The 134139-nt window shown below is 42.2% G+C and overlaps 5 protein-coding genes across 7 annotated transcripts; 2 read left to right on the top strand and 3 right to left on the bottom strand.

The window, feature by feature from the left end:
• Positions 1–52543: 52543 nt before the first annotated feature.
• Positions 52544–60615, bottom strand: tbx18 (T-box transcription factor 18). The gene is made up of 8 exons (XM_070926029.1): positions 60381–60615; positions 58757–58919; positions 58253–58354; positions 56954–57125; positions 56276–56443; positions 55013–55077; positions 53564–53658; positions 52544–53085 (listed from the first exon to the last, which is right to left on the bottom strand). Exons 1-8 carry the CDS (start codon positions 60613–60615, stop codon positions 52544–52546), a joined length of 1542 nt encoding a protein of 513 aa, XP_070782130.1.
• Positions 60616–91460: 30845 nt separating this feature from the next.
• On the top strand, positions 91461–100918 carry LOC139302740 (hormonally up-regulated neu tumor-associated kinase homolog). Its single transcript, XM_070926460.1, has 10 exons — positions 91461–91721; positions 93184–93306; positions 93506–93675; positions 95775–95830; positions 95967–96105; positions 96309–96436; positions 98037–98172; positions 98869–99139; positions 99731–100034; positions 100131–100918. Exons 1-10 carry the CDS (start codon positions 91461–91463, stop codon positions 100916–100918), a joined length of 2376 nt encoding a protein of 791 aa, XP_070782561.1.
• Positions 100919–112433: 11515 nt separating this feature from the next.
• selenoi (selenoprotein I) lies at positions 112434–120385 on the bottom strand. Of its 2 annotated transcripts, none has more exons than XM_070925872.1 (10): positions 120329–120385; positions 117317–117385; positions 116631–116739; positions 116019–116093; positions 114346–114608; positions 113375–113483; positions 113246–113294; positions 112975–113155; positions 112682–112861; positions 112434–112565 (listed from the first exon to the last, which is right to left on the bottom strand). In XM_070925872.1, the coding sequence occupies exons 1-10, from the start codon at positions 120383–120385 to the stop codon at positions 112458–112460; spliced, it is 1200 nt and encodes a 399-aa protein (XP_070781973.1). In that variant the 3' UTR covers positions 112434–112457. The 2 variants fall into 2 exon arrangements, with proteins under 2 accessions (XP_070781973.1, XP_070781975.1); XM_070925874.1 differs by having other exon boundaries at positions 112500–112565.
• A 517-nt stretch (positions 120386–120902) lies between these two features.
• ost4 (oligosaccharyltransferase complex subunit 4 (non-catalytic)) lies at positions 120903–122208 on the top strand. The gene is made up of 3 exons (XM_070926257.1): positions 120903–120906; positions 121667–121804; positions 122084–122208. The coding sequence occupies exon 2, from the start codon at positions 121668–121670 to the stop codon at positions 121779–121781; it is 114 nt and encodes a 37-aa protein (XP_070782358.1). The 5' UTR covers positions 120903–120906; position 121667; the 3' UTR covers positions 121782–121804; positions 122084–122208.
• A 1203-nt stretch (positions 122209–123411) lies between these two features.
• agbl5 (AGBL carboxypeptidase 5) lies at positions 123412–133641 on the bottom strand. 2 transcript variants are annotated; one of them, XM_070925848.1, is made up of 16 exons: positions 133427–133641; positions 133132–133303; positions 132833–132999; positions 132495–132672; positions 132162–132340; positions 130821–131352; positions 130410–130579; positions 129936–130071; positions 129558–129775; positions 129241–129443; positions 128439–128618; positions 125085–125227; positions 124913–124965; positions 124483–124676; positions 123909–124042; positions 123412–123785 (listed from the first exon to the last, which is right to left on the bottom strand). In XM_070925848.1, the coding sequence occupies exons 1-16, from the start codon at positions 133639–133641 to the stop codon at positions 123708–123710; spliced, it is 2952 nt and encodes a 983-aa protein (XP_070781949.1). In that variant the 3' UTR covers positions 123412–123707. The 2 variants fall into 2 exon arrangements, with proteins under 2 accessions (XP_070781949.1, XP_070781950.1); XM_070925849.1 differs by having other exon boundaries at positions 125097–125227.
• Positions 133642–134139: the final 498 nt, after the last annotated feature.

The following is a 134139-nucleotide window of genomic DNA, read 5'->3' as shown; positions in this document are numbered from 1 at the left end:
TTGCGATAATAAAGAAAATGCGTAAATAAATATGAAGAAGCTGTAAGGCGGTCGAGAGCTTCTACAAAGAACATCAAACTAAGTGGCTCGAGTTAGCTTGCTTTTCTAACTTGACATAGTCCCGCTATCGCTGAAACATCTCCTCTCTCCGACCCGTAACTTTATACGAAATTGTTTATTGACTTAATTGGTTCATTTGAGGGTCCCCAACTTTAGTTTGAACCTGCTTTCGCAGCTGCTGGCTGAAAGAAGTGGTCGATGACTTGGGAGAAAAGACTGTCAAGCACGCGCAGCAAGTAGGTAGCGATACCTGGTCTGAACACAAACTAATAACGCCAGAAAAAGTAGTTTCTTTAGGCCCTTTTCACGGCAGACATTTTGAAATGTACTAGCAGCCAAACCACAGATGTAACTATTAAATACCAGCTGCATTACCACTTCTAGGGTCAGGTTTATGGCTTTAATTACACCTGTTGAGAAAAAGGTCTGTACCTGTCCATATGGTTTGTACAGCTGTGAGTTAGAAAGTTTATATGTTGCCATATCAGGCAAGGCTCATGTCAAATCTGAGCTGTCCTACTAAGATGAAAGTCATACTTTGTACTGTATGTTTGGTTATAAACTGAGTGTATCGTTTGTGGCCTTCAGGGTGACTAGATGGTACAGTCACACTACACTCTCTGTTATAATCTCTCATACAATTAAAATGAATGAATGTGTTTTGGGTCCCTGAAACAATCCTGGGAGATATTGAACATTTAAAATTCCTCAATAAAATATTGACCAAGGTTCATAAAGGTCAATATTTGCCATTGATGTGTGACAAATTGAATAAAAGCGCTATGTAAATGCAACCATTTTGATTTTATATCAAGATCTCGGTGTATTATCAGCTAACATAGCAGTGTTTCTTATATAGCAGCACTTGTTACAAACATCTTTGTGCCATTTCCACAGACTTCTGTTACTCTTACCAGTCAAACTGGAGGGAAAAACAGTACATAATGTGTGTCCCTAAGTGTCACTTGGGTTAGTCAGTATCTCTATTTGGTCAGCAGATGGCAACAAAGTATAACATAATAAAGTAAAAATATGGCAGCAAATATGAAGTGTCAGGCCTTTACACGCAGTAAAGAGAGATACTTTCGAAGTTTTTAGTATTTAAGATTTAAGGTTTCTACCATTTTTGGGAATAATTCTAACTATCAAATATTTTAAGTACTTCTGGTAGTTGGAAGAGGAGGCTAACAATGATAATAATAATTGTATTTGGCTTACTATGTGTCATTGTGAGTATCAATTACTCACAAATGCATAAAAGTCATATAATTGCCTCACATTAGATAAAATGTTTTAAAGCAGCGTTTAGTGATTTGTGGCCAGACTTTTTAAGGGCGTAAGCAATGTGGTAATATTAAGGACCATAGAATATAGTAATAATCATAATACAAAAGAAACTTACTGTATCAAAAATAATTTCAGTGTATCTTAAATTAGTGAAGTAAATATTACTTTGCATAAAGAGAGGGCAGTGTGCCTAGTCATTAATCTGTCACTGCAGTCTCTCCGTGTGCTTCAGACCTATTATGCGCCCTCTTCTTTCATTTCTCAAGGACATTTGGGAGCAGCAGCGATTTGATCCAATTCTGGACGCCGGTTTCTTTAAACAACAAAGTTTGTTTGGTTTCCCTGGAGTATTAAACTGTGAAACGGCCTTTATAATCACAACCTAAAAATACAAGGCCATATTTGTTGTTATTGTCTCCGGTTTCGCCGGTCCCCCGGTATGCTCTGTGAAACCCTAGATCTGATGCACAGCTCCAGCCAAGAAAGATGCAGCACCCTACAATAGGCGATTTTCATGAGACCCTTTTACTATTAAACCCAAGTCCAGAGCATTCTCCGTTGAGTGGCCTGCAGACTGTTTTCACCCCTCTCCCAGCAATCTGTTGCTCTAATCACTTCAAAAATGTATCTCTCGTCACTCTGCTGTCTCCCTTTCTCCCTCTCTCTTCCGACCAGAAACATGGCTCTCTCGCAATGATTTTAAATGCTTCGAGCAACATAGTTGGGTGCTGTGATGTTGTGGTAAATGAAACTGGCGGTAAATTATTTGTTCAGTTGGCGATCATCATAAGGTTACCAACCGCTTACATAAACAAGAATCCATTTTACTCTTAAAAGCATTAATTCTTCTTTCCCCCAAATGTTTACACAACTACCATCACTTTAATAGTGCTTACTGTGATGCCTGCCATGAAATTATGTTGTAAAGATTTATGTAAACCAAAAAAAGGCTGGTTGCGTAAATAAAAAGGCGGGTAAACTGAATCGAGGAGGTTTTGCCCCTCCACTGTGTCCCTGGATGTTGGGTGAAAAGGGTCTGGGGGTGCTTAGATGGAGACTGTGGCCACTTAGGGGAAAAAGATTTGACTGTAATGGTCTCTGAATCTGTTGATGTCTCTCTCGCTCTCTCTTGCTCTCTCAGATGAAGTAATAAAGTTAGCTGTGTTGGAGGCCCTCCATGTCTCTCCATAGACCACAATCAAGGCCCGTGCAGTTTTATTGCAGTTTTATTTTCATATTGTCCAAGAAATCTCCAGACTCCCTCCTGTGCCCGTTGCCATAAATCGTATATTTTGACTGTATTTCTTCCACTCTGCGTTTTTTATTTATGGGTGAAGGCGATAAAACATGCAGCGTGCACTCTGTGTGTCCACAGCTGTCATCTGTCTAGGACTTTATTGTGAAAGGGGAAAAAAAGTCAAATTTCATTTTTTATTTCCCTGCACAAATCTCCCTCCCTGTTAAAAACAGATGTTGATAGAATGAGAAAACACAATAAATGGAGATTTTCATTGTTTACGTCTCCAGACTCTTCCGATGAACAGTTTTATTGCTTATAAAGCCATCAGTGTTCAGCCCTGTTTAACAATAGGTTCAGATGGTGATCATCATGTTCCATCAGCAGGAGGTGCTCTGAACTCGTGGGCTAATATTCAACTCACAATTGGAGCTGCAAATTCTTGGTTCTTAGTTAGATGAATAAGATGAACAATCTCTCTGTTTCACTCTGCTATGTTGATGTTTTGCTAATTTGGCTTGCATCGTTTTAAGAAAAGTCGAAAGTTTTAACAACTGTGTAATTATAGCACGAGTGTAAACAGAGTCACAACATTTCTACACTGACCTGCACCGACATGGGGGGAAAAAAGGACATGTTGTACCAAAGGCGATGATGCCTTTGCTGTTTTTGTTTGTCTTCGTACATGCAGGAGTGAATTTGTGTGAATGAGATAACCTGTCAACGTGCTGTGGAGCATGGTTCTGCATTCTCGTCTCGGCTGTATTTCACGACGGTCTAAATGGTGCTTCGTTGCTTTTTATTATTTAGTTGCCTTAAAAGTAGTCACATTTAAACATACTCAGCCTAACAATATTGGAATCATCTTATAAAATATAAACGCTATCCATGTCTTAAATTGTAGAATGGTAACCAGTCTGGTCACGACCCTCGTATTGTGGAGCCACTCAGAGGACGCTAGTTGAAGACAGCAGTTGTACTTGACTGTTTGTTAATCAAGTTGCTGGAAAAATGCCAGCATGCTTACTGCTCAGTCAACCCTGTAAGTACAGTGTTATTTAGCGTTCTCTAAAATTCTTGTGTCAATTCTTGTGTCAGGCCGATCATAGTGAGAGGGTGTCATTTTTAAGCAATCACTACAATTTTGTAATTGTAAGTGATTTTATAATTGTCTAAACTCAGATGGCATGTCTCCCTCACATCCTTACATGGTGACACCCAGGGCCAGAGGAGCAAAGATTAAATATTGTTGGATAGGATATAAAATAGTTCATACAATTCTGCAAGAGGAGTTAGAGGAATTGGAAACATAATGGAGTGATGTGAATAGGTCCTGAGACGAGCGAGGAGGCGAGTTCACTGTTGAGTTCTCTGCATGTCCGTATATTATCAGAGGTATTTTCTCATGCTGTCGTTCAGCTCCACAGCGTCCATCTCTGTAAACAGCTCGTAGTCAAATAAACAGTCCTGTCCACAGCTCGTCTCCATTCCCATCTCTGAGCAGACCTTTGTATCAGCAGATATTTTGACACGTCACAGCAAGGAAAGCACAGGTGTAATTAATTAATGACATTAATGATGATCATGCATTCTGTTTATGGGTGCTATGGTTGTGGTATTGTGCAAGCTGGCTCTCTGGCATGACTCACTTGGACAGTGAAATGAAACAGAGCCGTCATTAATGTTATTAGTGATACTTGTGCTTTTCCTGGTATGACAAGTCAACATGTTTGCTGTGGAAAAAAAGATGTGCTTTGGTGAATGGTACTGTAGATGTGACATCTAACATGGCTGCCAGATCATTTCCCACGATTGTTTTTTTACATTGTTCCTGTGTATGTAGATTAGAATAGCTTGTTTTGTAACTATGGCAACTTGCAACATCATGACAGCATTATCAAAATAATTAAAAATCTCTCAGCATTTAGGAAGAATGCCGCACCTTTCCTGTTCGTTTCCATTTGTGGTCTCTTTTATGGTTCACTGATGAGAGGTTTCCATGTTAGGCCTATGTATGCTTAGACATATACACACACACATGGCGCATAGAAACACTTGGGGCACCGCTGAACCTGTTGTAAAGACCTCATAAAGATTCAACATCTGTTTATTGCAATGCATGCCAGAAGATTCTGCAACACAGACACCCACCCAGATAAATACCCACCCACTTAAACACACACACACACTCAGAAAGGGCTGCATGTTTTAATTACTGTGTGCCGGCATACACACAGGTGCCTGGGCTCAGCGGCGTCCCTAATGATGATAATTATGTGTGTATGTGCGCTACAGAAAGAGAGCGTTTTCAGATACTTGATATGGCAATAATGCTTTGGCTTGTTTCTGCCCACTTCAGAGAGTCTGTCAGCCCGGTCGACAGGTGTGTGTTTATACATGTTGTGCTTCATTAGTATTAATGACCTCTTTGTTGACACGGATCAATCTACGCGTTTTGTGACTGCAGAGTATTAGAGTAGCAGTGTTGTGGCTCATGATTAAATGACCTAAATGATCTCCTCATCTCACCTTTCCTGTTGCATTTACATACATTTTGTGCGGTTTTACTTTTGACCATTTCCACCTCTGTCTCTCCATTTTTTTTCTTTTCCTGCAGATCTGTGTTTTTTAAGGCCTGGTTGGGTTTCAGGGCTCTATTAAAAGTTCAAAGGCAGCGTTTACTACTGTAACTGGAGCTAGTCTGCACTGAGGCTTTTCACTAATGAGTGCACAGCCTGCACACTCACACGCACACACTCACAGAAAAAACACATATACACACACCCATAAGTCACACAAATGCACACACTGCAACACATGTTCCCCTCATGGAGGCCGCAGCGATATTCCCCACAAAGTTCATTGTTACTACAGGAATCGTGTCTTTTTGAGAGCCAAAGATCTATCACAGACTTAACAACCCTTTCAGCACCCTGTCCCTGTTTGTTCCCTCTTTTCTTCTCTCCTTCGCTTCCTCTCATCTCTTCCAAACAATAGATCAGGCTGCTTTTTAGACTGATGAACTGGAAATTGTGATTTTTATTTTTGAAGATCTCTCTATACATAAAGAGTCTAAAATGTCTTGAGAGCTTGTTTTCATGATCTTGTTTTTGTTTGTAGAGATTACTTAGCATGTAGTGAATTCATAAAGAAAATACTCAATACGTTTTTATTGAAAATGAAAATTATTAACAGATAAGCTACAATTCATCTCCATAAAGTCATCCTCTGTTGTTTTAAGGGTTCAGATTCAGTCATTAAATGTGTTCATAAGAAAATGTTGTTTTTCTTTTAGAGGGTCCAGTCACACGTTGTCACCCTATCGCTGTCTTACTAAAACTCCTAAGCCCTCACTTCCTCACTCACTTCTTAGTCTCATGTTCAGCTTTATATGGCACTGTATCACTTCCTGTAATCAAAGTTTCTTGCAAGATATACTGTACGCTTGAGAGCCAACATGATATGCAGACCTTGTGTTTTTGTGTGCATGCTGAAGCTGTCAAGTGTATGTGTACTTTATATTTAAAGTGCATAAAGACCTTTAAGGACACGAAAATAACCAGAGGAATCGTTAATAGGTTTCACTCCACTACTTTCCACAAACCTTTTATAACAAATTAGAATTTAATAATGTTTGTTGAGTCTTTGGGGCTCTGCGGTTTTGACCTTCCTCTCCGCTGCGTCCTCGGATGTCTGACATTCCAGAGTAAACACAAAAACAAACAACCCAGACTGCGAGGCCGGGGATTAGACGGGTGGTATAGACATATTTCCACTATGCCAAACCGTGTGTGTGTGTGTGTGTGTGTGTGTGTGTGTGTGTGTGTGTGTGTGTGTGTGTGTGTGTGTGTGTGTGTGTGTGTGTGTGTGTGTGTGTTTGATTTCCTCGGTCAGAAATGTTAGGGTGTTTTAAAATTTTTTTTATTTTATACATTTGATTGACGCTTAATTTAATTTCCGATTGTATTGGGTATATGTGATGTTTTTTTTGAAAGTATGACATTCAAAAAACAGATGTTGGACATTGCTAATCAAATTATTTATAAAATGTATGGACATCAGTTTCATTTGCAGTATATCCTTAGTTTATTTAAAGTTGTGCTTGTTTGGTTTAAAGCTGCTCAAATCAAGTGGACTACATTCCACAGAATTTAGCCGTTCAGCTTTAAATGATCCCAAATAAGACATTTTCTCAGAAGTGTATCACTGTGAGCTTTGCACACAGTGATGGCAATAACAATGCTGGCTCTCCCTACGAGCGCTAAGTCATCCATGTAGTGTCCCAGTCAGTTAACCCAAAAAATCTGCCAATTGTTAATTCTTAGTTTGTACCGCACTGCTAAACAGAAAGATAAATGCCATAAAAACCATTCATGAATATTTGTATTGGCTTAATTTTAAATTAATTTAAATTTAGTTAAGCGTTTCACATTCTTTGCAAATGAGTCCACAGAAATGTTAAGTATTTGATCCTTACATTGATGTGTTTGGTACAGGAGCTGTAGCCGGTGGACTCAGGACAGAGGTGGGGGGGGTGTTTTTTTTTTCCAGAAACTCAAAACGTCAAACGTTTATTATTACCCCGTTTGCAGCGGACTTGCCTTCAGGGGAGAATCTCCAGCAGTGACCCTTGGCCCCACCGCTCAACTCCCTCCATGCTGCACCCCCTTTTTTCCTCCTCCCGCCTCACATTTGCGGTCCGAAATGTTGAAAGGAGAATAAAAGAATACAACGGAACAATATCTGAGGTCATCTGAGCTGAGGCTGCCATTCCGGGAACAGCGGAGGTTTCTGAGGCAATATTCTTTTATTCTCTTATTATGGCAGAGAATGAGAGACGAGTGAAAAACATACTTCACAGCTTTTTTCATCCAAGAACAGATCCACGGTGATAAAAGTGGACGCTCCTCCAAAGTTTTACCACTCTCTCTCTCCTTCCCTTTCTCCATTCATCCCACCTTCCCTCACTCTCCCCCTCTTATCCTTCCTCTCCGTCATTCCTCTTACCTCTTGGGAGTGATGGTGCTCTGCTGCCCGTTGGCGCTGTGGATAATAAACACCCCCACCCCACCATCCTTTTGCACCTTAGGGCAGGAAACCCCACACATACGCACCTGCACGGGCTGCCATGACAACGAGGACCATCTGTCCATCAAACCAGCGTCTGAAAGAACCTGTTCTAAGGCAAGAGGATAAAGCCACATACACACTCACAGCCGCATAGTGGACCGGGGTCAAGGGTTAAAGAACCCCATTTCCTGTCCAGACAGACGAGGGCTAAACACCCCTCCTCTCACTTCCACTCAATTTCTTTCTTCCTCGTTTTCTCTGTCTCCCCCTTTCTCTCTCTATCTGAGGTTGATATTCATCGGACAAAAATGTTTTTGTGTGTGTTTTGAATGTGATTGATGCTGTGTTTGTGATGGCAGCCTCGGCTTAGTTGCCTTAGCTCATCTTAGTGATTATTAACCGTGCAGCCTTTTTCTCACAGGAGCTCTTAAGTGCAGACCAAAGGCTGATTTCATAATAAGTGATGGAGTAAGCTAATCTCCTTTTTTCAGACTACTCTCAAGAGCTTCATTAAAAGGGCATGATCTTATGTTACACAGATTTGAAAAGGTTTTGGCGAAAGATTCTCGTTAGTCACTATTGAAACCAGCTCCTCAAAAATAATTTTGGGCTCTGTATTAAATCAGCAGTCTACGTAGAAAAAAAAAAAAGTGCTTTTCAGAGCACATGTGGCCAAATATATCTAGATATGGTTTCATGCATTTGAACTACTTGAGGCATACGTAATTTATCCTCCGCCGTTTAACCAGCCTCAATACTGGACACATCCCTCGCAAAACGAGACAAACCGAGCACGCCTTGTGTGTTTATCAAGTACCCAGAATATATTTGACTACTATTTTGCCCATGTCTGCTTCTGAGTGAGCCTCTGTGGTGCAGGGCTGGTCTGGTAATAGTCTGGGTGCTCTGCTGTGCTGAGATTAATGTGAAGACTTATTGATGTAATGATGGAGCCATGAAAGAGCACTCTGGGCCGTGGTTTGGGCCCAACACATGAGCCTAATGGACTCTGTGTGTATGTTTGTGTGCATGCGTTACGTGTGTGTGTGTGTGTGTGTGTGTGTGTGTGTGTGTGGTGTGTGTGTGTGTGTGTGTGTGTGTGTGTGTGTGTGTGTGTGTGTGTGTGTGGGGGGGGGGGGGGGGGGGGTTTTGGACAGAAACAGATGAAATTAATTGAGAGGTTCTGCGTTCATAAGAAGGGACCTCGAGAATTGAGTCTGTATATTTGTGTAAGATTCCCTTGCTCATAGAAAATACCTGACATTAGGTGTGTGTTGATATGTTAGTGTGTCTGTACATGTGTGTATGACAAACTGTATGACCTCAGACTTCCCTTGACTTGTCGTACATGCATGTTCCTGTGTGTCTCTTTGTAATTTCTATCCATGTGTGTTTTGCATCGTGGTTCTCAGCTGCCCAGTGCTTTCCTCGGTTAAAGGGCAGAGTGGCTCATACTGACTCGGTGGGACACCATGGTTGGAGGCAACTTGGGGGGAGGCTGTGTAAATACGACCAAAATTAAAGTGGTACCTTTTACAACTAGTGCCCTGCGGTGTGTATGTGCATGTGTGAATGTATCTGTGTCTCCGCAGATTCTCCAGTGAAGCCCAGCAGGTGCTGACAGGACCCCCTTCATCTCTGCACTCCCCCTACAAACCCTGTTTTTTTTTTTGTCTGTATGTTGGGGAGTGTGTGTGTGCGTGCATATATACCAGCAGGCTTGATCTGCTCTGTGTGGGTCTGATGTTTAAGTGATTGACAGCCGAGCAGTCACAAGGGCGATTGAGAGCAGTTGTGGGAAGAAAGGGACCTTACAGCCTCACAGCTTTCAGCCCTGAGGGGGAGAGAGAGAGACAAATACAGAGAGAGAGACAGAAGAGAGACTCTAAACAGATTAATAGGACACACAGAGATGAGGTTTGAATGAATACATGTTTCAAAATGAATGAATGTGTGGCTCTCACAGGGACCTGTTGGTATGTTAAACAAAATGGACAAGATAAAATTTTACTTACTCCTGATAAAAGCGGTCTTGCATCTTCGTAATCACCCTGCTTATTCCCTGATCTCATGGGTTGGAAACCCTGGGGACCATGTAGGTTTATGGGAAATGGCTCATACTCTGCGAGTGATGTCATACAGAGGAGACAGACCAAGCTCTCCCTGGCTGATACGGCGAAGGGAGGGCAAATACGAGTTGCAGGATCTGAAACACCAAAGACTCCTCAATTAAGCTGTGACGTTTTTTCAGGCCGTTTGTATTTCCCTGAGTTTGTCTGTTCATGCTCAAAGAGCTCAGAGAAGGCACTGCCGTCTTTCAAAAATATGTCATAGAAGAATAAAATCCTTCGCCTTTCGTCTCGTGGTCCAGTGAGCTAGGTTGCAAGTAATTAATTTTGTGTTTATGGGCTAAAATGTGGCCTGGGGAGTTTATCAATGCTCCCCGTCTTCCATCCACCCTGGACTCGCCCTCAAATAATCATTTAAAAATTGAATCATTCATTTATTTGAATTTGTTCTGTATGACTGCCATTCAACCTCTTTATGTGCTACAGACAGCCAGAGTTGAAGCCCCAAGGAGGCTGAAGTAAACCAGGCATGAACTAACAGGCTGTTACGCATCACTACAGTCCTTGGAGGAGAGAGGTGTATTCATGCAGGTAAGTGAATAAAATATCCTTTTTCGAGGCCTTTTTGCTGCGTTTATATGAGTTTGTGTGCAGGAGAGACGACCACACTGTCTCTGCCAGGACAGCACAGGAGAGAGCGGGCCGGTGGCCATCTGGGTTTAGAGGTGTCTTTAAATGGCGGAGGTGTAAATCTACTGCCCATGTGCCGGAGGGGACGTCAGTTTCTCTCACAGATCAATAAAGTTAACTCAAAACATTCACACTCTGCCATCTGAAATCAACCATTTAATGAGTTGCTGTTCCTGTAAAAGTGGAAAAGGCCCCTTCAGATTTATTAGAATATAGAGAGAGTAGAATTCCAGAGAGGAGGAGGAGGAGGAAGAAGAAGAAAGGGAGGAGGCAAAACTATAGATTTGCTGTTTGGATTCTTTTCAGGGCAATTTAAGAGCCACAGACTACCTCTCTACGGAGCACACAAATAAACAATGAAAATAGCTTCTTGATCCACTTTTTATGAGGGAGCATTCTTAAATAGAGGTGATTGGATGCTTTTTTACAGTGGTGAGCATGGAAAGTCATGGAAAGAAGCAATGTTAAGTAATGAATACTTAGAATACTGAATTTAATCCAGAAGCGGGTCTGCTTTCAGAAATCATTCCGCCAGCAACAAAATGGCTCTTCAGCATGTTTCACCAAACGACTATAAACTTTTTACAAACCAGACCAAATGCTGAGTAAAAGAGCGAGGCCATTGCACGAGTTATGTCTATTTCTACAGGCCTCCAAAGTAACGCATCATGATGTGTCAGAAGAAGTTATGCCAAATTGTTAATACATTTACAAAGACTTTGAGACGTGGCCCTACTTGCTTGTGTCATCTTAAAAAGAGGGAAGTGTGAGAAACGGATGTTCCTGATGTGCTTTCTATTACGTTTGATTGAGTGAATCATTTCATGCCAGTGCAATTGAGCTAAACTGTATGGCTGAGAGAAATGTGTTGAGGAAGCATCAGCTGCATTGTTTAATGATGCATAGACTGTCTTTACTGGAACCGACGCAGGATTGTTTTTGCCCCTTTCTCTTTTACGTCCCTGAGTTTGGGTCTTGGACGTCTCTGCTCACCCCTGGGTTTCCCCTCAACTCCTATCCGTTCCTAGGATACGGCCCATAAACGTACCTACACCGCTGTCTACCTGAAAATCATCTGACGATTGGTTTATGTTGATGGAGTGCACATTAAGTGTTCCATTTACTCTCTGCTTCCCCCAATCTCTCACCCTCAACAACTAGCCATGTGTCCCCTGGGGGCCACACAGGAAGAGGAAGGAAGACAGATGAAATTGTCCTTTTTACGGCAATGTCTTACTTTTGGGGTTTACGTTACTGCATTATGAAGTAAATCCCTCTAGCAGCTGCGAGACAGAGCGAAGTTTCATGAGATTGTGTTACCTGTGCACTCTGCTTTATGGTGGCTGCAAAGAAAATCCTACATGTTAACAAGCGCGCATGGAAAGAATTAGACTGTGGACTCCATGCAGGGTGCCGTGTCTCATCAGGTGTGACGTTGTGAGGCTCAATCTGCGCGTGCTTCCGCACACGCAGTGTGACAGGCGCTGACAGTTGACGGCACAGGTCACGAGCACACACTGTATGGGGCAGTTTGTGACATACAGACCAGTTTGCTGGGGTCTGAGTCACGTCTAGTTCAGTGTGCAGGATTATTAGTAGAGCCTGTAACACACTCTGAGCAGGCAAGGTGGCTACATGTGGGAGGCGCTAGCATGTTTGTGCTGTTAATGGGTTGTTTGTACGAGTGTGTGAGCCTGTATGTTTATGGTGCTAACGGGGGTTTAATTTGATAAGCGGTCGGCGGATTTGTCAGCGCTCTGCTGGGATGGAGGGAATTGGGCTCTGTATATTTTGGGTAAACATGAAGAAATTCACTCCAGGTTTCCTCTCTTTCTCTTACTGCCTGTATGTATATCCTATTAGTTTGACATGATCATGTAAGACAAAGATATTATTGTGCATTTAAAAAGACATTTTTTTTCTTTAAGAAAACATTCCAACATATTTTGGAAATAACCTTATTCACTTTGTAAGTGTTAAATGAGAAGATCAATACCACTCATGTCTGTGCATAGAGGACGCCGCTAGAGCTGCTTAGCCAGCACTTCTAAATCTTACTAATTAACATTTTGTATTGTTTTCTACTCCGCACACACACAAAATGTAAAATCGACTCGAATCGAATCGTTTCACGCTGTTACTGTTTCTTGAGAACAACAATTTATCCGCCTAGTACCTCTGTGCAGAGAGTCTCCAGCTACAGCACAGGTTGCCTGGCAATTTCACTGTGATGACGAGACCAAACACTACAGTGTACATTTGCATAGTCACCTATCCAACTGATAAAATGATAGCAACAAGACAAGATATTTGTCATGTGTTGTCTAAAACCTTAAATAGTTTAATTAAAAGAGAGAGGCGACTGTTGAAAGCCGAGGGTTTGAACCCTGTTCATATGGACTCTGGTGGAGAGGGTTGACTATGAGAGACATATGGAGTTGGGGGTGGTGATGGAGGGGCTGTAATGTAGTCACAACAGAGGGTTCAGAGCCAAAGGAAACAGGGGTCTCTCTCTCCTTCCTAAACAGGATGAGAGGACGAGACCACACGCATGGCACACTGTATACTGTATTTGTGTCTACATATAGATCAAACAGGCTTTCATTTTTCTTTAAATATATTTAATCATTTTACCTATTCAATGAGTTCCTTTTGCTCAAACACACACTGTTCCTCTTTACATAAAGCACCACATTCCCTACGGACCATGCTCTATGAATGGCTCTACTGTTTTTTCTCTTATCTTTTTATTCCTCCAGCTCCTCTTCCTCCTCCTCCTCCTGACCAGGAAGTGAACAGAGATACAGTGAGACTGTATTATTTCTCTATCTCTCGCCTTGTCTCTCTTTTGCTGTCTTGGTTCAGGCCATTTGTTCCACTGTGTCCTCCAGCTCAGTCTTGCCCTCTGAAGCCTTGTGTCTGCCATTTGGCAGAGAGAGCAGTCATATTAAGGAAGAAGTGAAAATGAGGTCAAATGAATAATGTACGCGCGTAAAAACAATTGATATAATTTTCTGTGACAGTAATGTTGCTGACGTGGCATGTTGTCCAAAAATCTACAAACCCACAGCTATGGTATGATGGGAGTTTATTTGGTGATAGCCTGATGAGAAGTACCTTGGTTGAAATTTCATGAAAAGAGACAAAGACGTAACATACACATCGGAGTGCAGGTATCTTTTTCGTTTATTAGCATAATGATACCACAGTCACGTCTAACACAACAGTTCAGTTGTGTGAGTTTTGCTTTTTGGTTATCTTGGCCCAGCAGCATTGCAGGGACTCTGGCCACTGTGTGTGTGTGTGTGTGTGTGGTGTTATTCCAGGTGTTTTGTCAGGAATGGTGTGTGTACATCAGCTGGAGACCGGAGAGAGGAGAGGTACCATCCTTCATCACCATGCATTGTGTGTGTGTGTGTGTGTGTGTGTGTGTGTGTGTGTGTGTGTGTGTGTGTGTGTGTGTGTGTGTGTGTGTGTGTGTGTGTGTGTGTGTGTGTGTGTGTGTGTGTGTGTGTGTGTGCGTGAGAGAGAGAGAGAGAGCATGAGAGAGCATGAGAGAGAGATGAAGAGAGTATGTTGGCTGAGGAAGTGAGGGCGGATTTTCTGAGATCCATAGACACCCAGAGATGCTTTGATATATTATATGGAGAAGCAGAGGGGGACAGGAGCCAGACCTTGCTCTCTCTCTCTCTGTGTGTGTGTGTGTGTGTGGTGGTGCAAGTGTGTAAACACTCTCCTCTTCCCCACCGTGCTGTCCAGCTAAGGCTCTGTGCCAGGAGGTGCCCTCCCGCCGCCATGACCACACTTGGCAGCAGGAAATCCTCTGATCTTGGCGTGTGTGTGTGTGTGTGTGTGTGTGTGTGTGTGTGTGCACGCGCCTGTCAGCATCGCATGTGGCTATAGTGTGCACCACTCCAGGAGTTGGTGGCATCAGTACAAAGATAATCAGGATGGAGCGCTGAAGTGAAACCAAAACTGACAATACCTGTTCAAAATCCCATTGAGATTTGTAATTACACAAATTACCAAAATTCAAGCACTGGAATATACATTAACCTACTTTAACGCGACAGTGTTTCCAGTAGTTCAATCCATCAGTCATTTTAAACGAGAGACCATCTTGTTATGGGACCACACCAGCCGCGACACACCCATCAATATGTTGATGTTCCGACCCATGAGTACTCAGTAGTCATTATTACATTATTACATGAGTACTCAGGAGGGCCAATGCCCCCTTCCTTACTTCCTACCCCCTACTTCCGACGCCGTTTCTCGGACCACATCTATCTTCTAACTCGGCCTTCATTTTGAATCGACTACACACCTGCTAAAGTTTCGTGACTGCATCTTACACGATTGTGACGCTATTGCGTTGACAAAATCTGTCCACAGACAGACAGACAGACGTATAAACACCACACACGGACTCACAAGGTGAAAACAATACCAGCCACATGCTGTTGCAGCTGGTAAAGATGATGTAATATTGCTTATTTAAATTAAGGTTGGTCGAGTGGTGACCTGTGACAACAGACAGGGAGGCCTAAAAAAACTTAGGTGTTATTATGATTAAGGGAGAAACCAGCAGTTACAAAGTTATGTGCCCTGATGTCTTTGAAAAAAGAAGTGGATTTTTTTAACACTAATTATTTATTGTTAAAATCACAAAGGGTTCAACTTCTAATAGCAAGTGCTGTAGTGCCATAGATACTAATTTGTCTTTGAATATAGAAGGTAAAAAAACATGTTCCACTTTTTCAGGAGAGGTGAATAAAACCTTCATTGAGTAATTGCATTGAATTACAGAAGCTAGTGGACTGGCGTCTAGACAGGAAGTGATTTCAGGACCGTGACTCTCAAAGAGCCGGTGTGTCACATCGTAACAATTAATTCATTTGTAGCATCTCTTTCAGTTTTTTTTTAATAGCATCAGAACTAATCTTACAAACTAAAACGAAATATATAGCCACATTTTTAAGCTGTATGCATTGAGAATACAAAAAAAAACCCTGTAACACATCAGCAGCAGCATGGAGAACAAATACTGAAATACACTGACAGGGTGACCATGGCTGAATGTTGAAGCCAATGTAAAAGTGCTGTAAAGCAACCCAGTGTAGACTTGAAAGGTGGCTTTAAAAAGTTTATAGCTTGCTCCTTTGCAGAGTACATTGACCATATTTGGCAAGAGTTGTTTTGTAGCCACATCATAGTGCCCTAATCAAACTTGAATCAAATCAGGAGTTATTATGAGTATTACTGAAACATTCCCAGCCCTTGTTGCTCCACGCCTGCATCTGCACCTCCAAATTCAGTGTGTAGCACCGTAAGATTTGTTTTTGTTCACACTCATGCTTCGTAGAGCACAGTTAGGTGAAAAACACAAAAGAAAGATTTGTGCCACATCATAAGTGACTAATCTCCAGTAAACAACAGTAATAGATGTTGTTTAAATTCCACGAGTCAGGCGATCAGTCGTGTAGCGCTTTAGAGGCACACCCATATGTTAAGTGTATATAGTATATGCGGCTATGGGTGTGTCATGGTCCGCTGCACACACAAAATCACCACAGTCAGCAAGTCTGCCTGTCAAACTTAAGAGACGGGGTGGGTTTAAGGGATGAAAGAAAGCCTTTGCTAAGATGGAGACAAAGAAAGTGGTTTGTCACAAGCGTTCTTTTTAAATGTTTTTGCTCATTCATTTCGTTAACTGGCCTAGAGAGGGACAAATTAGGTTGAGGGAGGAATTTGAACCATAAGATGAAGGCAGATGATCTCTGAGGCTTTGAGGAGCTGCTGTGGTAACTGAGATCAGTTACTCATCTGACTTGACTGAGCACCAATTGAAATTAATTGAACTCGACTGAAGCTCAGGAGAACTACCTTGACAATTCATCATATGTGTTATATAAGTTCATCAACCTTATGTGATTATAGTCTAAGAAAGCATGTTAGTCTCTTTAGTTAACTTGACTGCAACTATATAGCTTTTACTTGTTCTGATCACCTGTTTTACATCAAATTATTAAATAATAATTAGATACATATGTTTTACAATCAATAAATGTGGTATAGTTTATAAAATGACTAAAGGATTTGTGAAAAGGAATCCAAAAATGCCAGAAAAAATAGTAAGCACTAAATGAGTATAAACGAAAATGAGTGTGACAAACTACCATGGCTTTAATGTGCCAGTGCAGTGTGCTGTAGGTATGTCGTCTTTGTCCAGTCCAACAGTCCAATGTGGCTCACCTTTGACCTCTAACCTGGCGTTAAGGGAAGTGACACCATTTGCTGCTCCTTCTTTAGCTTCTGGTGACCTTCTAGGACCTCAGCCACACATGGAGGCTCAACGATGTGATCTTAAAAGGCCCTGCAGTTGTAGTCGTGTACTTCAGAGGAACAGAACTGTCCAGAATAAGTAAAACCCTTGCCTCTGCAGAGCCACCTTAATAAAGGTGCTATATGGGCTAATGCAATAATTCAAACTGTGATATGTTATACATATAGCCTCAGAGATCGCACACTGATAGCTCACCTCAACATTGTGCACTCTGAGCCTTTGAACCACGTGAAGACACACACATACACACACACACATGCTGTCAGCAGGCAGCAGTTTTGTAGAGGATATAGAGAGTGCTGAATCTCGCTGTGACTCCAGGAAACCCTGCACTGACTTCCACCTTCAGTAGGATGAAAGGAGTTCAGAGAGCTATAGAGTTCCACTCCCTACAGTGTGTGAGAGTGTGTGTGTGTTTGAGTGAGTGTGTGGGAGTATAACACAGCTTTGGTGCCCCTATCTCCTGTCTTTGCGGTCCCAGCATAAGCACATTACAAATTCACACATCCCCTTACCAACACCCCCATACTCCTAACCTCTATCGCTCCACATCTGATACAATCACAACATGGCTACAAAGGGGCTGCCAGGCAGGGGGTACCGGTGTCTCTGTGTGTGTGTCTGTATTCATGGGGCAGGATGCGGGTTTTTGGCGCTTGCAGTAAAATGGTGAGAAATTCCCTCAACCTCAAAGACTCTTCAGCACAAGACACATCAGCAGCTCCCGCTCTCTTTCACCTCTCTATTTAAGGCTATTTTTAAACACCGAAACCCTAAACCGTCAAACAGGGTAAAGGGGCATTTGATTGTTTGAAATTTTCTCTTTTCCTTCTCCTCCACTTCTGCTCCAATCAAAAGAGTGTCACAGGGAATCTAGCCAGAGAAGAATTTCTCTGTCCAGTATCATTAGGCTAAACCAGTGGAACTGAGACCGTGAAATATTGGTATGTGACACAGTGTCACTGCCAATTCACAGTTATTAATTTAAAAGTGAAAACTCACCTATTGCCAATAGTCTTTACTCTACAAGGACAATGATGATACTATTTAAGTGAAAAAACAACATGGGAGCAATTAATTGTAATTGATGACATTTCTAGGAGCTGATGAAGGCAAATACAACTACAGTTATCGCCTGTTCAGTTACAAAGTCATGATTTTGACTTTCTTATGAAGTCAAGTAAATAACCTGTAGCTTTGATTGCCAGCCATACTGTTGCACATAAAATGCTCACATGCCCACAGAGGCCTGATTGACACGCAGTTCACATATTAACACAGGAACAGACGGGTTTGTTACACACCCACCAGTTCACACCTGCCCACCGACCCACATGTCCACAAACCCACCCACACACACACACACACACACACACACACACACACCTATATGCAGTGTCTGCGATTGTGTGAGATTGACACACAGTTAAGTTTTACAGGTGCGCTGAAGCGGATAATTAGCCTGTTAGCTGTGACTAATGAAATCTCCACTGCTGTGCCCTCAACTGCTGCTGGGGCAGAGGCCACTTTCCTGTTTGGATAGGCAATGCTTTAAAGCAGAGTGGAGGGGAGCCGGCTATATGTGGGCGTGTCCTGTGTGTGTGTGTGTATTCAGACAAATACATTATGAAAGGAGGAAAAGTGAGCAAAAGTCAGTTGAATAAATGAGTAGAGAGAGTGAAAAACCCACAGGTGGACATTTCACTTCACGGCTTCTATATGGAAATGCTGTTTTTACTGAAAACACATACTGACAGTCAAACACATGAGAGACAAGTTAAAGTGGGGAGTGGGAGGCAAGTTAACTTGCAACTTTGTAGACTATGCTTTGTGGTCAACAAGTGTGTGTGTTTGTGTGTCTGTGAGACCAGCCCCCCCAGGAGAGCTGATGAGGAGCTGCATACGACTCACCTCTGACCCTCAAGCCACTTCAGGACTTGGAATGTGCGCACACACACACACACACACACACACACACACACACACACACACACACACACACACACACACACAGTATAATGTGCTTTTTGTTGCACGTCTGAAAGAACACAAAGCTGCAATTAGCTTTTCTCTTTTTCTCACTTCTTTCTTACTTTTGATTTGTTGGATTTGGAGATTTACACGAGGCCATTCCGCTGGCTGTCTGCTCTCTGTGAGATGATTGTTGCAGTGTGGGGGGGCTGTGCTGCTCTCTAGGTGGTACTGTGTGTTAAAGGCCGCTGTCCAAGTGAATGTAATGAGCTGGCAAGATGTTGCCTCTGAGGTGGCTTATTTCATGCCTCGTGTCACCAACTGATGTGACTTCTGCTTTAGTCATCACTGCTGTCACCTCTGTGACACCCTGAACAACCATGTGCAACACTTCTACAGAGGCTTTGACACTCTGTCAAGATTGTGTGCGTCGTAAAGTGTAGATATCCATAACATACACTCACACACGCTTAGAATGCTGCATAGATTATAGTCTTTTCATTGAGCTTTGTGTGTTGAAGAATTAAACTTTTACCATCTTTGTTCTTGGATGGAGCCCTGAGGGGACAAACTTCAAACTAGCTGATGGTTTCACTGCTGAGGCCCGCTGACACACACACACACACACACACACACACACACACACACACACACTTACAAATTAAAGTAAACACACTTCTATTCAGTTTTATAAATATTGTAAGAGAATAGTGTGTGACCTATGGATGAAAGAATGGAGAGCAAGATGGAAGTACAAAGGAGAAAACCAAAGAGAGGCAGCGATGATGATGATGGGGCTTTACGATGTAAAGTTCTGATGGGAATTTCAGCTGCTGGACTAAAGGAACAAAGCAGATGTATGTGTGTGCGTGTGTGTACGAGAGAGAGCGAGCGAGCCTTCAGTTCCCTCTCTGCTGTTCTCCCTCTGAGGAACAGTAATTGTGATCCATGCTCTGTTAAAATCTACAGCCCACTGGGACCAGCATGAAGACATCACACACATGTACAAGTGCTGTCACTTTACCTGCCCTTACACCCCTTCCTTTCTGAGGCACCCAGCTCTTCCACATCTGGACCACTCCTCACTTCCTTTCTTCCATACTTCCTTCCTTTATAGCAGAGGTTTCATCCCAGCTCTGCAGTACTGAGACTGGCCTCGGGGGTGGGCTCTTTGTCATGTTGAGCCGAGGGGATGTGGATCAGATGCACAAAGCCTGGCCTTACTTTTGTATAGCATATGGACTATTATAACGGGTCAAAAAATAATTATGGAAAGATTTGTAAACAGTCTCTTTCATGTGCATGCCATCCCTGTCCAGTGAAAACCATGTGTCTCCGAATTTAGGGAATTAGAATTTTTGAAATAGGATTCAGTGTTCCCACTTCTAAAGCTTTAAAACCCCCATTGAATTATCTGAAAAATGCATCGTCACAAAGCTGAAAATTGGGCTGCTTTTTCAGCTCATAAAAGTTGATGTTCTGGAGATGCAAGGTTTTCACAGGACAATGATGACATGCACATCAAAGGCTTTCTTTTTTTTTTACAAATCTCTCCATGAATAATGTAGTAGTTTAATTAAACTTATTCTGATAAAGAAAATGTTTGTTTTTACATCAACTGTCCTTTTAGTTTGCCTGTCTGTCATTAAAAGTTGTTTATATGGGGAGTCCTGGTCAACTATGATGCAGACCATATCCTGAAGGAGAGCCTTTGTCATTTCTGGACTGTCTGCCACCTGAAAAAAGGCACAAATAACCAAAAATACTTTTAGGAGTTGCTAATATTGTGTAAAACATTACATTAGAGCCAGGGTATATGTAATTGTCTAATTTCCATATTTATCTTGTAATATAAGCTGTTATCAACTACAGACAGCATCTTGGGTGTGAATGCCTGCACTCAAGTCAAGCTTGTCCCAGAAATGTACCACTATGTTCATAAAGATTTCTCCCATTTTAGCCTAATTTTGTGCTTAAATAAACCGGGGTGGTGATTCGTAGACTTGATGACTGCTAAATGTGGTTTATGTTTTAGTTCTGAAAAGCACAATAAAAAGCCAAGCTATTTAAGGCCAATCTCAATTCTGTCTGTTAATTAAATTCAAACAGAGAGTCGACTTCCTTTGAAGAAAGGCCGTTAAAATGTTTGGGATATTTCCTCCGCATTTGCTTTCAAAAATAACCAAACCCCGAGACCACATTCGACATAAAGTTTCACCCTCGAGAAACATGAAAACTTTTTGAAGAGAAGACGTGGAAGGAAACAATCAAGATAACCAACAGGGTAAAAAGGCGCACACACACACACAAACACACACAGTCATTGCTTGGCAGGGTACTGAGGCTAGTGCCATGAGTTGCATTTCGTGTTTTATGTTCATGTATACAGGGTAACCATGAGGAGAGAAAATAAACCAAATGCTATTTTGATTGTCAGCACATTTCAGCATGTCCCTACCCAGCGAGGAAACGATTAACAGACTCAACATATTACGGATTTTAAGAGGGCAGGAGAATGACTTAATAGTTATTGTTTCATGTGGCTCGGCCAATGTGATGATTTCCACTTTGTAGTTGTGTCGACTTCAAATCTGTTTATTTTGTGGACCCAAAATTAAACAAAATCTCTGTGTGCATTCCTCTGCATGCATCACCACCTTGAACGCAGACAGACATATTATTCTGTCACTCGCTGAAGTTAAGGGAATAGTAAAAAGGAAGAAATGGGCGTATTGCTTTAGATGAAAAGATTGATACCACATCAACCAACCACCACTCCGTACTGCATTTTGCATATGATAGCTTTACCTACACACGCAGTGAACCTGGGTTTTCTTTCTTTGCCTCCTTATCTGTATTTCAAAATAATGTTACAACTGTTGTTGACATTTGAATGCTGTTTAAAAAAGACATTTAACAGGAGCTAGAAAAAAAACCTTACCACCAATACCCTACTTTCTGCTTTTGAATGTGCTGTATTCCCTGTGAAACCTGAGAAATCTTTTCAGATATCTGTTACTCTATCAAAGAGTAAGTGATGAATGCTGCGAGAAGGCCGCTGGGAGGCAGAGGCTGCAGGATGTCATGTTAGTGGTGGTTATTATGCTCGAGATGACAGCAATAATGTATGTTTAGAGGAAAATGCTAATAAGTAGTCTTAAAATTGTTTCCGCCTTATGTCCACCCTTGTGTCGTCTTTTGGATCTGAGCTGACCGATGTTCCGGTTTCTCCCTCTGCCCATCCCGGGGCCTCTGTATGTTTTAATGCTTAAGGACAGGCACTTATAGGTCTGTGAGGGCTTGTGGTTTGTGTGTGTGTGTGTGTGTGTGTGTGTGTGTGTGTGTGTGTGTGTGTGTGTGTGTGAGAAAGAGGGAACGAGAGAAAGTGTGTGTGAGATATTTGCGTGTGCCACTTCTGATCAGCTTCATAATGGAAAAACCAGGACAAACTCACCAAGTCAGAAAAAAAAAAAACGAGTATTCACCTTCAGTTTTATATGCATTCACTGTGCCATGATTCTGGTAAAAGTACTAGTAAGATACCTGTACGTTTTACTTGGACACAGTCACACACACACACACACACACACACACACACACACACACACACACACACACACACACACTTGGCAGATGTACTTGTTACCATTTAATAGCCATGCAAGAGCACTTAACCCTTCCCTAGTTTAAAGGTTCATGACATACCTTAATAGTCTCTAATGGAAAGAATGTAAAATACTTCTCCATATATATTATAACAGTGAACAGCACGTCTGAAGATTCCTGTTCTTCGTTCTTTCTTTTCTTACATAATTCTGAAATGTTATGCTGTACTCACCATTCATTTTTAATTACTAATGATTGGAATAATCTGTCAAATTACAGTTTAAGCATTTAGTACCAGATTTCATCAACAGTGATTTACAGGGAGTTTGTTTTTAATGTGATGGTTGAGGACCCTTGAAGGATGCAGTCTGCCTGCTATGGTGTTGCCCATCAGTTTGATAGCTGTACACTACCCAAGTCGTGACGTGACTTTGGAAAGTATTTAATGATAGTGCTCAGTTATCTAGCTACTAAACAGCCCTGCTTCTTGAAAATAAGCCTCTGCTGTGTTTCAACTTAAAAACACTTACACTCGCATAGGTGTAGTTGATCATATTTCAGCACCAGAGGCAGCTGTTTGCTCCGTTTATTACCTTTTCCACGTCTGTACATCTAAAGCAGTAGGAGTCTTCTGTAATTCATGCTTTCCCCTGTAACCTCAAACCTGGTTTCAGCATCGCTGCAGTGCCTCGGTTATTGTGGTGTCCAAGACGATACCGATCACATGAAATGATGAGGATTATGATGGTGATGGCTAGTGGCGAGTTGTGATTGGCTGGATGCAGATGGGTCGGTGAAGGTTAGGCGATGACATCATCATATTCAGAAGTGAGCATTATAAGAAATCTGATGATAAAACCAGTCATACATTCACCCACACACATTTGCAGACCAATACGCTCTTTCTTGCACACACAGACAAATGGAGGGAGAGCAAAAACCCCACATACCTCCCACAGTCTCGAAGGGTCCTGGTCTTTTGGAGCTAATCTGATTGGGTCCCAGAAGAAAGTAGCAAAAATCTCTTTTTTTTTTACATTTATCTCTATGTCACCCATACAGTATTTTCCTTTTTCCTGTGTTTTGCATTTTCTCTGCATCGGCTTATCTTTCATTGAGGGTTACATGAGTATATTTTCAGTAACAGTTGCGATGGCATCTTGTACTGTACTGTAATACTAGGAAAAGTCCCATCAGTGCTGGTGTTTGTGTCCACGTTTGACTGAACTGACGTGTCAGATAAAAGATAGACAAAGATAAGTAGCATGTACAATAGTATAGAACAGTTTATAATGATTCACAACACTCGGTTTTTTTTCTCTTTCGTGGTGAAGCCACTTTTTACTAAAACAGTAACAGAACCCTATGAATTTATAATTTATGTCAACAGAAGTTGGATATTAAAGAGTTTGACCCTCTTCATCAAAAGTTCTGCTCTCTAAAACAGTTGGATGCAACTTCAACCTATGACTATTTTCCTGGCCTTAACCCCACAATCTGTTTGCAATGGGGCAGTGAAAATTGAGCCACTAAAACAGTTGGAAATAGACCTATTGAATGCTGTCAATGACAGTGGTTACTTAAGCTATGGCTCAGCACCCAAAATAGGTCACAGGCCCCTTTTTTTTCGCTGGTCTCCACGCAGTGATCGCAGCCAAGGTCTCATTTGGGTCCTGAGCAGAGAGAAACCTTGAAATGCAGTCTTTATATCATCTGAATGTCATTAAATACAGTCGGTATGTCCTGAAATTGTGTGAGTGGTAGGATATTTGAGCAGAAGTGAAAGGAATGTCACATCATGAGTGTCGTGGAGGCCAGATGAACACCATGCTTTCACTGTTGGGAAAAGTATCAGCCAGCGGTGAGACACCACAGGTCCTCTCTGTGCTTGTGTGTTTGAGATGGTAAGAATTGACAGTACAGTATTATCTAGGCTATTATTGGATAGTCTTTTCATCATTATGACCATGATAACCCCTGACATTTTTAAAGAATAAAGAGCAAGCTTAATTTACCGTAGGTCTTTAATGACACAGCTTAGTAACAGCTTAATTCTAGCCTTTAAAGAGGCAGTAAGGACGATTTGTAATACTCCTAAACACCAAATAGCCCTTTATATACATCACAAAGTCAAAGATGTAGTCTGACTCACCGGATGTAGGCTGCTGGGATAAGTCTCCTGCCCTTCCCCTATCTGTGTGCTACCCTTTTCATTGTCCCTGTCGCTATGTGAAACAACATCAACAACCTCCGAGCTAGCAGCCAACACACTGAAACTGGTACAGTTTTGACAAAGATCTGGATCGTCTGTGGTTGAACGGGTCCAGTGAGCTCCTCCAGAGCTGAAGTATAGGTAGGCTTCACCTCTAGGACACCGATGATCAAGTTATGTTTGTCTTTTTTAACAGTGGAAGTTGTATCACAGTCTCCATATGTCGTTCGCTATTTTTTGTGGCGTTTTCTTAAGCAGGGATTTAACCATTTTAATGCCAGGGCTCACCTCCAAATGTAAAATGTGCAAATGTTCCACCAAAACAAGTTCCCCCCAGACACTATTTTGGAAGGGCACCGTCGCTGCATCCTTAGCGCCGCCCAAAACGATTGTGATTGGTTTAAAGAAAAACAAAGTGTTTTTTTCCCTCAAGACTACTAAAGTTGTGACATACCGTGTCAGTTAGAATATTATGTTGCAGAGCATAAATGGCAGTATAAAACAATTAAACACAGACAGTGAAGTAGTCCGATTTCAGATATTTTTGTGAAATAAACACAAACAGCTTTGCGTTACACCCCAAGTGTGTTAGCGCCTGCATCAATAGAGCTGATGGTCATACTACTGAGGGCAGTAGAAAAAAGCCAAAATCCAAATGATACTGTGCAAAACTTGGGTCAGAGAACACTTTTCATAACCCCTTTTAAAAATTCTGCAAATACAGGACTATACTTTATTAATATATTTTCTCAATATTTTCTAGTGAGTCCCGTTTTTCTTTTTTCTGTAACATTTGAGTTACAGTGATTGTTGCCCAGGCCCACGGAAAGTTAACCAGCTTTGGGCCACGATACAAAAAGAGTATGAACCGGAGAGGTTTTTGTCTCAGAGGAAATTAGAAGGCATCAAGCATATTATATTTGATAACATCATAAATCATGTGGTGCTTTTACCCAAAACCCCTTCTGATGGGTTTAAACCAACAATCCAAGAAAGTGCAAGTGTTAGCTCACCACATGATACTGTTCCTGTACACAGTCAGAAATAAAGACTGCAGACAAGCAAGATTAGCCACATAATTCAAACCTACAGTGCATGACAACATCCATAAGTTTGTGTTGATGGCTGCATGTATGCGAGTTGTGTACATGTCCACGTCCAGGGTGCACATGAGGCCGCAGACACTTTATAGCAGCACGTCTCTTTAGTTAATCACGTACTTGGGCTCAATCTCGTTTTCTTCCATCCAGCTTTCCAATAAGAGCAGCCATGTTAATGTGTCTTAATGCACTGTATCTATTCCCTGTGGATGTAATTAACACACACACACACGCAGTAGCACACTCACAGGGCCACGGCATGTAAAAGGCATGTCTCCTCCCGGTGTTGCTGAGAATAACCAGATTATTTTATCTGGAGATACCAGCTCCTTTAGACATGGTGGCGATGGAGCGAGCTCCCCACTTCTCTGTCTCCATCTGTCCATCTCCCTCTGACTCTATCTCACCCTCTCTCTCTCTCGCTCCCTCCCCCCCGCTCTCACTTTCAATAAAAATCATTACGAGACATCTTAAAGTCAGTAAAACCTGTGTGCACACATTGTGTGTAGTCGTATAGGAGTGTGTCTTTGTGTGTATTAACGGACAAAAGTAAGAGAATGTGATCTTATGGTATCATCATCTGAGGGCTCACATGCTGCCTGTCAAAGTTTTTATGGACAATCTTTCTGGATGACGTGGGGGTCATGGGTTGAAGGGTTATGGGTGTGACAGACAGTTGACTGTTTGGTGAAAAGACAGACTGCAACAAGAATCTGCATTTTAAGACTACAGTGCAGAAGAGATATTAAACTGACTGAATAACTGTTGTAGGACTCACAATGAAAAGAAATGGCCTATAAAGCTCTCACAAACCAAAGCTGGGTAAATCTCTGCTTACAAGACGGTTGATAGTCTGGTAGCTTCATCACTTGTTTAACTAAAGATCAAAAGATAAAATACAGTGCTCCCTTATTCCAGACAAAAGATTTTTTTATTCCAAACGAGCAATAAATATAGAAATAATGATAGTAAGTGATCAATGCTAGTTCCCAATTTTTTCTTCTCATTTGTTTGGTTTAGTGATTAAGATAAATGCTAACATCGGCATGCTAACATGCTCCCAATGCTGACATGCTGCTGTTTTGCAGGTCTAATGTTCACATTTTGGTCTAATGATGTCACTAGAAAAAAGTTAAGGGATCACCAAAGTTATTACAATTCATCCTTTGGGAACCATGAGTGTCCGTAAAGAATTTAATGGAAATCATCTAATAGCTGTTGAGATATTTCAGTCTGGAGCAAAGTGGTGGACCGACTGACTGACTGGCCAACAGCCATGGATCCACTGGAATGGCTAAAACAACATCTACCTATCTAATGCTTTGATGTCACTGGCTAATATGAAGACATAATTATTTCTGTCTCTGAATACAACTTCATAGCTGTATTATTAATTTAATTGGCAGGGCGACGCTTGACTTTAATATGTGAAGCTCTGATCTGTCTGGCACTTGTAACAGAAAATTCAACATCCCTAACTCCTGCCCAGGAGTAATAACATGCTGTCCCTGATGTCCTCTAATGTGGAGACTTCCCTTTCTTGATCCAGCTATCATCTACTTGTGTTATATCATTTTCTCATTTATCTTCTGACCCCCCCCCCCCCCAACTGTTTTCTGTATATGTAATCTTTTCCCTTTCTGAGGAGACTTGCCCTTTTTGTCTCTGTAGGAGATAAGGGTGAGGAGAGGACATGGGAAACACACACACACACACATGCACACGCAGAAGGAGATGGGAGGAGTTAGTATCACATTAATGAAGAGACTCATTATCAAATTTATGAGGGCTGGAGTCACTAAGTCCCATCACTCTGCTGCTATGAGACAAGTAGTGAAAGAAAGCTTGAGATTGAGAGGGGCGGAAGAAAGATGAAGGGAGGACGAGAAGGAGATGAGGGACTCTGTGATAAAGACGTTATTAATGGTTTCATCTCTTTCTCTCTGTTTCTCTCTCTCTCTCTCTCTCTCTCACACACACACACACACACACACACACACACACACACACACACACACACACACACACAATCAACTGCCCTTTCCTCAGTGTGTTTTCTTAAGACACTGATACCCCCCACTTCAAAGAGCAGAAATGAACTTTTGCCATGTAAATACAGGCCGCTTGTATTCACACACACAAACACACACACTCTTCCTCTGCGGTTTTCTCTCTGTGGTCTTTCATCCTGCCTCCCTGTCTCTTTGACAGCCTCAGAGGAGCAGAGGAACTGAATCTAAAATAACCATCCTCCATAGTTATCGTATTCACACGCACACACAAACACACCCACACACAAATGCAAATACAAAGACACATAAGCACCCACTGACTCGCATAAAAACGCTTTTGTTGTACCCCGTAGCAGAGGCCAAGAAAACAAGTTAAGAAATCGCTCCAATCTCTTTGGCTTCTGAGGAAGGGCGCTCGACGTCGACAGCGTCCAGCCCAAAACCGCCAGCTGCCCCGGGAGGAAGGAAGAAGCTTCTGCATATGGATGATAGTGAAAGTGCTCCGCAAGATCTGTTTAGTGGGCTCATACATATAACATCACAGCTAAAGGCTTGAATGAATGTCAAAACTTGAGGTCCTGGAAGGGCTTTGAGCCGGGTTGGTCTGTCGGCCTGATGCCAGTGAAACCACAACGGCTGCTGCAGAGCTTTTCAGTATTTCAATAAACTCATTTTGCCAAGCAAATACATGTTGCCAATGAGATCGCAAGACATCGGGTAACATTATAAGGCAATCAAAATCATGAAGCTTTGCTTCTTTAGCCTTGAAGCCTATTATCTGTTTACAGTTTTGGCAGAATGGCACAGGTTTGGGTCATTTCTGTATTGTAGTAATCATAACCAGAAGACTCTGAATGCCTGTGAGATCTTAGATCTTAGATATGTAAAAAAATATGATTTACTATACTTCCTGCGCTGTTGGAGACTATGGGAGTGGCTGTGACATTTCATGCGTGTAATGTTGACTGTATCTGTGTGTCAAACAACACTTACGCATGCAGTAAGTGACAAATGATGCTGTTGGCTGCTATCAGACCAGATCCTGAACCCAGAGGCTGTGACAGAGACACATGACAGAGACCCACTTCGTCTTTTCTCACCCTCTCCAGCACTTAGAGCCCAGATAAGAGCATGCAGGCCTACCGCTTAGTGACATGAGATATGACAAGCACACATTTAACTTTAGCACTCGCATTGTCTAGGGTTGGTTTGAGGGGCTTCACCAGGTGTGACGGTGGCAAACACCAGCACATTAGCGTGGGAGTGTAAAGGCTATTTGTGTGTCTGGAGGTGAGGTTGGATGCACTGTGAGAAACACTGTGAAGGACAAGAAATGTCCAAAGTAGGAATAAAACAAGGAAACTTTCACTTCAGGCAATGCTGAGTGCTTTTTTTTTTTATATTGTTCTCTGTTTTTCTCAGTTTGTAATGTTGTGGCAGTACTTCAATACAAGAATTCAAAACAAGGTAGCTCATTTGTTCAAGTGAAAACTGCTCACCCAGCGCAAATGCCTGGTATCACTTATGCCAACATAAGTCTGTTGTGGATGGTTTTCCTTTCTCCAGACCATATAAGGGCCTCAATCAGTGTTCCACCTTCTACAGTGTTCTACTGACTTGATTTAAGTGGGGAAGCAACCAAAATTAAAATGCAATCAAATGTTAAAAATTGGCTAGTATTGTAAAACACTGACACAGGAAATGTGATATATTCAAACTTTTTTAGGTCAGGGTTTTCAGCTGATACACCATTAATAATCTTTTAGTCCACATCAACAAAAAGTTAAAATACAAAAAGATAATACAACATTTTCTTACAATGATATTATAACACCTCCTCAGCTAAGCTTTGATTATTATTTCAGTAAAATTGGCATCCATGGCAGTGTTATGGGAGGAAAAGGCAGGAATATTAAAGTTGCACTCTCAAATAGCACTACAGACAGTGCAAGGTCACTCCGGTCCATGTTTCAAACCCAATGGGAAATTGGCATATTTCCGCTCTACCTTTTTGTGTGTGTGTGTGTGTTTGAGTTCTCATGCATGGACCATGTACTGGTCCAGTCATGTGGGTGTTATCTGATGAACAGCTGATGGTGCTTATAGGAGAGTTTCCCCCCTTAAGAGCCTTTCCTGCACACTGTAAATCTCACTAATAAGGCCCGAGCGCCCGGCAAACCCCCTCCATTTTACTGTCGGGTGATAAATAACCGCGGCCTCACCGACCGGACAGCGACCGGACAGAGCCAACCGACTACAAAGAGAGAGAGCAATCCCAGAAGTTAGGGGTAATAACTGTGGATAGCAAGGACTCAGGATACACTTTGTGATATCAGACAGAGGAAGAAGATAAATGTGTGTATTTGTCTCTGTAATTGTGTGTAATTAAAAGGTCAGAGATAGCATAATCGTTGGAATAACGAGGGTGGCAGCTTGTCCAACTCTGTCCAAGTTTGTGTGTGTGTTTTAATGAAAATCTGGTTATTTTCTGCGTGTTTCTAAGGTAACGACTGATTGTGCATGGAGACAGCCGTCTGATGGAATGTCCTCACCCCCGCAAGCTCATTAATTACACCCACAAACACACACACACACACAAGTGCACACTTATCACTTATCTTCCCTGCGTATGAAGGTTGAAGTGATACACACAACTCTTGTAGGATGGGGAGGAGCACAGAGGGGTGATAGGAAGGTGGAGGGGGAGAGATAGATAGAAGGAGGGAGGGAGGGAATGGGGGAGTCTCGGAGAGGAGTTGGAGTGAGGGAACTGTTGAGTTGCTGTTATGGATGACTTTTAGGGTGAGAGGAAGTGGCAGGAGGTCGGTGTCATAACCTATCATCCCAACTTTCTAGACTGTTCTTAGACTCCATTGAGTGTGATGATTAATGAAAAGATCCGTCCAGTTCGTTACCTGTCCAGCAAATGTTTACCAGCCAAACTCTCCTGTTGTGTCTGTTAGCCAGCTAACACCGCACAGAAAAATGTGTGTGCATGTGTCTGTGGTGGGTTGACGATGTAAATAAGAGCCGGGTGACGACGAGGTCGACTCGGAGAGGAAGCTTTTTGGGGTGGGGAGGCTGAGCCCACACGGTCCATCTCCAGTTTCCTGGTCTGGTCAGTAACCATGCAGAGCCGCTGTGCCCCATAAAGAATGCATTAGTTCTTCTCATGCCATGAAGGAAAGGCTTTTATTCAATTATGTATGAATCCTGTGTTTTTGTTATCATGCATCATAAAGCTGACTGTAAATGGTGAAACACCATGTGGAATGTTATGCATGTTCGAGATGGATGATATGAAGCAAACAAAGCATACGGAAAACTAAAACATGTTGAAATACTAAGACCATACCTTTTTTTCTTAAAGTTTGGTACTCAACAGCCATCCATCATGAGATATTTATTATTAACCTTAATACATGTTTACAGCTTATGTCAGTATTCTAAGATGCTTCATTCATACAGCCCCTTATTGGAAAAAACAGATTTTCATAACAGCATCAGGAATTACAGTGTCGATTGGTTCGTGGCCGTAACACAGATAAATCTGTTGGCCTTTCTTGCTTTAATCATTTGTATAAAGTGATACTTTTTCATATTCAGATTAGATATATGTTAGAAAATGTGACGCATGAAAAGAATGTTCTCAAATCTTTTTTAAAAGCATATTGGCCCATGTTTTACCCACCCTGCCTCACATACATCCACACTTCCTCCTCTGTCTGTCTCATAATCCTGCCCCTAAAGCAGACACAGGCCTATGCACAAGCGCACACACACACACACACACACACACACACACACACACACACACACACACACACACACACACACACACACACACACACACACACACACACACACACACACAATGATGTATGTGTGAATAATAAGGTGTTAATTCTGGAGGTGTTGCCAACATGCCCCTCCAACACACTCACGGGCTGACACACAGCTCTTGTTAGACTCTTCCACTCATTTCCTCTTTTCCTTTTCTTTCCCTCGCTGTCTTTACAATATGTGAGTGATTCGGCCTTTCCTGCCTCGACCTCTGATGGCTTTATACAAGACAGTTGCAGCCTGGTCTGACTCATGCGCACACACATGCTCACTCACATTCCCTAATAACGAGCCTCAGTGATATCTGAATGTCTTGAGAGTGCGGGACAGTGTGTGTGTGTGTGTGCGTGTGATCAGTGATCCAGATTGTGCAGCGTCACCTCCATGCCTCGCTGACTGCTGCTGCAACACACACACACACACCACATCTGCCCCGACTTGTATTACCTTGGGAGTTTTTTGGAGCCCTAATGTGCCCGATGGTGGCGTGTTGGTTACGGGGTGTTGGTTTTCACTTGTGTCAATGTGCGTTTCCTGCTCTTTTAGATACAGATGTTGAGGATTTGGGGCTTTCTCCTTTCAACACCTTCTCTCTCTGGCTGATGACCACAGATAACACCTCCCTCCGTCTCAGTCCGTCCTCCTCACTCTCTGTCTTTGCGATAAAGCTATGTGGATGTTTACCTCGAGATAACTTTATTTTGACTGCTTGTGTGCCCCTGTGCCAGTGTGTGTGTGTGTAGGGGAGGCTGCTGACAGACATGGACAACAGGGCAACAAGAGCACAAAGAGGGCTGACCCAGGGGTAAGAGGGGACGTGTGTGTGCGTGCGTGTCTCTATAGTTGTTTATGGCGGTAATGGGCTGCTCGGACTAGACCTCTTTTGATCCCTCCACGCCACCTCAGTTAGCACCTCTGTATGCGAGGAAGTGTTGTGCACAAAGACATCTGCTCTCTGAACTTGATAATGAGACACCTTAGACCTTTGGTCCGAATGGATTTTCGGCCTGCGCCGTTGCACAGACACAAATAGAAATGTTTTCCACACATGCTTGCATTTCGGCTCGTTTGTGTTGATGATGTTGATCTTCTTAGAACTTTCTTTTCGAGGAAAAGTTTACAGGCAACACATATAGCACAGCTATGTTGCCCACACAGCATCTGCACGCGTTTTGGTGGATATGTATGTGCTCCGCAGCAATGCACATTTATGTGCTAACTTGGCAAAGAAGCCTTTGCATTTTATTAGTTTCTGTCTTTGCATCTGTCGGATGTTTGCTATATTATATTTAGCATTTACATCCCTGCGTCTGAAATTAGTCTTGCCACGCAGGACTAATTCAGGGAAATATATACTAAAATAAGGTCCACATAAAACACATTCTCTGGTTTCCGCTCGCCTGGCTCTCTCTGATCACTCTGCTGTAACCTGCTAATCACAAGCAGCATGGCAGCACGCTGGTCGCGGCTCACTATGTTTAGTGTTTACAAGGCTTAAACACGGCCCCATTTAGATATGCTCTGCTCATATAGGCAGAGAGACAACAGATGCAAACACACACACAGACATACACACTTTTTGTAGTGTATGTATCCATCCATGCAGCCCACTTGCACGCAACACACACTAACCGCTTGTCCCTGCTGTTGTAATTGGATTTGAGGTAAGACAGTGCGTGTCCTCAGACTGCTGCATGAAGTTAACGCAGACATCTGTGGCTGGCCGCTTACTGTTTGGAATAAATTGGAGCGTAATTTTAGATTTCTGACCATGTAACTTAAAGACCGTCCATTCTCCACAAGCTTGGATAATGTGTTTTACAAAGAGCATAATTGGATCTTGACAAGTTGCTGTATCATCAGTTTGAAAAGACGTTTGTGCTGTTTGTTCCCTCTCTTCCTCAGTTCAAGTAAGAAGATGACAAATGAGATTAAAGGTTGGAACACGTGGAGGAAGAGTTTCACAGCATTTCATTGAATCAGAATCCACTATTGAATTCACTTATCAAATCTGAATCCTTTGAAATCCCTTATTGACTCCACCTAGGTTGGATTCAACATTTGTAAGTAACTAATATCATTAATAACTTAATCAAAATCATCTGAAATCTGCAATCTCTTAATTATCCTACTACTGACCATACATGGTCAGCAGATTGTTTCACAATAGACTCACCACTCTGTTGGTCTTTCTGAACTGCAAAAACCCAGTCGACAGTCAACGGCTTGCAGCCGGCACATTAACCAGACGAGAGTTTCATTTTGGCCTTTGGTCATGTTACTTTAGGAATTCATGTGAATTAGCTACACCTGATATTCTATTTGTTCTATTCTATTCTCATTGTAACCGTCTACGAATGAGATCCTGCTACCTTCTACATTTCTCTCCCAGGTTGGTATTTTGTCAACCTGGAATGGGAACCCAACCTTAAGGAAGAGTGGGTCCTGGAGATTTCTGGAGATTTGCACTTCTTCATTACATGTGCCTGTTGCAACACCAGCTTCTCCTCACTCTCCTCTCCTCTGGCCACTCTTGGGCCCCTGCGGTGTTGCAGAGCGTGACGCCTACAGCAGTAAAGGGAGTTGTAGCCCTGCTCCTAGATTAAATACAACTCTCAAAGGGGAAAGCGCTCATGGCCACACACACACACACACACTGACAGCATGCTAACATCACTTCTATCATCATCACACAAATGCGTAAATTGTACATGTCGGACATACAGTAGACAAACACACAGATAGGGATGTTTAGTCAAGCAGACACACTCACATGCACATGAAGACAGTTTGCATATGTGTATGTGGGTGCCTCTCCTGTTTGTGTTGGTGAAAGTCCACTGGATTTATCTGTTGGCGCTTAGAGGCCAGTGTGTGTGTGATCCAAACACATTGGAATTATGGGAGATGAGGTCAAAGGTCAAGGCCAGAAACACGCTACAGTGTGTGTGAGTACCTGTGTGTATTGGAGGACTGATGAAAGTGTCTGGTCAAGGAGGGCGCTGTGCACGGACCATCAGGCGTGTGATGGAACGTTTTCACGAGGAATTTAGATTTACACTGAGAGAAAACAAATCAGAGGAGAGAAAGTGTGTGGGGGGGGGGGGGGGGGGGGGTAAGGTGACCTGGGAACATCAGCAGAAACTACCGTCTAGGAGCCTGCCAACGCGGCGCTTCACACTCAGTTTCTTGACCTGAGCAGTGGATGGGTTTTGTTTGTTGATGTCATATTATCTCTGGTTATGAGAGGCCAAGCCAAGAGCCTGAGCAGTGTGCAGGTTCTGCTTTGTTCAGCCTGTTCAGCCAGGAAGCTAATGTTAGCTAGCCTTTCACTTCACTGTGACCTGACTGTGCTGAAACTGATGTGCACGTCCTAAAACTGGTGCAGTTTTTTTTGTCATTCTTGCTGTGTGTGTTGTAATTATTGTTTACATTTTTATTCAGTCAAATTGCTTGAAATCTTGAATCGTGCCCATTGAAATTTGGCCGCATAGCTCTATTGAAATATAGCCTTTCTTGGTGGATATTGAGTTATGAAAGGACTAGTGTTCAAGTGTTCATATTGCACAGTTGTCAGCTAAAATCATAACAGTAGTGTCTGCACAGCAGCCAGAGAAATGAAAGCCTTCCTCTTAGTGTTTCTATTATTTTGAACCCTACACGCTGTTATCAGGCCGCACAACCCCGCAGTTAAACACACAAATGCTGCAAGTGAAAAAGGGTGAATTTTAGGGTTCATAAGAAATCCAGCAACGATCCACAGACATAATAACAGACATATTTTCATTAGATGCTAAATATACATTGACGACAGGTCAGAGATGTGAAATCACGTGAAAAGATGTATGCAAGATGGTGGGAACGTGAGAGAGAAAGTGAGAGTGAGAGAGACTGTAACTCTTTTGCCTGAGAAGGGTTAATAGCGCATTGCCAGAACCACCAGGTCATAACCTCTGCTCACACTCCGTTTTATTTCAATTACAGACACAAGGCTTTGTATCTCTATGTATGTGTGTGCGTGGACTGAGATGGAGTGTGAATGGTGTTTATTTGGTCATGGGTCTAAACCGGATGGAAAGGTGTGGGTAATAGCAGCACTGGAAGATGATATCATGAACATACACACACACATATGCATGTGTGACCATCAGTCGGATGGTCTTACTGGGATAGGAGCTCATGCTACATTGGGGTCCAAATGCCGCGTCCTTCCCTGCAGCGTCTCCTGCAGCGGGTTGGTCGTGGGAACGGAGCGCGCTCACATGAGGCTGCATGAGGCTCACATGTGTCTGAAACAGGGTGATAGGACACTTAACACAGAGTTAATTCAGTCCTCTCTCATATTGTCCTCTTCTCTACCAACTGAAAGAGGAAATCTATCAGATGTTTTTTGTCACCAATTAATTAAAATCAAGATGGGTACTATTTGACTCATCAATAAGTCTGAGTCACTGGTTTGATTCTGATGATGGCATTTGTGGAGATGATGCGTACATTTTGAATAAGGATCTGTTATATCTATATCAACCCTATCACCAGACAAGACCGATATTGGAGGATTCTGCAAAAACCTTGATTCCTATGACATGGTAACTATATACTACATATGTTTAAGGTCAGGGAAAGTTTGTGGTAATGGCTGAGGTATGTTCAAGGTTAACGTTAGGGCAACTGAAACACTGTGGTTACGGTTTAACTCTAAAGCATACAGTGAGGGAGGGAAATAATAATAAAGTCATACAGTGAATACTAGAATGATATGTTAATTATTGTCCAACTTCAGTCTTGTTTCTTATTGCCATTTGGCATTATTTGCCACTTTCATTACACCCATACATTATATTCTGAAAATCTACATACATTCTTTTGCATATTAAGTTTAGATGTAAAACAGAAAAGAGGAGACATTGTTTCCATGTTAATCCATTTTTATGATGACATTTATCAATTTTGGAATACACAATCATTATTAAAAGCCACTACATGAAGGATTTAGTCTATAAATGTGTTACTGTTTTGTTGACCAAAAGTAGGATGCAAGTTGCCTGTAAATTCCTCAACTTTCACTCTAATCCCAGCTTTCCTCATTATTTCAACTTCTATTTGAGCACAATAAGGTTTCACGTAGTATAACTGATCAAAGCTATTATCCCGACCTAAGAGTAACCTCTGCTGCTCAGATTATAGATACAACCCGTATAATATCAGAGAGGTAAGTTGTTGTGCAGTTTAGTGTTATGCCCCGATGCTAACACGACTAGCATCACACAGACAACCGCAGCTGTACATAAACACACACACAAACACAGGTCGCATACGTGTCTTAACAGAGCAGAGCCAGAAACCAACAGTGACCATCACGCAGCAACACGGTCACAGATGAAACAGATGAAGCGTCTTCTCCCGGGCCGGTCTCATCTATCGTCTAGCCTCTGAAAAGATCCCAACTCAGATAGTCACGCCTCGCTGCAGGTGTGAGTATAAGCTTGGGTGTGAGTGGAGATCCAGAGAGAGAGGCAAAGAGAGAGACACAGGGGGTGGAGAAACAGAGAGAGAGAGAGAGAGATGTGTGAGCAGATTAGGCTCGTCCTTGGCGCCTGTCTGTGGTTCCAGTGAACTGATGTGTCACCCGGATCCTGAGGGTGCTGACAGCAGAGCAGGGGAAAAGAGGTTGTTGATGCTACTTGGAGTTATTTTATTTTTTTTTGTTTCTTATGATCTGAGAAGCTTTGTGTTTTGTCCGTACACGAATAGATAGAGGAAGAAGAAAAAACTGAGCCATAGTCTTCACGTCTTTAATTAGTTAGCTTTTAGTTTGGAACTTGGTTTTAAACATGGACACATTATATCACCTGTCTGCTGTTTGTTCTGCTGAAGACTTAGAAAGGGGTTTAGCCATTCGACTCCATGCAGCCTTTGGTACTAGCATCATTACAAACATGTTGTTTCGACAAGCATCATGCAGTCTACAGAGCTGTAATTCTTTTGCAAAATGCCATGACTTCCAAAGAGACCAAATATAGATATCATGCTGAATTACAGAAAAAAAGTGAATGAAATGGTGAATGGTGGAGTAACAACACGAGTGCTCAGATGATCATACACGTTGTAAATATGAAGACATTTTTGCTACCACTTTATTTGGAGGTAAAAATGAAAGTGGGCGTTTTTGTAATGTCACTAATCATATTGCAAGTACGGTATTGCCAAACTTGAACCAGGATCAATTTCAACAATTTGGGTTATAGTTTTACTGTTCGGCTTTGTTTTCTCCTCCTAAATAGTTAGACTAACCTGGTGGATTTGTTTACAGCAAGTCTGATTGTCTGACCACTCGTGCTTTTTGCCCCATTGGATCTATTTTTATCAATGTGGTTGAGGTCAGAGATCTCAGCAATTAACTTTTTATCTTTTTTACCATAAACGAATGAAGTGATAAAAATAAAATCTAAACATATAAACATAATAAACTCCTTCCAGAGACATTTGGGTTTTGAATGAGTTACTGATTTCCCCAGGGATGCTAGTGTGTAGCACACTGGAATTAGTTTAATTAAAATAGTTGGTAAAGAAAACTGACTGAAACGTAATATGTCTGTTGTGGAATAAGGTGCTATGCAAGCAGGCCTATGTGAACAATCCCACAGTTTTTTTTTACCGAATGTCTGTTTCTCCTTTTGCTTCAAACCCTTTCCTCTCATCACCCATGGCAAATGTGCACATGATTGCTCAAGCGTAAGGATGTACATATGTGTGCATCTGTGTGAGAGTGTGTGTGCGCGTTCCTGGGTGACACACACATGGTTTTCCCATAGCTCTTTTTATGGCCTTTTGCTGTGTAACTCTGACCAGTGTCTAACCATCTGTCCCGCTCTCTGGATGCCTGTAACAACCAGTTACCCCCCTCTGTCCCCTCTGCCCTCCTTCACCTCAGACTCTCGCCCCTGTCTTCACATGAGTGACTGCCCCCCCAGCCCCCCCCCCCCCCAAAAAAAAGATGTTCTCAAACTGAAAGTTAATCATGATTTTTGTGATGTTTTTGTGATTTTTTTGTGATGTTTTCAAAGTGTGAAACACTGCAGCGATGAGACATTCACACACAAACAATAGAACTGTGCGACTAAAATCATAAAATCATATGTAATGTGATAGTGTGAGATGTTCAATATCAGACTGTGTGTGCATGTGTGTACACAGCTTCTCACACCCACTTTCACAGGGACACAAGGTCACACACACGCTTAAGCGTTTGGAGGCGGTTTATTTCATTTCCTTCACACCTTCACACCTGCGTAGCAGACACTGGCCTTGGTAGATGGTTTACACCAAACACACACACATACATATGTTTTCTATACAGCAATGGATACAAAGACGTGCATTCACAACCACTGAGTTATCAAAATGACTCAGCCGGGAAAAGTTGCAGCTGTAGGGAGGTACCCGTAAGTCTCTGTGAAGAGATAAAGAACATACACACACACACACACACACACACACACACACACACACACACACACACACACACACACCCTGATATTCGAGGGACATGGTGTGTTTCCTGTGTGTTGCTATGGAGGCCTACTCCCTGTGAAAGGAGAGTGTGTGTGCCTTTGTTGATGGTAAACTGGCGTCTTTAGGCTGCATTATATTTGACAGTATACCCAATTCAGCCTCTCTGCACCTAAAAACTTTCCGACACAGATAAAAAATACAAATGTGCTTGTGCAAACACCAACTCCAAAACACACACACACACACACACACACACACACACACACACACACACATGCAGGAGCAGAGGAGGTGTGAACAGGATGGGAGTTAGCATATGTCACGTAAATCTATAGATAAACGTAGTAACTTAAGCCAACTAAATAAAAAGTCAAAGTATTGGTGCTATTTACTACAGCCTATTAAAAATCAAAGCTTGGAGAGGTGTCGCTTGGTAACCTTCTAAATAGAGTGTCCAGTTCTGTGCAACTGTTTTGTAGTCAGGTGTCGAGTTGCGTCGTCTTAACCCAACCCAGGATACTTTACATACTGTACTGTCTCTGTGTGTGTGCGACCGTGATTATGAGCACAGCTGTGTGTATCTTTGCTTGTGTGTGTGTGTGTTTGTCTGAAGTGAAGCATCATCAAGCAACAAGAACAATTTCAAATGTGGACGTGTTGGTGGATCTTTCTGAACCACATGCGATGACGAAACTGACGGCGTTTCAACAACATGTCACAATTGTGCCCCAACTTCATTTACTTGGATGCTATGAACTGTTTTTGGGTTTAATTTGAAGGTATACCAAGACACCCTGTAATTTATGTTGTAAAGTATAACTTATGGTAAGTTGGGAAGTTATAGAATTATTATATTATAGAACCAGTGTTTGGGCAGCTCAAGTATATTATAATTGATCAGTATCAGCTATATAAAGCCTGATCAATAGCTAATTTATTCTATATTGTATAAACCATCATCCTCATTACGTCACCATCCCCATTGTGCTTGGTTAAAACACTGGAACCTATTCTGAAGGGCTGGGGTTTCAAAAGGAACTAGTGTGTGTGACATGTCGTCTGACCTTGTCTTAAGGTGTTTACAGCTCTTCTGAGCGGCCGTCCTTGAGAGGGCTGAGACATGATGTTGCTGTTTAATTCTCTGAAGAATGAAAAAAGAAAGCTTCAGTAAAGTAAGTAAATTATTGGATATTTTTCTGACCATGGGTATACAGGTGAAGCTGATTGGTCACCTCTATTTTGAACCTCAATGCGAGTCTGTGCATCATGTTAACAGCCTTATTTCCAAAGGTCTTAATGTGGATGTTTTTGTCGGTTTTAAACTCCTGTGGAGATCCAATCTGCTTCCTTTCTGCACACCCCACAGTCAAAATACACTTGTTTAGGCTTCCTAGGGATTACAAAGGGGTTAGCTAGGGCCAGAGCCAGTCAAGGTGGATGGGGTGTCTGCGAAACCTTTGGGAAAGGGGGTTAAGAAGCAGATCCTAGGTAGATTTTAAAGTGAGGTGGTTTTGGACATGAAGATGGATTTTGCAAAATGTGTTCTCCTTCGAGGGCATTTTATTTTTGAGACGACTAATGAAAACTGCGGGAGGCTTCCACTGAACCCCAACCACACGAAAGAAAGAGGGAAAGAAAGTATAAATATAGCAAGGGGCAGGGTGTTGTAGTGTGGGTGAGTGGCTGCTGTTCCAGCCCGAGCAGTGTGCTGTGGGGTTAATTAGGCGTATCAGAGACTAATCCCTCTCCAGGGTCATCTGCTGGGGTCAGGCCTAAAAAGAGAAAGGTCACAGCAACATCCGGCTCAACGCATTAATGATGGATTCATACTGTAGACCTGCATGTGTGTGCGGGCTGGAGGAAGGGGATTGTGCCTGTTATGTGTTAGTATATGTGTGTGTGTGTTTTGATCACTTTCATTCATGTTTTGAATAATTCTCCTTTATATTTTGAAAATTGTCATTTAATCCACCGTAGCAGCTTTGAGTGTCTGCTGTCAGGCCTTTCTAGAGGCTATCCAGTCGTGTGTGTTTATTTGCTCAGACCAAGTGGTAGCAGATGGACCAGTATTGATGATTGGCCTCTGATCACTATTATTGATCAGTGATTACAGTGAAAAGGCTTTACTGTATGCAGCTGAGCAGAGGCGCAAAGCTACTGTAGCCCACAGGGGACACACTGCTCTGTGTGTGTACAGCAGTGTGTGTGACTGCTGAGCAAGGACAGGGATTAACACAAAACACACAAGCAAACTCAAATTGTAATGAATTGGGCTTTGGATAGAAACTCTATATAAACACAGTCCTTTTAAAAAGACATTGTTAAAAAACACACAGTCACCTGTACATTTATCAGTAATTCAAAAACATATACAAATGCCACTCTTGAGACCTGGAAAGGATTTTGTAATCTGCCTTTCTTATTTGAACGTCTTGTGTATGTTTGCCTATTTTTGTGAAAATATGACGGTCCTGGTTCTGTGTCACTGCTCTGCAAGACCCTGACTCCTATATTGTGTTACATCTGCTTTTCATCGACCTTCAGATACGCCTCAACTCCAAAATAGAAAAGCTCTATTTTTAGTTTTTATGACTCTTATGACTCATTATTTGTGTCAGCAGCAGGACGGCCTTTGTCAAAAAGCTGTCCTGTGTCAAGGGGACTGACTTCAAAAGATAAAGGCTGAATCAATGTAGCAAGTGAACAGAAAAATGTGCTCTTAAACTGTAACTTGTTTGCATAAAAAAAAACATGATTTGATGAAGTCAGTTCCTCATAAAAACAGGATTAATGTGAAAAATCTCATTCATTACCCGACACAGTGGCACACATTGTAGTTTTCTAGCTCATTTAAACATGCAGTATCTGTGGTGCTAAACTGGCTCATAGACCTTTGTCACTGTGGTAAATGTGACTAGTAGAAACAGCACAGTTACAATTAACAACATTAAAAATGGCTCCCGTGCCTTATACTATACTTTCATAATGTTATTTCAGATCCAGCCTTGACACATCAACTGACTGTTGTTTGGTTTGAGGAGAGGTAGTGAAGTCAGCTTTTGAAGATGGATTATGCTTGTTTGTGTAATAAATAAAAAGGGCAATAAGGAGCGGATGACGCAGAAGGAACAGCACCAAGTGGAAGGTTGTGATTAGAGACCTGAATATGGCCAATTTTCTTTAGGCAAAGGCCAAGTTGTGATTAAACAATGTCTGTTTTGAATTTTAGTGCTGAAATATTTCATCTTTTAAAATGAACCTTTATGATTGTCTCAAAATCCAATTAGAAACCAGTGCTGTTTCCAACATAAAGCAGAAGCTGTATAAACGCTAACTAGCTAACTTTGTTTTGAAAAGTCATTTATAATTTCTTACTATCATGATTGCTCTTGTCAGACGATTGGTAATTTGCTAGAAACGACATCGGTGTGATCGGTTGCAGCGAGGCCTGCGTGTGGTTGGCCGGGAGCCAGTGTGATTGACAGCTCTACCTGGGTGGTAGGAGGCAGTGACAGCTCTGTCGCTGTGGAAACAAACACAGCAGGCTGGCCAGCCAATCAGAGTTGAGAGAGAGCCCCGGGGATTCATCTAACACATGCTGAAGATTTCCTCAAGACCAAAACACACATAAACACACACACACACACATATATATATTCTTCTATGTGCTATACTTTTATGTTGGTTAAATGGGTGTGTATGTGTTAAAGTTTATTTGTGTGCGTGTGCATGTGTGTGTTAATGTGTGTGTTCTCCCCGTGTGGTGTGGTCTTCTGTCGACACTGTCTCTGGGTCGTTGACGTAGTTGTCATGGGAGAGTGCTCTCTGGATCTGTGCGCACACACACACACTCAGATACCAGGGGACAGGGGTCAGCTTGTATTAAAAGACCAAATAAACGAAGCTTTCCACACCACCAACCCACCGCAGACAAGACAAGCAGACAGAAATCGAGAACGCGACAGGAGGAAATGTGTGTGTGTGTGTGTGTGTGTATGTGTGTGGGAGCTGTAGAAGGAAATATGTTTAATTTCTTGGATCAGCAGGTTGGATCAGTGTGTGTGGAGAATGTTCCTTCAGCAAATATCAGCCACACCTGCGCAGGTGAAGGGCCCCTTGGAGCATCATTCTGTAGTTTACCTGACCTCTGACCTTGCTACAGGGACAGTAGTTTACCACAATGATGTCTAGTCAAAGCATACAGAAAGATGAATTCCATTACATCCGAGTGTCATTAGGCCGCCTGCCAGGCCTTTTGGTCTCTTGTCTGATCACTCGCTGTAAAAGGCCTGACCTTGGAGCTTGTGTGTGTGTGTGTGTGTGTGTGTGTGTGTGTGTGTGTGTGTGTGTGTGTGTGTGTGTGTGTGTGTGTGTGTGTGTGTGTGACGGTGCTGATTGAGCGGTCCATCCCTCTGTGTTTTGTGAACACGGGAGAATCAGAAAACAGGATCATACATGTGTATTACACATTGTACAGTATGTACATGTGTTATTCTCACTCTGTTCTTCACACTACCACCTCTGTCCTTTCCTCTATCCCAGTCGGCCATCTTGTTCTCTCCCTGTCTCTTTGTCTGTCACTCCCTGTCTCCTTTTTCTCTGTCTATTTATCTTTCTTTCCTCTTTCACTCTGCTTGCTTTATCACATCTCCTCTCAGGTCCTCTGTCTTTATTCATTCCTCTGTTTATTTCATTCTTTCTCCCTCTTTCTCTCTGTTTATGTCTCCTTCTCCCCTGTCCGTCCTTTTTTCTCTGTCCTCCTTTCTCTCCGTCTCTTTCGCTCCCTCTCTGGCCGTCATAAATTGCACTCTTGTTGGCTGTTGAAGTGTGAGGAATGGCAGATCTGATGGTTTCTCACAGCTGTTGCTGGCTTTCCCAGGTTCACCTCACCGCACTGCCCTCTGTGGTCCTGGCTTTCAGACCTGCAGGCAAAATATACAAAACATGAATAAGGTTTTAAATATTTGAACTGCTTTGATGTTTGCTTGATTTATCTTGTTGAAAAGACCAACAAGTGAACACATCGCATGCAATAATAAGATAAATCAGGTCTTTTCAAATCAGCTTTTTTAGGCAATCAGAACAGTGTTGCTTGATCTGGGTTTGCTGGGTTTATAAAACTTTTGTAATTCTAAATTAAAGGTGTAATGACATCCTTCTTGATTAGTGTTGCAAGCAAGATTTGTATAGTGTATGAATATATTATTAGCTATTTATTTGAACGCATGAATAAAAAAACATTCCTCACATGCCCAAATGTACATTTAAACAGTTTTTGTTTGCTGTAGTTGCTCCTCCTCTCGATACCGACAGTGAAGACACCCGTTCCTAAAGTGATTCCAATGTAAGAGATCGGGAACTAAATCCGTAAACGACACTGTCCTTGTTCTGTTCCTTCACTGCAGCTCAGCAAGGAAACTCTCTTTGTGGAAACTCAGAGGGAAATTTGTACAGAAAAAACTGTAACTTTGGAAGAGTCGAACTGCTGTACCCTCATGTTAGCTTTGGCTAAAGTTTAGGACACATTATTCCATAAAACGAGGACTGTGAACTTTGTCCTCCATCTCTTACATTGGGATTATAATAGAATGGGATCTTTTCACAGCCAGTATGAACAGGAGGAATGATTATAGCGACTAATAACTGTTTCAATGTATGTATGGGCATGTGTGTGTACTGTTTTAAGACAGACTTGGAAAATGTGAACCAGGTCATTTCTATAATTGCATGTAACAAATAATATGTGAAAAAGGCTGCAGGTGTGTGGAGTCTATAAATGGAAATAGTATTTATACCCACATATACGTACTGTAGCTGTATTTATCCTGACTTTGACTCTGCTATTTTATTCATGAGCTCTGCTTTACTCACATTATTTCCCTAATGGTATTATGATGTTAGCAGGTAAACATGGCCGGTGTCAATCTGTAAATATTGACTCACTGAATCCCTCTAGCACCTCGTGCCCGGGAGAGTGACAGCTCTGTTGTTGGACGAAGACGCAGTGTCCTGTGTCAGCACAGTCTCGCAGCACATTGCCAAATATCCTCAAGCCATTCCCCAGCTCTCAGCAGACGTCCTACCCCCACTGACACACACACACACACACACACACGCGCACACACACACACACACACTCGCACACACACACACACACACACTCGCACACAGCAGTCCATTCCAGGTCAGGTCTCAGTATGGCCCCACCACGTACACAGAGCACAGTGTGATCTAACGGCCGGCATGTGACCCAATCAGCACTGCCGGTGATACAGTATGTGCCAGTCAAACCACCACCAACCTTTCTGCTAAATTGTTTCAAACTTTTAGGACCTTGATTATAAGAAAAGAATCACTTAAACCAAAGATTAGAGTGTGTATGAAAGTGTGTGTGTGTGTGTGAGAGAGAGAGAGAGAGAGACAAATAGATGGCATGTTCTTATGTGGCTCTCACCTTGGCGTGTTCAGCGGTTTTTACGTGGCCGTCGCTCAAACAGCGAGACGCCGACAGAAGAGAGAGAGAGAGGATCAGATCATTTTTATCACCTACAGGGATAAACAACTCGCGACCTCTCTCTTTCTCACCCCATCCTTCTTCCCCACTCCCTCCCTCCTCACTTTCACTCCCTCTGTGCTCCCTCACCCTGCCTTCTCCGTCTCCCCTCCTCTCATCTTTCCCTGCGACTCCCTCCTCTTGCTCCTCTCTGTCTCTGTCTCCTCGCCCCCATTGAGTGAATAGTGATCATGTCTGGCATTTCATCGGCTCTTTGCACTTCTCTCCTCTATTAAGATTGATGGGCTGCTTGGCTATAAATGAGCATGCTAAGACTTGGACAGGGCCACGGTCAGGCAGGGGCTACATCCACACACATATACATATGGACGCTCATACGCACCTTCCCTATTAGTAGCAGCGTGTCAGAGCTGGGGCCCAGGAAGGGACACTATTTTTGTTACATGGAAGCAAACACACACAGAAGATATACACATACAAACACACCCACGCACATGCAGGCATGACCCTGTCAGTCACCTCCAGCAGCGTCTGCTATGGATCAGTAACCGGCACACTGCTGACCAGTAGTTCGAATGTCTTATATCTTGTACTCAAATCAAAGTGCACGTGGAAGTGTGTGGTTTGCAATGGGCTTTAAAGGGAAAATCCAAAGAAAACAAGACTTGAATTGATGACCAACATGTGACACTTCTGCACACATGCAGACGGTCCATTTAATTAGTGACTGGCTCTGTGGGCACATACATAAATTGTTTGTTTAAAAATATGCACTCAAATGAAATGTATTTGAATGAAAGCCTTCTGAAAAAAACAGTCTAGCCTGTCTAAAGTGAAACATTTTCCTTGAACCCTCCATGATTTTAACAAAGTTAAACAACGATTGATTTTGGTTAGCATTCAAACAACCACTGCTCGCATGAAGTTCAATTCATTGTAACGGCTGGTTTCTTACTTATCCCTGAAATATCATCTTTCTAACTTTTTAGCTATAATCTCTATTATCCTGCTATTGTTACAGCCATGTCTGGACAAGCTGTGACCCCTGGACTCGCCTCATTCTGTCAAGCTGGTGATGTTTATACTGCAAAGATCTAGGAACAACCCTATTCAGGGTCTATTTAGCAGCTCTGGGATTTGTCTTTTAATGACATAATCATTCAGTTTAATGTCACATTGGCTCAGTTTTACACTTCTAAGCCTTATAGAACACTTCAGTGTTAACACACTATTTGTGCATTCTAGTTTGGGCGTTTTCCCTCTTTTCTTTGGTGCCACTGTTTAGCAGGTGCATAGGTCAAGTGTTAATTTAAGATCCCAAAAAGTCCTCAGCCCTTCAAACTGTCCCCCTAAGGCAGCTGTGAGTAACTGTCCTGCGTTTGGTTATGTGTCGGCCAGAGGGTTAATAAGGGACATAGCCACAGATCACATGTTTAAGGAACTGATAGACATTTACAAGACATCGCAGAGCCTGTCCTTTCGTTTTGGCTCGACACTCAGTCTATCGGACCTTCATCTCAGTGTCTCACAGAAGCATGCAGTGCTATATACTAACTGTGAAATGTACCTGTGTATTCACGTGTGTGTGTGTGTGTGTGTGTGTGTGTGTCTCTGCATATCACTGCAGAACTGGAGAGAGAGTCGTCCGAGGTGCTCATGTCCTTTTTGTCGACATGGAAAGATTACAGGAAAATATTGTGTCATAATTATTTCTCAACACCCCCCTCATAGATCAGAGTTCATGGGATGTCTAATAGGGGGGCACTGGGAAACATGCCCTGCGGAGCTGACCATAAATCAACTTAGCCGGGGGGTGGGGGGGGGGGGGGGGGTTTGATGACAAAGATTTACCGGCTGTAAAAGACACCCTGAGCCTCGGATTCTTGCAACTGTCATCAAATACCCACTGGGCCATTAACAGGTCACGCAGGCCTAGCTGAGCTGAGCCTGCAACATCATCAGCACAGCCACCCTCCTCTTGTCACCAGCTGAAGCCCCCCCACAGCACAGGTGCCCTTCCTGGAAAAGCAGCAGGGGCATAAGAGTCTCTTTGCTCCAATATTCCATCCTGTCCTCTCCCCTCCATAAATCTTTGGCTCCTTAAATTGAGAAACACTGCAATGAGCAAGCTTGATATCACCCCTGAATTTAATCCTGAATTGTCATTGGACATTGTTCAGTGAAATCCAACTGACTCAAGTGACACTTATTTTAGGATAATTTAAAAATTCCAGTTGGAAACCATTGAGAGTCCTTGAGGCTTTTATTTTATTTCAAGATAAGTTTGTCTAAACCGCCATTTGTAATTCTAATATGCTGCTCATCAGATACAAACAGACCTCTTTTTTTTTGGCCTCTGACAGTGGAGAGTTTCTGTGCCAAACCTTATTCTGTGCTCCAGGGAACTTTCCTGTCCCTGCCCAAAATGACCTCACCTGTGGACTCCCCAGTTCATATGCTTGGTCACGTACAGCAGGCCGCAACTCCCCTCTGAGCACACTCAACCACGTGGTCACATCGTCGGCGCGTATGGTAATGCGCACTTCAATCACACAGGACGCTAAAACCACATAACTGGCCTCTATGCAAATGCTAACTTCTGCGTTGAGTGCTCAGGGTAGCCAGCTCCCTGAGGGAAGAAAGGCAGCGGGTGCGGAGGAAAGATATGGTAAATAGGTTTATTCCACTTTCGCCAAGACTCACTGTTTGAGGATGCCAGAGACCATCATACTGCTCATGGGAAACATTTCAAGGCAATGTCAGTGAAAAGCTTTCCCAACTTACCATTCTTTCTTATGCTTTCATTGGTTATTGCTCATGTGTAATGTAATCCACACTAATTTAATCCAATTTGTTAAAAGATGTCTCCGGTGAAAACACTATTTTCAATCCTTATTGACTCAAAAAGTCTCCCATGATTTTAAAGTGGGCTGCACTTTGTTGTTGTTGAGTTGGTGTTGGTTAGTTGAGCTCATGTGCCAAACTAACTGTTAAGTGTGTAAACACTGTGACTGGAAAGGTCACAACTGCTTGTAGTTCCTTGTAGCATTCAGCAGTAAGCCACTAGTGGAAAATGGAAGACTTCATATTTTAGCAATGCAAGCAGGCAAAGTGTGTGTGTGTGTGTGTGTGTGTGTGTGTGTGTAGGCACAGATAGCAGATTGCAGTCCTAGCTCATCGAATGCTAATGGCTGGCTGACCACCATCATGTTTAGCGTTGTTATGACAATGCACAGTTCTATAAGCCTAAAGAACCAGCAGATCCAGAATATTCTTTTCTGTTCGTTCTCTCTCATTCACGCTTCACTTTTGTATGTCTATATTAGTATGTCTGAGCTGGCATTAATACATACCCACACATGCAAACACACTCTGAAGTCAAGACTGATGTCTCTCAGCTTTGATTTGATGCCTCAGAGCTTTGGGGATATTCAGTGTCACGATGAGATGCTTTGGCAGCGCGGCAAAGTGTATATTTATGTGTGGCTAATGTTAACAGTAAATCAAAGTAGTCTACTTTAGGTAATAATAGATATTACAAGTACATATGATATAGTAAACATAGTGATTTGTATTACTGTGAAATTTGTTGTGATGACACATTAAAATACCAGATGCAAAAAAGCTTTTGTGGTTACAAACTAAATCCATCATCAATATTGTGTCTTTTATTTGTTATATCTACTATATATTATCTATATTATTTTTATATTGTGAATGGAAACACAAAATGCAGATCAATCAATGCAAATCATTTTCAACCTTGACGAGGCTTTGCTGATTTGCTTTCGTAATTTACATCTACTGGGAACATTTAGTTCTAATGTAAGAAGACGTTTGATGTTCATTAGACTTCAACATTGGAGGCCCACTCAGTGCTGACTGAAACAAAAAGTAGTGCTCCTGCTCTCTGGCTCCTCATCCCTCCTTCCTCTTCTGTCCTCCCCTCCTGTCCTCCTCCTCCAGGCGGATAGCGTGACAGATCTGTCACGTCGGCACCTGGTCGTACACAAGTGTTAATGTCTCCACCTCTGCCGAGAATCACTAGACCACTGACACCATGCAAAAGTGTGTCTGTGTGAATATATGAGTGTGTGTAACTTAATTTGATCTATCCTCCGAAAATCAGAACTCCTGGAAAGGTTTGAACAGTAATTAACAGGGTGAAGGAGATGTAGCTAGCATTGTGTATAAATGTGCATATTTCCGTGTGCGCTTCAGTGTGTGTGGTACGGATGCACCAGGCAGGGGTCCTGTCCCCTGTCACTCAGAAACAACAAGCCAATCATTCCTGGGTTCTAAAATAAGCTCCCCCCCCCCCCCCCCCCCCCTTCTGTCCTCTCTCCCCTCTCACATGTGCTCCTCTCGTCAGCACCTCTCACCTTCAGAGTGACAGGAGACAACTGAGGGTGGGGGGGTGCAGGGGAGCTGAGCTGAGGAGGACATGGGTGACAGCAGCAGAGAGTCAGCAACTTTTGGGATGAATAGTTGGAAAAGGTGAAAAATCATTTAAGAATCGTACAACTAAATCAACAGATTGACTTTCCACAAAATGTTGCATGCTGTACAGTTGTGGCCTATCAGTTGATTTTAATTTGAGATTCCCCACTTTGCATCTCAAAAACCCAAAGTGGATGTGGTCACACTGAGAGACTGAGGGCGAGCTACAGCGTCAGAATGTAGTCCACTGTAACCAGTTGTTGGCTCCAAGATTGTTTATCTTATTTGATGGTTTTGAGCTCATTTGTGTTGAGATAATGGGATTTGTAGAGTTCCAAGTGCAGTGAAGTTCAAAATGGCCACCTTGAGAGTTCATTCTGCGCAGACAAGGAGAGTGTTTTCAGGAGTTCATTCTCAGGCCTATCTGCCATTCCAGTTGTAGTTTTTAATAGTCTTTTTATTGCACAGTCATGATATAAAGATAAAATAGGGTATAGTTTTGGGTAACTGCGAAAGTTAATGTTGTCTTCTGTTTGAAGTTATTCTTTTCATATCCTTACTAACAAAGGCTCTTTAGTACTAGCTATTACAAGAGATGTAGCTATTAAAAATCATCTTATTTTCTTTTCAAAATTTGTTTTGGATACGAGGTACAGAAGAAATATGTCTGTGTTTTGTCTCTTTAGTTGGTGTGCTTGTTCAGGTGTTAAAATGGGTTAAAATTACAAAGCTGCAGTGACAGCAAACAGCTTTCTGAAAAATCTTGGCTCATGCTTTCAGCAGAGTAGTATGACTTTGGAGTGGGGGTGGGGGGGGCCAATTCTCAGGGATCTACATGAACTTTGAGACTGTGAGGTCACACACTCGCTGACAACTCAGCCACCTGTTGCCACACACACATACACACAAATGTGCACACACATATCTGCACCCTCACACCAACATCCACATCCACTGCACACCCTGCCTCGTGTGACTTGTCAATTCTGCAGAGTTGTAGGTATTTAGCATGGCCATTTCACAATAAAGGCGATGTGGTTTGTGCTTGTGTGTGTGTGTGTGTGTGTGTGTGTGTGTGTGTGTGTGTGTGTGTGTGTGCGCCTGAGAGTTGTTCTTTCTCCCTGTGGTATTTTTCATTTCTCTGGCATCCAAAGCCTGTGGAACAGCCCGTCTTTGACTGCTTTATCACACACAGACACACACACTTACACAATACCACTAGCATACACACGAGTGAGAATACACAAGCATTCAGTCCTTCATTCTTTGTTTTCACAAGGAAATATATTTTAAGCATTGTAATTGCTTTAGTTTAAAAAGAAATGTGGAAAGAAAACGCTCACACACACGGACGTTCACAATTGCCTTAATAAACAATACAAAATTAGTTAAATTAGTAAGATATTGATTACATATTAACATTGTGACATGAATAGATATATTTTATTTGGCTCAAAAAGGTCACAGAACATGTTAATGTCCTCGGCCAAAGGGCGTGCTGATATAGCGCGTGTTTGCAAAGAAAAGCTTTTCGGTCAAGTTCAGGGTTGGCTGTTGCGTTCCTGACCCAGTCTAAAGAGCAGAAGCAGGTGCATTGGGGTTTTTAAGTGCGAAGGGTCACACAGCCCTTTATATACACATCTCTCCTCCTGCCCGCCTCCCCCCGCTATATACAGAGTCGTCATGTGCAGTTACGTCTGTGTCACACAAGGAAAGATGTACTTCAGCCTGACACCCAAACTGCTGCATCAAGTAAACGTCTGTCAAACCAGACGTAGAATATGTAGATCAGTCTGTCATCCATCATTCCCCCGCTTTAACTTCATCAGTCCATAACTGTCACTGGGATATCTCCCATGGCTCCCATCATGGCCATGATGTCATCATGTGAATATGTGACAGGCTCCTGGTGTGTAAAAGTTTTTTAAAAAGTCTGAGTGGTGAAAAGGCCCTGCCTGTAGTGCATATTACTACATGGACTTGAGCTACATGTTTGTTATTCCAAAGACTTGATCGGGAACACTGCCAGGCATGATATGACAAAGGATTCAATTGACAAAAGGAACTTAGTCAATAGATCCCATAAAAACAAGTTCAAAAGTAGTGTTCAGTAACTCCATCCATAGAAGGCAGGATCAAGGAGGCAATGTAGAATGCTGTGTGAGTATAATAGTTACTGCTTCGGGCCTCCTGCCAGGGGTTGAAGTGCTCGCTTTGAGGGCCTGGGCCAGCCCAGTTTCTGCCCAATCCATATTCAGTTCCAGCTCAGTCACTGGGTTTCATCGTTTGGACTCTTTATCCAAAGCCGCAGGAAGTTTCTCCCTTTAGTGACCAGTGCAGCTGCACATGCATGTCCTAGAGAACATACTTGAAAGATAAGAACTTGGTAAAAATATTTCCTTCAGTTGACAAGCTCTGTCATTTCTCTCTGTTTGTCCACAATTCAGCACGATGCTTGTTCAGCACATGGATGATTAATCTGTAGAACTTTCTGAACCAAAAGCAACTTACACCCATTCCAGGGTGGTGTCATTTTGTTTTCATGACAACCCTAGATGTCTGGAGTCAAATTCAGCCCATGTGGGCAGTGACTTGCGAGGCCCCACCTCCCGGCTGGCTACCTGCCAGTCCTAAAGTCCGAGAGTCAAACAAGAAGCCCTGCTGTCCTCCACTGAGCACACCCAGACTGTCCGTTAGGGTCCCACTGGGAGACGAGCCAAGGAAGGGACTCTGATGATTGGCAGTGACAGCGGCGGCCATTTTATCAGGACTGGCAGCGAGGCGTGGTGAGGGAGGGAATGTGTAACCGTACAGGCTGTAGGGTGGTGTGTGGAGGCGAAGCCCAGCGTAGCCCTGAGGGGTGGGGTTAGATAGATAGCCAAGTTGAGAAGCAGGGAGAGGCAGGGAACAGAATCCTTCGCTTTCATACGCCGATGGACCTCTGGGAGGGGGGAACGGCTCCGGGGGGTTGCTATAACGATGGAGAGGGTGTGTGGCTCGGCTGCAGGTGTAGTCAGGCGGGCTGAGAGGGCAAACCTGGAAAGGGGAGGAGCATGGGGACGTGGAGAGCAGGTGAGGTGATGCTCCGACCCCTCCATGAGCTCCTGGGATACGTACAGAAACAGAGCGAGAAAAACAGAAAAGTGAAACATAAATCTACGTAAATGATAGCGTTGGTTGTTGTGCTCAAATGCCTAAAACAACTAGGGATCCAATAAACTGGATCAGTATTAACTTTATTAGGCGAATCGTGTATTGGCCCTGACGTGACTGATCCACATTAAATACTGTCTCTTTGTCAATGCCATGATAAAATTCAACGTTGCCGCTATCAGTTACATTCATAAAAGACTTTGACAGGGAGACCAACTTTTGCATAACTTCCTACCAACAGTCATCTTTGGTTTTTTGTAACCATGATCAGAATCTTTTCCTAACATCTACCAAGTACTTATTGTGCTTAAACCTAACCATACTTTAACCATAGTGGTGGCAGATCAGAAAACAGTAATATAGATCATTGTTGTAATGGTCATAAACGTTTTTGAAGGCACTGACAAACACTGTCATCCTGTAAATAGGGGCGCCTACCTTGCTTGGCCATGCCAGGGATGTCCTCAAATGTGAGTGTTCGCAGAGATGGACGCCAGAATGCATAAGACTCAACCAAAGCCTCCAGACCCATCCTGTGGAACACATAAATGAACATTAACACACATACATCAGCATCACTGATGAATCCTCACAAAATCACTCAGAGCAGAACTTCCTTGTCTTGCACTTCTTCAGTCATTGATGCAGCTGCAGCTGCTCTCTCCCAGCATGCCTCACTGGGTTGCACATTACACCAACCACCTGGCGGCCATCTTAGTCGCTCGTGGGGCCTCTCTTGCCGTCTCCATGGAGACCGCAGGTAATGAGGGGCATAAACGCCACGTTGCGATTGGCTGCTGCCAGCCGGGTGCTCAGAGGTAATTGCTTTCACACGGCTTTTACGGGCGAATCAGGACGCAGGAGCAGGAAGCCGCAGCAAGGATTTATGAGGTGGGACTCCCCTTCCCCCAATCTGCGCCTCCCTCCTCCTCTAGGTGGGGCAGAGGGTTGCTGTGGCGGGGTAATGCGAGTGCTCTGTTACCCCTCGTTAGCGTGAGGATAAAAGTCCTCCCCCCCGCGGGGTTGTAGCCACGGTGATAATTTAGACAAGCTGCCCGGAGCGGTTCTGTGTGCTCCAAAGCAGCCTATCAGAGCAGAAGTTTATTTAGCAAACTGCTTAACTCTTCCTGTAATATTTAAGGGGAGGTTTTTTTTGGCCTTCCTGAGTTTAACTTTTATAGGGTCAGCTGTCAGGGTTATCCAGTTTGCCGTTCTCTACCTTCCTCCCTCTCAAATTTTCTGTCTCACGCGTTCCTTCACCTCCTCTTTCTCCTGCCCCCCCCCCCCCCGTCCCCCCGTCCCTCCCCTCCTGTCTAATGATTTCGGTGAGGCCTCAGGGGAGTGGCTGTTTGGAGACTGTTGGAGTTTTACTGCTGTGTTGTTTTAATGCTGTGTTTATATATGTTTAGAAATGTGTTTATACAGATTTTCTTCAGGACTTTTATTATTTTGCTGTTGATGTTTATGTTCCCGAGGCCGGCTGGAATCTGACGCTCCATTTAGGTTTGCAGCCGAGGTTAGATTTTTCCCTCTCAAAGCATGTGCCTGTAACTATGCAATTGCGGGAATTAATGTACCTTTAAAGTTAGCACATTTAAATGAAAATGCATCACTGATTAATATGGTGAAATCATAATAATATGTGCCACGTTTGTTCAGTTTAGTCAATTTCTTTTCTGCCATTTAGGACAGATTTAATGAGAGGCCATTGCACATTTTCCATTAGAAAAAAATAAATAAATACATAGCTTTGCTCCCCATAAAAATCGGACTGAAATAGCCGTGATAAAAACCACAACCAAGCCAGAATATAATGCAGTCATGCATCCCACATTACCCCTAATGCACTAGATAATGTGAAAATCTCTGTGGTTGAAATGAACTCACCGGTTTCTGCCAGAGTCTCTGAAGCCTTTGGCAAATGGGTTTCTGTCAATTTTCAGCCTTGTAATCTGAAAAGTAAAATAAGACTCTAATTATTTCCAAAAATTTAGTTATTACAAAGTCCATGATAACATATACTGTATAACGGAAGATTCTTTCCAGCCAAAATAATTTTCTTTCTCTGTAATCTTTCAGTCAGATCTATAAATAAATATGTTCTTGTGCATAGTTAGCCGCCAATTTAGCTGCTTGTATGCATTGAATATATATGGAAATTCAAGCATGTACTTGTGTGTCTCCTTGCACATATATGGGAATATTTGTGTGTGTGTGTGTGTGTGTGTGTGTGTGTGTGCGTGCGTGTGCGCGCATGTTCGTTAGCGTCTGTGGGGCTGCCCAGGCAGTGGGTGGTGTTTAAGGCCCAGCTCTGTGACCCACATCCAAAGGGACTTTTATAGGCATCGCCAACATGTTCTAACTTCAGCCATCGTGTGCTGTGGGCCAGCCAACCCCAGCTAACATCGTACTTCAAAGCTCACATTGACTGGTCCAGTGCAAAAATCCAGAAAAACCAGTAGCTTTCCTTCACTGAAGACACTGACTTCAAAATTTGGTGAACAAAATCCAGAAAATGTGAGTCGCTCGAGCAATGTAGAAATGTGCAAGTGCTTTAAAAAATCAACTTAAGGGAGTAGCACCGTCCTTTCTTAACAATCAGTCCAATGAGCGTTTCCTTGGAAGAACTGGTGAAACACTGCAGGAACGTTCTCTCTCACTCTCTCTCTCTCTTTTGAAAAACACACACACACACACACACACACACACACACACACACACACACACACACAGACATACACATGCACTCACACTCAAAAAGGAATCTACCTTTAAAATGCAGACCAGACCAAGGTGCAAAACATGAAATTCTTATTATAGAGAAATTAAAATAGTTTCTTATTTCTTATTTTACTTATATATAAAATTGTCCTGCTCTGTCTGAAACTCGTAGCTGAACATATACTCCGGTGTGACCTGCAGAAATTTGTTTTAAACCTTATCAGTCATCGCTAGCTAGTAACTACAAACAGTACAAAACTACAAAACAAACAATAATAGGCTATCTGTTGGCAGCAGGGCAGTCAGTGTAGCACTTGCATGCTGGAAACATGTGTTTCTTGGCCATGTTGGCGCTTTCAGAGTGTTTGGTTCATCCAGTGGTGTTAGTTTTAAGAGGAAATGTGGTTGTGTGGAGGTCAGCTGCGCTACCTGTTGATTCTGATATGCTGTCACGGTGGTGAACACAGTCTCGGGGAAGGAGAAGGTGCGGGTGCCTTCCCCAGCAGGGATGGCTTTCACTGGGGATAACTCCTCTCCACACTCCTTACGGATTACATGGACCCGCGGCTGGTACTTGTGCATGGAGTGCAGAATGATCTGAACAGGGAGGGAACAATTATTCACAGCTATAAAACATGACTGTTGGATAACGAACATGCACACATGTAAACACAGAGATACATGCACCTGCACACACAAAGAAACACATACAAACATCTACAAAATGTCATATCAGAGACCTCCAACTAACAGACCTACAGGGAATTACAGAGCTAGTAATGATGTCAGAATGGTGATTTTTCTATATATATTGTAGTTGTAGGCTAATTCTTGTAATTATTACAAAATGTAGCAGAACAACTCAGTTGCAGACTTTTATTGTCTTGTAAAATTTGACTTTTTAATAACGTTCACAACTATGTTAAAGGATGCTGTAGAATTATCAGGAAAACAATCCAAAATCAAAATATTGAATTATATAGTCAGATTATAACAAGATAAAATACCATTAAAGAAGGCCACAATGAGGTGGATACACCCATAAATATCACAGTCATAATATAGTATAAAATAAATATTTTTACAGACGGTCTTTGTGGCACTTACATGTCCCTGGTCGTCCAGTTCGTTGTTGGTCAGTTTAAGTTTGTCGAAGCTGACCACCTGACGCATCCACGTCTCTCCTGAGGCCGGGGAGTCCGGGTGGATGTACACTCTGGGAGGCACAGGGGAGTCCGCATTCCCCGCTACCATCCACTTGGAGCTGTGGTACACGTACCTTCATAATTCACACACACAACGTAGTAAATGAACACAATGTCCCGAGGTAGGATTTCGTCCTGCTATGCACCTCATTTCCTATGCAGAACAGTTTGTCACCAACGAGCAGGAATAATAACAGGTAAGTGATACGAAGAGCTTTTTACATTTTTCTTTTAGAAAGGATCTAGAATTGTAATCTGATCTGCCTACTTATATGCTGAAGGCAAACATATATTAAAAATGTTAAACAAATACAGCGGATCAAACACATTTTTCTTGTGTGGTTTTTATATGACGTTTTGATTTTCAAGCTGTTTTTCTTTTACTATTTTAGTTATGCAGTTAAATGTGTCCTCTGTAGCTGAAAACGAAGGCTATAGGTGTCCTGGCCTTCAGCTAGAAACAACTACTAATTAGTTCCTCATCTGGTTGAAGGTGTGTTCGTCACCTGCTGTTCAGCGTTTGGTTAAAACCCTGCAGACTCTCCTTCCTCCTCCTGAACGTTTCTCTGTATTCTGCTGTATTGGATCTAATGACTGACTGTCCTCCAGGATGTCACTCATCACTCCGCCACGCCGCTAAAAATGTGTTCACATATAAACGGGTCCTGAAAGCCTGAAATGATAGACCTGCCGTGTATAGCGTGCAATGACTTGGCTGCAGTGACGACGTTGCAATAACACGCTGTTGTCTTCTGCATTATAACGACATTTGTTGGTTTGACCTTCCAGGGTGGAGAGGTTAGGCGTCCAAAAGGCCTTTTCCAAAAGGGACGGCAAAACCGCCGTGACAAAACACCGGTGCCAAGCGCCATTTGTGGAGACAGGACTGGGGTTGCACAATTGAAGGATTTTGTGTTGTCCCAGGAAAAGTGTGCATGGAGTCTAAATTAAGACTACATGCTAACGAAAATGACTGTAATATTCCCGTTTCTATAAGACATGCGCGTGAGGTCACAGGCCACTGATACAATCCTTACAGCTTCGGTGTCGCTTTGAAATTCATATCACGAATTTCAGTTTATTTTCTTTTGACGTTTATGAAATGTAATTTTAAAATCCATAAAAGTATCACAAGGTTTCATGGCCGCGTTTGTCCTTGGCATTGCGCAGTGTGAGCGTGCGCGTGCTTCGTGCGTCTTACCTGTATCGTTTGTTGTCCACCGGGATTATATCCATGGCAATGTAATACTGCTGATGCGGGTCCAAGCCCGTAATCTTGACACGCATAGCGGGGAACATCCGCCTGACAGGAAAACCAAATAAATCATGTGCAATGGAGATTTCAGCTCAGCTACAGGGCTGCATGGATTTACAGCACACGGGCATTACTACTTGATGATAATAATAATAATAATAATAATAATAATATTAATAATATCTTAAAACAAATAATAATACAACAGAGAGGCTGTGCAGGCTTAGTTAGGGGTTACTGTATTATCAATTCTGCTTTCTATAATTATCTGGTTCAAATGCTTGTTTTTATAGCTGATTTGCTGTTTTTATCTCATCATTTAATCTTTTTTATTTAATATTTTATGCATGTTTATACAAGACACCCTTTTCCGATATTGTATGAAGTATAATTCTTTCTTCTTTTTTTCCTCTCCCGAAACATTTCATTTTCATATGAACTCTGTCTTACCGTCCGGCCTTGGTAATGATCATTTCCGTGCCAATCTCGTGGAACCGTTTCCACAGGTCTGATCCCTGCAGGTCCACGCGGGTCTCCTCTCCGGTGCCGGTTACCGGCGCCGTGCACAGAGCTGCAGGCTGCGGGCTCTCCAGCAGCACGTCCTCGCTCTCCGCTGCACCGGAAAGAGGCGAGATTAATAACACGCTTTAATAGCAACAACACACCCATCCAAGCCAAGAATTATACACTTACAAGATGTTACTGCAGACATTTTGTCCTGTGACTCGTAGAAGAGACTAAAATCTGAATACAAGACATTTTAAAAGCACACAAACATTACAGCAGGACGAACTCCCTGTTACATGACTAGATATAATCACCCAGTATGATATATACTGTGACTGTATGAAACACGTTTTGCATTTTACATACAGCCTATATGAATATGACCTATTCACTGAATCTTGCAATTATGAAAAAAAACCTTCCGCACTGCGCGTTATTTTTTCATTTCAAGGAGATAAAATACTTTTAAGTAGCCTTATGATTACATTCACTAACGTCACTCTTGAATACTGGTGCACTGAAAGCTCAGAATTTGTATGAATATTATGGTTATATATGTCTCTTTAAACTCGCGTCACTCTACACTTATTACTGAATATATACACCACAGTATATTATGATACAGTAGAAAATGGCAAGTTTACTATACACTCATTACTGAACTCCAAGTCCCAAAAGGAACTGTATAATGCTTTTCATTATGGGGTACTTGAGTTTAAATCTGCGTTTTAATATTGAGGATATGTTTAGAGGACACCCTAATAGTAGTGTTTATGTGTCTCACCGCTGTTGTTATTTTTGCTATTCAACACAGGCCTCGCCAGGTGGTGGAAATTTATGGACATTAGACATGGGCCTAACAAGCCAAACTAACACAAAGACAAATCCTCAGCCAAGTGCATTTTAAACTTGCAGCAGATTTAAATTGTAATTTGTCAGGGCCAGTCGGTTTCTGCTTTCTGCAGACCTCTTAGCATCCTTTCCGTGGCAGTTTCCCTGCCTTTATACGCTGCTAATTGGCGTGTTTATGATTGCAACACAACTCATAAAGCGTCTCCCATTAGCCACACTCACACCGCTCATATTTACAAGACCAGTGCCATGATATGATATCACATTTCCACCGTGTGGCTTTGACCAAAGCCTACCATTATTTTGCATTATAATCAGCACCTTTTGCGTCTTGTTGCTGAATTTTCCTCGGCAATAAACGGAAGAGAGCATGCATAATCCTAATGAAAAGAACCGTGCTGCTTCTTATTGAAAAATAAATGTCAGCTAAGAGCAAGTTTCAATTTTTTCCTTTAAAAAAAAGTAACAGGGTGTTAAATGCGCACGGCCTGTGATTGATGTTTAAATAATTTGCTGGAGGCTATACCAGTAAGAAATCTCTGAAAACAATTACAGTCTACATAGAGAAAGTACCTGGTTTAATGCGACATGTTCACCTTTATTCAAGTCTATTATCATACTTTTAAAATGCCAATGTTGCCATTTCAAGAGGCTATTTTATGCAGTCATTGTTATTATTTTTGTATTAGTGTTGTATTTACTACTATTTACTTACGGGATCCGTCACTTGCACATTCTGCCTCGCTGCCCCGGTCACTGGTGCACGCTCTGTCGGCCCGCGGCCCCGGGCTCCCGGTTAGATCAGAGGCATCAGTTCCGTCCTCGTAGGCGGGGGACATAGCATCCTCTCCGGCCGTCCTGCGTCTCTTTTCGGCTCCGATCAGCGCCTCTACCGAGAATGCATGCGCCTTGACACTCAGCGCGCACGGGGACCGCCGCTTCTCTGCCATTTCTCTCGGTCTCGGGACAGAGGAAGGAGAGGAAGGAGACGGCGTCACGAGCTTGCAGGGAGCAAGAAAAGTTCAAAACACAGAGAGTCGCAAAAAAGGGAATCCACGATGACAGTCCAGGGCTTTCGGAGCGGCTCGGTCCGTCCTCGAGGCGGACAGCAGAGGGGACAGAGGGAGCCGGGACGAGCTGTGATAATGTCTCCGTTATCCGTGAGAGCCGTGCGGACTTTTGGAGAGTGTCAACAACCGGAGCTTAGAGGAGAGCCGGAGAAGGGGACCTGTCAATCACAACCCAGAGCAACCAATCACAAGTAATCACAGCCCCCCGGAACTTTTCCCTGGTCCCGCCCGCTGTGGAGGCCGCTCGTGCCGCCTTATGTGGTAAAAGTAAAGCTGGTGATTGAATCATGTCTTCAGGCGAAGGAGCGCGAGGAGCGTCTCTCTGGGGCATTGCGCGCATTTTCACACACCGGCCCGACATGCTTTGCATATCTGGCCATTAGTAGGCTACCTCCTGCACGGTGGCCACTTGTGGAAATAAGCATTTCTTACAGCATGTAAGAAAGGTCTCAATGTATCTGTGCATGTGATAATCATTACAACTATGAGCGGCCAAAATATATATTTGGTTAGGCTGCATATGTATGTATGTATGTATGTATATATATATATATATATGTATATATATATATATATATATGGTCACTGGCACATATAGAAAGAAAATATATACTCAAAATGTGTTTATTTTTTCTTTTTGTGCAAGACATCTTTAAATAATCTGAATTCAGAGCTGGGTCTATGAAATATGTGCGTGAGTCTTATCAGTTCTGCATGTCATTGAGCAACAATCCCACACAACAAAAGCTCCGCTTCATGACATCATAACAAGCTGTATTTAATACAAAACAACTATGCAGCTTGACTTAAGTGTAGTGAAATATTGGTAACATTGTCATTGACTTCAATGGGAAAACAAATGTCCAGTGCACGTTTCATTGCAACAGCACAAATGTTCTCGACTGAGAAGCTGTAAATGCACTAAAATAAAACTGTAGTCACAGCATATAGAACCAAGATCTGTTGATCACAACCACTGATAGGCTAATGTAGTGTTTAAAATATACATCTTTAATGTATTTACACTTATTACACAGATTTATTTAATTCAAATTAATTATCATTATAGGCCTGCAGTGCTTGTTGTTTGTTATTTTGGTTTAAAAATGTAAGTAATAAAATGTGCCAACGTCTACTTGAGTCAATAAATAAAGTAAATGGACTTTCGGCCACAGTCATGGTTCAGATATGATGCAGGATGTTACAGGATCAGAGAAGTGATTTATACAAGCAGCTGAAGTGAGTTGAGAGATGAGTTGGATTCTCCCTCCGCGTTTGGAAATGAGCTTCCACACTTTCAAGGCTGCGTCAATGAGCGTGTGGTCACGCGGGGAATGCGTGTCGGTGTGTGTGCGTGTGGGGGCTATGACATATGGAGGGGCAGAACCTGGCTATAAATAAACAAGGCAGTGAAGCCGTGCGTGTGTGTGCGCGCGCGTGCGGGTTTCTCAAACTGACAGTTGATTTCTTGATATCCCTGTAATGAACCGGTGTACAGATTCCAATGAGCACACAACTGACCCCAAAACAGTGTAAATGCAACATTTCGCACATTAATGGACCAACCGATGCCTTAATTAACCTGCTAATTTGTTACTTAGCAACCCCTTTTTACTTACTTATCAAGGTCTTGACGGAATAATTGCATTTGATTGTGAGATGCCATTAGTGACATCAGGATTGAATTATTTTTCTTAAAGTTTCCTATTTGCTTCAGTGATGTTTCCTCCGCTAAAGGTTCGAGGCCTCTCGTGGCTTGTTGGGTAAATAAACAACACGTCGTCATCGTTTATTGGCACAAATGCAGTGTAAATGATTGGACGTCAAGGCGAAGGTCTGTGCCCATATCCGTGTGGGTTATCAGATCAAAAGCCTCGCGTTGCACTTCCCGTGAGCGTTGAAACATGTCATAAGCTATTTCATAATAACTCCGTGAGAATCACATGGGGTTACGCTCTGTTTGAAATGGACTTCAGTTTCAACTCAACATACAGGCATGTGTTATATTGGGATTGAAATAATTTGCTCTCACACGTGTATAACCTGTGTAGACAATCAAAAGCATAGATAATCAAAAGACAGATTTAGTAATAGCGCGACGTTATTGATTCATGTTCAATTCTATTTTACGATCCCTTGTTTTACATAAACCAAAAACGTAACATACTTGTATGATAATATTTTGGCTAGTTGGCTATTTTGTATTTCTTTTTATAATAGAAGATGACAAAAGTTGAGGTTTAAGCAGAATTTATAAAAACCTAGAGTTTCAAAACAGGCAGCTAACGTATTGACCATCGTTAGATGAAATTAAAAACATTCTTTATGTTCACAACTTTATCCTGGGAAAATAATGAAAACTTGGTGGAACTTTTAAAAGGGAAAAAAAAGAAACAAAAAAGTAGACAAAAGCCCACAAAGAGTCTTATATTTCCATGTTGGGAATAATAATAATAATAATAATAATAATAATAATAATAATAATAATCATATTAACAATAATAATAACAATAATCATAATTAGTTATATTGCTATTTTATAAGATACAATAATTATATAATATTTAATAAACATGAGGCAGTTTGGGTAAATGGTTCGTTCACCAGCATCCCCAGGACTCTGGGTCTAATTAGGCCCTCCACTTCAATGGCACAACTGTTAATTGGCGCAGTTTCATTATAATAATATGGAATATTTTCGTTGCAACGATGTCTAGTAGACACACGCGTTTCTATAATAAAATCACATTGTTTTTGTAAATAATTATTTTCGTTTTTAATTCTTTATTCATTTCGTTAGCAGGTGCACTGGTCCTTGTATTTTATAGATCACTATGCCATCTGTCGTCGGTGTACGATTCTTTAATGCTTTATAATATTTAGATTATATATAATTTCATAGATTGATTTTTAGAAGGATTATAAAGTAACACAGCACAACCGTCCAGGAACATAGCTGCAGAATATAGCGAGAAAAAAAAATACCGTTGACTCTCTAAAATGTGTATTTTTCACCAGAGGTAAGACTGCACATAAAGGACATCCTATCGGTGGTCTAACATCTAGAAACTAAGTTACTTCTGGAGGCCTGCGGACAAGACCCCAACGCGTTTTGAGGTAATGGGGTTGTGGAATAAGTTTATCTGGGCCTCTAAAAATATCTGGGCTAATTGTATTTCTTTGTGGCCAGGCGACGGTTCGCGGTCTTCCACTGTAGATGCGTTGGCTCTAAAAATAGTGGGAAGCCCTCTGTCGCCGAGCCTTTCTCTTCTGTCCTGTATGGGCTTAACAGTCTGCAGCTCTATACATCCTTTGTAATGAACGTAGCTGCGTTTTGCACACCAGTAACTGGAAAATTCTTGGGCCTTGAATGCGTTTTATTTCTTTAATTACCATGCGTATTTCTTCCTTTCAGTCCGTGTGAAAAAGACCCTGTTACACATAGTTATATAGTTCTGCTGTGTCAGCTCTGGTCAGTGTCTCAATTTGTCAGCACCTGAACTTGATTGGATAAACTATTTGAAAAACGTTGAACGCGGGATGTAAGCTAAGCACGATCCTGCTGTCTTTATTCCGTGCATGGGAAATTTAAGGAAGGCTGTTTTTGTTAAACAAGTGTAAATCACAGGTTGCCCACGGCAGGCTTCCCCTCCATTCATGAAAATGACCGCGTGCTGCACTATAATTGGCTCGGGCTGTTGCTTTGATATATTACGACGTAGTCTTCAACCAACCACCACTTTAAAAAAAAAAAAAAAAAAAAAATGATTAAAAACGAAGCTACTTTTAACAGATAGAAGTTGAATAATAGGCGAAATAACTTTTAGTTCAATAATAATACACTACATTTGTGTCATTTTGTCAAGCAGTTCTCGCGACACACTCTTGAACAGTGACTAGCACAGTTGTTAGCGAATCAGCCTAAATTATACATTCACGTGCAGGTGAGCGTTTACCCAGTGGCTTTGGGCGTAATTCAGCCAATCAGAGCCCGGCCCATGGATTCACGTGTCGTTTTAAAAACACATTTTGTCACTCTGAAGGCGTAACCCACTGCGCACTGAATAGGCTGTTTATTAAAAACCTTTGACATAATTACCTGTGAGCTTTGAAGGGACGCGGGGCAGGCTAGAAGTGCCGGAGCAGGGGAGTCTGGGTAATACATTGTTAACAGTTATTAAGCGCGTGCTAATGGGCACGTGGATCACTGCCAGGGCTTTTATGGCGGAAGTGGCATGAGCGGTGAGGAAGAAAATGGTGTGTGTGTGTGTGTGTGTGTGTGTGTGTGTGTGTGTGTGTGTTAGAGAGAGGGCGAGAGAGACACCTATGTACAGTACAGCAGTAATATTGTGTTTTTTTAAAGATTTCAGGAGTGATGTCTTTTCACAGTTTGTAATGTGTCATTTTGATCTTTCCTGAGGACAGGGTGGTTTAGTGCTGCAACTAACATGGGGAGAGAGAAAAGTCAGATAGTGATATACGCAGAGAGAAATGCAGCTTCCAGCTTCAGCCATCTGCCTCCCTCCAGATTCAGGGGTCCTCCACCACCCTTGCTGCCCGTTCTGGGGGGCCGAATCCCAGACAAGAACTGCCGGATCCCCTGTATGGCTCCACTGGGAAAGTCATAACTTGAACTCCACGGTATCTGCAGTTGTGCCAACACTGCAAAGCAAACGGCCAGGGCCCCTGCGAGCATATCCTGCTTATGCTGGCCCAGAGTCACTCGTCATCCAAGTGAAGTGACCCCTGCTCTCTTTCATAAAGTTAACCTTCCATTGAAAACGTGGTATTTACTGACGCGCTTGATAGAAATTGATGGATGTATGACATTTATTGAATTTTTTTACGAGCCGGTTCTGGTCGTGACGCCGTTTATTCAGGCCTCTGTGCGCCTCGGATGTTATTCAAGTTGAACTCCTGCTCTGGCTGCAAGAACTTGTCTCATACACACAAGCGCACACACACATACACACAGAGACAGACAGACAGACAGACAGACAGACAGAAAGAGAGAGACACAGATGACTCAAGCTCTGTGCAACTCTGAGTTACAGCCTGAAACTGCTGGACTGGCATTGGATTCATCCTCTTATTCACAGATCAAAAATTCTTTGCTGAGCTAAGCCAGGTCTGTCACTACACAGCCTATCACATCGTTATTTTGATGAGATCAAACAATACATTTAGGACGGTTCTTTCACTGACCATAAGTAAGTTTTATCAATGCCAAAAGTATGGGCTTAACAAAACATCCTATAAGTCAAAACTGGAACAAGGGTGAAGAGAAGAGGAAAGGAGAAATTGTGACAAAAAGTGTAATTAGTGTGTATACAGTACATATGTAATGCTTTTTAATCCATCAGATTTGAAGTCATTTGCACCTAATTTTGCTGGACATTAACCTTTAAAAATCAGACACTCGTGTGCTAATGTGATCTCAGCCACAGCAAAGCTACAGTGACTCATTTTCAGAGATGCAAACTGACAGTTTGAGAGCATCTCAGTTAGTAAACAGACGCGAACAGTTCATCCCACATTAAGTTTTGTTTTGTCATTTTGGGAAAAACATTAAATGTTTAAAGAGAATGAAACATTATTGTTCCTCTCACCAATTTAGAAATGTAATGATTCTGGTATTTATTGTCCTTTTTAACTGTTGTGAATACTGTTTTTCATTTGGAGGAGCCGAGTTATGGGTTGAGAAGGGCGCACTGGGGTTCTTCAACTTCACAGGCAGTGAAAAGGCCTTAAAACTCCACTGTAGGTTATGGTGTTGGCTAGTGATGCAGTATGTTTGATGGGTTTTCTGAATGGCATAAAGTATGTGGAGACAAAGTCTGTGTACATTTGAGAGAGAGGTGCAGAGAAGGCAGGAGACATAAGTGATAATCATAAAGTCTCAACCTTCACAGGTCAAGTGTTTGTATTCAAGCTAACTGTTAAGAAGCAGTGATTGCATTGCACAATGACTGGAACAGTGTTTAATGTCTGGCGTATTGAACATCCTCTGAAGCATTGCGCTTAGACTTCAACTGGATCATTTTGTCCTTTATAGAAACCATCTGCCTCCACAGTTGAAATGAAATGATCACTGTAGTGTAGTCTGGGGTCACTGGGCAAGGCTTGTCATGACATCCAGCTGACAAGCTTATTTGTTGGCTCATCGTCCATGCAGTTTTGTGCTTGTGTAAAGGTCGTATTGTGGCTGTAAAGTTATTTAGACAAGTGAGAAACTAGACTTGCTTTCTGGTTTAAAAGATGGCTACAAAAACACAAACAGGATTCACCATCTCTAAAAAGATAAAAGTGCTTCCGTAGGTGATTTGCCCAAGTTAAGCACATTTTTATGGATTTCAGGCAACTGATGAAAGTAGCATTTGCTGCTAAAGTGGGGCGGTACCCCTGTTGTATAGTTAAAAGAGGGAGGTTAATGATGCAAGGAGTCCTTTGTGATGATCAGTAGAATGGTTATGTAGCCATGCTGTATGTAATTGACTTTGAACTGAAATCAGGTCAACAGAGGTCAACAACTCCGCAGGACTGGCTCCAGTCATATTTACCCAAGTCAGCAGGAGACTTCTCTGGCTGATCTGAGGTCTATTAATTATAAAGCTGAGTCATAATTTGCGGAAGTAAACTATTCATTTGCTGGCATTGAACACGCTGTAAAACAGGTCCATTGTGTCGGCCTGGTCCAAAATACTTGCTGCCAAGGTAACCTGCTTATTTCATCAGCTCATAGCCTTCACCTGAGTGATTTATACGTGCGGGGTTACTGGTGGCCGGGTGGCCTACTGGTGGAAGCCGCAGCAGGTTTGACCCCGGCCCGTACCCTTGAGCAAGGTGCCAAACCCTTACCTGCCCAATCATTTTAAGATGCTTTGGACGAGAGCCGGATGAGATGCAAATGTTATGTGTTTTATGCTGTTACACAGCAACAAAACATCTCATCTCATTACCTCACTGCCTCTTTTTTTTTTTTCCTCCCTTCAAAGACAGACAGGGAGGAGGGGCAGTCAGGATGGGGAGAGAACAAGCGAGCAGGTGCTGTTTTTATGGCTTTCTCCATCTAGCGAAGAAGAGGTGAAAACATTTTCTCCTCTCATAACCAGTGAAACCACATGATGATTTGATCTGAACGGTGTGTGTGTGTGTGTGTGTGTGTGTGTGTGTGTGTGTGTGTGTGTGTGTGTGTGTGTGTGTGTGTGTGTGTGTGTGTGTGCGTGCGTGTGCATGAGGTCATTAGAAGGAAGGATTGTGTATGCAGAGGTTTTGATTACCCCCTATTGTTCGCTGCCAGGGAATTCTTGAATTCATAGGTACGTGTATGCGTGTGTGTGTGTGTGCATATATGAGTAGTTCTGTGTGTGTAATCACCTCTATAGTTTCCTGTGATTAGGCTGCATAATGAGCTGTTAAAAAGCACACAGATTAGAACTATGGTTAATTAAGCTCAAAGTACTCCAGACTTTTTTTTCTTTGGATGTTCCTCTCTCAGTCGCCCACGCAAACACACACACGCAAACACGCAAACACACACACACACACTAACGAGTGCAAAGCTCATCACGGAAACGCCACAATTTGAAAATAACAACAATCATAAAAAACCATACAAACATCTGCAGCTCGTAACTGACGTCTCAGGCCAACCCTAGCACACGTGCCTCTTAAAACTGGAGAACAACGGTTATTTTCATCTCTTAGAAGTTGGAGTTTTATTTCTTTTCTCTTTCTCTGGCTCAACTGGAACCGTTTAGGCGTTTTTTAATCAAAGAACGAAGTCGTTAAAATTGAGAATTGGCGGTGAAGGCGTCCGGTAAGCCTGCCTCTCCTCCCTGCCTGCATTCAAGGTCCAGCCCAACGCTAACTAGCATTTAGCGCAGATTTAAGGAATGCTTTTTTTTTTTTATTACTGTATTTAAGAAATGTCTGCGTTAAAGCATGCACAAGACATGCATATGTATATACGAAATTTTATTACCTTGTTACAAAAAAAGCGTTTCGGTGTTTTCTGTGTTTTCTCTCCAGCGCCATTTACTATTTCTAAGGCTTTCAGAGGATCTAATTGGTCATAATGACAGTTTTAATTGTGGGGAGAAAGAACAAACTGAATGAGACCTAAGACATCAAAGCTTTTAGGAAGCATCATGCACACTGATTCACAATGACACATGCAGGCAGAAAATGAAACACCACAGGCCATTTGTCAGTTGTCAGTTGGAAATTAGTAACTGTTGATTATTTTCACGAGTTATCTGTGTTTCTGTCAGGCACACTTAGCACTGTTATATACATTGTGTGCACATGCAAAGACACCCTAACATGATTGTAGTTAATGTAGTTGTCACTGAGTTGTCCGGGCGACTGTGAAGGTTTGACCAGGGCATATATTTATCAAACAATTAAAAATGCATTAAAAATACTTGAGCGGTGAGTGCAGCTCATTCCTACTTACTGTGAAGTGTAGAGTAACCTTTAAGAGGAGCTCTCAAGTGATCATGAGATTAATCATGTCTATGTTCAGAGAAGGAATAGCCAATCAGACGCAAGGATTTACCCGTCCTGATTGATCATTCTTCAACATTTTACTCAGTGTTCTTCTGCAAAAATGTTGAATGAATGCTCCAGATAATGTATTATTCATCATGTGCAATAATATTTTTTTACAATCACACCAAAACATGTCTCAGACGGTGTGTCCTGCTTCTGTCTCTGTACTGACAGACATCTACAATCTACTCTTAACCCACCTCAGAGACCTCGAGTGTATAAGAGCATTTTTAGGTTGTTTAAAAAAAAGGAAACATTTGATAGTTAGCTTTTATTTTCAATTTTTAGAGTAGAAGTAAAAGTGAAGGACATTTTCTTTTATCTCTCATGTACACCAGAATTTCCCTTTTAGCACTTTGATAACTGACGTAGTACCAATAAGAAGTTTAGTTTTTTAGTTTACTGCATGTGCTGGTCCATCTTTTCCTCTTAATGATTGATTACATGCATCAGGAGGTTACACACAATTGCATTCACATTTGTGCACATGTGCATGTATATACAAATGTCTGTGCACACACATATATATACATACATATATATATATGTACACATCTTTTTGTAGCCATATAGCTGCAGTGATACAGCCTCAGGGCGAAATGTGTTTTTGATATAGAGTCTCTTCCTCTCCCGGCATGCCTCTAATACTCTCCCTCTTCCCAGGATAACAGGGTCACAGCATGGAGACCTCAACGACTCCACACCTGGAATAACACCACCCAGAATATCCGCTCCGCTCCGCCAGTGAGCTGGTGTGTGTGTGTGTGTGTGTGTGTGTGTGTGTGTCTGTGTGTCTGTGTGTTTGCAAGTGTGTAAGAGAGATAGGAAAAAGAGGAGAGAGCGAGAGAGGCTTTATGAATGACATGGAGAAGGAGGTCGTGTGGTGCAGTCAAGTCATCTGTCTCACTAATTTCTTTTTCTCTCTCTCTGTCTCCCTCTTTGACACATACTCAGGCACAAACTGAGCACTCTGGTGTTTTTTTGCGATGGCCTGTTTTGCAGCGGAGGAAATATGAAACACCCAAAGGCATTTTGTCAGCGGTCAGTTGCATGTTCTTGCTCTTTACTTGTGTGTGTGTGTTCACAAGGCACATTTTAAACTCAAACCCGTGTGCGTCACTCTCCCCATCACCCCCTCTGACACACTGCTGAGGTCTGATTAATAAAAGATGAGTCTAGGGGAAGTATGACTGTTTTGATTCCCCCCCTCTCTCCACTGCAAAAAAAGAAAAGAAAAGACAGGATGAAAGACGGCGAGAAAACGAAAGTGGAGGGAGAGAGGGCAGGGTCCACTCTGATCACCCCAGGACCACACTGTGAATGGGCCGTTCACCCAGAGAGAAAGAGAGGGAGGGATGAAGTGAGGACACACAGAGAGAGAGAGAAAGTAAGAGAAAGAGAGAATTCATATATCCACCACTGTTTGATGCCTGTGGTGTGCCTCTGTAACTATAGCCCTTTTTCTTTAGCCTGCTCTTGCTCTTTCCCTACCTCTTCCAGACCACCCCCCTCCCTCTCCCTCTCCCCCATCACTCCCTCTTTTTTTATATCCCTCTCTTTGCCCTCTTCCTGCTGATCTGTGCCAACCACCATGAAACCACCGCCACATTAGAGCCTTTAACGGGCACTGCCTGGCATCCTGCTCTGTCCAAACATATTATAGCCTAGTCACACACGCACATGTAAGTGTGTGTGTATATGCGTTTTTATAAAGTTTCTGAATTCACAACTATAGGGTTTCACCATATATTAAGGGCTGGGGGATATTTTTCATCCCTGCAAAACTGCCACGTGTCATTGTGGCTCCAAATAAACTCCTAAGATGTTGACTGCTTCTAACAGATTGTGGACGGAGAAGGCGGCAAATAAATGGTTCACATATACCGACAGAAAAATGATATTAAAGCTGAAGAATTTACTAGGAATATGGTTTGGACTGATGTTTATAGAGTGGAATATTATTATTACATTCCTACTCTATTCTGCAGTAGTACAGTATTATAGAATAGAGCAGAGAATAAGACCGAACTTTTGGCTCTTGTGCCTTTTTTTCCAATCTGCCTATCCATCATTTCGTCATTTACCGATCTATCCCTCCATCATTTCTCTCAATGCACAGTCGGCCAATACACTGTTTATTAGCCCATCTGTGCATTCATCACTGATATATTTTAGAAACCTAAGAGTTGTTGACTTTATTTTACCCACACACCAGCTGAGACACTGGCAGTCCTTCACTCAAACCCTCTAATTACTCTGACCATCTGAACATTGTCTCACACACACAACTAACACAACACACACACCACATGCCCATGTGAGGATTTTATGATTTGTTAATGAGGCAGTGAGGATGTTGCTCACACCCCACAGAGGAGGATGCAGCTGGACGGCACTGACCACACCTGCTGACATCACGCCACCACACCGAGGTGATGCTTGTTTGTTTGCTTGTTGTCTAGTTGCGTGGAGATGAGATACCCGTTTTTTGGAGGACGATTTTTACCACTTAGACCCAGAGTGGCTAGTTAATAGTGAGATGGCCCTTCAGTCTGAAAATCCCTCCTTATATCGTCTAACCTATCAGGTGCACAGGAGCTCCTAGATATGAGGATATGGGAAATATACAGTATTTATTAGAATAATGAGACTTGCCTGGATGGTTGGTTTCCCATAATAGTTTAAAGCTGCAGTAATCAATATTTTTATAGAAACAATGGCTCAAATTACTATTTTTAATATAAAGAGGTGGCAATAATGTAATGATGTACCCACACATCAGCAGGCAGACCAAGTGAACATAGCCAGTGAATATAGTGGAGCATGTAGCAGCTAAAGAGCCTGTCTACACACTATGATTGTGATATTTCCCTCAGGAGTTGATGAATACCAAAGATTAGATAAACAGAGAGTTGAGTATTGGATGTAAATTTGTCAGGGGGTGAGAAACTTATAAATATGTCATTATCTGCTGGATTTGTAAATATGCAACTGTTGGCTAACATGTTTCTCATTTCTTTATATGGTCAATGTTGTGTTTACAACTTGTTCTGCTGCCCCCAAGTGGCCAAAAAAATAAAAAATGATTGCAGCTTCAAGATATGCCATGATTCTCTCCCCATCAATGCCAAACAACACAAAAAAAGATTTAAAATTTAGGCCATGAAGGTAGGTAATCCAAGAAGTTAGTCACATTTTCCAGAGTTTCATGATAGAAAGAAATGTTTTTTTCCCTGCTACTTGCTACCTTCCCAGTTGTACCTTCCTACCCTGTATTTATACCAGTGATAAAATGACCAGTGCACTTTGTCCACGACATCAGCACTTCACTCACAGCACACGTGACTGAACCTACATGAACAACATCAGCGTGATATGGCGAGTTAGCTTAATGCAAAAAACAAAATTGGAAGATTATGGTATGAATGTACATCAACAGTTTTTCTTCTATCACATAAATACTACAAATACAGGGTATCAGTATTAACAAATTACAATACATAATAATAATAATAATAATAGTGAGCATTTAGATACTCTCCAATTACCTGAAATTTTGCAGTAAATTCCAGCACTTTTTTATTGTACAGTATATGACAGATGAATCTTAATAATGCTGTATGCATGATGGCTCCAGTCTATCTTGCTGTTCGGTGCCGTCTGTATATTATTTACAAATAAATTTGTCTTGTCACCTAAGTGATGAAGCCCAGCTGTATTTATTCTCAGCCACAGGGATCAATATGAGGTGTATACGGTGTGTTTGATAGACTAAGGAGGTTAAGCAGTAGTACACAAACACACACAGACACACACAAATGAATCATTACACAAAGCCACAGCCTAAAGGCTCAGAATGAGACGTTCTTTGCCTAAATCTGTCCTGACTGTGTGGTGCCATGAAAGCCCAGTTTCAGAGGTTCCTAGCACTGCTGAGCCAAGAAAAAGTCCTTTGGTTGGACATACACAGATTAGCAGCAGGCATTACTGTCAGGGAGTATCAGTGTCCATGTCCTTTGACTCTAAAGCTATGTAAACAACATTTATAGGTTTATTAGAAACACCCCTGTATTACTGGGGGTCATAGGAACAGTTAATGGTGTATGTGACAGTTTGTTTCCCATTCATAATGGGCTCTGAGCAGAGCCGGTAATTACAACAGACAGTCAGAGGGATGAATGTTTACCAGCCTGGGCAGAAGTACAATATGAGTGTGGGAGCCTCAAAGTATACGGGGTATTAGTGACAAATACGCCAAGTATAATTGCCAACACGCTAATGATTTTCTAGCCGTACTCTATATACTGTTTCTGTTTCACTTTTGTCTTCTATCTCATCTGTCTCTCCCCCTCTGTTTCTCCAGGGTTCACTTTATTCATTTATCTTTGCTCTCCTAACGGCGTGTAGCCCGTAGTGAGGAAACAGATACTGTAATTATATTATAAATCAAGAGTGTAGAGGACTGTTGAGGCATCCTGTGAATACTGCGGAGGAGTAGTCATGCTTTCTGTGGCTGTCCACATGAGTTTGAGTCAAAAAAACTAATGCTCCACACAAGCCTGTTTGAAGAGACCAGAGCACAGATAGACAGACAGATAGATTGGTAATACATGTTTTTTATGTGTTGATGTAATAATTTATATTGAACTTTCTTTTGAAGCTGGGGCCATAGTTAGACCAATGAGTTACAGCTTGGATTTGTAACTGTAGTTTACAACCTTAAATGGGTCCTGCTTATTTTCTGCTGAGTTTTAATGTGTTTTCATCAGCCTTGGCCCAAAGGCATGAAACTACATTTTCTTTATATGGGTCCTGATTTGAAAATGTTTTGGAAACCTTGACTTTATGAAGCCCTATGCTCCAAAACGACAAGAGAGACCCGTTAGGATGTTTTCCCTGTGGGGCAGTCTGCGACACAAGTGTTGTTAAATGAGCTGATGATGAATGGGAATAACAGATCTTTTTTTGTTTTCTTGGGATGAGTTGTAATTGGTGTTTGGTAGTTTTTAAAGGCAAAATGAGTTGGAGAATCTGTGGTCACCTAAAGAAATCTAGAGAAATCATGATATACAAAATACTCCCCTTGAAATAAAAGCTATAGTGTAACAGCTTGCCTACATGGTATTTAATAAAGTTAAAATTCAGGCAAAGAACAACTTTTCTACCAGCCCAGTATCCCCACAAATTCGATAGGAAAATTCATAATTTCCATCCAATGTCATTGTTCAGTGCCAATGCAGGAAGCGTGTGCCCTTTATGTAGCGAAGCAAAGACTGAAGTTTGCATCCCATCACAATCCAGCAGTTAATGTTAACTTTTTATAACCCTAACCACAATCTCCTCCTAACTTTGGCCACACTGCAGAGAGAAAAAACCCTCTAAAGGAACAGTTTGACATTTAGAGGGAAGCGCTTATTTGCTTTCTAGCCAAGAGGTCATGAGTAGATTGACACCACTCTCACGTCTGCAAATACAGTATGAAGCAACAGCCAGCTGCCGGTTAGCTTAGCTTAGCGCAAAGACTTGAAACGTGACTATTTCTGTGAAGTGATTTTGGCGTAGTGGCCGCGTGGGGTATTGCAACTTCTGCGTTGATCATGTAACGCCGGCCCAAAATCATTAAAAAAATTATTAAATTACATTTTTGCCATTCACAATGGGGCACCATCTTTGAACACGGTATCCAGTTATTTCTAACACACCCACATGGGCAGCACACAGTAACTTCCTCGAGTCTTCATTTATTAAGACTGCAGATATTATCAGAAGGAGACAAATAAAACTGTGGGTTTTTTTAATGGGAGGTATTTGGCATTTGACTGGACCTATTTGCAAAATTTCACGCATTTACAAGACAAGACAAGTTTTATAAGAAGGGGCAAGATGCAAAGAAGGAGGAGTAGATATGTAAAAAATGTAGTTGACCATATCTCGACAGACAGGAGAAGATGGATTGTTGGAGTACACTCGCTTGCTCCTTTGGAAAACAGGTCTGCTGTTATCTCTTGATCGGGCTGCCGTGCAGCTGATGGGAGCAGCAGCTAAATCCTCCTAACTACTATGAGGCGGTGAGAGGACCAAATCCAGTGAGCAATCAAAACATGGTGAAAGGGGCTGAAATGGGAAAGAGAGGAACAACTCTGTGGACACAGCAAATTTACTCCTAATAGACTATGACAAGGACCCATTTTTAGTGCGGTGGTTTTGGTTTTGAGTGTGTAGACAGTGTGTAGACAGTCCAGGAAAAGAGATCATTGTCTTGTGATGAAAGATGGAGCCTGTGTGTGTGCGAGATGGCCACTGTTAACCTTGGTCACATGTTTCTCCATGACTTCAAAATTTGATATGAAGGTTTTCAGCAGCTCCTTTCTCCCTCAGTCCTCATGATACGAGGGGATTTCTCAGCAAGCTTCGTGGAGTTTCCGTTGTTAAACAGTCTGTTCAGAATCAGCCCTGCCTCGCAGCATTGCACTCCTCTTGCCTTCCTCTTTTTCTTTCACTCCCTTTTTTGTCTTTTTTTGTGTGTCAACAGCCCACTTAAAGAGCAGAGTAATAAAGCATAAGAATTTTAATCAGGGCTTTTTAACAGTCCTCTCTTATTTGCCCTCCAAGGAAGGTTTTTTACGTCCCCTCCATCTTTCCTCCTCTCCTCCCCCCCCATCCCTCTTTCCTCCTGGCCTCAGCCCTGCACCTCCCTTTGCTTGTTGAATGCGCTCATGCATGATGGTCTGAACTTGATAGACGTTCAGAGGGCATCGCCAAGAGAACTGCTAGCATGTGCATGTATGCATGTGTGTGAATGATGGATAGAGTACGTGTGGTCTCCCTGATTGGGTTTCATATGTGTTTTTCATCTCTTTTTTTTGAACATATTGTGTTTCTACATATATATATCAATCTAGCACTCAGATCTCGCTCGCTTTCATCTCCAGCTCTCATTTTATTCTCATCTACGGCAAGGAATGTGTTAGTTTTATGTGAAGTCAGCGCATATGCCAACAGGCCTGTGATGTGGATGCCAAAGTATGACGACTCGATTCAGGCTAACTGTCAGACGTTAGCTGTAGATGGATTTGAACGAGTAATTGGAAGGAAGTAAATAGCTGCATAGAGAAAGAGTGAAAGGGATACAGAGACAAAAGAGTGAAGCAGAGTTCGGGTGTCTGAGCCTGTCATTGCCTAATAAAAGCTTGCTCGGTTATCATGGGAAAGGGGGATGGAAGAAGGGGAGACGGGGAAGGGAGGGACTGAGTGTGGGGAGTGTAATTTCGGCAGAGGGATTTTTAATGAGGGGAGATCTCTGCAGGTAACTTCCTCGCCCCCCCCTACTCTCCCCCATCTTCCCCCAGTGTAAGGGGGTGGGGGGGCCCATCTGGTTGGACTAAACAGCAGATTAGCACATTAGCACTGGAAGACGGGCAGGCAGGCACAACGGGAAAGACCCAAGCTAACATATGACATTGGCACACATGGTGTACAAGTCATTAAAGGCAGACATAAAAGTTGCACTAAATTAAAGGCAAACTCCATCCGCCTTCATTAACAGATGGTAAAAGTTTGACTCATGATTGCAGCTGATGATTGCAGCTTATACATGGTACACAAGCATCTTAACGCATCACACATCTAAAAAGGTTGACTTGGTTCTGAAGTAAAATGAGCTTAGCCTGCTCTGAAAGTAATCTAAATACAGTACAACCTTCTATACATCTTTATTTTTTCTTTCAGAACTGTACGACAAAAGTATGACTGCCAATTGTAAAAAGTCTGTGATTTGGGTAAACTGGCCCTTTAACCTGTCTCATGTTGCCAGACAGGAATGTAGATACTGAGCTATTCAACAAAACCCTGGATTATCTTAAATGTCAACATTTGTCAAATTCTTTCTTGTCCACAATATCTGTGCATGGGGGTTAGGAAAAGATTGTGGTTAAAGTTAAAACAAAAGAAAGTGAACAGTCAGGATTAGATTATGGCAGGATATGAACACTTGTCTCCTGCATGAAAGTCAGACGTGCCATCCATCACCCCAACCCTCCACACCCCTACCAACTTTTCTGCATAATGTGCACTGAATGTGGGCATTTTAGGTAAATAGTGAAGTTCAGAATTGTCCAAATTGCATGTACAGTTATTCACAATGACGCAGGAGAAAGATCTGTGCACACCGCCCACTGAAGATGACTTGACCTGGCCGAGGCCGCCGGTCACCTAATACTACCTTTCTTTTATTGTATATGTTTTGGCCCAGTTCTTCACAGTGTGCTTCCTGCTGTCATGACTCATTCTGACTTAAATGTATTAAGGACTGTAGCAAGTTAACTTAACGGAGCAAATGATGTCAAGCTAAAGACCCACAGAGTCCCGGGAAGACACAAAAGTCTCTAAGATTTCTTTTTAAATTACCCGAAACTAATCTGGTGTTGCCTACATGTTTGATGGACAGCTGACGTGGAAGAATTTCGTCAGTACAGTCATACAGTGGTGTAGAAACCTTTTGTAAAACCATGCCACCTGCTCGCCTGGAATATGACGAAGAGTTGTTTGTGTAAGTAGAACAACCCTTAATTTACAGTCTGGCCAACATCTGTCCCATGGATTGATGAGTGATTCTCGCGCTACGTCACAGTGAACTCTCAAATAACTATTACTAAATATTAATGGGGGCCTGGCTTAATCCTTCTTCAAGGCTGGTGTTTGGTGAGGACTCAGTTTTGTTGGTCTTAGTCTTAACCTTGGATCTATTTAATGATGTCCTTTTGTTCTTGACTTGATTTCAACTATGCTTGGCCTTGGGTAGCTCTGCTGGTTGTGTGTGTTCATTCATTCTTTTTTATGGAACTATGCTTGATTTTTAAAAGTATGCAGCTGCAGTAGTCTTCATCCTCATCACCTTTTCTAACTTTCTTCCTGTGTCTTCATTAGCCTGCATAATGAGCTGCTAAAGAGCACACAGATTAGAGCCGGTTAAGATGAAATTTATCGAGACTTTCTCTTTTTCCACCTCCCTCTCTGTTTAAAGAGTGGAGAATGATTGAAGCATGTCACAGGTATCCAGGTTAGATTTTTTCTTTTATGATTCCCGGGAACCGAGCTGTGAGAAACTACAAAGTTGCCAGGCATGACCTGGAGGGGGGTTGCTGTGTGCACATTCATGTGTGTGTTGTAATAAAGTGTACCCCGTTGCGAGGTGTGGAGTTAAGAGCTGCTAAAACAGCCACATCTGAGATTGCAGCTGTGTGAACACATCATCATCTGTGCTCCTGGTGATAGGCAGGATTGCAGAAACTAGTCCTGCCCTCCAAATACCTGCTACTACGAACTCCATGTTTAGTACATGTCAGTCACAGTTAAAGCTGCTCTTATCAAAAAGTTCATATTAACAGTGGGTCAAATGTAATGTGTAATGGGAAAGAGGTTGCTTGAAGTTATCACCCGTCCCTGCAGTTCCCCTCAGCTCTTTTGTTTTGGTTGTACGGCAACTTTAATCTTTTGGTTTATTCTCGCTACTCTCATCAGCATCTTTTCCAGACACAGCAGGCACGTTTACCATATGGACTTTATAAGGTGATAATATGTCAGCGTTTGTTTTGTTTACAGCTTGTTGCAGTGCCTCCAAGTGGCCAACAAAAAAGTAATTTATTGCAGGTTTAACTCTTTTTGGGAACGCAGCTTGGCCTCATACTAAGTGGGGTCAATATTTCTAAAAACATATTCCTTACCTTGACTTGTGGATCCAACAGAATCTGGCCCATATGCTTATTTGCAATTCAACCAAGACTTATAACAATGGCCAGAATTCATAACCATGGTCACTATAATCAATTGTCCGGCGTCAGTCTGGTTTAGCAAATAGGAGAACAAAGTGAACATAATGTAGTGTTTCTTCAAACAGAGTTGCCAATGTATCATGCTAGCATCTCACATGCTACACAGCTGTGTGAAAGTGAAGCAATCTTCACACAGAAACACGCACGCACACTACTCTTAAGCTCACAAATATAGACCTGTCTTTGTTAAATCAGAGTACACAAGCATAGTTGTACACCAGTTTAACGACCTCATTTTGCCTGGCCAACGAGGTGTGCTATTAACAACATAACACATGCTTATTGAATATGCACACACACACACACACACACACACACACACACACACACACACACACACACACACACACACACACACACACACACACACACACACAGGCACTCAAGTGCAAGCTGTCTCAACACACAAAATGTTACCTAGTTAACACAGACACAGTCAAACTCAGCTACACCTAAGTACACACAAACACAAACTAATTTTGCCTGGCCATTTTAACACATGCTAATGAAAGGGAACAGGCTTTATTAGCTCTCTTTAACAGCCAACACCCCACATACCTAATCACGTTCACATTCACACAGACACACGCACACACAGAAACACATGCACATTTTCCTAAGCAAGACCAAAACAAAGATATCATAGACATGTAAACTGAGATTTGAAGCTGGGGGCAGCGTGAATAATCGCCCATAATTCCATTTCCTGTTGGTTGAGGTGAAGGAACTCGGTGCCATCCAAGCATCCATCTGGTTTCCGTTTGAATCCCAGGACCCCTCACTGTTCCACCAGCACCAGCACTACCATTACTACCATTACAGCCCCCTAATGTTCAAACATGATGTATGAGCAGCTTTATTAGACCATGGAAATCAATTTTAAAGGAAAGCAAAAGGAAAATAAACATCCTGCATCCTTAATCCCAGGCTGGCAAACAAGAGTGCGCTGTGTGCAGTTTATTGATGACAATAAGCTCGCTCCAGCTTTAATACATTTAATAATAAGTGGATTTAACTAATCTCCATCTCTATTTTCGTTGTATTGCGACATTTGCTTAGCGCTACTCATTTGTTTTTCTGATGCAACTGCACAGTTTCCCTTCAGGAATTGTTTTAGTTCCATCCAATCATGTTTTAGCTTATCTCATCCTCAGGCAGAGTCAGAGGTGCTCGTAGCCAGCTGTCAGCTGGGACAGCAGAGGGCCTGCAGGGAGGGATGGAGAGGGAGTCAGGGAAGCCAAAAAGCACTGATTGAATTCAAGCCCTCGCAGAATAGAGGTCATTTGAACAGATGACTCAAACGACCAAAATACATTTGTGCAGATAATGCAGAACTCATTTACAGGTTGAAAATTCATCGGAATGTAATTTGTAAATTTGATAAGCTGGCATATACCATTATGTATATTGACAGACATAATAGTATTGTAGTGAAAATATATATAGTAAAAATAGTACAGAGTTGATATTGTTTCAATATTTATCTGACTTGGAGAAACTTATTCAGGCTTTCATTTATTTCAGAATTGATTACAGTAACTTTCTGTTTACTTGCCAGCTTTACAAAAATCACAAAACATCTGTTTTATCCTCTTTGCATTGGCTTCCAGTTGATTTCAGAATTGATTTGAAGATTTTACTCATTACTTTTAAAGCACTCCATGGTCTGGCTCTGGCTTTTGTGAGCTGTTTCTTTGCCCACACATACTGGCACTCAACTTCAGATCCTGCAACAAAACTTTCCTCGCAGTTCCTTGGTCTAAACTTGAAACTTAAGGAGATTGTCTGGAACAGTCTTCCTGTTGAAATTTGTTTTACCACAGTGACATCCTTTTATGTCTTTCCTAAAAACTCAAAACTCACTCTTTCTGTGCCCTCACGTTTTTTAAACTCTTTTGATTGATTTGGGTCATCTGCATGGATCCAACCTCTTCTCTGTATTTATTATTATATTATTATGGGTATTTAAATAAAACTATTCAGACGTTTTCTTTAGGTCGCTGCACATTTTTAAATTTGTGTCCAGTTCTACTGTGCCTCCATTTTGTTGTTTTATTGTCGTTAAATGCTCTCCTGGTACCAGTTTACTAGCATTTAAAAAAAAGCCATAATGCAGAAACAGAGAAGAAGAAGGGCATCGGTTTTCGCTTTACAATGCTTTGAAAGACAGTTTGAGTAATTTTCTGCACATTATTCACACCCTTTAAACAAAGACTCCTCACTCATGACACATCACGATTTTGGAAAACAAATTATGGGCCGAGCTTTTATGGACACGATACGATAAAACAAAGTGTGTGTGTGTGTGTGTGTGTGTGTGTGGAGCACACAGGGTTTGTGAGCATGGGAATGGAGTTAACATTGCTAAGTGGTCACGGCATCACGGCGGGTAGAGCTGGCAGCGCCTTTACTGTCCAAATTAAAACAGCAGAAATCACCACAACAATTGAGAACAGATTTTCACCAAGGTGCCTTAATGACATTGTCAGCCCTAAAAACACACACACACACACACACAAACACATACTCACACACGTACCAAAAATGCAACACAAATTCACAAACGCTAATGATCTACTAGCTTAAAGCTTCGGGGCTATCTCATCAACGAACAGGTTGTAATTCATAACATATTCACTGTGAGTGTGAGTGTGAGTGTGTGTGTGTGTGTGTGTGTGTGTGTGTGTGTGTGTGTGTGTGTATGTGTGTGTGTGTGTATACGTATGTATATATGGGCGTGTGTGTCTAGTCGGCATCAGAAAACACACACCCGCTGTTCCAGTCTGTTTCCTCCCCATAAAAAGCAACACTTAGCACTTCATTCTCAAGCAGTTCTGACAACATTATACAGGTTAGTTTAAGAGAAGATAGGAAAAAAAACAAAGCGAGTGAGAGGGAACGGGGAGGAAGAATGAGGGAGGGGGGGAAAAAAAACGGAAGCCTGGTCACTCAGCTGGGAATATTCAGAGAATTGTTTTTAACGAGTTAAATAAATTCTCCCACAAATGAGGTGAGGGAAAGAGAGAGGTGGAGAGAGCTAGGGAGTGAGAGAGAAAGAGGGAGGTGAAATTGAAGTGAGTGTTTGGCGTGGTGTTGGGAATATTTTACAAGCTGCATTAATGGCTGTTCTTAAAACACAGCTATTAAGAAACGGCCATAATGTTGTATATCATGGGCGATTATGTTCACACACACAGGCTTACACAGCTAAACACTCTCTCATTACACACTCACACAGACATGCACAAGCCAAAGCAATTAAATGTGTGCTGGTCCAACACCTTTTGTGTAAATAGCAGCTTCCTCCTGCCCAAACAAGCTGCACCTCTTCTTCTCTGGCGCACACAATGTGGCCATTCACGCTGTCCTGCTGCAGCTGATTGTGGAACCATTTCTGGCTCAGAAAATATTATATTTGCATGCAGCAGCTGATGACACAAACTTGTGTCGGTCCTGTTGTGGCTGAGTGTCGGTTGTTGCTGTGTTCTGGCACCAGAAGACCAAATTTGAGCTAGTTGCAGCCCATGCAGTATATGGCTGCCAGAATCGGCTAGATTTTGGGACTGTGGACTGCCAGTTTGGGCTGAGAATTTAGCTCCTGTTAGCTGCACTCAAACTAGCTTTGGGCCAGTGTCCGCACCGGGAATTGGACCAGTGTACTATAAGTGTATTCCGTAAAAATTTTAGTACTTCACACACAATATGTTATTTGCTTTCTTTCCGAGAATTATGCCACGCTCAGACCGACGGTAGCCCTGCATGAAACACTATTTGTATTTCTACTGTTTACATTATAATCGTTGCAAAACATTAAGTAGTTGGCGCGTGATAACCAGAGTTCCATAGTTGTGAAATCCTGCCTGTTAATATTCAGAAGCTGTTGTTCAGTGTTTTAGCGTCTGATAAAGCCTTTAAATGCATTTATCTATTACTCAAACTAGACTTCCTGGATTGTATTTCATTGTCTCACTGTTACATGCCCCCACCAAAGCAAAGCCCCCTGCGCTGTTTTAGGGGCTGCTTTCAGTCTGAATCCCTGCTCACACATGACGATGGATACCACACTCATGTTTGTGTGTAAAGTGCTAGCCTGTCTCTATACAAAAATCTGCCTTCCAACACGTCTAGAGCTCACTAAGTAACATGATGTAGCTAAACAACAGTTCATCTGTTCCCTAGCACTCCTAACGGTGACTCCAGGAAGTCGCTGCTCCCGGCTATTGATGGCCAAGAAGTTGTTACAGCACATAACTCTTAAAACCACAAATTTTTGTTTTAGCATTTCTGTTTGTAAGATACAATGTGTTAATTGTGAGCTTTAGAGGTGCATTTTTTTTATTTTTATTTGGACAGACCCAGGCTCTGCTTCCACCCCTACTTATAGTCTTTATGCTAAGCTAGACTAATCGCTTCCTGGCTTCAACTCTGTACTTAACACACAGTCGTGGGAGTGGTGAGGATCTTCTCATCTAACTCTCGGAAACAAAGCAAATCATTTATTTCCCAAAATATTGAACTGTTCCATCGCATAAGCATCCGTTTATCAGCTGGTTAAAAAAAACAGTCATCAAGATTATATTTGCCGACATGTATGTTGAAAGATGAAGTGCATCTTGTAACAACATATGTTGTTTGATTAATTCCTGCTGTCTGTGGAAGGTCGTTAAATGTTTTAAATCACAAATACCAGCTGTCAATCACGTTCCTGCATATTATGCAGTTGAATGGAATGAAAACAAAACATTAACAGCAACAAATAATTATGTGTGTATGTGTTTTCCATCTCCTTAGAGATTAATAGTCTCATTATGCTTAAAGACCACTTCATCCTACATCCTACTTAAATTGGGCCTATATAGTGAATTTACTGTCTGCCCAGTAAATATACTATACCCACAAAATACTGGCCTTAGCAGAATCTGCAACACCCCTGCATTATTTCTTCCTGCAGTTACCCCTCAAAAAGCTTTATTTAACCAGCAGAAGGATCAGTGGAAAAGGATCTGATTGTGTTTCTAAGTTATAGTCCATGAATCATGCGTATATGAGAACAGAATGGTTGGAAATATCAAGACATCAGACAGTATGGAGCTGAATATTTTCTTTGTTATTCTAGGCGCCAGGGCTTGCTCCTGGAGGAAGTGGCGGGCATTGTGGTCAGTAGCAGAGTACAGTATGGAATAGACCCAGTGTGTGTGTGTGTGTCCTGAGTGGTGATCGGAGGTGTGGCCATCAGTCTGTCAGGCTTCTTTCTCTCTGTCGTCTCGCTCCTCCTCTCCTTCCTTCACTTTCTGCAGCGCTGCAGTCTGAAAAAGTCCAATTAAAGTAATAAACCACACATCCCATCCAGCCCCAAAACACACACATACACACACTCACACACATTTCCCCAGCAAACACAAACATGTAACACACACACACACATTTGTGCACACAGGTAAAAAACACGCACACACACTCCACCCACCCCCCCGGTTATTAAACAGAAATGTGCTACAGATTTCTGAGGCTCTGTGTGCGACACATCTGGCCTGGGCCTTCAGGAAACGACTGGTTCACTTCACTCTTGTCATCACCTTCCAACACGTTTCTTTCACATTTCAATTTGGGAGCGGCGGAGCAGGCACCTCCAGCACACACACACACACACACACACACACACACAAACGCACATCTGCATGTACAGACACACACACACATGCGTGCACCACCACACGTTGATCGCACATCTGCACACATGCGCTCCGGCACAGACACACACGGTCCACATTAGCGACAGTGGGAGTGCACTTTTTGGTGTTACAACGCTCTGTTTTCAGCCTCTCAGCTCAAAGGGGTGGGCTCTTTTCCATCCCTTTCTTTCTGTACTCTCTCTCTCTCTCTCTCTCTCTCTCTCTCTCTCTCTCTCTCTCTCTCTCTTTCTGTGTGTGTCTCCCTGTGTCTCTCTCTCTCCCTCGTCAGTGTTTTGTTGACAGTAGAAAACCTCTAAACCACCCGTGACACAAACTCCCATTTCAGGCTTGGTCAGGATTGTGTGGGATTAGCAGAGTGTGATGGACTGAAGCTCTGGGAAAGACATTTTTTATGAATATGTATTGTGTGTGTGTGTGTGTGTGTGTGTGTGTGTGTGTGTGTGTGTGTGTGTGTTGATCTAGAATACTCTGCACACAGTGAACTTTCAGGCATCACAAAAGGACTTTACAGCCAGTGAAACCTAAAAAAAAAAGTCAACTTTTTGTCAAGAACTCAACACGGCCCGTTGGTGTTGAGTTCTTGACAAAAAGTTGACTTCTTTTTTAGATACGATGGACAGTTTTAGTCATTACGTTTAGGTTAGCTATCTTTGTATTGTTGTGGGAGTATAGAGATTTTAACCATCTGAGAAAATGTATGTTCTGCAATTACAGACAAATTGAACATTTGACTAATTTTTAAGGCCCTGATTGTAATGTTCAGTTTCAGTGTTACTGTTGTGTCAAAAATATCTGCAACGTGTTTCAACCGTAGCTCTTTTGCATTCAAAATGTTGGAAAAGTGATGCTGCACACAAGTTTATCTGATACTGCAACACTTAAATATCTCCACACCGTGTCTAGACTTGAGTTAAGAATTCAAGACAACTCAGTGTTATTGAATTTTTTTGCCCTTTATTTATTTCAGTTTTTCTTGGCACATGATGTTTTCACAAAACACACTTCCCCTAACTGTTCAGAGAGGTAATTCACAACCATTTCAGCTTGAATTCAGTGCTGAGGCAACCTGATCTCATTGAAATGTTTCTGTGGGCAGAAGTGGTTTGGTCTGCGTTCTGTTTTCACAGTATATGACGAGGAGGACACGCAGCTTAAAGTCTTAGCGTGCAGTGTATTGTTTGTCTGTTTAGAAACCATGTAGAACCATTTCCAATCAGCGTCACTGAAACGGAGACCGCAGGACATGAGAGGTTTAAACCACAGCAACATGCAGGCGCTGACTGATGACATGCTAAGCATGCTACACTGCGCTGACTGACACGGTGAAGTGATGGCGGGTGTCACTGACAGATGATGACACGTCAAGGAGGCTGCAGCCATGGATGAAGTCATCAAGGATAGCCAACAGCCAGCTACCCCCCCTTCCTAATAACAAAACTAGATGAGGGATAATGCAGAAGCAGACAGTGACATCATCACAGCAAGGTCCAATCCTGGAAAGAAAAATGAGCAATTTTTCAATATCAGTTAATTAAAAGCATATGAACTGAGCACTAACACTTCTTTTTCTCTTCTCTGACCTTTATCATTATCAGTTTCCCCACTTCCTAATTCTCCTACAGGTCCATCCATGCATCCTCTCATGCTGTTACACAACATCAATCTGTGCTATTTCCTCCACTGCAGGAGTTGTGTTGTGATAAAGTGACTCACTTTCCCTCAAGCTGCATCGTTGGCTTCACTTAATTATTTCCTACTTTCCCCCAAATCCATTTTGACAACAACAGCCCTTGCACAACGAGTGTTAACGTGTTACACACTTGTTTCACTCAGCTGTGGGTGACGTATGCAGGTGGTGAGAGTGAGGCCTTGTAAAGCAAGGGAGCAAGACTTGGCAGTTTGCAGAGCAGTGTGCTCTGGTCTGTTGAGTGTAAGTGTATGAGTTCATATTTCTGCTTCATCTACAAATGTATCCGTGTGATTTCCTTGAAGTGGAACAGTATAGAAAGATCATGATGTGGGGCTGACACCAAACCTTTTCTGAATCTGTTGCCTCAAGAGTTAATTCATGTTTTTACTGTGTAACTGGAGAAATGTGTTCTTCAAAGACACGCAGAAAGAGAGAGAGCAAAGGAGGGAGAAAAAGACAGACAATTACCTATTTTCTATTCGTCTCCTGATAACTTCTTTCCTTTAGTCGAGCAGCTGGATTTTAGTGCAGTGTCCTTGCATCAGTCTGTTATGTCCACTGGAGGGCAGACAGGGACAGCAGCTGTGATACCATCACAACCCTGGTACTGATGTCTTTCTGGGCTGGACAATGTCGTATTGTGATATATACTTTTTTTTAACATGTAGTTCAGTGGTTCTCACGAGTTTCCCACAAAATACCAAAAAGAACCAATGTTACAAAAGGATGAATCATTGATTCCTCATCACCTGGACCGTGTTTTAATACACATTCATAGGTGCTTTGACTCAATCAAGGTAAAGCGATCAGTGTATATGCAGCATGACTACTTACTGCTCCCCCCTTCCCTTTTTATATCACGAGGAGTAATGCATTTGACAGAACGCCCAGAAACTTCCATTTTTGTCACTGACTTTCTGAATTGCAGTCAGGCAATGCCACTTTACTTCCTGGTACGTGGGCCGTGTGTCCTTATGGACAGAATGCAACAGGTTTATTTCTTACAACAGTGTTGTGTCTTCACTCAGAGAGACATTCAGTCAGTCCCATTAAAGCAGTTGTTTCCAACCGCCTGGGTCACGGACTGATCATAGACTGGAACATTTGCTGCTGAACCCCAAGAAAACTATATGATTTGGCAAAAAATCATATTACGGCTTATTACCTTGAATTTGTTGCATTATTCCCTGTCATAACCCCTGCCATATTATGTTGATTTTTAACTGAAGTAGGTCATCAGTGCTATAGATGTAACTAGCCCATTATCACCACCTTTCAACATTCAGCAGTACAGAACAGTGAAATCTATGTGGGAGGCATTAAAGGACTCTGAATGGAAACATAGTTTGTCAGATGCATGCTTTGAAAATCTGTATTTGCAACAACAAAGCTCAAATGTCTATGTTAAAACATTTGAAGAAGGGTAAAAGAAGAGGCCAATTTTAAGAGAGTCAGTGCTGCTCGTTCACTGAGACTGTTGAGAGTTACAACTCTCATTAAACGCTCCCAACAGGCTACAAAGCACGACTGTGAAGAACATCACGCTGTGGCACCGAAAAGATCTTATTTTAACATTTAGCTCCTTGCTCGTTTTTTTGTATAAAAGCAAGATGGAGAAATGAAAGAAACAGAGCAGAAGACAGAGAGAGTGAGGGAGATGGTGAGAGGGTGGGGGTCGCCTGCGTCTGTTCTAGTGTGGTTTTGGGAGTTATTTGGTGTTAAAATATGCCTTAATGGTTGCTGGGGATCCATTTATTACAGGCAGGAAGCAGAAGGGGGTTTCTCTTCTCATTTAATGTGACCGCCGAGGAGTTCGCCAAGTCCTACAGGCAAGCCAGCATTCCTCTGCGCCAACGCAACACACACACACACACACACACACATGCACGCATAATTACACTGTACAAAGGCATGTAAATGAAGCTTATATATTCACGTGTGTAGATGCAAAGACGCATAATCTCAAAAACATATACACAACGCAGTGCTTATAGAAACAGCTTACATATATGTCTATATGCATGAAAGCACACGCACACACACACACACACACACACACACACACACACACACACACACACACACACACACACACACACACACACACACAAATAGACTGTGGTCTCTGGCAGTGAGAATGACCTTTTCTGAACCATGGAAACACACACATTAACACACACACATAGAAAAGCCTCTGCAAAACATTCAAGCATGGCAGTGCCGAGGTTATATAAAAAGCCTCTTGAGGTCTTATTAATACACATTTGTTTTTCAGTTGTGAAGCTCGGTTTCTCTCCTTCTCACTCAACCTATCTCTCTCTGTATGGTTGTTTTTCATTCACTTCCTGTTGCTCATCTGTCACTTTCTCGGCCGTGGACGCAGCACACCGCTTCTTCTCTCTGTCACACTTCCTTCCTTTCTTTCTTTCCTTCGTCCTCTGTGTCAGTCCAATACCGAGCCAGATACAGCTTGACACCCTTCCCCAGCATTAGAGAGGGTGTGTTAACACCTCCTCCCACACACACACGCCGGGGCCTTAAGACCCGTTTATGAAGTGCAGGGCTTCTGGCGTGTGAACGCACGAATACACACATGAAGAGAGAGATTAAGATGTGAGATTAGATTGTGTAGGGAAAATTAATTATTTTCTTTTTAGGGGTTTGATTTAATGTTTTCACAGCATTTTGGATTCAACTGATGTGAAACAACTAATGGTGGACCGCTTCTGTGTTTTGTGGCTCATGTCAGAATATTCTGGGAAATCTGTTTACACCAGTGTACAGTATGGGTCTGTTTTTATGTTTATGTGTCTTTTTTCATTATGGCTTAGTTTGGACCTGAATTGGTCAATGTTGGTGATTATATCTCATAAAGAGTTTTTAAAACGTTGGCATGGTCAGCTAAAGGGAGAAAAGTGGTCGACAAAGTGTTTCTGATTGTGATTACTCAGAGTTTTGTGTGTGCACAAAAAAAGGAAGAAAACTGTCATGGCTGTTGCAACCGTGTGTGTGCTCTGAATGCCAAATCAAATTATACAGTATCAACATGTTTAAAACAAAATAAGGTAACTCTAGAAGCTTCACTTGGCTACTACAGTCGCTCAGTTAAAGGTTGTGTAAGGTTGTGTGTGTTTGAGAGCGTGTGAGTATATTGGGTTACATGGCGGATATAAGGCTCTATCCCTCCTTTCATCAGCTGAGTGAGGAAGAATTGAGCAGTAACACACTGCAATCTGACCCTGACGTGCACACACACACACACACACGCGCACTATAATACACATAGTAGCAAGAAAGCAGACACACTTCAATGCTTGACGTCACTCATCAGCACAAAACCTCACTGCTGCTTTCCATTGATCAGCACTGTCAGTCATAACACAAGCCTCCGAGGCTCTGATCCCTCTTTCCAGTATTATATCATATCGCAGAGATCACTTGAAAACCCTATAACTCTTTTTACTTGAAATAATGGGTGTCATCATGTGAACTCACCGGAAAATCATAGAAGCCATAGTAGGCTTTGAAACAGATTTCATTGTAATAAGCCAGCAGATATCTGCCCGGCTGAAGGGTTTTTAAGAAAGACACTGAATCCCCACCAGCTGCAGGGTTTGCCGATCTGTTGTTGACCCTGACCTCTGACCTCGCCGGGCCAACTCAAAAGTTAATTACCTTGCAGAGGTCAATAATAAAGGAAGTAGTTGTAGCTGTAGTATTAGTTAATTGCTCCCTCATAAGCCTGATATTGTAATGTACATATTAACTATTGTATAAGATTAAATGCAAAAGCCATTTTACTTGCAATGGCATTTAAAGGAATAGTTCTTCATTTTGGGAAATATTTTTCTTGCTGAGAGTTAGATGAGAAGATTGATACCACTTTCATGTATGTACAGTAAATATGAAGTTACAACACCCCGACGTTATCTGAAGATTAGCATGAAGGCTTGAAACAAGGGGAAACAGCTAGCATAGCTCTCTCCAAAAGTAACAAAAAAATCCACCTACCAGCACCTCTCAAGCTCACTAATTAACATATTATGTCTTGTTTGTTTAATCCGTACAAAAAGGATTGTAGTTTTAGGGGGATATTGTTACCCTCAGACAGTCTCCGTCTTTATGCTAAGCTAAGCTACACGCTGCTGGCTATAGCTTCATATTTAGCGTACAAATATGAGAGTGATATCAATCCGTTCATCCAACTCTCAGCAAGAAAGCGAAGAAGGGTATTTGCCTACATTTTCATATACAACATATACATGAAGAATTGTCTCATGCACATAGAAAAATAGAAATCCTGGGCCCACATTTTTAAGTGATTTTCAAGTACACTCATCCCCTTTCTTTCTTTTACTAGTCCACATTAGTGTGTCATAACAACTCTGATCTGCCCCCACAGTGACAACCTGCTTGTGTAACAAGTAAGATTTCAAAGGGATCCCAAGGAAGTAAAATAAAAGAGTTTGAATATGGTTACTATGTAACTGTGAGTATCTGTGTGTACCTTAGTGTGTGTGCAAAAGGGGGGGGGGGTAATTATGGTGTAGAATGTCCTCCTCATCACAGGAGCTGACCTAAGAACACAACAGTTAATCATCCACTAACCGGCAGAGAGAGACAGAGTGAAGGAAGGAGAGAGAAGCCGGTGTTGGGTGCTGCACAGTTGGATTGAAAGAGACGCACTTTAAGGCACCTGCATTTGTGAAAAGGTAAAATACAAAGAAGAAAAGAGAAGTCTTCCATCAGACCATCAGGAGTAAAGGACATACTCACCTGAGAGATAAGAGCACACACCTGCTCCTGAAGGATTCTTAGCAGCTTTCTCCCTCCTGTTTGTGTGTATCTGTGTGTGTTAGTATGTGTGTTCTACGTGGACTGTCCTGCTTTTGGATTTGATTGTGTGTGTGTGTGTGTGTGAGAGAGAGGCGGCCACATGGGGCCCGGGCCCTGTCTGGGATGCCAGCTGCAGCAGTGAAGCCCGCTCCGGAGGACATGGTGGCGGAGGGAGGGGGCGAAGGAGAGCACGGCGTGTCCCAGTGGGAAGCCTCGGGGCTGGGCCGGGAGCGGCTGCCTTTGCCATCTCTGAAGGTCCCCAGGGAGCTGCTGCGGAGCTTCCCCCACTCGAAACGGGTGGGATCCTATTTGGTGGGGAAGATGATCAACAAGGGATCGTTTGCCAAAGTGATGGAGGGGCTGCACATCGGCACTGGGGAAAAGGTTGGTGCTTTCTGCCTGATTTGAGAATAAGAGTGAGGAGACATGAAGTGACATGCATCAGACTGGAGGGGTGAAAGAAAAAGATCACACACATACAAGATTATGATTACACGGTTACAACTTGTACACTTGTAACTGATGATTATACTCACTTGGGTATGAAGAAGGCAGCAGCCTATTATTAGGCTATTACTTGGAACTGCCAATATCAAAAAGTGAGCAAGCAGTGCATCAAAATGTTTCACTGTAAACAGATACTGCAAATTCTCACTAATAAATCTCCAATGTTCATGAAAATAAATTACAACATTTTGATGTCACAGTAGATGTAGTGTGGTAAATTTCAGAATTGTGTAGAGTTCAAGACCCAGTTCATCCAAAATGAAGATGATACCTGACCTCAGTGCTGTGCAGCAGCTGTAATTATTCTTGTTATGTGTACAAAAACACAGTCAGACCCATCTGTAATTACCTTATTTCATAACCATGACTCTTAAGGGGATTTTACAGGAGCAAAACGTTTGCTGGATCTGTTTCTGCTCAATATATCTGGAATATATATATCTTATGTATATTATGCAAATAAATTAGTACATGCAAACAAGTTCATGTTCAGACAAAATGTACATAGTGTTGCCCTGAACACATTCTATTCTTCCAAACAGGCTAAAAGATTACCATGCTAATGTTTGTATTTGTTCATGTATATCTGATGTTGTGGCTCTAAACTGGGACTACATGGATGTGCACTTATTGTGCAGTGGAGGCAGGGCGTGTGTGTGTGTATGTGTGTGTGTATGTGTGTGTGTGTGTGTGTGTGTGTGTGTGTGTGTGTGTGTGTGTGTGTAAATGTATATGTAATTCATTGGTCACTGAGTCCCTGACCCTGGCTCATATGTACCTGACCTGGTTGCCATAGTAATGACCAAACTCATCTCCGTGGGTGTTTGCTCCTCTTAACCTTGTCACCCTCCACAGGTCTCGTACCTGTGGAGGGTGACAAGGGTTAAGAGGAGTGAAGTCTGCAACTATGTAAACACACACTGTTGTAGACCTTAGGATCTTTTTAAAGTTGTATTCTAATTTTGAATTAAATGACAGAACACCACAAATTCATTACACTTTTTTTTTTTTACTGACAGTTTAAATGGAATATGAAATAGAAATAAAGATAGATCTTACCAATAATAATAAAAGTGTTTACCTGATTAGTTATCTGAGACAAACTGCAGTCATTTGAACAAGCTGAATCATTTTCAATAAACATCACCTTTACGAATTTGATTTCCTGTGCAGGCTGTGCTTTTTTCCCATCATCGTTATCTTGAGGGGAAATTGGCAAGTATTTGTGTTCTTGCAACCAAAGTTATCCACCAAACCTCTCATTTGACTTGATTGTAAAAAAAGAAAAAAATGTAACTTTTGCATATGTGTGCACATGTTTGCCTGTGTGTGTGTTTAGGTGGCCATTAAGGTGATCGACAAGAAGAAAGCACGACAGGACTCCTACGTGCTGAAGAACATGAAGAGAGAACCACGAATCCATCAGATGGTCCGACATCCTCACATCGTCGTCCTGCTGGAGGTAGAAAAATACACAGAAATACATATACAGTCCAAATAAAGTGATGATGGACTCTTACAAAATGACACCTGCTTATGTTTGGGCCAGTTAACAATGGTGTATGTTAATCGTAGACTGTAATTAAAAGGTTATCGAACATCTGCCTCCTGTTGAATAAGCTTGTCCAAGTAATATGCACATGAATAACCGTGTGCGTCAGACTCTGGAGACGGAGAACAGCTACTACATGGCCATGGAGCTCTGTGCTGGCGGAGACCTGATGGACAGGATCTGTGAGAGGAAGAGGCTGGAGGAGAGGGAGGTGCGGCGCTACACTCGTCAGATCCTCTCTGCAGTGGAACACCTGCACAAACACGGCATCGTGCACAGGTGAGACTACGGCCACACGATGTGCAGTACTTCCTGCCTTGTACTGAGTTAGCTATTCTTACTCTTTGCACAGTCTCAGTCTTTAGCCTCCTTAGTGATTGATATGTATTCAATCATTATTTTCTAAACCGTATACAGAGTCCACACTTAACTCTTTTGTTCTAGTGCTGAGAAAAAAAATACACCTGTCAAAGTAATTCATAAATAATTGATACAGATTCATGGCATTCTTCCCATTTTCTGTCCCACTTCATGTTTGAACAGAGTACTGTACCAAACTTTCAATAAGGAGACGAGAGCATGGAAATAACACTGAATTTTAACTTTTTGTTGGCTATTAATCAGTTATTCAACTGGTTGATCATCAGACAAGTAATGGATATTAATTGTGATTACTTGGTTTGCTTGTGTTTTCTCATTACATATCATTGTTAACAGACCTTTTGTATTTGTCAGTGCTGGTTGGACTAAATTAGCTATTTGAAGACAACTTTATGCTCTGGTACCTGTTGATGCACATTGTCATTCTTTTTGACATTTTATAGACTAAATGAATAATTGCATAATTAAAAAATAGTAACTCAAAATAAGTATAACTAAGAATGTTTTATCATTACCAGTTAATCTAGTGATGTTGTGGAGAAAGTTTACATCTGTCTCCACCAGTAAGCATGATGATTGATTTAAAAAAATAGTTTGACATTTTGTGAAATGCGCTATTCGCTGTTGATTCCTGAAGTCTCTGTTGGTTGCCTGGCAGATTCACACACACATATACACACTTGTGAGCACACACACACACACACAGAGTAGTTTGCAGGGCATTAACAGCCTACAGAGGAGGAAACACTGCAAGAAAGGCAATATAAGGCACAGTGCAGTTGATAGTGTTATTTTAGTGGCATTTTAGTATGTGTAGGTGTTAGAGACCCAACACCCACCCACTCACACACACTTACACTACAACCACACACAATATGCACAGCCCTGGGCCTTGGTTTAAGACCTTGGCTCCTCTGAAGGTGGGAATGTGATTACCAGGCAATGACCTCATCATCCTGCGCCGGCGCCATGATTCACACATCATCACAACATCACGGACTTCCTCTCTAATGAAGTCCCTCAACGATGTCGCTCTCAATAGCACCTCTCTCTGTCACACACACACACACGTGCTCACACTCTCCACCACAGTCGCACACAGAGATGATTAAACTGGAAATAAATGGAAAATTTGCACTTAAATGCACCTCATGCCACCCACATCCAGTAGGTTCACCGCATACATTTTCTCCTTTATGACAATGTCTGCTCTCGCTCTTTCTTGCTCTTTTTTCCCCCCTTTCTTCCTCCGTCTGTCTTTGAACTCGTCTCGGGTTGTGCGAGCAGTGTTCTCTGGATTTTCGGGACCAGGAGTGTCTGTTGGTTAGATGAAGGCAGATGAAAGGAACATGGCTGATTCCCAGGCTATAGTTTATAGGGGGATCTCTCTCTCTCCTAACCGCAGATTTTCATTTAGCTCGATAGTTTTAGAGCAGGCGGCGTGGTTGGTGGTGAGGCTGGGGTACTTTCAGGGAGAGGCAGGCAACTTTTCCAGGTGAACACAGAGATGTTTGGTGGAGAGGAAGCGAGTAAGTCAAGAAGACCTTCACTTCGGCCCGAAAATGTCAGCTTGGCTTGACTTGAGAATCGTGGTGGGTGCAGGTTTTTAGGAGTCTAAAACAAACTCATCCCCCAAATTACCACTAAAAGTTCCTCGTGAAAAAATTGCAAATAAAACTATTTTTCACCAGCGTTTTTAAAGCTTGAGCTCTACCCAAACCCAAGTTCAGCTTTGGTTTTCCTTCGCTTATGTGGGTCTAGTTTGGTCCCATCTCATCTGGTTGTCCATAAATACACAAAGGCCAAACACATATGGCAGGATTTCTTAAATTGAACAGCACCATAGTGTTTGTCAAGTAAAGTGCTCCAAAGCACTCATCTGTAGGGAAGAAATCACTTTAGAAATTCCTGTAGGATTAAGGACGGAGCTCATGAAAATACCACAGTGAACCACATACTCCCTTTGTGACGGTGCTCTCTCCTCTTCTCTTCTGTAGAGATTTAAAGATTGAAAACTTCCTGCTGGACGAACATAACAACATAAAGATTGTGGGTATGTTGACATTCCTGCTTTCTTTCTCCAATGACATCCGACTGATGTTGGACAGATCAGTATGGGAGAACCTGTCTTAGCTATCTAGTGCATCTGTACATGTGCTCCACTGTTAAAATGATGATGTTTCACACAGATTTTGGCCTGAGTAACACTCTGAAGGCTGAATCTTTGTCTCTGGAGCTCCTCAACACCCAGTGTGGAAGTCCTGCCTACGCGGCCCCCGAGCTGCTCGCTCACAGGAAGTACGGACCCAAAGTGGACGTCTGGTCCGTGTAAGTGATAAAGTGTCAGCGTGTCTGTTGAGGAGGCCTGATGTCCGGCCTGTTCCATCATTGCTCAGTGTGGATTTTTGAAAAGGCGTTATTTGCCGTTTGAAACAAACACACAGAATGCATTTCAGTGCATGCATCTTGTAAACCTGTTTATGTTTCTTGACATTTTGCTTGTGTGTGTGTGTGTATATGTTTGCATGCAGAGGTGTGAGTATGTTTGCCATGCTGACAGGGACTCTTCCCTTCACTGTTGAGCCTTTCAACATCAAACAGCTGCACCAGAAGATGGTCAACGGGGAGATCAGCAGCCTCCCCAGTGACGTCAGCAAAGGTAACTTCACATGTCACCCGTCTCTCTGAGCAGCTTCTTCACTGGAAAAAAGACTGCCTCGTGTTTGTACAAATAGGACAGGTCAAGAGTGAATTTGCTTCGCCAAATTATGATTAAAGGAGATATGTGTGTGTTCTTAGTCTAGATGACAATTGGAAATACTTGCAATAAGTGACATGAAACAAAACAAAACCACAGAAGAATAATTAGAAATATGGCTGAATGCGGTTTATGCCTCCTTTAGTTTCACAGTCAGCACATGAGTAAGAAGTGTGTAAATGTGATAACCTAAACATGCATTAATGATAATTGTGAGAAGTATTTGTTCAGCTTTTGTAAATGACGTTTTGCAAACACAAACTGGGTTTCACTCAGTCTCCTTTCTACAGACCACAGGTCCGTCATGAGACAGAGAATTGAAGGAAAAAAAAAATCACTTATTTCTTACTTCTTCCACTTGTTCTGTACCAAGCACACAGTGGCCTTAGTGTCTCTGTTTCTCTCTGCTTTATTTTGGTCTCTCTCTCACCCGTAGTCACTCTATTACACTCTGTCATGGCGCCATGTCACCACAAACAAACATAGCTCCTGTTACTGTGGGCAAAACCAGTACGGCTCTGATGCTCTGAAACTGTGACAAGATCAGATTAGTGGCTGTATCGCTGCCACAGGCGGGGCATCTGAGACACAGACGTTAACTTTCAGACATTATCCTGTCTCTGTTGTGTTTTTTTCAGCAGTCTTTCTAACTCTGCTCCACTTTTACCCATCACGTCTTCTTCTGCCACAGTCAGACTGGCCCATTTTTATTTCTGTTACCCCACTTTTTTGTCTTTCATTTGTTTGTTTAGGTGATGTCATGTTTTTTCTATTATTTAAAAACTCACAAATTATTTTTTTGATATTATCTTCAACACTGTTTATTTGCAGTGTGTCTTCAGAAACTATTTTTCCAAGGGTTTGTAGATTCAACAAATGGTGCATTTGCAGTTACAAACGAACTCAGTTGACCCTGACTGAGACACTGAAAGCGAGGCAACCGATAGTAGCAAATTGAATGGGGCAGTCGTGGCTTATATGTCTGTGAATGTGGCAGCCATCCTGTTCAAATCCATGTGCTCCTCCAGACCGTGGCGCTTATCAGGAATCCCCATCTGGAGTCAAACTATCAACCCCGCTTGGCTGTCGCAGGACAGCTCTATGTCACAGGCCGACAGGCTGAATTGGTTCTCCCAAAGGGAAATCCTGCCTCTCTCCATGCTGTTGTCTCTGATATAGTTTCAGTGAAGTCACAGTGAGTGACATCAATCTGGCAGTCTGAAGTAGTTGTGCAACATCGGCTCTTTCACTTTGGTCCATTTTGGCCAAGCAGCAATAGTAGAAGCTTACATGGTTAGTGGTGTGATCTTAAACTCCAAGACACTGACCAAAAACTGCTCCTGATGACCAGGCCAGAGCCTTGCTTGTCCATCAGTGTGTGGAGGAATATGAGGCATTGTGAAGCACTTTATTATTTTATATATGAGTACAGACCATTTAGCGTTAAATTTAACATTCTCAAAAAAAAAAAAAAAACTGTGTTACACTGCTCCTGTTTCAGGTGCGGCGGCGTTTGTGTTGTCTCTGCTGGAGCCAGACCCAGCTAAGAGACCCAGTATCAGAGCTGCGATGGAGGAGAGGTGGATCAACGAGGGATATGCCAAGAAACCGCTACGCACACTCTCTCATAAAAACAGGTCTACTGTGTGACAAGTTAAACCTATTTTCCTCATATGCAGATGTAACAAAGTGGCATACTTTTATTAATATATTTTGCAGAATTGACCAATTTTATATACTGTAAAATCATATATTTTCTAAATATATGTAAACACAAGTATGTATGCCCATTGTATTCTTGAAAAGAATTACATGTATTGCACAACTAGAACCTTTCTTCATTTTCACATATGCTAATATATTACACTATATTTGTAACCTAAGTATGTATGTTTATACCATGAGAGCAAAGTGAACACAAAGACTCCTCTGGGAAAGTTCTGCAGCAAACATTACAATGTGGGCAAAAGGACCAAGAAGGAAATCACTGCGAGTTTTCTAACAAAATGAAACTTTTTGTGGTCAGTTTGGTGGACAGCTTTGTATATTATAGCATGACTAAAAGGCTTTTATCACTTTACGCAGTGTGGAAATGCAATCATGTATGGCTCCCCTTGGCAATCGTGCATTTTCTGAAATCCACATGAATGAAGCAAGAACTGTTCCAGCTCTGTTCTGCTCACAGTTGAAAATCATTAAACCAAAATCCTTCAGTTCCTGGTCAGTCTTTACCAACAAATCCTTAACGACCCCTAAAAGTTCTCTCTGCTTCACTCTTCACACTTTATCTTTGCAACTGCTTTTCCATCCCTCTCTTTCTCGTTATTCCCCAGGTTGTGTCCAGAGGATCTCAACTCGTCTGTGCTGGCATACATGACAGAAACGCTGGGCTACTCCCTCTCTGAAATCATACACACGCTCACCACCAACCGACCCTCCGCCATCATGGCCACCTATCACCTGCTGCTCAACAAGCTCAGCAGAATCCAGAAAGGAGCCAAGGCCAGCAAGGTTCACACCTCATTTTCAAGCACACACACACACACACACACACACACACACACACACACACACACACACACACACACACACACACAGGCCTTCGCCTAGCGAAATACTACAAAACACAAGTCATTTCCTAAAACAGCTGGGAATTAGGAAACAGGAGTAAATGATGCATTTGATGGGGACTATTTTCAGCTGTGGATTAATATACATTTGGTGCACAAGTCAGTATTTACAGGAGCCGGAAGGTGTACGCTTGGATGTAACATCTACTAGGGACAGGCCATATATATATATATATGTTCCATATTTTCATACATTTCTTATGTCTTGTGATTGACGCTGCAAAAGGAACATTTTCTGTTGATGGGGCCATAAATAATGTGCCATAGATCTACCAGTCCTATTCTTCAAAGTATAGCTTTTATCCCTAATTGACCACAACATGTGATGTTCAGTAGGGTTATGGGTTAAACATGCAGAGAGTATGAGAGCTTTTTCTCTTTTTCTGATGTACATTTACCACTTTATTGTGCAAGTGTGTTGAAGCAGAGGAAGTATTGTGGCTGTATTAAAGTCAGGCAACTTACTATTTGAGGTGATATGAGATGACAACAGTCTCTGTTACCCCTTTCTGCCAGTAGAAATCACTCTTTGGCCTACTGCCATCTAATCACTGCTTGTTTTTAGGATGAACCAACCAATGAAAAAAGCTCAAAGCAGTCCAGCAGGCCTCTGAGAGCCCCGCAGACCTCTGACTGTCAGAGCAACAGGAAGAGGCCTGAGGACGTGCACAGAAAGGACCACAGAGAGGATGTGGAGAACCGTCCACCCTCCACATCTCTACCCCAGCTTCCTCACTCTGCTTCCCCCTCAGTACCCCGTCGTCTTACCTCCCCCTCTCCCGCCCCCACCCCTCTGTCTGCAGAGGACAGGGCCACTGATGAGGAGATCGCCATCACCTTGGACACCAGAGAGACGCTGTTTCCTGAAGGTAAGGATTTATAGCATATACAGAAACAGAAGCTGCACACATCCACAGTACATCGTGTGACATACTACATTATATCTGTATGTTTGTGTGTTTCAGTGTCTGTGTTCAGAGACAGGGAACTCGTCCATCTCTCTCCTCCTAAAAGCTCTGCATCTCAACTCTGTGACTCCGCCCCTTGCCAAGTCCCCTTACCTGCTGAGCCAATCAGAGACAGCAGCACGTCGCGACCGACCCGACACACGCACCTGCTCAGGACAACTCAATCCGATGGGGCGGCAGATCCTGGGTCAGACTGCTTCCATGACAACCGCCACCAGGACGACCGCTCTCATCACCTGAGCATCAATGAGCGTCTGGAGAAGCTGCAGACATTTTATTCCTCAGAGAAGAACGGCATCTCTCCCAGGATGCTCTTGGAGGCCGACACACACACCACACACTCCTCAGACAGAGACCACCTGGGTACCATGGAGACAACACAGACATCCCCCTCTGCCCCACTGCCCCGCCTGCGCAACGTGGGGCTAAAAGACGGACGAGGCAGGAAGATGACATGGGTAGGGTTGACCCGACCCGGACCCCCAGGACTCCTGGTGAACGGGTCTAAGCCTCCCGCCTTCCCCTCGCAGAGGCAACATGCTTTGGTCATTAAGAGCCTCAGGCAGGAGAGAGGCAAGAGAAGAGATCTATCAGCAGCAGGAGGAGGAGGAGGAGGAGGAGAGAGAGGGACGGCAGGAGGAGGGATGAATGGAGCAAAGAGGAACTCAGTTCAGTTACGTTCATCTCTCCAGCGTCGGGTGGCGGACCTGAACCTGCCGCTGCTTCCTGCAGCCCTGCAGGGGAAGACAGATAGGAAGAACCAGCTACACAGCATGGACTACTGATAGACGAGAGGACACTATAGAGAGGCAGTGATAGTGGCCAGAAAAAGGTGCAATGGGAAGAGGAGGACTGAGGTTAATGACTCATTTGGAAACCAGATTAGCAATTAAGAAATACTGTAAGGTGGATGAAAAGAAGAGGGATAAGGGGTGGCTGGTATGAAATACTGACTACAGATAGGGCAGCAGTTGAGAACTATGCACAGACATTTTGAGGAACAGGCAACAAAAAGATGCTAAAGCTTTTATTCTCTACTGTTACTGTTTCATTCATGCCTTGCTCACCAACAGGACTCCTTCCCAAACAAAACAGCATTCAGTATGCTTAATTTATATGCAACAGTGCCAAAAATGAAAACTCTGACTAAGCTCATCAACCTTAATTTGGCCTTCGGTAGCTAGGCTGGACTTTGGTTTAGCTACTGTCAACCATTTTCAACTGCAGTTTCAACATGTTAATCTCCGCCCATCACAATGTGAAGTGCAGTAAGCACACAGACTTACGGTTCTATTTGTATTCACTGTTCATAAACACATTTTTGTACTAACACTGAAAGTCAAAGTAAAAACAAGTTTCAAATCTACCTTAACTTCTTGTTATGTGTCTTCGTGGCTTAACATAGGGGCATGTTTTGACATGTTTACTTTTCTATCTAATCTCTTCTGCTGAAAAGTTACCAATGGTGCTTCAGGACTTCACAACACTGTCGCTTTACTTGTCAATTTTATTGTCGGTCCCCTCAAATACAGGACAACTGAGTGATGCACCACATAAAAACAGTCACTAATGTCACATGTGAAAGATGTAAAAAATAATAATAATATGGACGAAGTGTATTTAGCAGCAGAAAGTGGTCCACGTGTGGATCATTAGATAATGCTGCCTAGCAGTCTGTTCTCTGAAGCTATAATCTTTGACTCAGAGTTATTAGAAATACATTTCTGGTTTGTTCCTTACTAGATTGATAGTTACTCAAGATTTTGTTAGTGCTGCCGCAACTATTTGTTTGGTAAACTGATGAGCTGACTCTTCTCTAGTTACAAATTGTGGTGTTTTGCGGTATGCATGAGGACCAAAATGGCTACGGTCAAATCATGGCAGTAACCTAAACTTAGAACCAATTTTGACACTTTTTAATAACATTTTTTTACATCGATGAACCAACCTACAATTCAAGACAAGACAAGACAAGAGTCCACTCTGAGGCTGTCAGATGTGCTAAATGATTTGTCATACCACGGCAAAGCTAATTTAAACCTAAAAATTCAATCTTTCCCTCAAATCTCTGACAAGCGTCTCCTCCCTCATACACCCTTTGTCTCTGTCTCTGGATCATTAATATTCAGGTGTGCTGCAAACAGGTGGAGGAATCTGGTTGCTGCTTCGCGGCGCTCTTCGTGGCTGCTAAATAATTGAGGGGCTGTTACCTGATACTCTTTTTGGATGTGTGTGTGTGTGTGCATGCGTGTGTGTGTGTTAGGGTATGGCGCATGTTCTGTGTGTGACCAATAAGGACAGATTGAACCCACTGAGGTGGATACATCCCCCCACTCCAGTTACATCTCTGGCTACTTAACTGTGATATGAACCACTAAGCTCTGATACTGTATCAGACAAACACACACACACATTCACACTGCACAATGGCAGTACGCTAAACAAGAACGGCTGCTTAACAACTTGCCAAATTCAGTAAGCCCAAAGAAACACACGGGCACTTGTACTTCAAAACTAATCCACAAACCAATTAAGGTCACTTCAGTGTAATCCTGTGACATAAACTCTTTAAATACATATTAGCAGTCATGCAGAGGACCCACCAAACAAAAGAAGCTTGTTTTGGATGCTGGAGATGTTTCCAAGCATCCACTACCCTCCATTGAGAACTGAGCTCAGTCAGACTGAATCTGAATGGTGCATGAGCGTAAGAATTGGACAAACAAGGTTATGGAAAATCGATTAATAATGCATGTTGCACGTAAGGATGCATCCAGGGCTACTGGAGCACTGCGTTTACATGCATGCTACAGTGACCATTGTCCCATCAGAAGAGCATGCGCATGTAACAGCAACATCAAGCGGAGACATAAAACGCGTTTCCGTGTGATCACTGACACATTCACTTTTGTGTTCACTCGGTGTCTTCACCTGTGAGAGACACCGAGAGACACAATCAAAGTGAAAGTCCACCCGTAACTTACGAGTCAGTACTAGGTCATCTCATCCTTGATCGCGCATTGGTCTTGCAATAGTGTACAGCAGTGCTTGGAACCTGTTCTTTTATAAAGAGGAATGAGCATAAGTATACCTGCTAGGGTTAGAGTAAGCACAGGTTTAAGAGTTCATACAGAGGTGAAGACTTGACACTTTAGTTACAAAATGGAGGTCGTCAGACTTGGACTTGACTCCTGCAAGACTTGAAAGTGTCAAGTTGAGCTGGCGAATATCCCAGAGTGATAAAAGATAAATAAGACAGCAACAAGCAGACTTTTCATATACACACAATTGTAACATATTTTCATAACTTGGTCAGGTCAGAAATGTTTTTGATCGCTTTTTGACGATCAGGTCAAAAACGAACAAAGATCCGACTGGGATCGATACGTTGTCTGTTTAAATTTGTGGCTCAGACGCTATTCAGTGACACCATTTCCCTACAGCCCTACACCTACACGTATAACTACACTTGTCAGGTCCGTTCCGTTTGCATAGAATTGGGAGCTTGGGATATTTTTTATGACCAAAATGTTTTCATTTCTTCCATTGGTCAGTTGAACTGACAATCACACTTGTCTATAACTGGCCAAAAGCAGTGGCACCAACCTTATTAGATTCTACACCTCAGTACACCTCTCCACCTACTTTCTCCTCTCCTCACGTTGTTGCCTTTGATATTTGGCTGCATACTGACGTCCTCCTGGTTGCTAATAGGGCAGAATGTAAGTTAAGTTGCATTAAAGTTTCAGCCACTGTCATGCCCCGTTGGGTGAGACGCTATAGAGACGGCCAGTTGTGGTCACTGAGAGTGAGTCATGCATGTGTGTGTTTAATTGGGTTTGTTGGCATTATTGAAGACACAAAACATGCCTGGACATGTCTACTTGGTACTTACCAGCAACCAATCCTTCTGATGTTTGTTATTTTGGGTTGAGCTAGTTACTTATTAGAGAAGCCTCAGAACAGACAAATATGCTGTTTGAATCCAAACAAGGAAGATTTAAATAGGTCGTAAATGATCTCTGTCTGTCTTATTTCAGCTTGACAGAGACATGAGGTTGTAAATCCACATCGAGGTGAGTCTGGATATGCACACGCATTACACGAGACAAGATTTATTTCCCTGGTAACAAGGTGTGTTCAGACAGGAAGTGAAGCAAATTTTTGCCTTGTGTCATTAGCCTGAAATCGACCGCTGGACTGTTTGTGTTAATTCGCCCCAGACAGCCAATGCACCACCTGTACAGACGTTAGCTGTAAGCTAGTTGGAATGGATGCACGTCCATGTCTCTCATATTGCTCACAAAGAACAGCTAGTGCTGCCAGAAAATTGACAAGTGAAGCTTGATCGCTTCATGGCAATCTATTCAAACGTTTTTGAGATATTTCAGTCTGGACCAAAGTGTTTGACCGGCCATCCCATCTATTATTACAACAAAGATGGCAGCAAAGAAATGCACTGAAAACTGACATACCCAGATTCCAGTCTGAAAGCTGAAACCTTCAGTGGGTGTGGGTGTGTGTGTGTGTGTGTGTGTGTGTGTGTGCGCGCGCATTGTGTATGCATGACCATGCCATCATTTGATGTATTGCAGCTTAATCCCTGTGTTAATGACCGATGAGAGATGTGTCCTTTGTGTTTGCTTTTTCATGGAACAAATGCAGGATTAAGAGCCGAGACAAAAGAACGAATACGCAGCTGCACCCAACATCAACTTCCAGGTACAATGGATAGGAATACCATATTGTTACTGTATGATAAACCAGAACTCAGTTTCCTGAAAAAAATGTAAAATATTTTTTCCATGAAATGTAATTAGTTTGGCGTAATATCATAATTTGACACAGATTTTAATTTGCTAATAATGATACTGATATGGAAAATGCATACCTGTGGTCACCTGGAGGCCACAGGGGTTACAGGTGCAGTGGTTATGGAATGAAATGGATGGTGTTACTCCATTAGCACTTCAATAGTCTTGGGTGTCTCTGAGAATAATCGCTGTGCCCATCACAGTGTTTGTGTGTGTGTGTCAGTCTGGGCAAGCCTGGGTTCCGGCGTGTCTGGTTTCTAATGATGGGTCATCCATAATTGAGTGTCACCTCGCAGGGGGGGAGCGGTCCAGGGTGGTGCGGTGCTTCACTAGGCCCCGGCAGCCCGCCAATGACAGTGCGTGTGGACGAGTCACGGGGGTCAGTGGCGCACAAAACGTCCAGCGCCACAGAGCAGCAACTCGAGCCCAACTCTGTTTAATTGATGCCACCTCTGATTAACTGTCAGTTCAGGATCAACACCAGCTAATTCACTAAAAGACGCCCTGACCAGAGGGGACGCCGTGTCACTTTAACCTCAACACATGGGAACTCAACCTCCACAGCAGGTTCAGAAAGGAGTTATCAGAAAACAGGGGCGTTTGTCTCTGGAGTGACAGCTAGTTTTTCTGTCAAGCTCCTCAAAGTTTTCAAATATGACGCTGGATACATTTTACTTTAAAGGGTCATTACTGAGTGAATTTGAGGAAAAGGTCCTTACAACTGAGTTACAATAGTGAACCACACTCAAAGCCATGTGTAGGACTATAACATCTCGCAAATGATGTTGATGAGACAATCAGATTGGTAGTGGCGTGCATTGCTGTCCTCTGCAGTGTCTTTTTTACCACTGGGGGGCGCCAAGGATTAGTTTTGATTCTTTGACTGGAGTTAACCTAACGTTGCCACAACGTTTTCTTGTCAATCAGTCAGTTACTTATATTTATAGATTAATTATAAGCCATTAATAGGAGCCACTTTTAATATGGTAGGTTGTGAAAAATCTCTCTTGCTAATGAATGATTAATATTTAAGTCATTAGCAAATGCTCAAGAGTTTCTTACTGATAGTTTCTTATTTATAAGTGGTAATAAGTCGTTTAATAACATACATTTTGCAATTACATGTTACAAAATTCAATATTAAAAGCTCATGAGTCCAACTTTTTAATAAACCGTCAGCTACACTTAGTAAGTCATCTGCAATTATTAATGTTAATAAGTCACTGATAAAAGGGTTTTAGACTATAGAAAATTATCCTCAGCTGAGTCTTTGTTGTATTTTTAAATCACCTCTCTAATCACATTTTTATCATACAGCTAACCCTGATTTTAATTAATTATCTATTTTATTCCATATTTTTTAGCCCATCTTTCATTGTACTAGTGTTGTTGTTGTTGTTGTTGTTGTCTGTTTTGGCTTCATGTCATAACTTTGCAATTTAGTTACTTACTTTTACGTTCCAAAGCACTTAGTAATTGGGTTTTTCGACATCGCATGATGTTCCTGTTGCTTTTATGTTACAACAATCCAACAAGTCTGCAATTGTAGATATTAATAAATCATTAATAACTGGACTTTTGTCAGGATGCCCTGCAGCTGTCCTGCTGGAGGAGGATGGACACCTTCTTGATCTATAAAGCATCAGGAACTGATTTAATAACTTATAAATCCTATATAAAAGCTGACTTATTAGAAAGTGGTACCAGCTGTTTAAAGGAACACTGCACTAATCTGTTGAGTATCAGTTTGTGCAAAACTTGGACAAGAATAGACTGTTTGGAGCGCACTGAACATACAGATCAACAGCAGGAACGTAGATGTGCTGCAGGATTGGTTTGAGTGGTTTTTATTGACTTTTCATTTTTCTTTTTTCTTTAAAACTGGCAGTTGAAATGTTTGGCAAATATTCAGAATCAAAGCTGACGAAAGCTTTGGTCTTTAGTGAGAGAGAAAGCCGCAAACATTTCAGAGGAATTTCAAGCCTTCAGACGGAGAGTGTTTGATTTTTGGTTGAGTATTCCTATGAAGATAAAAACCCAACTTCTCAAACTCAAACAAATAAAATATCTCCAATATCTATATACTGAATGAAACGTGTTTAACAATTCAGTATATGCAGATGTAAATACAGGAAAATCTGATTTCTTAAAGTAAGGTCCCTTTAGAAGAAGAACAGTGGAGTGAGAGAAACCAAAGTGTACAGAAAGGAATATATTTTGTCGGATCATCTACATTTATTTCCAATATATTGCATGTTGATCCTAAGTCAAAGAAAACACTTTGAACCCTGCTGCATTCGGCTGCTCCCAGACAATGAGCTGGATCACATATTTAATGGACGAGCAAACCTCTGGCTCGCTCACAGCACATTGTTTGGATGAATCATTGCTCGATGAGAGTCATATTCCTGGATGAAAAAGATCCCGTCAAGATAAGCGACCGTCGTGATCGGCTGCCAGCTGTTTTGACAGGCAAAACTCAGCACCTACACTTTCACAACAGAGGGCCGATCCAAGACGGGCTTGCTGGGCCTCCTCGCTGAAACATAACTGACTCAATGATATACAAGTCATTATTAAAGGCAAACGCGCCATATAGTTTCTTCCTTTGATGTTCTCTGGCAGTTAATCTTAAAGATTACTCGAAGAGTTCTGATTTCTCTGTTTGAAAGTTTTCATTTGCTAGTATAAACACCCCAAACTTCTTGCACATGATCCCTGGGGGAGTTTTTTTAAGAGTGACTGTGAGTGCAAAGATGATAAAAACACAAACACACGCGCAAGCTTTTTTGCTGCCAGACAAAGTTGCGGGCGAGGAGACAATCAATTACTAATGAAGTCTGTAACAGAAAGCAGAGCCACATGAGTCAGAGGTGTTAAGTTCAGCACACATGTTGTTCGCACTGTGAAGAAGACTATAAAAACACACCAACTGTTCTTTTACCTGTTGTTTTAGAGGTGAATTGTGCGCGGAAACCTTCATCACTCCCCGCTCTAAGTCCTCAACTGCTGCAGTCATCAACATACATGAAGGATTTAACATGTATTGTTCTGCAGCTCCATCTGCTGAAGGCTCTATGTAGCGCAGGTTGTTTTGTTTTTACGGTTATTCTCTTATTGCTGTGCAATTCTCAAAATATGTACCTCTCATCGCTCAACCAGTCCTGCTCAATACTTTTTATCCATTGCACTCTCACTACACAACTCAAGCATCAGTAATGTCAATGTTATCTTAACAGCACAGTGATGTGCAAGTGTCTCATCTGTAAATGGACTGCAGCAGAACATAAAGTCTACAGGAGAATGAACCCAGCAAGTGAGCAACATCAGGACTTCACCCTTCCTGTTGTCACTGGGGGATGGATTTTACGTGACTGCACAGCTGGTATGATGGAAGCAGGTTTTACCCATAAAACTAAATTATTCCTCGAAACGTAACAGCTTTTACTTGAGCAGAAGTCGGCTTTAGAGGTGAACTGAACTGGATGTGGGAGGGAAGTGGCCTTCAAATGGCTGAACAGTAAGTACTCATATGATGTAGAAATACAAAATACACTGCATTTTTACAATTTTCAATAGTTGGATAACTAATAAAATGGTTGGTTATTTGTATATGAGGGAGCCATTCAGATTGAAGGCGATGACTGTGGAGAATCTACAGAAACTTCCCCAGAGGAGGGTGAACTGAGAGCAACAAAGTCTCTGCGCCTGCGTGTGTTGGTCTTTTATGCATTAATACAAGCTACACTACAACACCTCAATCTTTGCTGGCTTCCCGCGCTCCTCTAGTTCTGCCAGATGTGACTGTGTGTGCTCGAGACTGCCATCACTTCAACATCAACACATGGAAGCTCAACCTTCACAAGCAGGTTGTCAAAACACAAATGTTGCTGACTTTGAATGTGTATTCGCCAAAACATTCCCACATAGACATTTTGACGATATATTTCTTTTTATATTACTGAGTGCTGCGTTTAGAGCATGTGTTGCTGCATGTGTTTCAAATGGAAGGTGTTAGGTTGTGATGTGTGAGAAAACAAAAGCTAGTTGCATTTGCTTTTAGGTTTCTGGGAGGTGTGTATTAATACCAGTGCTTCATTTTGGTGGGGAGGTCTGTAGTTTGGGGAAGTGTGTCAGTTGCAAGCTTTTTGTAAGAAATGTGTGTAAGCAATAGAGAAAAACTGGATAAAAGTACATGTCATTGGTACCTACCACCTAATTAAAGAACATTCTCTGGAAACCAGTCAAAGCACATGTACATGAGGCTCAAAGCTGCTGTCTGCTGGCCCCTAGTGGAAATTAAAGGAACTTTAGCTAATAACACATTCAAGTTTCTGGCTCAAACACAGAAAAGTGGTTAAAGAAAATTCACTTTTATTTGTTTCAGAACAGTCCTTTCTTTCACTGGTTAAATACAACATCACGAGTAGCCACACCGAAGCCCTGGAGCATCTGCCAGGGCAGCATTATACAACAACTTAGTCACAATTTGAACAGCTTGGTTCATTGATCTGGGGGGGATTGAGACTGCTTTCCTAAAAAGTGGTGCAAGAAGCTGAGGAGCACACTACAAAAAACCCCCCACAAAAATTTTAATTTTTCCTAAATATACCGATGAATTCACCCAGTCAGCTGGATGAGAATTTTACTCGTTTTATGGTCTGTTCCCACATTTCAGCCTGATTTTTGCTTGTTTCATTGAGGGACACACGTTTTCTCACCCAGCTAACAATTTACTATTAAGATGACATGAAATCCCTTGATGCATGTTTGTAGTGTTTGCAGCCTGGGGTGGAGGTCTTCACACCCAGAGCCTGTCCCCTCTCCAAACTATCCCAAAGAAAAGACCAGATCCAATCAGCCAGTAGAGCGGCAAAGATAAAAACTATTGCAAAAAAAAAAAAACTGGTGTCAGATCTAGGAAGTGCTACCTAGACAGTTTTTCAGGATTTGAAGATGACGATAAGAACACTGCTGATTGGCATCATCCCCTGGTCTACAAGTTACTTCCCCTCCCCATGTTTAGAGAAACCGGCCATTTGTAGTTTAAAAAATAAAAATAAAATAAAAATGACGAAATAATATATGTATTTACACAGATATCCACACGAGTATACACCCATACATTATACACATGGATCTGCACATACCCAGACAGTGCATGTACCCACCAGAAAAAAATCTCAGTCACAGTTGTTCTCACGTCACTACAATCTATGGTCCAAAGTCACAGATGTGGGGCTCCATTAACGAGTCAAATCAAAATTTAAACCATTATAATGTGCTTATGACTGCGTACAAGCTCTCCCCGGTTTCAGCGTAGAGGTACTGCAAACCAACACGGGCTACATTACTGGGAGTTATGGCAGGAGAGTTGGATCTTGCATTGTTTCTCCCAGCCCTGATAGTACTACAGGGACACTACAAGGCTGTGGCTGTGGTCTAAATGTTGCAGTGTTTCTCGATAATAGTATATGTACAAAACTTTTGGACAAGTGGTACAAATGATCCAAGTATATTTTTCCTCCCCAGTGTATCTAATGTTTCCTATATACCTTTAAATGAGAAAGTATCGCCACACTTGTGCTGCAGCAATCTACCGTGTATGAGATGATTAGTCTTCATGTTCAGTCAAAATTGTACTCGCCGTTCACAAGGCAAGTACAAGGCTTTCCTTGTGGTTCATCTTAACAATTTACCTTCAGACTCATTGAGACCCAGACATTGGGCCAATGGGTTTAGCTGACTGGATCCACCTGATCCACCTGTTCCACCTGTCTTTTGACAGGTAAGAGTGAGGCATGACGTGTAAACCAGAGCCCCTCCAGCCTTTGTGAGCTAAAATCTTCTAGTTTGGTTTAGAAACTACAGTTTAAAAACATTGGTGGAGAAGATCATTCACTCAGTCTTGGCTCCACATTGATAATTTAGGTTTCAATCAGGCCAAGCTTAAACTGTGTAACTCTTGAACGTAAATCTGAAACAGGGGAAAGTCCTTGCAGATTGACAAGACTAGTCACTTTTCAATAGCAAGGCCAAAAAATAATTTCTATGGGTCAAGTTACACACAAAAGGAACGCATTTCCTCCAAACTACAACCACAGTGACAAACTGTTCATGTTGTCACAAGAAGAGAATGAGAGGTGACACAGATGATGAGTAAATCTTAATTGGCCTGGCAGTAAAAACCACTTTGATGAACAACCAAGTCCAGTCCAAGTATCCATACTCACCATGGAACATTGTTTGGATCACACAGAGGGACAGTGTAAAACAAAACCAACAGAAAAACAAAACTCAAGTTATCTGACAGACAGCATAAAAAGTGTGATAATATGTGTGTGTGTGTGTGTGTGTGTGTGTGTGTGTGACGCCAGACGGTGTTGTGGCGTTTGTGGTGTCGTGTGCGACGGCTTGTTCCCTCAGAGTGAGTCCGCTCCGTTAACGGCTTTTGAACGCACTCTTCATTCAAGCACTGGGCCACTAAACCACAAACCATTGCCATGGCAACAGACAAAAAAAACCAAACAATATATGTATATAAGAGAAAAGTAAAAAAAATAAAACCGAACGAATCAGCATGAAGACACGACACCTCAGAAGGTTAGGGAGAGCTGGGAGGCCAGTGCTCAGACAGAGGTCAAAGTGGAAGGTTAGTGGAATTCAAAAAGGTCAGAGGTCACCCTGGTCATTTCTTCGCCCTGGTTAGTCAAAATCCAAACTCTGTTTACTCAGAGCATAATGTGGAATTAATTAGAGGGAAATTTACACAATGTTTTACGGGAGTAACCATCCATTTTTTAAAGTTGCATTTCAGTTAGAAAATAAAATGCCCCAAACCCCTCAACACATACAGTATACATATAGCTATTAACATACATCACTGGGATTCCCAACTGAAATTCCCAACTCATCCTATGATAAAAAGGTGACTAAACCTTTAAACTCCGGACACAGCTGAGGGTGTATGAGCCATGTGCGGCCAGAATTTACAGGTTTGGTCGAGTTTGAAACACCACCACTTGAGGCATTCCTGTTAATATAATAAAACTTAAATGGCATTTCCCCAAGGCATATCATACATTCATAATACTATGTGAGTGCAGCTGTTTGTGTGTGTGGCTATGTTTGTATTTGAAATACCTGCCACAAGACATAAATTATCTGTATGAAAGCAGAATAATGTATGTACGTGTGTGTGTGTTCGCATGGCTCCTGGCTCCTCACGACTGAAGCACATTTCCGTAGGAAACAATTGCACCCAATTGGCTCAACCAAGTTAGCCAATCACCAATGACGGAAGCCAGAGCCCCTGGGCCCGCCCCATCGCAGAGACCAGAGTTTAGTTGGTTGGTTAGGAACGTGTGTGTGTTGTGTATGTATGTGTGTGTTTTTGGGGACAGTGGAAAACGGGGCCACAGTCCATTCCACTTGCAGTGTCCTCATGGATGGAAGGGAGGGGATACGGTTTCCGTGGTGATGAGAGTGAAGTGTCGATAAGCCGAGGAGCTTAAACCTCTGCTCCTTTCAAGCCGATTCGTTCCTCCTCCTGTCAGTCACTGCTGGGCTTCTTCAGGGAGAAGGCGAGGATGTTGAAGTGGCCGCTGAGCTGTTGTACCTAGCAATGGAAAAAAAACATTATTTTGTACCTCATTCATTCAGTCATTCACCTCTCTGTATGTGTGTGTATGTGTGTGTGTGTGTGTGTGTGTGTGTGTGTGTGTGTGGTCTTACCACTGATACACCGTAGTGTATGTGTGCGAGTATGACAGCAGCTGTCCACAGATACAGCAGCAAGGTCTCATTGCCAACAATCCCAGTCACCGCTAATAACACCACCGGTGTCATGGGCAGCAACAGCCAGCTCAGCGCCTGGCAACGCGTGTTACTCATCTGACACACAATCAGCTGACACTGCAAGATAAACACAGACATTCACACATGAATAAAGATATTTATGTATTTTGTGGTTTATCGAAAACACACGTGCCAAAAAAAACCCCAAAAAACAAAAAAAAACAGCTTACCGTGACATTAGCGAAAGCTGTCCCCACCATGAGGTAGAAGATCCTGGGCTGCAGCTTGAGGATGTCGGATGGGGAGAAGACCACCCAAGTGGTGGACAAGACGAAGAGGAGGACAGGAGAAAGGAAGGGCAGGAAGGCTTCGTACAGGCTGCTGTGCTTTAGAGTGTTACTGCGGTGAGCTCTGCAAAACCACAGAGGGTGAAGAGTTCAGAGCGCTGTGTGAAATAATAACACTACAACATAACAAAACGCTAATGAAACGTTGACTTACTTCAGGACATTGTAGAGGCTCATGGGTAAGGTCACAGTGAAGGAACAGGCTGCGAAACAAAAGGCATTCATTACTGTAGCTGCTTCAGCTAGTGAGTTAATGTATTCAGAGAGACCAATCGCAGCTCACCGATGATCATGACGGTGAAAAGGTCTCTGTACAGGAAGTGCCACAGGATTGGCTGGTACCACGTTTCCACGCCGACCACGGCAGTGACCAAGTAAACGAGAGAGATGGTCTGGAAGGAGATGAGACCCAAGGCATCCAGTCATTAGTAGGCTGGAATGTCAAGGAGGTGACCATTTGCTAACCCCCTCACCTGAACATTTTTGTCCAATCATAACCGTAACTAGGCACAGCGAGCCAGTCAGGCTGTAGTAAGGGTGATACTCCATATAAAGAGTTTGGATGGTGTTTTTTATTTTTTTTACCTTCTTCAAAACCAAAAATCTGAGCACGAAAGTGTAAGAAATTGATTTAACAGTGTGTTTGTCTGTTCTTAATGTAAACTGCAAACTTTAGCATGTCCAACTAACTAGTTTACTGCCTACAGCAGAAACTGAGCGTTGTTTCCGAGGTCAAGGGGTTACAAGTTATGTTCAAAAATCCTCCACTCATGATTTGCACATCCACTGTGTAGTATTCTCCCACTGTGTGGGGGCCAGTTCTGGACACTACTATATCAGAGTGCAGGCTTACGTTAGCGGCTTTGTCCTGCTCTTTATTGGATTTGAGGAAGTTTATTTTCCAGCAACCTCAGCCAAACCCGTTATCCGAGATGGCGTTCCATTCGCTAAAAACATTGCTTTATCCTCATCCTAAGAAATGTCTCCTTTCTGTAACATAAACAGTAGTGTTGAAGGAAATAATTACCCCATAATGAATACATCTTAGCTAGCGAGCTACAGCTGCTAAAATAATTTCAACTGACAAAATCGACACCTGTTGGTTTAGAAACCAGTCTAATCCAGACCCATTGTTTTAAAAAATTACCAGGAATTTTGATGGTAAATCAAACACTCAAACGGTCAATTAGCTAGCTGTGTATTTTCTAATTTCACACATAGGACCATGTTGTGATTGTTTGTTTGCGTCCTTACCACTTGGCTGATGTCGTATCCCCAGGGCAGAAACAAGATGCCAGTGTTATATTTCTCCCAGTGAGACAGAATGAAAGAGAACAGCACCACCCACAGGATGTAATACAGCGTGGCTACGCCCACGCCACTCTCCCCGCGCCCAAATATGGAGTAGACGGTAGCGACAAAGAAGATGCACGCCCAACTGTCCAGGCCATGGTCAAACAGCTCCCCTAGTGGCGTGGAGGAGTTGGTGCGACGGGCCTGCTTACCATCAACACCATCTACACATAACAAAAAAAAACCCAGACACATCATTACATAAAATATCTGTTTATATAGGAACACATAAACATACAAAGTGCTAAAGCTGCTGCCCTCACTCCCTTAACTGTACGAAGTCAGACACATTCCTGCTTCCCACCACTGAATTCACTGTCACAGCAACTGATCTAGACTACATTTAATGTCATCCACACATGGAAATATTCTGCAAATGCATCCTCATAAGAAACACCATGTGGAAAGTTGTTTTATTTCAATGGTCCACAAAATGGTCAGCAAGACTTTAAACAGACTTTTATCTAGTTCACAGGGCACACGTCTCCCACGAACAAACGCACAGACAGAGTAGGAATTTGACAGTCAAATAAACCTGTATTTATTTGCTATTTATGTGCTACAAACCGCAATGTCTCGTGGAAACAAAAACTCAAAGTGCGCCTACTGATGTGAGGTGTTGTTCTGGAAAACAGGAACACATGTCCAAACATTCATCATGCTTAATGTTACACCTTGTTGTGTAAATATTGCTCTATTACAGTGAGTAACCTTGCTTCACCTTCAACCTCCAGTCTCCTTCAAATGCCTTGTATGATCGCACCAAAAGGTAAACATTCAACCATTAAGTCAAATAGTCTTTTTAATTCCTGACCTGGAGCACAACCATCTCCACTTCAAAATTCAAACTTCTCTAATTGAGTTTTTGGCAACTTGTGGGCAGTGGAACAAACTGAAAACACAACACTGACAGTCGTTATGATGAATGTGTCAGCAAATGGTTACACAACTACTTACACATCTGGCCAACATGGAGCAACATATCAATTTTTCTGAAGTTGTGTTTATGACCACCTGAGAGTGCAATATTCACTCTTCTTTAGCTCCATTTTGCTCTCCACCAACTCACACACTCATCATATCCACTGTCAATGAACAAAGATATTGATTAGGGCATCTTTAAACAGAGCCCAATTTATGTGAGTTGGTGGGAGTAAATACTGGTGGTGTTCTATCAAATATGTGTATGTCGACAGTCAACTACAGTTGATTCAGGGTGCTATGAATAATATGATCATATTCCAAATTAACAGCTAGAAATGTCTTGCTCGAGGGCACTTAAACCGTAGTTGTTGAAAGAAGGCAGAGTCTGTCTAAATAATTTCCCCACCCACATTTTATGACCTGCTTCTCCAACCTTCGTTCCTGAGTGACAAACACTTCAAAATGCTTGGCAACTACACTGTTATCAGGCTATCCCCACCCCCTCCCATACTGTTATACTGTAATACTGGTTATGAACAGTGTCCCAGAGTCACTGTACAGAATACATTCCATTAGGAAGAATTTCCCCCAAGCCTCTCAAAAAGTCAGCGAAAAACAACACACATGGGTAGGCAGGGGTCAGGACTCACCGAGCGTATAGGCCAAGAAGTTGAAGATCCCTGCAGCAACCCAGACCCAACTAGGCACGTGTTCATGTCCTGCAGCTGAGACACAAATAATGTAAATATGCAGCACACCATGCTGCAGACAAAAACTGACAAACATAGATCAGCCGAATGAACTTTCACTTTACTCAAATTAGCTCAGGGTTGGTTAAAACAAATCTAATCTAAAACAGAAGGGAATGCACAAACAACTCTATGGAATAAGATCTGCTAAAGAGCACGTTTTAGGCAAACAATTAACATGTGTGCATAATTTGGTTTAGCTATTCTTCAAAGGACTGACTCCTGACAGCAAATAGTTAGAGTCAGAAGAGTGCATTTTATTTGTGTACAAAAAGTAAATAGTAATATGAGATAACAAACATGATGACGCACAGTATGTTTACAGAAATGTGTGTCAGTCTTTATGTTCTAGAGATATTGCTGTACATATTAACAGCAGTAGTTAAATGTGTGTGTGTTTGTAGCATCTAATGGGTTAGTGATAGGCAGTCATGTTTCATGGGTGATGGACTTTGCCTTTCATAAATAAACCCACCAACATACACGCCGTCTGGTTTTGTGCAGAGGACATACCTGAGGCAGTGAAGTCAAAGTCGAAGAAGGCCAACATCAGGAAATTCAACACAAGGAACATAAAGCCTGTAAATGTAATGAGGTTCGGGGCTAACCATGTTGGTAGAAACTGTTGAAAAAGACATGGACAGAGAGAAAAAAAGTGAGTGTGTAACAGTTAATCAACCTGTCACTTGTCTTCTCATTGACACGGATTAAATAACTAGACAGTAATTACTGTTGTCACACTTTATGGACAGTTACATAACTGTTAGGCAGAGATGATTTAAGGCACAGGGATGTGAATTTTGTAAAATGAATATCCGGTGGTAGTCAAGCAGAGATTAACGTAAAACAATAAAGATGAGTAGATAAATGTGTCAGTGCCTAAAAATACAAATAACCCAGACTCACGTATCACATATACAAGAAATGAATGTTTGTGAATTTTATCAGATACATGATTGCATTCAAAACAACACAGTATCTCCAAAGACCAGAATAGACTATTACAATCAGAGACTAATGTGTTCTGACACAGGAAAAGAAGGAGAAGGTGGTGGTGGGTAAGGCTGGCTTGTTACTGTATCAGAGTAGACAGTTGGAAACCTCATTAATGATGTACATGCACACACGCACACACACACGTACACACACACACACACACACACACACAGCTGAACAGGTCTTTCTCAGGTCTTTCTCACCTTCACCACACAGTTCCAGAAAGGGTGCATGACGTAGACAGACAGGGGATTCGAGTCCACCGCACTGTACTGCAAAGAGACACAAATTAATCAGTCAGGGTGTGATGATCAAACACAAACTGTTCATCTAATCTAGTTGCATTTTCATCTCATTGCAAATGAACTCAGGCTTGTAAAAAAAAAAAAAAAAAAGCCATATGGCCTCACAAATAACTTGTTTACTGGGTCATGTTGGTAGCCTGTCATCGTGTAGATCAAAACAAACCTGATTCCAGTCTCCGTTACTTTATCCAGGCATGACGAACACGTGTGCGTGCTACACTGTAATGTACCTTCTCTGGTGTTCATACAATTTAAGACGCTGCTTTGTGTGTGTGTGTGTGTGTGTTTTGTTATGCTAAGCTTTCCAATTAAGAGTCATTTTTTAGTCGAATTCTTTAGATATAAATCTCATTCTCACTCCTAGTTCACTTGGAAGACGACCTGCATGGTCAAACCTGCGATCTGCATCTTCAGGTGACTACAACAGGTTTAATTATTGATATTTTAACAAGAGCAGTAGACTCTCTCAAATGAACCACTACAAACACGTGTTTACTGTTGATATACTGAACAGCCAACCAAGGCGACACAGATTAACACTATTACATAGCACTCTTTCTCATACGTACACACACTTGCCCAGGGTCTGCACAATTAATCATCGAATCCATTATCCTATACAAGATTTGAATTCTTAAAATGAATAATCACAGCTCACAGGCATATTGACAATACTCAAACCCTGGTTAAAGTCAAGATGTTGTGTAATGTCAACAGATTGTGTTCCTCAAATCAACAAGAACAACCAATGTGATTAAACACCACCACATGTGCAAAAACAGACAGTGTAACCATAATTCACCCTCTCATCTTGTACAAACACGACTGTACAAATGAATACATGCAGACACAAATTACTTTCACAGCGAGGCAGGTGGCAGTCTCTGTTAAGCGTGACAAAGGGTGTGAGAGGCAGAAAGATGGATGACGGCATTAAAAACCAGCGCGAGGCGATCAGTGGAATGGTCTTTCGCTCTCATGTGCCTTCCACTTGCATGCTTGTGTCCGCGCTACTTTCAAGAATGCCCACACTGTGTCAAAGAGGGCCACACAGTCCTTTCATTCACTCACATTTGTCATCCTCTGCTCTCCTCCAGCCACTGATGCTCGAGGCACAGCAGCTAACACGTGGAGCTAGCTTCTTAAAAAGGAATAATTGGGAAAATGGGTCTCTTAGCAAAGGGAAGCAGTTTCACGCAGTATTCAAAGAAAGAGGTATTCGAGAGATAGCCTGAACTATCTATGCTTGTGTCATTTAAGGACAAAGAACATGGCCAGGAAAATAGACATTAAAAACATCTGTTTATCTAAGAATTGTGGCAAACATACAGATTTAAACAAATGAGAATTTGAGTGCATACAAATTTGCAATAGTAGTGCTTATTTAACTAACAATATTGCAATATTTCTTAACGTATAACAAATGGTGCAATATCTACATCTCTCTATGTGCAATACACTATAACTCCTTTACCTTTCTTTTTTTTTGTTCTATGAATTTGTACATTTGTAAATTACAGTTGTTTTGTTAGTTTTAGTAACTTTTTTTATAACGGTCTTTATTGTTTTTATTTATTATACCTTGATTTTCTTACTTATGTCTCTGAGGGATTAATAAAGGATTATCTTATTTTATCTTAATAAATTGACAGTACACAAAGTCTGAACACATGGCTTGTGTTACTTGTCTGTAAACTTCAGGGATACATTGATGTACTTTACTGATGATAGACTAATGCATACACAGTGTAAGTCAAATTATATCCCCCTAATTAAAACTGAATGGTCTTGTGCTATTAGATCCTTGAATAATTGCGACTCCTGTTTCCTACAGTCCTCCATAGCCAGTGAAGAGACAACAGGCTGCTTGTATCTGTATTGACACATTGATGCTCATCATTATGGGCATTAACTGAACACTAAAAGGTTTATGTAACATTCAGAGAGGGCGTTACTGTTTAAAACATTCCAACCACACACTGTTATGATCACTGGATTTCTTATAAAAGTGATTTCACTTGTCAGTACTCGTTTGTTGTCGGCGTTTGCCACCAGTGTAACAGTTGAAGTTGAGTGGTTCCCCCTTAGTTATCCATTACAGCAGCTTGTTACTTGGTTTTCTTTCTCTCTGTGTTTGCAATATTAGTAAACGAACTGGCCTTCTACACTAAGAAGAGACGATGTCTGGAATGTGTGAAAACACAAAACAACGCCTTATTTCATAGCCAAGCACTGCCGTAGAGAAAGAGTCGCAAGCTAACTATTAGCACATTTCCGCCAAAGTCAAGCACAACATGGTAAACAATGACACTTCCGGCCATCACTTTCAAAATAAAAGATATAAATACTGTTCGCCAATATTATGTCCAAACATTCACAACAACATTTAATACATGTCTTTGAAATATTTCAATATTATTTATTATGTTTTATTCACCAGCCTTATAATAACGTGTGTAATGCTTATATTCTGGGGGGCAGAAAGTCAACCTTGTCAAGCACCTCTGCTGAAGTGCCATTGATCAGGACATCGAGTAAGTACTTCTCATCTCTAAGACTGACTTTTAAGGTTAGTTGCTGACCCCAAACCTGAACGCTATTCAATCAGTGGTTGGTGAGGACAACTCCATAAACAACACTATGGTCATCGCAGCATACAAGATACCATTAAATTAATACAAACATATAATTCTAGGGTTATAACTGCCTAGCAACAAAAAAGACGATCTATATTGGACCCAGCTTTTATTTTCTAGGGGAAATTTGACCTGCATCTGGCATGATTTTGGTTAGCTAACTCTGGCTACCTTCCAGGGAAGCACCCTGCAGATCGTGACAGTTAGCTGTTAAACACACACTGTCGGCTCAGTGGCTAGCTGCTAACAGGCTATTACAATCTATTAAGCATACCTTGTATTTGTCGAAGCCCGCAAGCTGCTCCTGAGTGACATATTCGTAAAGAGCCATGGTGGTATAGTCTGGCTCCACAATGAGATAATTGGATATCTCTTCCTATGGAAATACAAATCCCCAACGTTAGCTGCCGAGTCGAAGTACCATCTAGGTTGGCCGCTGTCGTTCACGCCGGGTGAGGTGATGTCGAAACATTTGGGCCACTCCTACGGAGTGCAAACATCCAGCTGCCTGAAGCTCACTACCGCCGCCTCTGGCCTGGATGATTGCGATAAAAGAATGGGGATAAACATCATGAACTTCTGTCGAGTGGTCCAAAATGACACGATTTTAATAAGTTATGGTGTCAGTTGATAAAATGAATACTGATAATGGTTGTTGAGTTGTTGCATATGGGTTTTATGTTTGTTAATTGATCACTGAGGTCTGCTCTATTAAAACTATTTCTACGGTGCTGTTAAACGTGACGTGGCTTTCCTCTCCATCCGGAAGAGAGAAACGGATTTGCTTGTTTGCTGCTGAGCGGCTGAAAGTATCGCTCGAACCGAGAGTGAAAAGCCACTTTAAGGGATAATGTAAGTAATAACATTAATAAAACTACATTTCAATAGATTTAATTTTTGTAATTTTCTTGAATCTTCATATGTAGCGTTACCTATATTGGTCAGGTCGGCCAGTGTTGGTTCTACTAGTTAGCTAGCTAGCTAGCTAGGTTAACGTTACACAGATTTATGGTCCAGTCTCAAAATGTACCATGATTTGGCTGACTGATTTAAAACCATGTAATCACTGATGCAGTGATGATTGTTACAAGTACGATGATTTTCTGATTCACATTCAAAATATTCCTATGCAGAATTTAAGCTAAGAACCTAATGCACTAATATATCTAATAAGTGGCGGCGTTATGAGGTCAGAAAGTCGCTTTTGTCTCTGCATGTCATGATTTAACGTATAGCAATTAGAGATGAGATTATGCTTTCAAATGTGCAGGACTATGCCGGTGGTTTTAGATGCTTTACCAGGCAGCCATTTTCTGACCCTTTTTCATTACAATGAAAATCAATAAATGACTTAATATTGACACCGAGCTTACTATTATTGTAAATATTAGGTAGCTGTTAGTCATGTGTATCACTTAACTTCACTTAAATTGATGTGAACAAGTGACTGGAAGGTCAAAGTGCATTCAGATATCCAAAAAGGTGTGTTATACTTTGGGAAATGGACAGAGATGATGGTGGTATGATCCTTAGGTGTTTTTTGACTAGATGCCTAACAGACTTATTTTAAGACTGAGCAGCTCTCTCACACTTGTCTCTCCATCCTTTGCAGAATGGTGACAGACGTGCAGCTGGCAATATTTGCCAACATGCTTGGTGTGTCATTGTTCCTGCTGGTCGTGTTGTATCACTATGTTGCTGTCAATAACCCCAAGAAACAGGAGTAGAGACCGCCGATATGATTGGAGAGGTGAGTGCAATTTATGTTTGCCTAAGTTAGCTCAGCACTTTGAAATCTTTATTTTTGTGGTTGCCAATGTCAGTCATGCTCCACTGAGTCATAGTTGAGTAGTTACAATTCAGTACATGGCTGAGGAGTTGACACTTGATCATTGCGCTTCAGTAAAAATTTGGAGGAACCATATATAAATGTATGTATGACAGTTGAAGCACATTCATCTACGAAGACAACTTTTCGTTCCAAGGTTTAACTCCTGTGAACCCGCTCAATGTCTTCTTCTTCCCACAGGTCAGATGGGATTCAACGTCACCACCCTGGAAACAACATTCCCCTCTTGCAGTCCTCCTTCCAAGAGATTTCTTTGTAAGATTGCACAGTAGTGTTTTTTTCTAATAAAAATGTGTGAAATCCCATTTGCATTAATGTCTCAGTAAATTCCTGAAGTTATTCTCGATACATTCTCATCGAGTTATTATGTTGCAAAATGACAAATATAGGATTTTTTTTTTCCAATTCATTTATTTCTACTTCAAGTTTGTATCAAGTTCCAACACAGTATTAGACCAGTCACACTATAATTCATTTGGTAAAAGTCAGTCCATTTGTCACTGGGATTAATATAGGCTTATTACATTTAAAAAGACAACTCCTGTAACAGTTTGCCTCACACAAAATATTTCTATCATATGAATATATATATATGGTAATAAAGGATATGTTCCCATATTGGTGTGCTGTGGAGCAAAAAGCTTCAAAGGAATGTGACAGGCAAAGTGTGTTCATTACAGATATAGTGTGTATAGAAGTATTTACCCACCCTTTGGACATTTTATTACTTTAAATCACTTAAAATATAACTAGACTCTTGACACTCAAAACACACAAAGTAAAATAATCTCTTGAATGCACCTTTAGCAACATTTTCAGCCATTGGTCTGTGTTTTAGGTCTGTATTAACTTTGGACTTGTTTTTTGGCCACTCTTCTTTGAGGTACAAGTATTTATCCTAAAATCACCTGCCACACATGGCTCCATTCAACATGAGAATGGCTGCACCAGTGATCATTTAGGTGCGTTATAACAAAGCGATTAATTATTGTGCTCAGTACTATTTTACAATTTGACATTTCAGTTTCTTTGATGTTGATCAGTGTCACAATAAACCCACTTATATCTGTGTTGTAAAACAAGCCATGAAAATGTCCAACAAGGGGGGGGGGGGGGTGAATACCTTTCATAGGCACTATATGCAAAGCAAAAAGACCTTTTGGAATAATTACATTAAATACACACTTCACTCACACACGTGTCTCTAAACTCACAATGGAAATAAGGAGGTGATAAAGGTGCTGCCGTGCTTGTCAGTCTGAATGAAAATCAACCCTTTGCTGTAATAGTACAAGTGGCTGACTGAAAATAGTTATCAGTGCATAACAGTGTTGGTCAGAGTGCATTTAACATCTTTGTGGGGGAGGGGACAGCAGAAGGAAAGGACTAAAATGACAAAAACTGATATGTGAGGTACAATGATGCTAGTTGAGATGTTTAAGGATATTTCAAGTCTATGATCAGTTGGAAAGTTTGTACCTCTCCCCTTCCTCAGCCACTGTTGTGGTTTCATTGAGCAAGGCACTTAACCCCCCACCTGCCCCAGTAAAGCTGCTGTACTGAACAGCTCCAGGGTCTGACTATGTTGAACAGCATTGGTTGAAAACACCATGTATGCTGTGGAAAACCTGAATAAATAATGTTAAAAATGTTGTATTGCACATTAAAATACCCCAAGTAATCCTCCCGCTAAGACAGCATCCCCTCCTGTTTCCTAGTTTTAAATTGTTTCGATCACAATAAAGGTAATTTAGGCTCCCATTGAGCAGATGCAGACGCAAGTGCCTCCTCTTCCATGCAGTTCCTAAGCTTCCCCACACAGGGTCACTGTCTCACACATGTTGACAGCCTCAGGCAGAGGCATCACTGGAGTTTCCGGAACCTTCAAAGACACAGCCCGGTCAAGTTTTAGTAATTTCATACATTCATATTCAGCATTTGTTTCTCTCTCAATGTACATTGATGCTATTTGACACACAGTGTGTGTGTGTGTATCTGTTTTCACCTGTTGCAGAGTTTCCTCCTTCTCCGCCGTGGTTTCTATAATAGTATCTCCTTTGTAGTGGAAACTCCTGTCTGTGCTCTTCTTCATTAGTGATTTCGAGGCCAACTGTATGGCACCGTCTTTCCCTGATACACCTGTAGAGTGAAATAAAAGTGATGTTAACTGTGTGAATGTGCTGCTCACATACTGGAAAGTGGGGGTGGGAAGCAATGTCAGGCAGCACAGCAAAATTATGGAACACAGGAAAATATCTTCTGTAACGCTGCGACACTTGTATGGGAATAAATATTGAAGCCAAATTGAGTTCTAAAAGGGTGGAAATGGGAAGCAGCAGTTTGCAAACTGCATGGAATGTCACACACAGGTGATCTTGTAGATTTAGTCACCCAGTGTTTCACTGTCTCCCTAAAAAAGGTGCTGTGTCATGCCATGTGCAGCTCCCTGTTATCAAAGCTTAATTATTGTAACCCTCTCTAGGCCAATCAGAGTTAATAGCATTGCAACATGTGTGTCTATGTGTGTGTATGTGTGTGTATGTGTGCGTGTGTGTGTGTGTGTGTGTATGTATACGTGCCTGACAGTGACAGGTGTCGATGGAGGCCAGGTCTAAGCAGCTTCCAGACCTTCATGGTGGCTGACTCGTCCTTATCTCCAGGTGAGACTGGGCTGATGCTGGTAGGGGACGTTTTACTGTCATGAGTAGGAGGGGTTTCAGTTGACCCCACCCTCCGGATGGGGATGCGGCTCACATGAGGCTGCAGCTCACACCTGGGCAGGCAACAGAGAGGTTATTATTTTTCACCACTCAACACTAAGTCATAGCAGGGATAATGCTACTCCAATAATATTCTGCAGCAAAAATGCAGATGTCCAACCTTTTTATCATATTTTTTTCATTCCATTTGTGATTTCCAACCCTTGCTTAACTTCTTCTTTGGCTTAAAAATGTTCCCTGTGAGATTTAACAACTGCTCCGAGATACTTAGATACAAGATTGGACTCACTTGCTAAATTTGATGGAGGAAAGGATGTGTTCAGGACCCACGTCTTTAGTGGTCTGTGACAGATGGAGACATCACAGTGAGACTTCATGAACCAAGTGTATGTTGTATATAATTTACATATATATCGTAGAGACTTTGCCCTCTGTGAGTGAGCCAGCAGGGTTCAGCTAACCTCTGTGCGGGCCTCTGCGGGGTGATGAGTGACTGTAAGAGTTCGGCACCCTCTCCCCACGCGCCCAGGACGCATGGGGAAAGGCGTTCTGGACCAACCCGCTGAACTGGGTCCAACAGCCTGAAAGTCTGGGCAGCTGAGGCCTGTTAACCAGATGAAGGGACATAAATACAACAGAGGGAGGACAGGAGAAACAGTGGGTGGCAGATGAGTAACACAGCGTTCAAAGATGGACACCTGTTAATGGTAAATGTAACACACTGTTGGTCTACAGCAGATCCCTCCCTTTATCTGAAATACAGTACATCAGGCTAACAGTCTCATCCAATGTAACAGGGGAGAGGTTTGACTTTCAAGCAGTTTTTAAAAAGAAAATAAAGATTACACACACACAAACAAAGGCAATAGAGAGTAGAGGACCCACACACAGTAGTTTGCTTCACAAATGGATAGTTTTTATTCCATTAAGTTAAACAGAGAGGCGGTAAAAGACAGCAGCACATTCAAGAAGGCGGTATTCGTGAAGATGTTACACAGACAAACACTCAAACAAACCGTAGTCTGGTATAGAAGGTTAGCACCACATTGAAGGGACCGGCACAATTCTCATAAGGAGTATAAAGCAGAAAGACCTAGTGAGAATGTGACTATGCATACAGTTTGTTTCTACCTAAAGCCTTTTGTTTTTTTGTCATTCTGGGTATATATATGTATATATATATATATATATATATATATATATATATATATATATATATATATATATATACATATATATATATACATATATATATATATATATATACATATATATATATATATATATATACATATATATATAAGCTTTAGGACTGAAACAACTGCAAAACAGGACATCAAAGTTCACAGTGAGAAAGCAGAATAAAACTACAGTACACTGATCTGAAAGTGAAAGCTCGTAATATATCCTTCCCGCTTTGTTGGACGCAGTGGGCAGAGGCTACATGAAAATCATAGTGATATTAAGTGGACTTTTATGTCCCCAGAGCACAAAATGACCATCACATCATCACAGAGGTTAGACAGTTCTAACCTCACTCCTCAACCTGTTCTCGAAGAGCTGACGAGCTCTTTCAGGCCTGTACTCCCTTTGGAAACCTTTCCATCTATGTAAGAGAGGATAGCGCTTCAAGAGAATCACTGGCATCAGTTTTCTCCCCTATTATCCCTATTTTTCCCCCTGTGATGTTTCTCCAAATCAAGGATAAAGCAGATGAGGAGGCAGGACCTACCAGATCACAATATAATCCAAGAGTTCAGGTAAAAAGAACAAGCAGAACCTCCAAAACCTACTGCCTACAACAGATACCAGAGCAAGGCACACCATAACTACAACAGCACTGGAACAGACGATAGCCATAGCGAGTTGAGGCCAGATAATTCTGAAAGCCGTTTTCCATCCAATCCTCTACCTCTGCATCTTCAGTGCATCTAAAATGGCTGGTCCCAAAACAGGCCATCGTCAAGTACTCGGATGACGGCACACAAAACTGAATTACAGACGAAATACGATCATTCCACAGCTGATCTATGAGGCTTACATATAGACCAAGACAACGAGATCATTTCTCACCTCTGCTAACCACAAAATATATTAACTTTGACCATCAACAGCCTACTACATACCTGCCATGTTTAATTTACACTAGGAAACACACAAATAATGTGCTTGAATAAATAATGATTAACATTTTCTTCAGTTTGATGAAACATGTAATAAAATTAAAAAACTCTACACTTTATTTACACCAAAATCAATATTGGAATCTTATTAGAAAATTATCAAACACAAAACCAACCAAAGCATTTTTATATGATATTGCTTGTTGGCAAACAGATCATTAAAGCAACCCTTTTTGTCCCTTTATTTTTAACTCTTCAAGTTTTCATGAGGATTTAAACCAGTGATGGTCCCCATGAGGTTTCTGGCAGTAGGCTATACTGTGAACATCATCATGTCAAGACTGGACTGACACTGGAATGATACAGGTTTCAGAACTATTAAAGAAATAAAAAAAATGACTTACATAAAAATGAAACCACAGTCCTTTTTCAGTCACTAGAAATGAAATGGACTCTACATAATACTCAGTCCTGTTCTGAACTGACTCCAAATGTGACTACATGAGGACGGCGTGATCAGCCTGCGGCTCAAACTGTTTTACATAGAACCATTAAAGAGCGAAATACAAATACATTGAAAAAAAGAAACAAAAAGATTGTTATGTGCTGAAGAAACAGAAGACACACTATGTTCAGTCTAATTCTGCAAACCCAATTTCTCAAAAACAAAATAAAACCAATAAATACCCCAAAAATGAAAGTGCAACATGGCCGAAGTGAAAGTATCTCATTCATACTGTAGCTGATCATGAACAGCTCCCATTAAAACTTAACCGTGACTGTGTGAAAAAACAATTTAAAATAAACAGCCCTGGCTATTTCCTAAATGTCAGCACAGTCACATGGTAATTCTTCTTAGCTTATTACTTGTATACACACTGAAAAAGAGACTTAATCAAAGTAATGTAATCCATTAGTATAATATTTCCAATATTAATGTAAACTGCAAACATCTACTGTATATTCTGCAAGTCCTAGGGGACGATGGCGATTACGCAGCCAAGCAACTGTCTCTCTTACTTAAACACTAACCGGTCTGCTTTGTTTAGTTAAGGATATCCACAAGAACTAAGCCAGAGGACAGTGTGACAAGCAATGCTTGAATCAAGGTTGGTAATTAAAATGAAAAAAAAACATTTTTCAACACATTTCAGTCATAACTGAGATTTCAGTAACACTCTCACGTGTATTATTCATCCTAAGGTGCTAAAACTGCTGATACATGTAATTACACAGATATGTGCAGCGGGATAAACAATACTATTTGAGGAAAGTGTAGAAGAGCTAGCACCAATGTTGTTTCACAAACACACGCACACGCACACCCGCACACACACACACACACACACACACACCAGATCAAATAGTGATTTGCACTTGTTTTGACCTACATGGAGTTCCAGACAAGTGCAGGATTCTGTAAAGACAGTCTCTTTTTCACTTAAAAACACTGCTTGTCTGGTACTCCAAGCAATTTTAAGAGCTTACACTCATTCAGTCCACCCACACACACCTATACTCAAGCTCCCACAGGTTAGATTCAGTCCTGGGTGGGCCCAGCTGGAGTGTTGGTGGCCGGCGGGAGGCCCTGAAGGAGCAGGGGGCTCAGTTTGGAGAGCAGGCCTGGGCGGGGCAGAGCCTGCAGGGAGGGGAGCAAGGTGGAGAGGCTGGGGGACTGGATGGAGTACAGACCTGTCATACTGACGGAGGCCGGGAGGGGACAGGAGCCCGCCGCACACATCGAGGAAGACGAGGAGGAGGAGGAGGAGGAAGGGGGTGAGAGTGGGGGGCGGGAGGGTGTGTGGCTGTTGCTGGGAGACCGTAGGATGGAGCGGTGGTGGGGGGGGCGTCTCTTCTCCTGAGGCTTAGGGTCTACAAAGAGGGAGACACACCAGCTCAGAGACATGCGGGGACTGTGTGCATACACAAACTGTAGTGGCTACCTGCTGAAACTGCCCTTCACAAGAGCCATGTACTGAGACAGACAACATGTTCAGATGCTCTCAGTAAGCCACATGACGAGAAGTCAGAATCTGCACGAAAAATATGTGGGTCCAAGTTGAAAATGATCCAAATAGTCAATTTGGTCTTGGTGCCTTGGAACAGGGCTCATGTGGTTTCATCCTCAGTCAGGTAAAACTAATCCTCAGAGGTGACAAAATGCATGCATAGACAGCAGAAGCGGGTGGGGTCATGCTAAGGTCATGCAGGGGTCATTCAGGGGTCATGCTTACGTTCCAGGCCACAGACATCCAGGACATGAATCCATTCGTTCGTGTCTCTAAAATCAAGCAAACCCCAAACCTTGGACCATTTTCACATCACCATCAACCACCAACCACTCTTAACTCCAACAGCAGAAAGAGAGGATGGTAGCAAAAAAGAGAGACCAGACAACAGAATATGTGATATTTAGAGAGAAAATGAGGAGAGTTGAGGTGAGAGGTGATAGCCAGCCAGCAGACACAAGCAGATGGTTGAGAGATCAACTTACCCCTGACTGGCCCGAGTGTCTTGTTGCCTCCACGTCCGCTGGTGTGCGTGCTGTTGTGCTGAGTGTGGGTTCGGGGTGGGGGGCAGCCAAAAGTAAAGCTTGGAGAGCTGTGCATCTTCGGGGAGGGTGTCTGGCTGCTGCTACTCTGGCTGTTGCAGCGAACACGACTGAGGGTGTTCTCCGACACTGAGCCAGACAGACAGCTGCTTGGAAAAAACAACACAGGAACCCACGACCCAAATGTTAAACGCGACAAAGAAACTAAGGGGACTGAAGTCTTTTTGGGGTTTAATAAAGAGATGTGTGTGTTAACTCACTTGCTGAAGCTCTTTGGTGGCGATGCCTTGCTGCCATTGTGGTGTATTCTTAGTGGAGGATGAGCGTGGATGTGCGCGTTCAGGCCTTTGGTGTTGCGGACATGCTTGAGGATCCAAGCTCGAAGGTTCATCAGGCAGCTGTGCTCAGACAGCACCAGCCGTGGCCAAGGGTTACACTCGGCCATATCCAGGGCTGAGATAGCCACAGCACGCCCCACCTGATGCACATCATCAATTGGTTTATGTCAGAAGTGCCTCATCTTTTAAGATAATTTGGTTTGAAGTTATCAAAAACATTAATATTGCAATGTGTTGAAAAGTTGTTCATTCACATACCCTAAAAACCTGCAATCCTTAAACAAAGAATCACATTCCTACCTGTTCAAATATTTCAGGAGTGTATTTCGGAGGGAATGACGGAGGTGGAGGTGGGGTTGCCCGTCCGTTGTCATGGCAAGCAGGAGGAATAGTGTTCATGGTTTTTCCTGTGTTGTAGTTGCACTCCAAAGTGTAGCTGGTGGGGACCCAATAACAGAAACATGTTATAAATACACATTTACAGCTTGGATGTAAAGAATATATGACCTGATATCATGTTATTTACAGCCAAGGTAATGACATTCAGTGAAACACAAGTTAATTTAAGCACAATTTAATGTTGCTACAGCAGTTGTTAGTTAAAGTTAAACATGAGTAAAAGCAACATGAAAGACACCTTATCTAACAGTGATCAATAACTTTTCTCCTCATTCAAGAACAGCTTACTTTGACTCTCCAAAACGAAGAGTTCAAAACATTTTTTTTTTTTAAAAGTTGCCATGTGCTATTTCTGTGAACCCATTGAAATCTGACCTGTGAAGCAGCCCTATGGCCTTGTGAATGGCCACCCGCCCGCTGCCTTCTTTAGACTGGCCATCTCTCTTGTCTCGTGCGTACATGTTTTTCTCTGAGAAGTTACAGCCCAGGAAATCAAAGTGGGCAGAGTTCACGGCGATCAGCCTCGGGTACAGCATGTTCTCTACCTGCAGAGAGACGAAGCAGAGTGTACAGGAGCTTCAATATATGTACCAAAAAGCATTAGTAGCCCCATCTGCTCTGGCTGCCATAGGGATGAACAAATACATCAAGGACACGATTCAAAACAACTGTATTATTCTTACTGACATGAAACTTGTTGCTCCAAAAACAATGATAACTGAATGTCATTTGACAGTTTTCCAACTATACTGCAAAGGGAGGGCGAGTAAATGTAATAATTTTCACCTGCTGGCTCTCGTCAGGAAGGTTATTTCCGTACATGAAGCATCCTCGTTTAGAGGCGTGGCCGTGCAAGTCCACATAATAAGCCACACCCCCCTCCTGGGGTGGAATCGATTCTTGCTCCTCCACCTGTGGTACTGTTACCTCTACAGTAACTGGAGCTGTCTCTGGGGAGCTCGATGAGCTGTTCCGGTTCCCCTTCTCCACCTCTGTGGTGACCCAGGCGTTTTCCTCTGTCACCATGGGAACGTCTAGTGGCGCTGGATTTGCGCCCTTCTCTGCATTTCGTTGGTTCAAGCTGACTTCAAGGGCAGTGAAGGGAGGAGGAGACTGATACTGATTCGCGGGTTTGACGTTAAGGGGAGGGGTCTGCGTATGCGTGAGGCTGTTACAGTGAGTGCTGCACTGTGTACTGTGCAGGCGGTTGTGTGTGTGGTGGTAGAGCAACAGTGTTTTGGCTGCATAGATGGAAGGGTGCAGCTCAGGGCTGGGGTTCAGGTACTGTCTGTTCAAGTTCACACCCCTGGAATCAGTCCTGCAAAAGAGAGACAGGTTATTTAAAAAAACGTCTTTAAACATTGTTGACAAAACACAGCAGAAGCCCTACCATACGTTCCTCCACTGTAATAAGGCTTAGAAATCAATTTAGTAAAATTTAAGGGCCATTTTCCCACAGTTACTGCATGATGTTGTTGTTTTTTTAGATAAAGAGAAGATGGTGCAGATGCACATCATTACATATTTTCAATCATCAAAAGAGGAGGAAGCATACCCTAACACACTGACGAAGTAGTGTCACTGTTTACTGACACCTCTCATACATCATTGTCTGAGATGCAGGTTAAACCAGTGACGCAGGTTAAACCTCTAATCTGCTGAATGGGTCAACATCCGACCTGGCTCTTCTAACCTCTAGCCTGGCCAGCACTGCGTTTACATGCACTTAAGTAATGACCACAGTGGGCTTTCTGTAGTAACCTGGTTTCATGTGTTTCATGTATGAGGAAACCTGTTTCCTTAGAGACACCTTATTTTTCCAGCTAGATTTCTCCTTGAAAATGCTGATTTCTTGGCCACGTATACAGGTAGCCGGGTTTCTAATCAGCTTTTCACATGCCAGCATGCACATAACATAGAATTCAGAATTCAGGGAAAGTATCGCTGTGACAGCAGAGCGGCAGGAGGAAAGGAGACTTCGTTACATGTAGCAACACATCCTCATACTCAAAATAATTGAATCCAAAGCCCGTAGAAGTCTAAATAAGTCGGTTTCCATCGCTGAACATTGAGTTTACATTGCTGTTGTGAGGATGGTGCATGTGACACTACATATGTAATTCTTACCTGTAGTGCCCACGAACAACCCCGTCTGGGTTTAGCATGGGAATGAGCTTGAACACGAAGATGTTTCGAAGCGCATGAGCACGAGGATCATCTTTTCTTAGGATGAAGTTGAGGAAACCGTTAAACACAAAGGATGAGGGAGTCTCCCCGGGGTGCACTCGACTGCTGAGAAAAAACACCTGCAGACACACAACGGCCAAGGGTCAGCTTTGCCATTTTGACATTAGTCAGTGATTCCACATCAGCCTTAAGTGTTGTCTTTAAAAGCCATTAAAAGGTGTCACATCACTAAAGAGAACAGTCATTGTGTGTTTATGAGTGATCGAGTGATACCCTTTTGCCAGAGAAGCGGTGTGGTCTTGGAGTCTTGGCATCAGGAAACAGCTTAGGCAGACGGGGTTCTCTCTCCTCTTGCATCCCGTTGCAGTTGGTCACAGTGAGCAGGTCCACCCTGTTGCCATCTAGAGAGTCGCACAGCAGCTCCCTATGGTAGTACACACTGCCCGGTGCACTGACGGTGAGAGCAGTCGAGGATGGACATTGGTGGGAGAGAAAAAATGTCAGAAATTGGACAAATTAGAGGGGCAAGGGAAAAAAACTGCCAATTTCACAAACAAAAAAGGTTCACACAACATGCATTGTGTGTGTGTTGTGTGTGTGTTGTGTTTTACCTGCTCGGACCGACTTGAGCAGCATTGGGGTAGCTCCCGTCCAGCTGCTGCAGCATCTCCTGGCACTCAGCGTAAGAGAACGGGAAGCAGAAGGAGAAGTAGGTGGTCGCCCCTCGCACCTCCAGCAGCCGGTGAGTGAATGAGAGGATGAACTGGTTATCTACAATCTGGAAAGTGAAAGAATAAAAAGGAAGAAGAGACATATTATTAGAAATATAATAATACTAACAGCACTCTGCCTCGCTGGCTCCCAATGCCCACATCCTCTCCCTGGCAGCCTTCCGAGTATGTCTGTATACCTCAGATGTGGGTCTGTCCCGGACCCTTTCCCACCGGTTCTTTCCAGGTAAAGTGCGTACAAGAGGAGCCATGCCCTGGCTGTAGAGCTTCCTCTGGTTGTTCATGTTCATCACATTGATCTTCAGTATCTTCCCGGGTGCTGCACCCCGCACGCTGAAGTAAAACCATGATCTGAAACAAACAAAAACACAATTTGGGATTCTATAAGTAATGTAACTCAGTGTAAGGGCTGTGTGCAAAAGCATTGCTCATGCTGTCCTTTTATGGGATTACCAAAATACTTAGTTTTGTTACCTGTTTCCATTCTCGTGCTCTGTGCCGGCGCAGTCTGGTTGAGTCCACACATTGAACTCATGGTCAGGAGTAAGGTTAGACCCTGAGGGGGCACTCCCGCCGGGAGCTATATCAGTAGGAGGGCTGGAGCTGCTCTTCTCCACCTTCTCAACACGCGACAGGTTCCCTGAGTCAAACTTGGAGCTGAACACAATATGACCAAGGCGAGCCTCCATGGTTCTGAACTCGGGCCTCTCACTTTTCTCCCCTCGGGTTCTTCGTCAAGCGCCAGTGGTCTGACATAGACAACCTGTTACAAAATCAATCAGACAAACCCAATAACAGTTACACTGAGAAAAAAATATGAAAGGAAGAAAAAGCTGTGCTTCTGGTGGAACCTCAAGTGAAATACACTAAAATGGCAATGATAGAATGATATGTGGACCCAACAAAGCCAAACAGCCCTTCAGTCTTACATGGTGCAGTCTTGTATTGCAGTGACACATAGCTACAGTATTCTGGGACATTTCTCAGTTAACCAAAGAAACTACTAAACTGATTCGGCTGGAGTTGCAACTCATACAGTTCTAAGGAGGCTGATGTGCTTGTAGACCTCAGTGCCAACTTTGTACTCTGACCTGACCAAACAACGAATTCCCTGCTTGCTTAACTGCTCTCCAAAATGGTGTCGTCATTCCTTAGGCCACTATTATTTTTTGTGAAACAGCATGCAC

The sequence above is a fragment of the Enoplosus armatus genome, chromosome 19 (genome assembly GCF_043641665.1).
Source record: "Enoplosus armatus isolate fEnoArm2 chromosome 19, fEnoArm2.hap1, whole genome shotgun sequence".
NCBI classification, from domain to species: Eukaryota; Metazoa; Chordata; class Actinopteri; order Centrarchiformes; family Enoplosidae; genus Enoplosus; species Enoplosus armatus.
The sequence above is the reverse complement of the archived record's forward strand: the minus strand, read 5'-3'. Positions and strand labels throughout refer to the sequence as shown.

Excerpts from the sequence above, each read along its gene's own strand:
- tbx18 (XM_070926029.1), bottom strand. The coding sequence starts at position 60,615 with ATGGCAGAGAAGCGGCGGTCCCCGTGCGCGCTGAGTGTCAAGGCGCAT. Across the intron at positions 58,920-60,380 it reads ATGTGCAAGTGACGGATCCC|CGGAGAGCGAGGACGTGCTG; the intron begins GTAAGTAAATAG and ends TTTCCGGTGCAG. Across the intron at positions 55,078-56,275 it reads CAGCATATCAGAATCAACAG|ATTACAAGGCTGAAAATTGA; the intron begins GTAGCGCAGCTG and ends TTTACTTTTCAG.
- LOC139302740 (XM_070926460.1), top strand. The coding sequence starts at position 91,461 with ATGCCAGCTGCAGCAGTGAAGCCCGCTCCGGAGGACATGGTGGCGGAG. Across the intron at positions 95,831-95,966 it reads TAACAACATAAAGATTGTGG|ATTTTGGCCTGAGTAACACT; the intron begins GTATGTTGACAT and ends TGTTTCACACAG. Across the intron at positions 100,035-100,130 it reads AGAGACGCTGTTTCCTGAAG|TGTCTGTGTTCAGAGACAGG; the intron begins GTAAGGATTTAT and ends TGTGTGTTTCAG.
- selenoi (XM_070925874.1), bottom strand. The coding sequence starts at position 120,385 with ATGGCTCTTTACGAATATGTCACTCAGGAGCAGCTTGCGGGCTTCGAC. Across the intron at positions 114,609-116,018 it reads CTTCTTGGCCTATACGCTCG|ATGGTGTTGATGGTAAGCAG; the intron begins GTGAGTCCTGAC and ends TGTTATGTGTAG. Across the intron at positions 113,295-113,374 it reads TTTCACCGTCATGATCATCG|CCTGTTCCTTCACTGTGACC; the intron begins GTGAGCTGCGAT and ends TTTGTTTCGCAG.
- ost4 (XM_070926257.1), top strand. The coding sequence starts at position 121,668 with ATGGTGACAGACGTGCAGCTGGCAATATTTGCCAACATGCTTGGTGTG.
- agbl5 (XM_070925848.1), bottom strand. The coding sequence starts at position 133,641 with ATGGAGGCTCGCCTTGGTCATATTGTGTTCAGCTCCAAGTTTGACTCA. Across the intron at positions 129,776-129,935 it reads CTCCTGAAATATTTGAACAG|GTGGGGCGTGCTGTGGCTAT; the intron begins GTAGGAATGTGA and ends GATGTGCATCAG. Across the intron at positions 124,966-125,084 it reads CCGCAGAGGCCCGCACAGAG|ACCACTAAAGACGTGGGTCC; the intron begins GTTAGCTGAACC and ends CATCTGTCACAG.